General features: G+C 41.1%; 4 protein-coding genes, 1 long non-coding RNA gene and 1 pseudogene across 9 annotated transcripts in view; 4 read left to right on the top strand and 2 right to left on the bottom strand.

Moving 5' to 3' along the window:
* The first annotated feature begins 15808 nt into the window (after positions 1 to 15808).
* On the top strand, positions 15809 to 21882 carry LOC125888927 (uncharacterized; annotated as a pseudogene).
* Positions 21883 to 32365: 10483 nt separating this feature from the next.
* On the bottom strand, positions 32366 to 36127 carry LOC125888936 (uncharacterized). Its single transcript, XM_049576594.1, has 6 exons — positions 35776 to 36127; positions 35331 to 35602; positions 34921 to 35047; positions 33267 to 33472; positions 32955 to 33038; positions 32366 to 32827 (listed from the first exon to the last, which is right to left on the bottom strand). Exons 1-4 carry the CDS (start codon positions 36076 to 36078, stop codon positions 33278 to 33280), a joined length of 897 nt encoding a protein of 298 aa, XP_049432551.1. The 5' UTR covers positions 36079 to 36127; the 3' UTR covers positions 32366 to 32827; positions 32955 to 33038; positions 33267 to 33277.
* Positions 36128 to 36518: 391 nt separating this feature from the next.
* On the bottom strand, positions 36519 to 37624 carry LOC125888942 (uncharacterized). Its single transcript, XR_007449378.1, has 4 exons — positions 37360 to 37624; positions 37031 to 37261; positions 36857 to 36900; positions 36519 to 36657 (listed from the first exon to the last, which is right to left on the bottom strand). It is a non-coding gene; the product is annotated as an uncharacterized LOC125888942 (long non-coding RNA).
* A 12576-nt stretch (positions 37625 to 50200) lies between these two features.
* On the top strand, positions 50201 to 52481 carry LOC125889046 (fish-egg lectin-like). Its single transcript, XM_049576696.1, has 5 exons — positions 50201 to 50258; positions 51004 to 51240; positions 51514 to 51734; positions 51862 to 51989; positions 52337 to 52481. Exons 1-5 carry the CDS (start codon positions 50204 to 50206, stop codon positions 52479 to 52481), a joined length of 786 nt encoding a protein of 261 aa, XP_049432653.1. The 5' UTR covers positions 50201 to 50203.
* A 4218-nt stretch (positions 52482 to 56699) lies between these two features.
* On the top strand, positions 56700 to 104649 carry ccdc9 (coiled-coil domain containing 9). Of its 4 annotated transcripts, none has more exons than XM_049576576.1 (16): positions 56700 to 56804; positions 58750 to 58802; positions 59084 to 59188; positions 59659 to 59808; positions 68443 to 68796; positions 70001 to 70084; positions 71404 to 71568; positions 71689 to 71870; positions 75567 to 75628; positions 78741 to 78785; positions 86021 to 86141; positions 87999 to 88110; positions 90017 to 90530; positions 90762 to 90923; positions 91738 to 91908; positions 99082 to 104649. In XM_049576576.1, the coding sequence occupies exons 2-16, from the start codon at positions 58800 to 58802 to the stop codon at positions 99084 to 99086; spliced, it is 2235 nt and encodes a 744-aa protein (XP_049432533.1). In that variant the 5' UTR covers positions 56700 to 56804; positions 58750 to 58799; the 3' UTR covers positions 99087 to 104649. The 4 variants fall into 4 exon arrangements, with proteins under 4 accessions (XP_049432533.1, XP_049432532.1, XP_049432531.1 ...); XM_049576575.1 differs by having other exon boundaries at positions 90738 to 90923; positions 91741 to 91908; XM_049576574.1 differs by having other exon boundaries at positions 90738 to 90923.
* Positions 104650 to 129793: 25144 nt separating this feature from the next.
* pak4 (p21 protein (Cdc42/Rac)-activated kinase 4) overlaps positions 129794 to 137265 on the top strand; it is a 51736-nt gene continuing 44264 nt past the window's right edge. The window contains exon 1 of one of the 2 annotated variants that reach the window (XM_049576578.1): positions 129794 to 129943. The gene's annotated coding sequence lies outside the window, so the exon portion shown is untranslated. The remainder of the gene's footprint in view (positions 129944 to 137265) is intronic. The other variant, XM_049576581.1, reaches the window with a different exon arrangement.

The following is a 137265-nucleotide window of genomic DNA, read 5'->3' as shown; positions in this document are numbered from 1 at the left end:
GATGTCAGCTACCGGAGCTCTATTTCACCACATCTACAGCACATAAAACAATATAGGCCTACAGCGCCCCATGATGTCTTGGCGCCGTAATTGCAGCCAAAGGCCTGTCATTCACGGGAGATTATCGTCGTTCTTTTGGAAAACATGTCCTTATTTTGGACAAGTTACTTGTCTCGCTAACGTAAATACTACTCATTACATTGAAAAATACATAATTTGTGATAAAATAGTGGTTGTTAATGTTTTGTTAGAGACCCCTACAGATGTATGGTTTTACAGCTTTCATGGGAGCTAATGCCCTCTTTATGGGAGCTCAGCTCCCACTGGCTCCCACATAGTTCGAACCCTGGTTTGAGGGAACTGTAACGTGAGATAACTGCATACTAGTGGATGCAACTGTCACTAATGCTAGCGTAGTTCCTCCGGGATTTAAGCTGTTACTACTGTAATTTTGACAATCTAACCTGTGACACACATTAGCTAAGCTTGTAAGGACTGTAACTGTTGGCAGCTGTTGTTGATTTTGTTTAAATATGTTGAATTATAATTTTATGGGTTATTGTTTGTCGGACGATTGAGCTAAGCTAACTAACGCTAACGTCAGCTGTCACTTGTTGCCACGCAGCACTGATATTACGAAGGCAGTAAGATGGATCGGTCATAAAACTTGCCTTGGGTGTTAACAGTGTTCGTAAAACTACCAGACCGATAAAATATAAAACATTTTGGCTAACTAACAGGCTAGTTTATCAAGCTAGTGCTTAGCTCTAACACTAACGTTACACTATTTATTTCATGCTCTGCTGCTCATATCATGTTCATGTAACGTGGAACTCATAGACATTTACACAACTTGTTTTCCTGGCTCAGCACGAGCAGACGTTTTTAAAAGAAAAACCTTATGACTGACTGACTGACTGACTCAGCTTGACTAACTGTCGTTAGTGTTTGGGGCAGTAACGTTAACCCCATCAGTTTACAAATTGACAGACCTATCTGTCTGCTGTCAGATACGAGTACTTCCACGTAACTTTTATGATCAGTGTCTCGTTTGAATCGTCCAGCTAAGAAAATCGTGTTTGTTGGATAGCTTGCCTTGCTGCTAAATAGGTTTAAGATAGCTAATGTTAAATTCCCATTAATGTTAGCTTGCAAGTTAGCAAATCAACTCACCACCGTTTGCGGTTATGTCCATCTAATATAGTTGTCTCAAACAGTCTCCAAAGTGAAGAGCAGAATTTTCACCGTTAAGAAAAGGAAAACAGTCTCTTGCAGCGGTCTCCCAGTTCGTGACGTAACGTTACAGCACCAAAATCATTGACGTTAACATTATCTCTCCCAAGTCAACGTCAAGCTAGCTAGTTTCAGGGGAATTTCCACTGTACTGGCATCTGGCAAATTACGTTAGCTAACGCTAACTTTGGTTAACTTTAAACATCCCCGTAATGTTCACTGCGTTTCTCGATTCTCCCAAACCACACATACCGTTATTATGTAAATGACCTTATGTGCATAATCTAGTCCTTCCTTTCAACAATTAACGTTATTAGCTAGCTAGCTTGGTGGTTGGGTGAGCTAACGTTAATGCACTAATGTTACTAAAACGTTTTGACAAGTTAACTTTACTGATCTTCAACCTCGACCGAAGTTAATGTTACTGTTTTTATTTTCTGATCCTAAGATTGTTAATGTACCTTAGACATTAACTTGCTGTTATCACAACTTATTAAATTCATATTAACTTACCGCAAATCGTGTCCACCACAAATTCTTTGTCCGTGTTTCCAAATCTCTCTTGATGGGACAATGGATGAGCGGGAAAATGAATGAACCAGCAGTTGGGTCAAAATAACCCAACCAGCTGTTCAACATAAGCAACCCAACAGTGTGTTTACAGTACAACCCAACAGTGTGTTCATAGTACCAAAACAACCCAGAATTATGACCCAGCCTAATCAACCCAGAAATGTGTTTACAGCAACAACCCAGCACTTTTTTGAGTGCAGAGTCAGTATATTAGAAGTCCATTAGGCACAGTAGGTGTCGACTTTTTTCACTAACATGGCATGTCCTTTTGATAACGATCCCGTGGATGAAGAAGCAGCATTACTGCGCATAGAATTAAATATTCGTCGGGAGATGGTTATCAGACCACGCATAGATGTTTTAGCATTTCCAGACAATTATATTTTTGAGCGGTACCGTTTCACGTCACAGTCCATCATCTACACACACAACCTAATCCATCCTTACATTTGCAACATTACCAATCGTAGTCATGCTCTCACATCCCAGCAGATATTGTGTGTTGCGCTGTGTTTCTTTGCAAATGGAAGTTTTTTGTACAATGTCGGAGATGCTGAGCACTTGAGTAAGGCAACTGTATGCAGGGCGGTCAGAAAAGTGTGCTCGTTTTACGGGCATCTGTCTTCTTTCTGTTGGCTGAGTAGAAGTCTGTGTTAGTTTAAATAGGCTTAATTATTTAACAGAACATGATATAGATGAGAAGACATTTGTGTGTGAAAACAGCATTATGTTGGGGATAAAACAACTGCACAGTCAAACAGCCACTTAATATTTACTTTACAATGTAAAACATGATCAAAATGAGGTACCCCCATGAGATTATGCACATTATTATTATGACATTTCATCCTAAACTGCTGCAAGTGCGCTTCTCCCCCGCGGGATTGCAGCTAAATGAAATAAATTAATAGGCTACCATTCAAGACCCGAGCAGCAATGTTCTCCCACGCTGTCTCCCTCTCTTTTGCAGCTGCAGCGGTGTTGCACTTCTTTTTGAAAACGTGTTCAAACTCGCCGTATGAGCGCATTAAGATTTCTAATTCTAGTGGGGTGAAAAACGCAGCCCTCCTCTTCCCCGTTGCCATGGTGACTCGTCGAATCGGGGCTCCATTGATGCTGGCTTTTTATACTTGTGGTGCACGCGCTTAACTCCAAGTGAAACTACTCCGAGTTGATTAAACTGATTCAAATCAGCTGTTCTGGAACCGGAAACTCAGAGTTTCCTATCTCAGAGTAGATCAACTCAGAGTTCAGTATTAGACTCAGAGTTTGTTAAACCTGCTTTGTGAAACGGACCCAAGATGAGGTTTTGTGTTTTTCACCTCACTGCCGCCATATACAGTAACCACAGTACTGCTTTACTGAGTCAACTAAATTTGTTCTTTTGTGCATTTCTTAAAGGGAGTTTTTCGGAGGTCAACAACTGTGTTCCGCTGATTTGGCCTGAATTTTGTTCTTCCTTTTGTTTTATGGAAAAGGTTAAAAAAAATAAAACATAGTTCTCTACCGTTCACCAGTTGTTTCTCGTGTCTGGTCATTTCTTCAATTCTTACTCTTAGGTTTCTTCATCTTAGACCCCGATGTGAGTCCCAACAAGACTGGACCACTGGATGCCCCCATTCAAACAGTATCTGGGTGTACCATAATGGCATGTAGCCACAAATTCAGACGATTATTCTATTTTTTCATATTTCACAAAATTTTATCATGGTTTGGTTGTGACTTCTTAAGTGTGCAGGCTAGACAAGGTCATAGACTGTAAACCAGTTAAGTCTGAGAGCTAACTGTGGCTCCCATTTGAGTGAGTTTTAATGTATTTGGTCAGCTCTTGGTTGATATGTAGCATTATGACTGCTGTGGATCATATGTGAGAAACAAGCATGTTAATAATGGATTCATTTTTTTGTTCAGTGGCCCACATTTGGTTGAGTGCTGGTTTATTTGGTCTGTTTTTGGCAGACATCTGGCATTGAGATGGCTTGGTTGTGGCCCACTTTTGGCAAACGGGAACGGACCACACAAGTGCCATCATTCCATGCGGTATGTGGGCCGGATGAACATGTTGGGTGTGGGCCAGATATGGCCCAAAAGAGTTTTGACCAGTGGCCCACATTCGGTTGAGTGCTGGTTTATTTGGTCTGTTTTTGGCTGACATCTGGCATTGAGATGGCTTGGTTGTGGCCCACTTTTGGCAAACGGGAGCGGACCACCCAGGTGCCATCATTCCATGCGGTATGTGGGCCGGATGAACATGTCGGGTGTGGGCCAGATATGGGCCAAAAGAATTTTGCTATCTGAGGTGGGCAGACCGGTGGACCCGCTGCCCTGAATTAGCCTATTTTTCCTCAGTCATATCTTTCACATTTCTGTATACACGAAAACAGTGTCCTTGATAACTCAATATGATAGATTATTGTTAAAGGCCATAAGATTAAATAAATGTATTTTGCCAGCTTTTGATAACGTAGGGCTTTAAGAGCATTGTACTGTGGATGGATGTGGTGTCTTCGACTACTGTTTTGTATTGTCATCTGTGGGCTTCATTCCATTTCAAATTGCTGCCGGTCTGATGCAACCCGAATCCGACACCACTATCTCTGTTAAGAAAAGGTTGTGTGTGTGTGTGTGCATGTGTGTGCCAACATTTTATTCTGTGGAATGGGTCGTTTTAGTTTAAAAGGTGGGAAAACAGTTTGCTGTTGACTGTTAGATGCATACGTGATACAAAAAAATCTCCTGTCAGAAGCCTGCAGTAATCATTCATTCATACTAAGGGGAGGGACAGGCCGCCTGTGTGTGTGTGTGTGTGTGTGTGTGTGTATGTATGTATGTATCTATATCATAATATATTGAAAATTCATATCATAATCTCTGTCTCACAGGCCCACTGAATACTTGGCAGGCATGAGTTCTGACCTTTTACTACAAACTCTTTAATTTCTAATGCCATATAGGCCTATTCGTTGAGAAACATTTTCATTTCACCATTTTAAATTTCAGATTCACACGTCACTTGACCTATGGCTAAGTCCCGCCCTCAAACGTGATGAGCCAATCACAGTGCGTATAGCCATTCCCATACACTCAGACATTCTCTGCCTGGACGTTCATTGAAATGCATTACAGAAAGTCAGTTTTGTTTGGTTTTATGAGCTTTTTCGGAGATTTGAAGTTTAAAAATGGTCAAACGGTGTGCATGGGGTACATGCAACTCCGACACAAGGTATCCTGAGAGGCTGGGCGACGAGGTGTATTTTTTTACACTTTAAACCACATCTCAACCGAGAAAAGTGTCTCCTCTGGATAAAGTTGTGCGTTAGACCACAACATCAACTCAACGTGAATAAGATTAACAAGGATGTCTACATCTGTTCTAAGGTAAGTCAACATTGTGTTTGAGCCAACATATTGTCACTTTGCTGGAAAGAAATATAAAGTTATCTTTAACATCTCTAGCTAACGTTAGCTAAAGTTAGCCTAACGTTAGCTGCTAGCTGCGTTGTTCATCATGTCACCTTGTTTACTGGGAGTTCATTAGCCTATTTTGTTCTAGTTTTGTACTTTGGTGATCGTGCATCATTGTTAGCTATTGTCCATAGGACTCTAGTTAAGCTAACATTAACTTCTGGAGCTTAGCTTCATTAATTTATCTGTAATAATCGCAGAGATAACAAAGGTTGGCAAACGTTATGCTGAATGATTCAGTGTAAATACTGTAGCACCAAACTAACGGAGAGACACTCTTGGTAAAGATGGTAAAAAGGCCGTTTTCCTTTTCTCATATTCTGAGCCAAAACCTTAACTTCAGTGGCACTTTAACTTGTTGTCTTTGATGGTGACGGCAACGAGATGCGGTTCACAAGCGTACACTGGGACCTGTAAATTTTGGCTTGTAATTTAAGCTTTTCATCGACCTTCTCGACAATAAAATGATGACTATATCCCTCCAATGCGTAGTTTAGGCCCTTTTGGTTACTTCTCAATTACATCTGATCATTATGTCTCCAAAAATCATAAATTGCCTCCTGCGAAATGCCGTGTACTGTGACACCTGCCATAGCACCTGGTCACTGAATCTTGATAGTTTGTCTGAGTGAGTGGAAGAGGGTGTGGCTTAGCCATAGGTCAATTGGGAATTTGTTTTTCACCAGATGACCCCTGAGGGGCTCTATATAACCAAATCCTACCTGTGGAAAGTAACGGATATCAATGTCAACTGTCCTATCATGCAACACAACAAGTTTGGCTGACCGGCGGACAGTGCGTACACATCACCAAAACTTCACAGGCAGGTTTCCAGAATGTCAGGCATATTAACAATGCAATAAATACCCCAAAAAACACTATTCAATGCAACTATCTGCAATCAACACATAAATGTATCTCTATATCAACTGTCCCGTCACATCTGATGTCAGATCAAAGGGGATTGACACCGTTTGGCGCGTTTGGCACGTGTAATGGAAACCCAACCTGATTTGATTAACACAGCTGCAAACTAATGAGTTCACATCCCTCTCAGCCAACCACACACAGCCACAGCATCAGATGGAGTACATCCATTCACACATTTATGGTGTAAATTTACTCAATCACATTAAATATAGGCTACAACAAATCACCCAAAACAAATTATTTCAACGTTTAATTTATTTTATATATTGATCCCCCCTATCTTTATGTGCACAATTATTGGGCAACTATTAGTATGCATAATTATTATGCAACTAAATGAAAAATGAAAATTTTCCCAATTCACTTGTTGATTTTCATCTGTTAAAGGTAGGATCTGGAGGATTTTCAAGCAAAACAAAATATAGACAAATACAAATGAAATCCTGCTTAATCATCACCTATGGGCTTCTACCAAAGTCCTGCACTGAGTCGGGTACCCGCAAAAACAGCTGATATGCGGGTGGTTTTTAAAAAAACATTTTTTCCCGGGTTCGGATCTGGGTGGAAAAAATAATATGCGGGTTGGATCGCGGGTTTTAGATAAACACATCAGTCATTAGTTCGGTAAACTACAGATAACTATCTTGGTCATTATTTACTCTCTGAAGATCGTCTCCGCTATTTCGCGACGGTCATTGGTTCAGCTGTTTACACGCGTTTCACCATCTACTAACACAATTTGTGATTGGACGACAGAATCAACATGGCTGCCACCGTCTAACAAGCGCCACTTCCAAAACAGTAAATAATTATTTAGGTATTTGAGAAATAAGTGGATAAAACTATCACTTTATAATGTTTTTGAAGTGTTTCCCTGATGGATTACTTCTCTCCTCGATGGATTCTAAAAACACGTGACGGCTCGTAACTGTTGAATGTCGCTCTGGACAGAAAGTAAGTCTATTATTACACATGTAAAGTTCCTTTACATTGATTAAAAGTTTAAAAGCATTAAACGTAACAAACAAGTTCTTTTACACTCGTATGGGAGAAGAACACAGAGGGTTGATGATGGAGCTGAAGTCAGGTTTTTATTGTGAGAGCTGCTTCATTCAGGTCGTTGTTTACTTACTGGCACCTTAACTGTGGCGATATGCTGTTCAATATTCAGCCAATATGACCCAACATGATAACTTTAAATCCGGGTAACGGGTCGGGCTGCGAGTCATGTTTCAACGGGTCGGACCAGGTTGCGGTACTAATTGGCCTGATGCGCGGGTTTGTGGTTCGGGTGCGGGTTTGTACGTCGCCGGGTCGGGTCGGGGCGGATCTTGAAAACTTGACCCGTGCAGGACTCTGGCTTCTACTCGTGTGGTGGTGACTCTGTTTGCAGACTCCTGCCCTTTAAGTGTATTTTGATGTTTTTGTGAGCTCGGACTGCTTCTGGGCAGAGATTTCCCCAGCCAATGAGAGAGCACAGGTGCCGTGCCCGAGCGTGTCCGAGTGTGCACCAGCGCGAGCCTTGCCTGAACCTCTTCTGTGAAGCTTTCTTCCGTACGTCCGGGCTCTGTACACCCGGGAGAGTTGAGCCTGATAGGAGGGGCCGAATTTGAATGTGTGTTTACAAACAGCAACTGGAAAATCCTCCTGAACCTACCTTTAAAGAATAACATACAAACAAGTCAAAATTTACAAAAAAACATTTCTGACCTTTTAAAAAAAACACATCCGTGACCAATATAGCCGCACTTCTTTTCATAAGCCTTCCATTCATGGAGTCTGTCGGTTTCTTGATCTGTTGATGATCAACTTTTTGTGCAGCAGCACCACAGCCTCCCAGACACTGTTCAGAGAGATGGACTGTTTTCCTTCACTGTAAATCTCCCGTTTAAGAAGGGCCCAAAGTTCTCGATTAGTGTTGTGTCATTCGCGAACGAATCATTCAAAAGAACAAATCTGTTGAGTGAACGTACTGAACTGAATCACTTGTGGAACTGATTCATTCATTTCTCACTTCAGTTGAGCTCAGCAGCAAGCGTGAAGGCTGGGAGTGGATCTGCCGATTCGGTCCGTGCGAACCATGAATCACTTGTGAGTCGCGAGGCAGCCAGGGTGCAGGGAGGGACTGCCTACTGTGTGATGAATTACTCGGTGGATGAATCACTCGGTGAATGAATCACTCATTAAACAACGTAACCACGATCCCTGAGTGATTCAAATCATTTCTTCTCAGCGATACACTTTTATAGGGACCGTTTCCCCCAAGCTAACAGCGAATGTAGCCAGGAGTCAAGCCACATGAACACAATCACACACCTCCCCATTGTTTTAACAGACTTAGTTTCCAGATAAACAAACTTAAAACGTTAGGCTGGCCAGTAAAGAGACTCACCAGTGCAGCAGCTCAGCCGTGTATCAGTTCAGGGAGTCGGACTACGCAGTACACAGTCAGGGCTCCTCCTGCCAAGCACTGAACGATTCGGTGAACAAATCTTTTGAATGAAGCTTTTCAGTGAACTGATTCTAGTGATTCAGTAACATCTAAAGAACTGCTTTGCCCGTCACTATTCTCAATAGGGTTTAGGTCAGGTGAGGAAGGAGCCATGTCATTATTCTTTCATCATTAAGGCCTTTACTGGCTAGTCACGCAGTGAGTACTTCAGTGCATGTTATGGAGCATGATCCTGCATAAAAATCATGGTCTTCTTGAAAGACGCAGACTTTTTCTTGTAAGACTGCTTGAAGAAAGAGTCTTCTAAAAGAAAGAAGATGCTGAAGCTTAAGTCAGGTGGTATAAATAAAATGGAGATTGTGTTCTCACATTGGATGAGATGGCCATCAGCGCAGGCCTGGAGCTGCACATGGGAACATGGAGACTGTTTGGCAATGTAACACTGCCTGGTCACACAGGGCAGGCAACTCATGCCTGCGTGTTTATACTTGCTGGAATAACAACACGCTGGAAGCAAACTGTTGCTTACCACTACAGCAGTAATTCTACTGACAGCTCAGTTTACCAGCCCATCATCATTGCCATAGTAGAGGCTTAAGCGTCTGTAGGGCTTCATGTAACAAACATCGCCTCTGACATGGGGAGTCCCAATAGAGCAATGTGGAAGTCATTTAGGGTGACCTGTGATAAGCCATGGATACCCCATCCTGTTGAGCAACACAAGCGGCTCTATTTCATGGCTGATGTTCCACATCTTGTGAAGAACTTGAAGAGTGCCTTGTCCGTGGTCACACCATCACCATTCCACAAGACGTGGTGGACTAAGAGCAGCTGGCGTCCAGTGTGGTGTCTGTTGATCCCTTAAAGGATCTTGTTTCCTACCAGGAGAGCACGGCACTTAAGCTGGCACCAAATCTGTCCCGAGGCATCCTGGAGCCCAACCATTTTGAAAAAATGCAGGTTAGTTCTGCCATGCATGTCTTCAGCAAGGCAACGAGTGCTGCCCTGAGGTACCTGGTGGAGGAGGAGCAACAACCACAATCCTACCTTGTGACATCATGGTTTTTGGAGAAGGTGGACCACTGGTTTGACCTCATGTCATCTCAGAATGTGGTAACTGCCCTCAGCCATTTCAAAATGGAGGAGTACGAGAAGGCCATCCACTTCCTCCAGGATAGCATCCACCTTTTTCGGGGCCTGAAGATTGGTCACCAGGGCAGCTGGAAACCAGTCCAGACAGGACTAGTGATGGCCACAACAGCGATCCTGGAGGTCCAGCAAGACCTGTTAAGCCAAGGGCACAAATTTGTTCTCAAAAGCCGGTTCACTCACGACTGCCTGGAGAACACCTTCTCTTGCATACGTCAGAGGAACCCCGTCCCAACACCAGCAGAGTTCCACTACGCACTGCAAACTGTCACTGTGGGACAGTTCCTCTCAACAGTGCATACTGGCAGTTACCTGGATGATGGATCTGACCATTTGGCGGACTTCCTGGACATGAAGAGCAGCAGCTGCAGTCCTCCTGCTGTTCTGCAAGTGGAGCAGCTGGAGGACCCAACATCACCACCTGACTTCACCAAAACAGAGTCCTGTGTCCTATACCTCCTGGCAGGATACATTGTGAAGAGGGTCATCAGCTGTTCACTTTGTGAGAAATGCCAGTGTGCACTAATAGAAAATGAAAATGAAAATGCAAATGAGAGAGATGTTCCGCTCAGATTAAAGGGGGGCACTATACTGGCCATCTGATGAGGTTTTCACTCTCATTCAGAGTGTGGAGCAGCTGTTCCGTGTGAGGACGGGTGATTCCCTCATGGAGTCCACCAATGCAGTGGCAATGCTGGAACAAGAGACCATGAAACTTGACAGCAACCTTCCCTCATGCCATGAGTGGAAAAAAAAAATTCTCACCAGATACATCCGGCTGAGGTTGAGGATTGCATCAAAGTGCATCTGGGCTGTGAAGAAGGAAAACAAAGTGAAAGGGTACTTTGGCAGCAAGAGTCATAGTAAAAGGGCAAAAAAGAGACAACATACCTCTGCACCAAAGGTCACAACATCTAGGCCACTGCCAAACACCTTACTCGTTGCCATGGATGTACTTGGTCTTTCCACCCCTTGTCCACCACCAGCAGCCTCCAGTGGTCCCTTATTCCAGCAGCTGCAGCCAGCTGCCAGCAGCAGCCACAGCCACCAGCCACCACCAGCAGCGTCTGCCAGCAGCAACCGCAGCCACCAGCCACCACCAGCGGCATCCGCCACCATCAAGAGCCACCATCAGCTGCTCGTGGCAGCCAACACCACCAGCCAATGCCAGCAGCAGCAGCAGGAGGTGGTGCACCAGGTGTTCAGCCAAATTCTGCCCAAAACATTATTTATGTAAGTTGTGTTAGAGGAGCAGGAAAATAAATTATTTTTCTATTTGCAGGTCAAGGATGAGGGGAGCAGGATTTATCCTCGTCTACCCAAGGAGTATCTGCAAGGAACAACGGGTTGAAACTGTCTCGTTTAAATAATCTGTTGATTTTCATTAACTTGCACTGTCTGTTCAAATAAATTAAATTAAATTGAATTGAATTGAATTGAATTGACTAGAAACCTTGGGCCGGAGAACCTCGGACCTGTGAGACAGACACACACATTCAAATACGCCCACTGTACTCTGATAAAAGAAAAGCAAGACAAGTAGATGATGACATATGCTTTCGAATCAAAAAGTGACTCAACAAAGGGTGGTCACTTTGTTCCCATCCCTGGAGCTGGAAAAGGCATAGCTTTAGGAACAGCAAACCCTGCAAGAAGAAAACATGATACACATACACAACTAAGAAAAGGAACAGCCACAAAATAATTTGTTGCTCATGTAATTTCTAGCTACCTCACTTGTGGGGTCTTTTGACAGCAGAAACTTCACAGGGCTCTTTCAGGATCACCTAAACGACACAATTTAAAATAATTAAACTCAAAGTTCCATATAAACATGTAATATTTTTAAATCAGAGGTAAACAGTATCATTAATTCAGTGGTAACAGGTGTTGTGATATACTCGTAGTGTTTAAACCACTGTGCAATGTTTTGGTCTTGTACGATTAAGTTTATGAATGAAACATTCAAAGACAAGCTGAAACAGCATTTTTAAGCTGTCTAGCCTCTATAGTGTGACTGTGACATCTCCAAGTTAAACATAACATATGCCTTAAATGCTGACAGAAGTAGTAGTAGTAGTGAAGTAGTAGTCCTATTTTAGTCTGTCATCACACGGCATACATATAAACAGGAATTAAATTATAAGATAACAACACTCTTACGTAAACATAAAAAGAATATACATTAGGTATTTGATAAAGGCTCAGGCAGAAGTATGTGCGCCTGTCCTACATTATCTTCTTATGGAACAGTTGAGAAACCTAATAAAAGCTAACACATCCTATTAACGTTACCCTTAGCTAACACCGTCAGGTTCAGATGATAAAATCTAAATAAAACCCGTTACTAATCATCCCAACTATACGTGATTTGTCTGTGATTCATTAATCAAACAGGAACACTTAGGTGCTAAACCTCCACAGCTGGCGACGTCGAGCTAACGAACTAGCAGGCAATGGCTGAAAATCGATCATCATTCCTGACTCAAAAAAACATAATTACATTGTGAACATACAAAAAAATCAATCGATATCTACATAATAAAGGACCTCCAATATAATAAACACACGTAATGACTTAAAATTGGTCCATATTTCATCACCTTACCTCAGGAGTTTCTCGCCATGCGGCCATTGAAATAAACGGGGTGGAATGTTTGGAACTATAGAGGGCTCCATAACACTTCTCCAGGCTAAAGGCACGGACAGAGGCTGAGGAAAAGTTTTCTGCCCCATGTAGTCAGCATTTTGAACAACAATAAATGAGTCATTCACTGTACCTTGAACTCTCAACATAAGACAATCACGCTGCAGGTCCGTGAACTGTTTAACATCATCCATTCACTTTCCACTAACGCTATGTTATGTGTTATATGTATGTGTATACACTGTATTTATAATGACATGGTAACGACTGAAACTTGGAGGTCCGAGACTTCCAGCGAGGGGAGAGGTAGAAACAAACAGCCAATGTGTGTCTGTGTGTGTTATGTTCAGATGTTGTCATGTAAATAACAGAGCTCAAGCAATAAACAGGACAGACAATAGGATTTTATTTATTTTTACACTACATTTTCACTGAAAGCTGACCGAATCTGACCCAAGCCCGAATACAATTTATAGCTACATTTTTGACCAAACCCGGGCTCAGATCGCCACACTCTAGTGTGTGTATGTGTCCCCTATTGGGGCCTATCTGAATTTCTGTCTTTAAGAGATGTTATTTTGTAATATAACTGAATTTTCTATCCATACATATAAATTTTAAATATATTAAAATGATAAGGCATCTTTGAGTAAACTGCGAGTATCATTTAAGTAGGCTATGTCATGGCCGGCCGAGTGTCGTCTTTTTTGGAAATCAAAATATGGTCACCCTAGCAACAATGTACATGCAACCACAAATATTTATTTTATACAGATGATGTTGGAGCCCTAGTATTCACACAATTTCAAAGCATATCAAACAGAATTGTATGTAAATTCACATTAAAGCAAAAAGTCACATGAACCACGGGTGAGCATTGTCATAATATCAAATTCGTCATTCCAATGCGGAGGGAGTGGTCTTCACAGTCATTATCATCATAATCATGTTATTATTATTGTTATTATTATTGTTAATGAGGTGAAATTATAAAAGAGGAATATATTTGCCATTTTAATAACGTAAGGGGAACAGTTGATCCTCTATTAACTATAATCTAACTACCTCATTACATCAAAATGACAGTTATATCACACACAGTTCAATGTTTTTAGAGAACCAACAATCATACTAATGCACCATAATAAATTCAGTCAAATGACAATAAAAATAGCGATAAAATAAAGTTTTCTAAACTAGAAAACAACATTAACCAATGCCCATTGCATGACGTTGTTGAACCAGGGAATTCGTTTGTCCACCATGACAAAGGATCCTAACTGACTTTACATTGGCATTGTTTCCGTGGTACCTGTTGGGAATAGAATGATTTTATGTGTTTTACTATCAGTTGTGTTTCACTATATAAGTTTTAGATGTGTGAACAATGAGAATACTGAGATGATTTCAGCTGATCTGAATGTGTTTGCTTTGCAGAAGTGGAGAAGTACAGGAGAGGAAGAGACATGAAGTCTGAGGAGCACATACCGCAATGCTTAGATAATTAGTTTCATATATGGTAAAAAGAATAGAAAGTGATGTACACATAGTAAGGTACAGCACGTGTAGGGAGTTGTGTTGTTCTCTTGTCTTTCAAAACAGGAACCACGCCCCTACCGCCAGCGGGAAGGAGTCAGATTAACACGAGGCAGGGGCATGGTGTGGTGAAGGAGGAAGTGGAACTGCCAATGAGAAGAGGACAACGCCTTGCGTGCACAATGACACTCTGTTACGCTCAAATATACTGGGTCAGGGAAAGGACAGGAGGTCAGACTTCGTGAACTGACATACCTTTGTTGTTCGTCAGGGACGTGAAGTTGAGACCCAGAGCTCTGTAATTTTATTCCTTTACGGCTTAATAAACTACATTAACTGAGACCGAACATCTTCTCCTATTGCTTCATTAAAGAACACGCAGGACTGAGCTCACACATAGCACATTAGAGAGTAGGATGAGCCCCAAGTCCATCAATTTGGTGACCCCGACGTGATTGAAGCCGGAGGATTGACGGGATAAAAGACATTCAACAGCGGAGGACAGCAGTATCGTGACAACACTTGCCGTGGCCTATAAAGAAGGTAAGTAGACGCCTGTTTTATCGAAGTTCTGCAATTGGAAACACTAAAACTTGTGTTGTCATTGTACTAAAGTCTCCTAGTCTAAAATGTAAAGGAATAAAATTAAAACAAAACAAAAGTGAAATGCCCCGGGACAGGGTGAAAGGCCCTGGAGCAAATCATAAATTTGACTCCTAAATACGAAACATAGTCAACACCTCGACAGGACAGGGTGAAAGGCCCTGGAGCAAATCATAAATTTGACTCCTAAATATGAAACATAGTCGGGTGTAAGGCCCTGGAGCAAATCATAAATTTGACTCCTAAATATGAAACATAGTCGGGTGAAAAGCCCTGAGATTAGGTTTTCCATCTAATCTCTAAAAAAGAAAAAGACGAGTGTCCTGAGGTGGATAAGCTCGGGGGGGAACCCATAAGGTTGCCCCTTGGACAGCTGAGAATATAGTCTGAAGACACGGGTTGTCTGAGGTTGAAAGACCTTTGTGTAGATTGTTACAACACAAAAAAGAGGTTACAGAGTTCTGCGGGCAGGGGAGCATTTCTGTAAACAGACCATGGGTCACAAATTAGCATTAGGGGACTGGAGGGCGCTATTGGGACAACAGCTCTCCAGCTGGGATTTAACTGCTCTTGAGACGTTGGCAAAAACAGTTAATTTAGCGGATAAAGAGCCATTCGCCCACCATGCCACTGCTATCGGTCAGGCCATGCGACAACAGTTTCCCATTCCGTCTGGCGCCATGCACACGCTCACTTTTCACATCAAACCTGACGAAAACGTCGCAACATTCCTTAGCAGATGTAAGAACACATGGGTAGATGTGGCTGGAGTACACTCAGGGTCTTGTGACCTACAAACCACCCTGTTCAGAAAGGCTGTGTTAGAGGGACTGCCCACGAAGGTAAAAGAATCATTAGACAACAATCCTAACCTTCCTGGCTGTTCCACTGAACAGTGGGAGAAACACCTCACACACCACATGAAAAAACACAGAGCTAAGCAGGCGGAAGAGAAGGAAAACACAGACTCAGCACAGGTTCAGCTGCTCAAACTTCAATTGGAGGATGCACGTCGTAAAACGAACGATGTGAAAAAAGACAAAAAATCAAACAATCAAATGATTCAGCAGCCTCAGCCATCACCCACAGTTACCCCAGATCTTTTTCCAACCCCTGAGGGAGTAGACCATCTCCCTCCCCATTGGAGCGGCTCCCGAGGTGGTACAGGAAGATTCAGAGGCAGGGGGGGAAATCGTGGCGGCCCAAGAGGGGGTCAGGGTAATGGGGGGTGCTTCCTTTGTGGAGACCTATCGCATTGGCGGGAACGCTGTCCACACCAGACCTATTCATGTAACGCTGACCCCGAGTGATTGGAGGACAGGATGCACCGGATGCAAGGCGGGCAGCTCAGACCTCCCAGGGGTGGCGGAAATAGACCCCCTCAGAGGCGGATATCAGGGACCGCACAGGGGAGGTTATCAAGATTATGTGCATCAAGCACCCAATGCCACTGTCGCTCCGCAGGGTCAATATCCTCTGATGACCTGGGAAGATTCCCAAGGATATTGACGGGGCCCAAGAACCCCTACGCGGGAGGGGCTGGCAGACCCCTACCTGCGACTGAAAGTACTGAATCAAGAACTGCCTTTCATGTTGGACACGGGGGCACGGTATTCCACATTAAACCTCCCTGTATCTGCTATTCACATGTCATCATCAGCGGTTGAATTAACTGGGTTCTCGTGTCAATCAGAAAATCTGCCGCTCACAAAACCACTCCCCACTTTATTATGATAGAAAAGGGGATGAGATGTATCAGCAGGCATTTTATAACGAAATTGAAGGTCACAGGTGGGATATACAGTCGTCCTGTATACTGGTGGGTAATGAGGGAGTGGCTGCAGCTGTTGACCTCGCTTCAGAACAGCAACAGTGGTATGAGGGGGAGGAAGAAGCCTCCCCTCACATATCTCTGGCAATCCATGCAAAACATCAGGCCAAAGACTTGGGTCCTATGTGTAAGAGGTTAATGTAACTCACTGATTGGATCCGCACCCAAATTCCTTAGGTGGATTTCTCACCCTCTGAGAAAGCATATCGCATCAGGCAGGGAGCTACAGACAAGGCGATCCTGGAACACCGACAGATAGAGAGGTTTCATGTTAGGGAAAAGACTGACCATCCAGACGCAGAACACATGTTACACACACTTCCTGACTCTCTCTGGTCTTCTGGACCCACCGATGTGGGCTACTGTGCACAGGTCACCCCCATTACATTTGAGTTAAATGATTGGACACCAATTTGGCAGAATCAGTATCGCCACAAGCCAGCAGCTGAGGCTGGTATTGCAGATACTATAGAGGGTCTGTTACAGGCTGGAGTGTTGGAGGCCTCAAACTCCAGCTGGAACACACCCATTCTTCCTGTAGAGAAACAGAATACAGGCAAATATTGCATGGTGCATGATCTCAGACGCATTAACGCAGTAATCTCCACGCCCACAGTACCAGTGCCAAACCCATACACCGCCATGTCTAGCCTGTCGCCAGAACATAAGTGGTTTTCCTGTATAGACCTTGCGAACGCCTTTTTCTGCCTACCTCTCGCGCCGCCCCTTCGCAACATTTTCTCATTCACTCATCGTGGTAGACAGCTATGTTACACCCGCCTCCCACAGGGTCTCATCCTGTCACCTGGTCTTTTCAATCAGGTTCTCAAACAGCAGCTGGCCGAATTGTCACTACCAGAAGGGGTTGTGGTAATCCAGTACGTTGATGATATCATCCACCCGATCCCTCCACCTGCCTAGAGGCCACACGCTCTGTCTTACTACGCCTACACCACACAGGGTTCAAAGTCTCTAAAACCAAGCTACAATGCTGTAGGCAGCAGGTCTCGTTCCTGGGTCGCATAGTGTCGACTAAGGGCACGGTTGTGTCCCCGTCACACAGGGAATCGATTCTGCATCACCCAAAACCACACACCGTGAAAGACATGTTGTCATTTTTGGGCCTCACAGGGTACAGCAAGCCCATCCTTTGCGTGCCATGGTTAATGCACAGGGCATGCGCAATCTTACTGCTCCCCTGGTATGGACCACTGATGCTGAAACCTCATTTAACTCCCTCAAACAGGCACTCTCTACTGCCACTGATCTAGCCATCCCCGACTACAACCTACCGTTTTTTCTTGACGTTTCTGAAAAGACACACACCACCTCTGGTGTGCTTTTTCAGAAAAAAGGGGGAGGCAGACAGGCGCTGATGTATGTAAGCATATTCTTAAATCCAACCGAGGATAGACACCCACTGTGCACACGACATGCAGCAGGAGTGGCAAAAATTTTGCAGAAAATAGAACACATAGTGATGGGACACGCACTGACGGTACTAACAACGCACAGCATAGTGGCATATGTAAACTCAGCGGCATTTACTATGACATCACTCAGACAGACGAGACTGGAAAAGATCTTAAATGCACCACACATAACATTCACACATGAAGGTGTAAACATGGCAGATAACATGGGAGAGGGCAAGCCACACAGGTGTGAGGAAAAGGTGCAGAAAGACACCAGGGTGAGAGAAGATTTGCAGGCGAAGCCCCTGACTAACGCAGAGGAAACACTGTTCACAGACGGATGCTGTTTCAGGCATCCAACTGAGGGACTGAAAGCAGCATATGCAGTGGTGAGACAGACAGAAACAGGGTTTGAAGAAGTCCTCACGGAAAGGGTGACAGGGAAAGAGTCCTCGCAGTTGGCTGAGCTCCAGGCAATGATTGCAGCTCTAGAATGGTCAGAAGGGAAGAGAGTGAACATCTACGCAGACTCTGCATATGTTGTAGGAGCAATCCATGTGGAAATGACACAGTGGATCAGATCTGTTTTTTTAACAGCAGCAAAAACCCCCATTAAACACAAAAAAGATATGAAGAGGCTACAGGAGGCTCTGATGAAGCCAGCACAGGTAGCAGTCATTAAGTGTAAGGGCCATGATAAAGCAGGGACAGCTATCGCTAGGGGAAATGAGGCTGCAGACATGGCAGCCAAGAGAAAGGCAGGATATAGTCCACAGTATATCATGCTACAAACAGAGAAAACAGTACATGACCTCCTGCCACCTTGTGATGTAAATATGTTAATAGCAGAGCAGCAGAAAGCTTCTCCACAGGAGCTTACAGTCTGGAAAGAGAGAGGAGCAGTGAGAACAGAGGGTATGTGGAGGTCTCCGGACGGAAGACCAGTGCTACCCCCAGGGCTGATGAGATCAGTCCTCCAGGAGGCTCACGGGGTGACTCATTGTGGAAAGGTGCAGATGGTGCAAGGTCTCACTCATTGGTGGCACCCTTTTCTGCCAGCCATGATTGAGAATCACATCAGAGAATGTAAAATATGTACAGAATATAATGTCAGACCCACAGTGAAACCACACCAAGGGAAATTTCCTCTCCCTAAACTCCCGGGTCAAGAGGTCATTATTGACTACACAGATATGATAGAAAGAGTGGGAGGGCACAGGTATCTTCTGGTGGCGGTGGATGCATACACCGGCTGGCCAGAAGCCATACCTGCCAAATCAGAGGATGCAAAAACAGTAATCAAATTTCTGATAAATCAATATATCCCCAGGCATGGGTTCCCCAAACGAATCAGATCTGACAACGGAACTCACTTTAAAAACAAAGACCTACAGCAGGTAGAGAAGGCATTGGGGCTAAAACACACATTTGGCACAGTCTATCATCCTCAGTCACAGGGCAAGGTGGAAAGGATGAACCAGTCTATTAAGGGAAAAATAGGCAAAATCTGTGCTCAATCTAAAATGAGCTGGGTAGATGCTCTACCCCTAGCTCTAATGTCAATCAGGAGCTCAGTGAATTCATTGACAGGGTTCACGCCATATGAACTAAAAACAGGACACCAGCTCCCGGGACCGGGAGCTGGGATCCAAACTACAGAAGAAATAGAAAGCCCTATGCAATACAAACCATATTATGACCAACTAACAGCATTGGTGTCAGCTTTCTCCAAACAGGTGACCACAGCTCGGGAGGGAGCAGAAGGGAAAGACCCCCCAACATCAGAGTGGGTCCTGCTCAAGGTGATCAAACGAAAGTGGTCAGAGCCAAAGTGGACTGGTCCCTACAAAGTCGTGGAACGGCTGTCCCACGCCGTCAAACTACAGGGAAAAGGTGACACACGGTATCACTGGAGTCAGTGTGCAGTGGCAGAGACACCTGCCCGAACACTGGAGGACATAAGAGACACTAAAGATTAAAAGAAAAAAAACAAACACACAGCTTATTCACACAGACATTTATTCATTTAGCTTAGCATAAGTGCGGAAGAGATATCCTGTGATCAATGTGAAGATTTGAAGCTCCTTTGAAGCAACACTTTGCCCAGAGTACGTTTGAGTAATATAAAGCCAGGATACAAGAAAGACTCGCTTGCACAACATTTACACTCCATATTTACTCTTATATTTTACACGTTTATATTTACCTTTTTGCAATACAAAATAAAAAAATGAAATTGTTATTAGAATTATTAGGATTAGAACCACGCCACCATAAGTGGTGTGTGTTGGGAGTTGTTGTGTTAACCTGTGTTATTGTTTTAACTCTGTTATATTTTGAGTCTTCCCCCAGAGACAAAGCCACAAAGCAACCACGAAACCGAACCAAAAGAAGCGCGGGAACAGGCAGACCTTCCGACAGCTGCATAGATAAGTATGGTGGCATCACATTGAACTATACGAGGGGAACAGCCATGGGATTTAAATTTGACCTGTGTTCTGTGATAAACTGTGGAGATAAAACCCTCTGTTTATCCCTGCCATCTATCTGGACTGGCATGCGCGCACTGGTCCAACTGGCAGTGCCTCTGGTCCTCCCAGGCCAGTTCTAGCAAAAAGAAAAGAGACACGTTTGACATTGGCTCTGACTCCACCACGTATATAGACGCCATAGGCGTTCCACGCGGGGTCCCAGATCAGTACAAATTGGCTGACCAAGTGGCCGCTGGTTTTGAAAACATACCCATATTAGCTGCACTGTTTCCCATCACCCCTAACAAAAATGTGGACAGAATTAATTATGTGCATTACAATGTTCTTAGACTGGCCAACAGCACTGGGGATGCAGTTGGAGGACTCTCTGAACAACTGGCAGCCACCTCCCTGATGACAGTACAGAACCGAATTGCGTTAGACATGCTTTTGGCGGAGAAAGGGGGTGTCTGCTCTATGTTCCAGGGCCTCTGCTGCACCTTCATCCCAAACAAGACAGCTCCAGACGGGTCAGTAACTAAGGCGCTAGAAGGGCTGCGCACGCTCTCTGAGGAAATGCATGAACACTCAGGCATTGATAAACCCCTGGGTGGTATCTTCGAGAAGTGGTTCGGTCTCTCTGTGAAAGGATCATAGTGTCAGCAGTGGAGAAAACATCTACAACCCCCACCGTATCAGATGACTCAAATGGAGATGGACACCCTATTGGGGGGAACCGCCGACAGATTCAGATTCAGATTCAGAAGAAGACAAAGTATGAGTGGTCTCATGTGTATGAGACCAAAAGGGGGAGTTATAACTTTTAGTTTCAAAAGAAACAAAAAGTGCAGTAATCACAAGACCTAAAAAGGGGGACCTGGATACATTGGGACTTAAAAAAAAAAAGTGGCCTCAGTCCTATAAGGCCAAAAGGGGGACTGTTGGGAATAGAATGATTTTATGTGTTTTACTATCAGTTGTGTTTCACTATATAAGTTTTAGATATGTGAACAATGAGAATACTGAGATGATTTCAGCTGATCTGAATGTGTTTGCTTTGCAGAAGCGAAGAAGTACAGGAGAGGAAGAGACATGAAGTCTGAGGAGCACATACCGCAATGCTTAGATAATTAGTTTCATATATGGTAAAAAGAATAGAAAGTGATGTACAGATAGTAAGGTACAGCACGTGTAGGGAGTTGTGTTGTTCTCTTGTCTTTCAAAACAGGAACCACGCCCCCACCGCCAGCGGGAAGGAGTCAGATTAACACGAGGCAGGGGCGTGGTGTGGTGAAGGAGGAAGTGGAACTGCCAATGAGAAGAGGACAACGCCTTGCGTGCACAATGACACTCTGTTACGCTCAAATATACTGGGTCAGGGAAAGGACAGGAGGTCAGACTTCGTGAACTGACACACCTCTGTTGTTCGTCAGGGACGTGAAGTTGAGACCCAGAGCTCTGTAATTTTATTCCTTTACTGCTTAATAAACTACATTAACTGAGACCGAATATCTTCTCCTATTGCTTCATTAAAGAACACGCAGGACTGAGCTCACACATAGCACATTAGAGAGTAGGATGAGACTCTTAGTCCAACAATATCCTGGAGATAGGGCTGATGATGAACAAGGATCAACGAACCGCAATGATGAAGGGCCTGCCCTATGACCTGTAATGGCTCACACACACTTACGCAGCAGCGCACACACGTGCATCAACTGCACATCCCTAAAGTCACCACTTGGAGCTCAAACTGAACCGGAGATGGAGGGCTCAATGGAGGAGCTTCTTCAAAAGCTAAAGGAGGCTGGATTAAACTTGACAGATGAACAGGCACAGAGATTCAGAGGTAACTTAATTTTAAATTGAACAAAAAGTTGAAGATATAGAGCTTTATATATTCTGTGCAGCCCCGTTGTCGAAACTGAATAAACCGAGTGACTAAATTGTTAGCTAGCATCAATGTCATCTAGAAAATGACATTAGCTCGGTAAAGTCGGACATTCAACTTCAGTCTAAAAAATAGCAGGTTAACGTCACCAAATATATGTTTTTTAACACTTGTGCCTTGTAACGTTATGTTTTATCGACCGGTTTTGTGTTGCTGGGTGGAGGTGATTTTGTTAATGCTAACTATTAGGTAGCTAACGTTAGTTAAAATTTGCTGCTCATTGCGCAGGAAGTTAACATAGATGTGGTGACTAAAGTGTCCCCTGACAGTCCACATTTGTACCTCTTTGTAAGTAAATTAAGTAAGTAAATTTTATTTCTATAGCACTTTTCACAGATAAAATCACAAAGTGCTTTACAGCAAGAATAAAAAGCAATAAAATACAGAGACAACACAGAAAACACACAATGGCACAGAAAACAAATAAAGTCACAGAGGCCCAAAAACATCAACTTAAGTAAAAAACCTGTCTAAAAAGATAAGTTTTTAGTTCTCTCTTAAAACCTTCAGTGGACTCTATGCTACGCAGAGTCAGAGGTAGTGCATTCCAAAGGCGTGGAGCACGGGACTGGAAAGAACAATCTCCTCGTCTTTTGAAACAGGTGCAGGGGACCATCAGGAGTTTCTGATCAGATGACCTTAGTGAACGTAAGGGAGAATAGGGTCTCAGTAACTCAGTGATGTACGAGGGGGCTTGATCATGGAGGGCTCTAAAAATAAGTACCAAGATCTTAAAATGAATCCTAAAATTGACTGGTAGCCAATGTAGGGAATATAGAATCGGGGTGATGTGATCCCTTTTCTTAGACCCAGTTAAAAGCCTTGCTGCTGCAATTTGCACAGTCTGAAGGCGATTTAAAACACATAAAAAGTGCATTACAATAATCAATGCGAGATGAAACAAAGGCATGAATAATCATCTCCATTTCAGTTCTTGAAATCATGGACCTCAGTTTTGCGTCTTGCCGTACCTGCCGGAGAGGGACGCTGTTTTGTGGGGGGCAGACCACCGTAGAGTCGGTAGGGAGGACTGGCCGTGCAGCGACTCTTGCACATATAAATTTGTACTTTTTTCCGACTCATGCAAGTTGCCAAAGACACTACATACTACCACATTACTGTTGTTTGTTCTTATAACGTTGCTGCATGGGTTGAAGTGTGGGACTTTTGTCTTTTTATGTTAAAAGCTGAGCATTATCCAGTGAAGGATCTGTTTTGTAGTCAGACTCTGATTGATGACTCAGGAAGCAGGCATAGAAATGTTGTTGATCACATATTCATTAGAAAATTGACCTGAAGTCATTTTCTCCTCTTTTAGGTAGACTGAGATGCATTTCTCATTGATTGTTTGGCATCATTACAGTTATTCATTTCATATTATGTAGGCTACACCCAGGTAAAAATGTAAAAATAAATAGGATTATCGGATATTATTGGCTCACTTTTAGATTTTACTCTTTGTAACTGTGTGTAGGGTTTGTAGTAACTTGCAGTTTTTATAATAAAGTGTCTTCTAAAGAAAAAAGTATTTTGTGTGTGAGGAAGATAGGATTAATTATGATGTTATATTGTCACACATGCAAGATGTAGCTGAACGCTGTTCAAGTTATTTGTTGGACATCCACAAGGAATGATGCATTGTCTAAAAATGACTTTAAAGACCTATTTCATTATCTCTTACAGAGGTTGACTTTCGTGTGGCGCTAATCTTGCTGCCCCTCATCTTTAAAGAGAAAGTGGACCACTTCATTACAATAGGACAGATATGGATTTAGTTCTTATATCCAACTGAAAAAAACAGTTCATGGACAATCCTTGTTTGTATCTCATTGAAAAGTGTTCAGTCCCCTTCAGTTTTTCTCATTTTGCATCAATGTGAAAAAACTGAAGGTGTCTGAACACTTTATTAATGCACTGTATAGCACTTAAAAAAAACAGATTGCACTTTCATGTTTTTGATAAAATATGGGTAAAGTTTGGAGCCTTAATATTGAAGCTACATCTGTTTTATTTATTTCAGGGTATCCACGGATCCTTGAAAAGTCTTAAAAAGTCTTAAATTCATGTATCTAAAATTAAGGCCTAAAAATGTCTTAAATTCATTAGAAATGTCTTAAATTGGTCTTAAATTCATTATTCAAAGGTCTTGAAATTGTTGCGGCAGGAATATTTAATCTGACTTTCTTTTCCTTTTCTTGCGGCACTTTTCTGTGAGTGTCCATGCGCCGTCCAATAACAGCGCACGCTGGCGGTAGCACATACACAATGAATGGGTTCGTCGGTGGAGGTCTGCACTTTGCACGCTCTGTGTGAAAAGGGCTTAACGGCATGCGTTGGCCACCTGGCACTCAATATGCTGCTGTAGTGGTTTGTTTTCCAGACATATGAGTATCTTTGAGCAGTGAAAGTTATTATTTATGTCTTTTTACTTTTTACTCAGCAGTGATTTGTTTTCCACAGAGCTCTACGTGCGAGCATTTTATTTGCATTTGCGACTAAAAATAGTTTTGTGCCAGCAAAATAAAACATTCAGCACGCTGTGCGAGTCCAGATTTCAACCAGCAGCAGAAACGAAAGGCGAATCCTGTTGGTTGTGGGTTGAACGGGGGTCACAGACAGGAATACGGTGGTCAAATAGCCTATGGCGGCTCCGCGGCGCAAAATAACGGCTTACCGGCGACAGAGAAGTCCGACTCCAGGTCCAGTAGCCTAATTTCCTCTTTCGTTGGCATCATGACTGCCCAGTAGTACCTGGACAGCCGGTCCAGGTACTACTGGGCAGTCATGACGCCTGTGGCGGCACACAGGTATGTGGCGTGTCAAAGGAAAAACGAGCCGTTCACATTTCTCTCTGTGGCAGGTAACGGTCCACAAACCTCACTGCACTTCAGGGACTGTTCTTTACTTGTGAAGGGACTGTTCTTTACTTGTCAGGGGAGGAGGGTGGCTGTTTGATTTTTATTTTATTTTTTTATTTCAATCCCCCCATGTTAATCACTTATTGATGCTGTTTTTGAAGTATGAATAAGTCAATAAGTAATTTATTCCATTGAAATATCAGTGATGTATTATAGAAAAGTGATTTATCTTTTTATAAATGACAAAAGGCACATCTGCCTCATTTTTGCTGTGGTATTGTGATACTACTCAGAACCGTGATACTTTCACTGGTATCGTACCGTGGGTCCCAATTTTGGTACCGTGACAACACTGTCACAACCATTCCATTCGGAGTTGCGCAGTGAAGTGGCTCTGGTGCCGCTTAAAAAAGTGTTCCCCCACTTTTGGGAATGGGGGAACACTGCTCTCTCAGAGGCCAAAAGTGTTCCCCTACTTCTAATTTTACAAATTAAGCACTGGTTTACATTTATAGTTTTTTCAGTCTTAAATTCCATTCAAGGTGGCATTAAAACGGTCTTAAAAAGTCTTAAATTTAACTTACTGAAACCTGCAGATACCCTGTATTTGCTTCACCATTGTTTTTAGATTTTTTTTGCAGTCAGTCCCTATCCAACTGTACAGCTGGTAGACAGTGACTGGAAGATGGCCTTATAATAATTTAACACATTATTTCTGAGTGTGGAGTGCTTTAAACTGCAACAAAAGCAGGATGTGGAAAAACCTAGCACAGTAGTATCCAGTATATTGCGATGTCTCCTTTTGTCCCAACTTCATGTTCTTCAAGACCTACAAAAGAATAAAAGCTGTTTGCTGTATTTGGGTGCCCATGGCAGTGTAGTTGCCGAACCTCACCCATCCAGCCCATCAACACTCTGCTATGTGCTTTGTATTCCATGTCAGTCTCCAACCAAATCTCTGGTTCATGTGGCTGAAATGCTAACGTGTGATCAAACCACTGCAACAATCCTGCACTGGTTGACTTGCTGGCGTAGAGACTACTACAAGCTGTTTCAGAAACACTTCAAGCCCCAAAAAGTTGAAACCCATTTCAGTTGGGCCATGATCCATGCAGTAGTTCAGGCATTCAGCATCATCAGTGTTCAGGAATACCTAAAGCTTTGCTTTCGGGTATGCATAGAGCAGCAGTCAGTGCAGCTGACAGTAATACACCTCTGTGCTGCTCACATGCTGAAGCTGATAAGCATGAAGTTGTCCAAGGTGCAATGCAAAAAGGACACCAAACAGTTTTTAATGTACTGTTTTGTGCTCCTTCAAAATGCAACAGCATTTGGTCAGATCTTGTCAATAGCAAATTGTATGGTGTATGTCTTATACGAAGAGATCTGAGGCACTCAGGAGGCTGATGCCAACGTGTTTCAGCCAAAAACGCCTTTGTCAGGGCAAAATGTTTGTCAGTCAGCTCAGTTCATTGTTAAATAGGTAATCAGAGTCAGCTGCTCAATGTAAGCTGACTCTGATTACCGATTTAACATTGAAGTGAGCCTCAGATTCCTTCATATAAGTTCTACTTGGATCCCTAAACTGAAGAGCACCAGAGGGACACCCTTTTCTACACCCAAATAGCACTCCATGCATTTTGTTTTTTGACTGTATGGTGTATGTTTTTCATCAAGGACTGACACTAAGGGGTGTAATCCTCACCATTGTAAGTCACTTGTTGACCTCATTCCGCATATGCAGGTACTGTTCCTCTTTGGACAGGTGTTATGTTGACAAGTCTTGGCAAAACCCAGGACAGTAACAGGATTGTTGAGAACTGGTTCCACATGACCAAAAAATTCATCTTAACATCCAAATTACATAGAAGAGCAGGAGATTTTCTGCGGCTAACCCATGAGTTTGTTGTTGGCAGACTAAAGGGAATGGCATTCATGACAAAACAGGTGCTTCCAATGAAAACAAACTCTAACAAACAGCAACCTCAGGACCCAGAGACACTTACCCTGTCACAAGAGGAGACTTGGAGGAAGCAAAAGAGAAAGAGAAAGTCAAAGTATTTCAGCTCCCCTCCTTCAGCCAAAAAGGTCCAAGTACATCTGACAGAAAAAGGATTAGTTGGCGAACCCAAAGGATACTGTCCACATTGGGGAGGAAAGGGAACCATAGGCCAGCAATAGTGTCCATGACAAACACTTGTACAGTTGATAACCTCTTGTACACACTGCATCTGGCAATAAAGAGGAGACCGGGCATCGAGAGTGACCTAAAAACAAGTGCAAATCTTGACCCATGGATTGATACCTTGCTTCAAGTGCATGAACTGTTTGAAAAGACGGACTGGTCACAGAGGAAATTATTGTGGCTGAACACCATAGGAAGGTTCAAAGGACACTCATGAAATACATCTGGGACTGAGGAAGACATGGTTGCTTGTAGACTGGAATTCTCTCTGTTGATATCTTGTAAGTATTTCCCTTTTTTGTAAAAAGAAAATGATTGCATGTATTTATTAAAACAAATGAATGTACTTGTAATCAATAGTGTCATTTATTCTACAGATAATAAAATGTCTTGTTATAACAAAACGATCATAGAGATTGGTCATATTTAAATTCATTTACACGTCATTTTAAATTATGTTTAATTTTATTTCAAGGTGTGAAGATTTTGGTAATTTAAAGACTGATAATGACAAGTGGGCCAATGAGTTGCTTACAGTGGTTCCTTGCAAAAGGTAAGTGTAAAGTATGCATACATGTCTGATAATTCAATCTAGAATGTAACAGCCAAACAGTTCCACAGATCTACATTGTTAATGAATCATCAAGGTTTGAAGACCATATCCTTCGCTGACCTTGATGAATCACTGTGATATGTGACCAGGTCTGGACTATTGTAACATTAATTAAAAGTTATCACATCATTTTAAACATTCTGCAAGTTGTGTGAAGCCTTTACACAGCCTTTCCTGTACTGAGTCTGTTCTGCTACGGGAACCTTGGCATTAAGTCTAAAAAGTGACTTTAGAAAATTGTGGACATGAGTAGCAAGATTTTGGGGGTACAGCAGACCATACATCTCTATTTTAAACTCTGGTCTAGGGAGGAGTTAACAAGCCCCTACCTGGCAGAGTCTTTCAGTTCTTACTGTGATCACAGGGTCTTTTTATGGATGGTTTTTAACTCTTTTAATAAGCATGTGGTGTGTTTTAGCTCTTTTTATTTTGTACATCTATTGTATTGTTATTTATTGTCCTGCTGTTGACATTAGGCAGTGTCTTCCAGTGTAGCTGTCCACTGTATCACTGTACTCCGATATCTATTGTTATCTATTGTTATTTTTGTTATGTTGTGTCTGTATCTGTTATGCTGCAAAACAAATTGCCCCTTGGGGACATAAATAAAGTTGAGTTGAGTTGAGTACTGGGACTGCTTAAAATGTGAAAGACATAACACAATAAGTCTTCCATAAGACTGTGGTGACAATGTTATGAGAAAGTTGGTTCATTTGAGTCCTATTTTCTTATATAATCTCACCTGAAATATAATTTCAACTCATCTTTTGCTTTAGGACAACGCAGCAGAAACTGTTGAAGCCAGGCGCAAAAGCTCGTGAAGTTCATTATGGACCACAATGGTGTTGATGAAACACTGAGGGTAAGCCTCTCTTTCTGTTAATGTCATGAACCTGAACTCCTTTGACATCACATTACTTTTCCATTTGCTATAGAACACTATTTAACACTATTTACGAAAACGTTGTAGCTAAAGACAAATGACCAAATTGAGGAGCATACACTTGATCCATTGATCATGTATCACAATGTAATGAAACGCAATATATGAAAGGGTATTCACAAAAACACAAATTAAACAATTAATAATTTTTTTTTGCTGAATCTATTGCCAGTTAATATACAGAAACTAGGTCTTTATGTGCTCCTCTTTTAGAGACATTGTCTCTGATAAGCTGTTCAGGAATGGAGCACACTTTCTGTGACTTGACGGTAAGTAAAAATTATGCTTTTGATAGTTGCAGACTTTCAACGTCTCAGCACATTTCTCACATGAAAAGCAATGTCCAATTTTATAATCCCATAATTTGTTATACAGGTGTTGCTACTTGGAGCAAGTTCTCCAGCATGTACAAGCAGGAGTTCTACATCATGTACTCTACAAACTGCGCTCAGTGCAACTGCACATTCAAAAGCTGTATGCCAGGTATTCACACTATGCTTTTAACAGAATTCACTTGTTGCTAAGTAAAATGACTTTGTGTCTGCAACAAAAAAAAAAGTCTTAACACCATGCACATGAATATGCTTTTGTTTTGTTGTTGCTATATTCACAGGTTATGTTGGATGTGGGAGGTTGGGAGAGCGCCAGGGGATTTATTCTGAGGATCCCCACCCTGGATTTTGCAGCCAGTTCTGCCAGCTGCAATCTGGATTCATTGATTAAACTAATAAAAAAGCTGCACTCTTTCAAAGACTCGTTTTATTTATATATCTCATATATATATATACTGTATGTATTATATATTCCTTTCATACATCACAGGGAAATCATTACGACAAGTGCTTATCAATAGGCTAACCAAGCCAATGAAAAAAGCTAGCTGTAGGCTAATTTAGGCAGTAAAGTTTACTTACCTGTTGAGAAGAAAGCAGGCAGATTCAGCGTCCCTTTTAAAACCTTTCTGCTTCAGTAGCTCTTTCCACCTGGGAAAGGCTACCCTGATGTTTACCCTCACTTTTTGAATTCGCAAGTCACGTTGCCTTTTTTATTCCCTTTTGTGCTTTCTTGGCGATGAGGATTCCATCTCCCGTGATGCTGCATATGCATGACCTTGCATCATGCTGAAAGAGTGGAACTTTGTTATGCTGCAGCAGCAAAGGCTTTCAAATTTGCCGGGGTATTAGCATAGCGCCTCTTCCTCCTCTTCCTCGGCTTCTCAGTCACGCAATGCTGGCCTGGCTCTCAACGAAAACACTGAAGGCGGGGCTGTATGTCCCTTTGCTGGCGGATGTATTCTCAAGATGGCGGAACGTTATGGAACTCCCCAGACGACTTAACCGCACAATGTACAAACAAATCCAAAATTCTCCTTCTATGAGAATAAGTCAGATTATTGGTGGAGGTAACAGTACACCAATGATGACATATTTATGAAAGCAGACATCGATTTTTGTGCATGAATTACAATTGTTTACCATTTCCATATTACACCGTAGTTTGTTAACCTTTTCTACAAAGTAGTTGTTATAATAATTTGCCATGTCCAGCGGTTTGGTTATAAACACTCCATCAGTTTCAATGAAGGATGGATGCATCTTAGAATGTCTACCCATTATATTCAGCACATTCCACAACCTTTTACTATTAAACTGAACTCCCCTTATTATTTGTTGATAGTACTCTCTCTTCTTCTCTCTGTTCAGTTTAGTTACTTGATTTCATAGTGTGCAATATACTTTTCTTTCGCTCCCTGAGCCCAAAGTCATATAAACCTTTTTGGCTTGGTCTCTTTGTTTTATTAAAGCAACACTTACCTTTCTGGAAATTTTACATTTTTCTTTGTTTAGGTTAAAATGCTATATAAGCTGATGGCACACTAAAATGTAAGTGAATTCCACCAGAGATGAAAACTCATAATTATACCATTCTCATATGGTTCTAAGAAAACTCCGACCAATCACTGCATTTGGACCGAATGCAATGATTGGTCGGTTTTTTCTCCTGTCCTGTGTCTTCCCCATGTGGAGGTCTCCAACTGACGTAACCGCTCGCGTAACCACCCCTCACCCTCCACCTCTGAGTCTGAGACAACAAACAGGTTAGTAACAGGGGTACTTGTGGATATAAACTAGTAACATGGACCCTTGTGGATATAAACTAGCGACAGGGACCCTTGTGGATATAAACTAGTAACAGGGACCCTTGTGGATATAAACTTTTTTCCATAACAAAAGCAAATAAATGCGGACCACCGCTTCCACCTCCAGCCACTCCAACAGGGAAATCAGTTGGCAGAAGAAAGAAACGATGCAACAAGTAAATTCATCAGTGCAATACAGTCGTGAGTTTCTAACAGACATTAGAAACTGCTGCAGAGATCTAACGCTACAACCAAGAGAGCTTAAGATGTGTAGCAAGCTTGGCCTGCTACGTCGAGCTAGCCCTGAGATGACCGTGGTTTCGCCTGGAGCTGTCCCGACAGGGAGACGCCGGCAGCGCTGTGACAGGAGGTGGGAGCAGGGGAAGCGCGGAGGGGTTAGCTAGGCTATGAGCTAACCCCATCATACCAGCTGTTCCCAGTGTCCTTCTGGTGAATATTCGCTCACTGGACACGAAAATGGATTACATCCGACTATGGAGATCCACTCACCAAGGAGTGAGGGGCTGCTGCGTCCTTGTGTTCACTGAGACATGGATAAATGGTAACATATCAGACTCCGGTGTTGAGCTAACGGGGCTAACACTACACAGAGCACACAGGACGGCAGCATCATCTGGTAAGCTCCGTGGTGTATACACAAACAATTCATGGTGTTGTGATGTGAAGAGGATATCCCAGTTCTGCTCTCAGGATGTGGAGTTTTTGACTGTGAAATGTCGACCCTTTTCATCTTACTATTGCACTATATTAGACTATTATTACAATTACACAGAGGGAACTAGGTATGGAAAGCAGCAAGAAATGTAATGACTATTGTACACTGCAGTGGAGTAACACTGACAACAACCTCTAAGAATTAGGTTCCAAGTTTTCCCAACCAGCAAATAGGCTTAGAACAGCAGCACAATTAACAGAACAGTCAACACAAAGTTCATTAAGGCTCCCTGAGGTGACGAGAGATGTGTTGGTCCTAACTTGCATCCTGCCTGCTTAACAGAAACTATTTAATGAAACTATTATGTCCAAATTATTACCAAAATAAAGGCCTGATAATTTTTAATAGGCTACCACAGATGAATGAAGCCGCAGTCAGCCAATTGTAGAAAAGACACCACAGTATGATTCAAATATGACAGATTTTATTTATTGAGAACCTAACATTGCATAAGTGCTGATCTGGAGAAAAAGAATAAACGGACGGATAACAGCGTTGCATTCCTCTGGCAAGCACACTTAACACTTAACATTAACATTAACACACTTAACATTAATAGTTTATTTCTTGCTGTGTTGGCCACCTAGAGACACACCAGCAGAGACACACTGGGCAAGGGAGTGTGGTGCCGGTCTTCTTGGCAGTGCACCACTCCCCTCTTTAACCTTCCCATAATTGTGTTCCCTCCGGGCTCTTTTTGGAGGTTGACCAGTGATGAGCGCCCATCTGCCCCCCAGCGGAGTCTTACGGCGAGCAACAGCTGTAGGCTGCATGCTTATTTGTGTGCTCATTTGCAGACCCTGCCTTGGCTGCATTTTGATGTTAAGCGCAGCAGCACTCCTCATCTTCCCAAATGTAGACAGTGCTGAGATCAGGCCGCTGTCAGTATGAATTTTCTCGTAGGATGACACAAGGGATTCTATTGGGGCTTGCAAGGTCTCATCCTTTTCAAGCTTGTCCATGAGGCCATCAAACATGGATCTGAGACGACCTTTGAGATACTCAGCTACCAACTCACTTTGAGATGACGCTTCTTCAGCTCCAGAGCCGTCTTGTGGTGTTGGGGGAGTGGTTGTTCCAGCTTGTTCTTGGGTGCCTATTTCGCAGAAACACATGTTAATTTTAGATCCTGGCATGTGATTGGCAAAGGACAAAGACAGAAAATACCAAAAGATATGGCCCACTGTTTAGTTCAATTAGTTGGCCTGCTGAAAAGTACTCACTTGCAATGAGTGGAACTGTTGGGCAGTCTTTCTCCCTCTCAAACTTCAAGCCCATAAACCAGCTCTCTGCTACATCAAGCTTTCCTTTTTGGACAGACAAGATAGATACAAAGAGCCATGATTATACACAGTATCATATATCAAGTGCACTGGTGTGGTGTTTTACATGCACAGTCACACACAGGAGAAGTCAGGATTTGAACTGCCGACCCTTCAGGTACTGAACAACCTACCAACTGAGCTACAGTTGCCCCTCTACAAGCAAGCAGCAACAAACAAGCTAATGACCTTTCAGAACAAGCAAGCTAATACCTGTGGCCATCTCATAGAAGGACTTCTTTGAAGGATGTCACTGGAAGGTGGTGGCCTCCCTGCAGCTTGAAGGCCTGCATTACAGAGTGTTGGTGTTTGCAGAGCGCCCCATTGCTGCCAGCTGAGCAGGTGCACATGCCCATGGAGATGTTCACCAGATAAACGCCTCCTTGTTCACTGGGAACAGTGTAGTTCAATTCATCTTCCTAAAATATGAAAAAAGACATAGATGTTGAAAATAATATTAGAAAAAGGCATTTTTGTAAATCACAAAATGAGTCGTTTACACGGCTCTCTGAAATACTCAATTCTAATTGGAGAACCAGATCTACTACACCCCTTAGTCATTGTAAATCCAGCCTAACTCACAGTTTCCCGTGGCTTATTGCTTACCTATACTGTACCATGGATTACAGCATGTGTTAGGCTATACGATATTAACGAAAGCTAGAAACAATGGAGGGTATTGAGACACTGAAATAGGATCCCTTCATTGCGTTACAAAACCCCTCACTAATGCTTCTGGGGCCGGTTGCACCAACTGGTCTTTACTACGCCTGGTCGTAACTCCTAAGATGGTCTTTGTTAAGACCAGTCTTAAGGAGTGGACTTACGCCGGTTGCACCAACAGGGCTTACGCCTGGTCTTAGCTACGCTGGTTTTAGCTGTGCGCGTCCATGTGAATGCCCCCGGAATGCCCCTCGCGGCCTGCCTAGAGGATCGTGGTGATGTTAAATGATGCGCCGCTGAATCACCCTGTGTGCTTGACAGATGACAATTGACAGTTGACAGCCCCTCTCATCTGTGTTGACAGTTTATTTACAGTTTAAGATTTGAATAAAACATGAAGGATCAACAAAAAACTTTACAGACACTGAAATTAGAAAATTAATCAAGCTGTACAGCAAGCACAGAGACGTATCACAAATAAGAACAAACAGTCGGTATGGGCAGAGATAATGGGGCACATCAATACGTGTTCAGACTCTGGCTGCCTTCATACAGAGGCTGACATGAGGAAGAAGTGGAAAGATCTTCTCAGCAAGGCAAAAAAATACATCTCCTCCAAAAAAAATCATCCAACTAGCGGGGGTCCTCCCCGAAAACCTCAATTTACAGTGACATCATTGTTGATGTATTTGGGGAGGATTCCCCTGCCTGGTGGGGAGGCTGGTGGTAGTGCTGCGTTGCAGCCCAACACAAACTGTAAATCCGGTGACAGCTCTCTCAATAAGTTCAAACAGATCTCTCCTACTGAATTGAAACCTCTCAATCAGCTCCTCGTCATTATATAGGCTATGTCATATTGCTTCTGTCCCTAATTACTCTCTCCCATCTAAAACCAGCTCGTATACAGACGATGGATGAGACATGCCATAATCAAGTTGCGCTCTCTGCGCTCTAGAGTGCATGATAATGACCTTACGCCTGCTCTTGACTAGGCATAAGATTTACGCACGGTCTTAGTAAGAAGAAGGCTTAAGCCCTGTTGGTGCAACCGGCTTAACTATTAGGTTGGACTTAGAACGCCAAGTTACGACCAACTTAGCTTAAGACCAGGCTTAAGACCAGTTGGTGCAACCGGCCCCTGGGTTCCAAACTCACTGGTAGTTGCAAAAAGAACACACACCTTGACTATTCTGTCAGGACTCACACTGTTGAACTTGAACTCCCGCTTCACAGTCCTCCCGTTTGCTACATCGAGGAGTCGCCTGATGTAGTAGGCCTCCAGTCTGGTGCAAATGAAGTTGACCAGTTGGGTGACATTGTAAGCCTCCAACCTGTAGGGAAGGCAATAGAGAACAGACTTGCACTTGACTTGACTTGCACCTCTCAATAGAAGAAAATCTGAATCATGAAAAATGAAAAGATAAGACGCATTGTTATAATAAACAGTATAATAATTGCAAGTAATGGTGTGTGTGTGTGTGTGTGTGTGAGAGAGAGAGAGAAAGAGACAGAGAGAGAGAGAGAGTGGTGTATGTGTGAGACAGTGTGTGTGTGTGTGTTGCTTTGGTATCACCTTCAATAAAGTTTTAAAGTTTTATACATTTTTATCCCTACCTGTGGAGGATGCTGTCTTTCAAGACCCTCATGGCACTTTGAGCAAAATTATTTGTGTTGTTGCCCCACGTTGGAAGGCCCATGCGTAGACAGATAGCCCAGTCCCTGCGTTGGGCAAACACTGCCGTCAAATGGTCCTGGTACCATTGGTGCTTCAGCACCGCTGGGTCCTGGAGAGCCTGGTGGTAGGAGGCCTCCAGCTCCTCTGGTGACATGGCATACACCATTTTTTTGAAGATATCCTGCAGCCACTGACGGTCCCCCTTCGGCACCTGTGATGAAAATATTAGATCAAGTGTCTTCATACATACTAGTAAGACAGTTTATTTAACATCTTCAAGCAAAGAGATTTGCTGAGAGAACAGTTGGGGATTTTAAACCAATGTTAGAATTTAAACTGACTTAATATATTTAGAATAAAACAATATGAATTTCTCTGACAAACCCCATGGTGACTGTCCCAGAGCCATCTCCACATGGCCTGGAGCACGTGCAAGACACAGAGGAGGGGAGTGGTCGGCGGAAACACATTCTGCAGTGCCTGTCGCAGGGCTTTCCAGTCATCGGTCATGACAACTTTTGGCCCTAGCTCTCCTCTTCCATAAAAAGCGTCCCCTGGTAGTATAGACTGCAGCAACTTGAGTCCCGCTGCAATGGTGTTTTGGGACTCGGATGTTGTGACTCTGACTCCCAGTGGCAACCCACCTGCAGCCGAATGGGTTAGCAGGAGGAATATTCTGCTATTCATACGGTCACAGTTTCCTGACAGAAATGAACAAATATTATTTAGCCATACAAGTTTTTAAAGTCAAATTGGTGTTTTTAAAAAAGAAGAGATTGTGGAGAATAAAGAAAAAATAAAACAAAAATCTTCAATCCCACAAGGTGTTAGGGTCCTCTGAAAATGAGATCCAAAATGATTTTTCAGACTTGTGAGGTCTGCTGTCAAGAGCCTATGATGGGTACATGGAATATGTATATACCTATTTAACTAGTAACACAATAGAGAGGTTATCACAACATGAAACAGACAAAAACATACAGGTGTCAAAACATAACCCTGCTGGCAGTGTTGCCTGCAGGGCAGTGGTAACAAATCTGATGAATCGATAAGAGCATTTCTTCACTGTGTCTCTCCAGTCTGTGGATCCTCTTCATGACTGGAGTGCACAAAGCGATGACTGTTTGCTCGTCAGTGGTGGACTCCAACCGCGCACATGTTTCACACTGTTCCTTGTTGTAAACCTCCAGACGTTCCTGGAGGTTTTCAAGCATGGCATCCCCTGATGCAGCTCCATATTCCCTCTTGAAAATGGAGTAGTATAATCTGTAAAGGCAATAAATAACAAACATTTTTAGTGGGGACATAGTATAGCAAAGCCTTATCTAACAGCTGTCAATGTGTTATGATTTTAGCTGCACAAAATTGCTAGTATTTTTTCATCGAGACGACTACATTTCCTACCACTGCGTACCACTGCTATTCACTAGATCATTGTTTTTGAATAAGCAAATATGAAACTGACCGGTAGCAGAATTGGACGTCTGGACAAATGGACCTGCAATGAATCTGCAGAGGCATACACATATGAATCACTAACAGGTAAAGGTAGCACGCACATCCCAAAAAACTGCTGGGTTCACCAAAAAGTAAGTATGACCAAAAGGTAAGTATGAAATAAAAGATAAAGTCCGCACACCAGAAGCAATACACATATGAATCACCCTGCTCCTCCTGGAGGTCATATTTCAGGGTGTTTAGGGCTGAGGAGGGTGAGTGCCCACTCTGAAAAAGTTTCTCCAGCTTCTCCACGGTCTCTCTGGCCACATCCCGCTGCTGTAAGGCCTCAGAACAGCCAAAGTGGTGGTTGTGGTGATGTTTGATGGTCACATGCAACAATAACCCCTCCTGAATATGAATATCACTAGATCTATAAAATATGGAAAGGAAACATGAGCATGTAACCTGGATTAAACAGTATGCAATGTTAATCTCTAAATTATTGTTCTGTTACGTGTAATAGCCAACCTGGACTTCCTGTTCTGACTATGTCTGTGGTTTTTCAACACAAGGTAGAGCCCAGCAGGACAGTGTGTGTTTCTTTTAGTGTCACCTGTCTGCCTTGTATTGTGTTGGCATCTTATGTCAACCTTTGAACATAGAAATGCTTCATTAAAGCTCTGACTATTTAAACAATTACAAAAACAAGAAACATGAATATTGTAAATCTTAATCGATAGCTGTTGTGCCGAACTGTATGCTCAGTAATAGGATAAGTTTTGTCCACTCTTAAGGTCACTCTTGATGACCGTTGGAAGTCCTCCAACCATGTCTCTGCCTCCTCTCTGGTGGCAAGTTGAAGCTTTAAAGAGGCTGTGAAACCCCTCTCCAGTGGTGTGTATGTGCAAATGAAATGGCAGTGCCCCTCAGGCAGAAGTTGCTGTTTAAATAAATGAAATATAATGTTAGTAAATCAACCATATTATTTCAAAAGGCAAACTTACAATACTTACAACTCTTTATTTGCATTGTAGTAGAAAAAAGTACAGGTCACTGATAATTTGTAGAGATTAGAACCTATCAACACAACGAACAACACACCCTTACTGAAAGCCTAACCATAACCAGTCAATACCTGTCGATACCTGTGCCAAAACCATTTATTACTGGAGCTGCACTCCCTGTCCGTTGACTTATACCTAATCCTAACCTCAAGATGATCCAGTATGATGCTCTTCAAGTTCTCCTTTGCACAAATATGACACCAGCGACACTTAACTTTCATGGCTGCACAAACACACACACACACACACACACACACACACACACACACAATAATTACTAGTAATGTTTAACATACAGTTAATGTTGATGCACTAATATTGTTTATTACTTACCTTGAAATGACTGCTATGCTGACTTGCAAGCTTCGGGGTTTCAGAAAGAGATTGTTTCTATAGAAGAAGATGGGATGAATCAGCACATTAGCATGACACAGTGGCCCTTAACCACCACATTTCTGTGTGGCTATATAACTTATTGTAGCTAACACCACCCACCATGCGGTACCTTCCCCTACCATCCTACGAAAAAAAATATCGCCTGCTGGATGGGCCTGGCTGGGCCTGGCTGGGCCAGAGAGCCTAGCTGCTGCTGGATCCAAGGATCTGATCAAAATCTCTCTTTGTGAGCTACATCCACGGCTCTTAACTCCATAAAAGACTCATATAACTTTGTTCAACATGTATAAAGTGAGTATTAATTTAAAATATTTCCAGAATAAAATTTTTAGAGGACTTGTTGCCTTCACTCACACACCAGAGAGCTGCTGCTGCTGTTACTATGTACTGGGACAGTATACAGTTAATTACTTATTAATTAATTTAACTCATAAAGCACTTTGAATTGCCTTGGATTTTAAATATGCTAGGGTCATGGTATTCCAGGCTCACTCAAAGGGGCTAGGAACTTACACCAAAGACAAACATTTTCCTCTCCTTCTTATTTTGTGTTTTACTCTAGCTTTGTGATTAAGGAGTTGGGACTTGCAGTTGGGTGCAGTTTCCCACAAGAAGGCATCAAAAAAGTGGAAAAATCTCAAGAGGAAGTATAAGGTGGATCATATAGTCTCTGGTTAAAATGTAGTGTTTTTCCTGCTGAGAGATAACATATTGTACTCTGATTATCCACAGGAACTAAAAAAGCTTCCAACAGGGTCAGGAACTGATCAGGGAGAGGACACCCCAAGCACTTGGTCCTATTATATGTGCATGCATGAGGAACTAGGGTCAAGGCCTTCGATTTCCCCCCCTAGTTCTTTTGGCCTATTGCCTGCCAGACCCCACCATTCTCCCTCCCACCCCTGCAGAGTGCCCATCAGTCAGACCTAGCCCCTCACCTGACTCTCCCAGGTCAGTGGGTCGCTGAGGTTGTGTCTTTGTCCTTATAGCTTCTCTTGCATGTACAGACACATGTAAAACTCCCTGCCATGATAAATGCAGACTTGATCCCACATCCCACGATGGATCATTGCAGATCTGGAATCAAGTCTGCTGCTCTTGCATGTACAGGCACATGTAAAACTCCCTGCCATGATAGACGCGGACTTGATCCTACATCCCATGATGGATCACTGCAGATCTGGAATTGCAAGTGAGGTCAATATAAATGGCATTTATGTCAATACAGAAATTCTATCCTTAGCCTGCATATAAAAACATAAGATAGCCTATTATGCAGAACATTTGAGATGTCCCACCAAGGATGAGAAGCATGAGAAGCATGAGTAAGAGTGACTCTGTTAGAGTGTGTGTATGTGTGTGTCTATGTGCATGCATGCGTGCATGCGTGTCTGTGTGTATGGTAGGTAGGCCTAATTATGTGTAAACTTCCTCATAGATAACAAGGTTGTTTTTGATAGGCAAACTGGAATGAGCAATAATTTTACAATTCTAGTCATCCATGGCCAGGACATGCGTCACACCAAACATCCCCAATTTTTCGTTCTGGTCCATATGGCCCATGTACTCCCCTTGTGGCCAGGTACCCTGTCATGAATTTATGGCTGTACGACGGGCCTATCTGATAAGAAAATATTCCATTCATTACTCTGGACCTACATGATAGACAGACAGATATAACATGTATAAGGTTAAAAAGGAATAGCCTACCTCATGTATTGAGGCCATTATAGCTCTCTCCAACTCTGAATCGGAAACTAATCCTTTGCGTCTTAGGTTCTGTCTGACACAAAATCTTCGGACACTCATTTCTGAGCATCTCTGAACTCCAGTTTGCTTCAGTGTGGTGGAAATTGCCGCGTGTATCTTGCCTGCTTTAACCCTATGGGCCCGAGCGACGCACAGTGCATCCAAATTAACACCTGTTCTTCTCTATGGATTTTCTACGCAACCGTGCATCATAGCGAGAGACCACGCATATCACGTGAAACAGCGGGACCACAGCTTTCCGACAAGACTTGTCGGTAGTCCGGTGTTTTCACAGCAAAAAAAAAAAAAGATAAAGTTACACTAAAATTATGTATAACAAAGCTTTCATACAGCTTTGCACACACATTACTCTTGGATGGATTACTCGCGAATGCAGGGTCGCACAGAAATGCCATGCATATGACATGAAAGCGCAGGACCAGAGCTTTCCAGTGACACCACACACATCATTGTGCTGTCATCCCATCATGCTATAAATACACATCAATTGTCTACAAAATAAAAACCTGACGAATTTCTTTTCAATCCATTATACAGATCTTGTTATCAGTCACTTCATATAGTGAGGAATATCGTATCTTACCACGTCTTAGGCTTGCGTGCGCCTGTCTATCCACCTTTGTAGTCCGGCTTTCAAGATGCAAAGATCTCCATATTGTCCCGTTGACACTCCATCAAACTATGTATGACAAGACCAGCGCACTTCACCTAGGCGCACCCAGACAACTGTTGGGATTCACAGGACCACAGATGTTTTGTCATTTGGTAAAATCTACACTGGACATTTAAAGGCTTTTTCCTCTGCATGCTCTTTGTCTTCAAACAAAGAGAGCTATGTGACACCCATCGCCACAGGAGATCTCAACTCACACCTCAGTGAGACACAAGTCTCACAACTTGATTGGACAGGACTTTTACAGTGACATGTGACTCTGATGTCACAGGCATCTGTACAAGTTCTGTTCCCGCCAAGCCTTCTCTCTTGCTCTGGAGCTACAACAGCTCACCTCTTGCTCTACAGCTGCGTAGCAGCCCACATCTCTTTCCGGCTGGGCCTGGAACAGCAGAGGCCCAGACCCTTGCTCCATAGCCCAAACCACTAAAGGCAGGGCAATTGATCATAGACTCTCTTGCAAACACAAGGTTTGCAACTAGCGTTCCAGCAACGAAGAGAACCAAGTGAGTTAACACCCAGCGTCTAACTCTGCTAAACCCTGAGCGACCAGCTTCCTCAGAGTTTCACCTTTGGAACAAAGGACACAACAAAGACTGCAGCTGAAACCACAGTTCTTCTCAGCCTTCTTCTGCCAGCTAACAAAGCAGTACACCACCAAGTGACTCTTTTTCCCATCCATTCAAGGATCGGCATAGCTTATCACAGCTTTACAGGCTAAGCAAGACTGTTCAACTTGTTGTATGTGATTTGATGCTGTTTACTGAGTTATTGTTGTGATAGTTTGCCGTTAGGTCATTGATTAGTTGGCTTCGCCAAAGCTAAGTGTTTAGTTTGCTCATACTGTTCACAAACAGATTCTTGCATGCAACTAAACAATCTCTGCATTAATCCAGACCGTTTGCAACACACATCACATTGAAATAGACTCATTAACAAACAGGCTTTCAACAGAGCTACACCCAAACAGGTATCTCAAAGTTCCCGCTTCTTTTCCTTTGTCTTTGTCCTGACCACACGGTCAGACAAACACCTCCCCCGACCTGAAGCCAGCCTTGATTCGGCCATTTTGGTAGTTCTCTGTTGTCAGCCATTTTGTTTTGTAGGCCAAACGGCTCCTTGATCACCACACCTGCCTTTGTTTTTTTCTTTTCTCTCTCGCACACACACACACACACACACACACACACACGCACATATACACACCAAGCTTGTATATAGTTAGTTAGAATTTGTGTGTTTTGGTTTGCTTTGCTAGTTTGTGAATAAATATAATTCTTTGGAATCATACCTGCTGTCTGTTTAATGTTGCACAAGAGTGAATGAATAGTCAACCTTTGCTGCGTCAAGAACTCCGAAATCCTTCAGGCATTACTGTTAATTTTGGTTGTCATCATTAATTTAATTATTAATCAAAACTCCAAATTAATAGTTTAGCGTATTTTATGAGACTTATATCTTTAAAGGGAAATTTAGTTTTTTTTTTCAACCCGTCTCCTATCGTCCTAAATTTGTTTCAAGTGACTAGTGACATAGAAATAATAGTTAGCATGTTAGCTGTTAGCCTAGATACAGCCGGGGCGCATAGTAGCGTCAGACCTGTTAAAACATAAGTGAACGGGCATACCTTCAAGTGCACAGTTAGTCCACTAAACAAGCTTTTTTTCCCCACAAAGACTGCCTCATATCGTTAAGATAAATGTCAGAGAACATATAGAAAATAACATGTAAACGTATTGTCTTACCTTACCGGTGTGCTGCCATGTTTGTTCACATTAGTTCTGCTTTCCAAAGCGTGGCTGAAATATATCTCGCCAGCTCTAGATAAAGCCCAGCTGGATACTACTCCAGGTGGAGGTGTCTCGTCCTCGGTCATATCCAGACCTTGAAAATAAGGCTGCAACCGGCCCCATTCCTTGCAACAGAGGCATTCCTCTTCTGTGGGCACTGGGGCACAGCATCCACAGGTACACCACCAATCTCCAGAGCTACGCAGCCTTGCAGAAGCCATTCGTCCTCTGTCGTCCTCTACCTATTGCGCCTCTCTCTCTCTCCTCCGCCGTTCTTCAATTTCACGAAGCTCTTCGTCAGTGTATTCTGGCTCAAATAAATAAGGGCGGCGATCAAACTCTGCAAAATCAAATTCCTCCTCCACAAAGTCGAAGTCTGGCAAAAAGTCAGCCATTATTCTATAAATCTTTCATAAAATAAATGAATGAACTTTTCAGGCTACTGTCCGGTTCTGCCTTCCAGCTGTTGCTGCTTGTTCAGGCACGCTATGAGATCGCTGCTTGTTCTCGCGATATTTTGGCCACGCTTTGGAAAGCAGAGCTAGATGGTAAACAAATATGGCAGCACACCGGTAAGGTAAGACAACACGTTTACATGTCGTTTTCTATATGTTCTCTGACATTTATCCTAACGATATGAGGCGGTCTTTGTGGAGAAAAAGCTTGTTTAGTGGACTATCTTTGCACTTGAAGTATGCCCATTCACTTACATTTTAACAGGTCTGACGCTACTGTGTGCCCCGGCTGTATCTAGGCTAACGGCTAACATGCTAACTATTATTTCTATGTCACTAGTCACTTGAAACAAATTTAGGACGATAGGAGATGGGTTGAAATAAACCAAAATTTCCCTTTAACTGGCTATCATTTTTCCCTTTACGGGAATGGTGCCCCACGAGGTGATTTAATGTTAATTAAGTCACATTATTTAACATAATTATTAATTATTATTAATAATTATTAATTATTTCCGATAGCCAATTAAATCCCAACAATAATGAAAAAAATACTGGCAATCATGTCCGCCTGGCACAAACCACATGTTTTGGACCACTGTGAACTGACAGAATGTCCCACCATCATGGTTCTTATATTACCAGATTCCAGAGAGTCTCCCCTCTTCATATATGGCAGAATATGTCTACTTCCAACTTGCTATGGTGAGACACATTTCAAAATGTAAGAATTTAGTAACACGGATTTGTTTTTTTCATTGATATAAAAATTAATATAAAATACAGGCACTTAGAAGGACATGTAATGATGCCAAATCTGGATAGCCCAGATTGTCCTGAAAAAAAAAAACAAAAAACCAAGATATAGCATGTGTATGTAGCCTTTATAATGACTGAGATATGAGCTTAAAAGTAAAGGCAGTAAAAATACCCCAGAAAAGGCCTAGGGCCCATATTAAACAACTCCTTGATAAAGTTCGCCTGGGACTCCACGGCAGTCATAATAATAATAAACGACTACTATCTACTATCAGTATCAGACAGTAAATTAAGTATGTGCTAGGCTGAATAAGCCCTGCGATAGTCTGGCAACCTGTCCAGGGTGTACCCCACCTCTCGCCCAGTGCCAGCTGGGATAGGCTCCAGCCCCCCCACGACCCTCAAGAGGATAAGCGGTTAGAAAATGGATGGATGGATGGATGGATGGATGGATGGATAGGCTGAATAACTTCCGGGGCACAGAAATGAGAGAGATTAAATATTAAAATTTTAAAAAAAGGGATCGAGACCATTTTTTAAATGTTCTATTTTTGACCTGCTCACTAAATGAAATATTTGACAAAGAAGTCGAAATCTGTATTTTGTTGGACATTGAAAAACAAATAATGAAATAACAATTTTTTTCCATTTTATTGTCTTTTTTTCAGTCTTAAATGGAATTGAAATTGAAATGAATGAATGGTACACGGACCTACATGGATTACTTCCCACACACAAGACCCTGCTCTCACTGTAAGGTTGCTTTAATTTTGAAACAGGACAAGGAAAGGTTGAGTTAAAAATACACATTTACATATTTTTATGTCTGTGACACTTCAAGACATTGAAATTGTAGTGAAATGTCACGTAACTTAGCATGGGTGCCAACAAAAAATATTACAGGTTCCTCAACACTCACGCCCTGCTCATGCAGGAAGTGTGTCCCTGGTGTAATTAGGTAGCCTGTTGTTTGAAATATATTTACTTGTTAACTGCAACTAATTAGTGTTTTTTATCTTTCCGTTCAAAGAACAAAAGAAGGTCAGAATTTTTTAATTATAGTTTTGCTTAGAAAAATTGCTTGCCAAACCCCTGAAACCATGACTCAGGTTTCTTGTTTTAGGTCAAGTGCTTTAATTGGTTGTTCTTTCATTCATTCAGAATTATCCTGAACCAGAAAACAATACCAAGCCACGATAAACACATGCTCTGTGTCTTTTGTATGGAAAAACACCCACACCCAATATAAACAAAGCATTGCTTTTACCAGAGAAGGTGTCATCACAGGTGAATATCCTGCAGCCAAATTGTTTTTTGGTCATCAGGGTTTTTCATGTTTGACAACTGCATGAAATGAAGAGAAAGGGCAACTTTTTAAAAAGGGTGCCAAGAGAGCCATTTAAATCTTTTATTGGTGATTTCTAAAACATTGAAGAAGACAGATCCCTATAGTGTCATTAAATTCATCTGAAAATGTTAGCAGGTTAATGTCCTTCTTCTCTCTTTGTCTTTTATTAGACGGTTTCTGAGACACACAATTAACCACTAACATGAAGAAGGCAAGGCAGCTCTAACGAAAGTGGATATGATGAACATGGAACTGCCACACCAACGCTGGTGCATCTTAAAATGAACAAAATACCATAGGTGTCGTAGTTAAGGGCTGAAGCCATCTTAAGTTTTGTCCTGCACTATTATCTTTTTTGCCAAATATAAAATTTGTTATTGTTCAGCATAGTTCATTTGACTGGCTGACAGAAGGACAGAGATTGTGGTGATTGGTATCTTAATGGTCAAACGGGGTTGACAAGAACAGTTGAGAGGCAGTGAGTAAAGTTTTCAGTTACAAAATACTGAAACTGCTCACATGCTTGATGTTGGGAATGTTTTATTTACCTCCACTCATCAATTTTTATCCAAGGAGGCATTGGCAGAAGCCTTTTTTATTTTATTTTATTTTATTATTTTTTTGATTCTAAAGAAAAATATATGAATACATGAAAAATAAAAAAAAGTTGACACCACCTCCAAAGTTGTTTGTTACTACAGAAATGGAAAAAAGGCATCATTATCAAAAAAAAAAAACAAAAAACCACAGCTGCAGATTTGTGTTATATTTATCTGAAGCTAATGTTTTGTGAAGGAATAGATTTGCCTGGATCTTGGAAAATACATTTATTCAATTTCTTGCTGAGAGTTAGATGTAAAGATCAATACTACTCTCAGGCGTGCGTGGTAAATGCTGTAGCGTGTTGGAGCTAGTTGGTAGTTAGTGTAGCTTCATCCAAACCCTGGAAACAGGGGAAACCACTTGTCTGGCTCTGTTCAAAGGTAACAAAATCAAACTGTAAACACCTCTAAATTCACATTTTGTTTAAGTCTTTGCTGGTTGTCTTGCAACCTCATGAGAAAAAGGAAGTCAGCACTCCAGGCCAAGAAATAAGGTGCATTTGGGAAATACTTGGAGTGCCAGAGTGCACTCTTGAACAGATTGGACCATTTGTAAATTTGAAGCAGCACAGTGCTCAGAGTGAATGTGTGATTGTCTTAAACATTTGTTAATCCATGTAGAAATAGAATGCTCCATTTGTTTGTTTAACAGCACTCTCAGTTTAGTGTGGAGCATCAGATTGGATTTACGAACGCACCCATAGTCTGTTACAACCCAACATTTTTTTTACAGTTTAGTTTTTGTACAGATTGAACAAACCAGATATTTGTTTACCTTTGGACAGAGCCTAAACTAAACTAAGCTAAGCTAACTACTAACTTATTTTTAAGTATTTTGAATTTTATTATCTATATCTGTTTGAGGCCCAAGTAGGTGAAATTAAGAAATTAAGCAAAGATTAAAGTTTTAAAAAGTGAATACAAATTTATGTGGCAGAACTTAAAAAAAAAACAAAAAAACGTTCCTCTGTCATAAATCATCTAGCAAACCCCCATATTTTTTCTCCTGACCCATTGTGCAGATATTAATCTAATCCAGGACTGAGCTAGCATATTCATCCAAATTCACATCTTTGCTGAGGATGTGAATTTGAATGAATATGATAGCTCTGTCCTGGATTAGATACATTTCTGCACAGAAAATGTCACAACACAAAGACAATAAAAGTGTGTCCTAACCAGAAACCATAGTTCAATGCTAATGTGAGAGCACTACTGCGGGAGAGGGATGCAGCCTTAAGGTCAGGGGATAAGCAGGCCTACACTGGAGCAAAGGAGAATCTCTGCAGAGGCATCAGGGATGCAAAGCGTGAATACAAACAGCGCATTGAAGAACACTTCAAGTCCAACAACTCCCACAGCATGTGGAATGGCATCAGGGCACTGACGGATTACAAAACCACCAATCTGCTGCCTGATGATGACACCACGCTGCCCAATGCCCTTAACCGGTTCTTTGCCCGCTTCGACACCCAGAGGGAGGAGGTGGCTCCAATCCTCTCCCCAGATGAGGACGAGCCAGCGCTGGTCCTCGAGCAACAGCAAGTGAGGACCATCCTGAGGGGAGTCAATGTGAACAAGGCAGCTGACCCAGATGGAGTGCCCGGGCAGGTTCTGAAGGTATGTGCTGATCAGCTTAGTGTTGGAGTGTTAACCAACATATTCAACCTATCACTTCAACAAGCTGCCGTCCCAACATGCCTAAAAAACCTCAACGATTGTCCCAGTGCCCAAAAAATCTGCTGTGAAGCGCGAGAACGACTACCGTCCTATAGCACTAACACCAATTGTCATGAAGTGTTTTGAGAGGCTGGCTTTCATACATATAAAGTCTGTTATTCCACCTGACCTGGACAAGCACCAGTTTGCATACCGGACTAACCGCTCCACAGAGGACGCTATTGCAACAGCCCTCCACCTTGCCCAAACACACATGGAGATCCCAAACACCTATGTGAGGATGTTATTTGTTGACTTTAGTTCTGCATTTAATACAGCCATCCCTCACAAGCTGGTTTCCAAACTGTACACCCTGGGTCTCAATTCCTCACTGGATTTCCTCAAGGACTGACCATAGCAAGTCAGGGTGGTCAAGAACATCTCCACCACCCTCATTCTCAGAACCAGTACTCCTCAGGGCTGCATGCTTAGTCCAGTGCTCTTCACACTGTTTACACATGACTGCACTCCCATCTTCTCCTCAAATGCCATCATTAAGGCCCTGTTTAGACGACAACGGTTTTTCTAAAAACTATACGACGACGTTATTGAAATGATCCCCGCTCACACGGAGCCGCAAAATCTACTGGAAACGCTGTAGTATGCATGCCAGGCCAATGGGTGGCAGTGTAAATTTGCAAAGCAACACTACAGCATGATGCCATGCGCCTGCGCTGAAGCGCCTTCCCCTACAACGAGGTGATTACAAGAGAAGCATTGATAAATTCAACAGGGTGAGCAGCACAAACAGAGCTTGGCATTGTTGTTGTGATGGTCGACTTTCTCGCGCATGCCTAGTGACTGGAACTGTAATGCGCATGTGCGAAAAGTCTCCGTTTTCAGAGGAACTGCATATTGCAAGTTTACATGACAACGGAGACGCTGCCGTTTCCAAAAAATTGCACTCTGGAACCCGTTTTCAAAACGTTGCGTTTTCAGGCACCCAAAATGCCACTGTTGTGTAAACGATCAGCCAAAACGCAACTAAATTAACTGAAAACGAACTGAAAAGGGTAAACGCAAGTTTATCGTTTTCAGTTGAAATCACCGACGACACAACGGTAGTGGGCTTGATTTCTAAGGAGGATGAGACAGCGTACAGGTTTGAGGTGGATCATCTCACTCAGTGGTGTGAAGAAAACGACCTGGTCCTCAACACCTCTAAAACCAAAGAGATGATCAAAGATTTCTGGAGCAGCAAGGCCAGACCGCACAACCCCCTCCACATACATGGCGAGACAGTGGAGGAGGGGGAAAACCTGAAGCTCCTGGGAGTCACACTGTCAAACCAGCTGACATGGACCAATAACACCTCACAGCTGGTCAAAAAAGCTCAACAGAGACTGTTTTTCCTGAGGAAACTGAAGCGGCCCAAATTACCTCCAAAACTACTTCTCAACCTTTACAGATGCACCATCGAGTCCATCCTGACCAACAGCGCCACAGTGTGGTACACCAGCTGCACAGCCACAGAACATCACAGCCTTCATCATATAGTGAAGGCGGCTCGGCGCATTATCAGGTTGGAGCCCCCTGGCCTGGACATTATCGATACCAACAAACTCAAAAAAAAAAAGCCCACAGTATCCTCAAGGACATCACACACCCTGGCCACTCCATGTTTGAACTCTTACATCTGGCAGAAGGTTTAGGGCAATTAAATCCAAAACAGACTCAGAAACAGCTTTTACCCCAGAGCTGTGGCATCAATTGCCCCACCCCCACCATAACAGACGGTGTTATATATATGCACTACCACTGTTGCTTTTATTCTTTTTTTAATTTCTTTATAGTTCATTCTCTTACTCATTATTTATTACATATTGCACTTTAATTTGGTACTTACTGCACTGACACTAATACTGCTGCTCTTAACTTCCTAGGGATGTCTTGTATTGTTTTTAATGTGTGCCTTTTCTTAAATGTTTTTATTTATTTATATAGAGAGAAGCTGTTTTGCTGTTTTGTATAATGACAATAAAGTTTCATTCATTGGAGGGTACTGTACCCCTACATTGGCAACCAACCACTATGCTGTGTAACCACATACATGAAGTAGTCAGAAATAACTCCTACATAGCAAGCTACAAGTGTAAATAGGCAGCAAATATTAACAGTCAAAGGGACCATTTTGTTGCAGAAGCTTTGGATACAATAAGTACATTTTGTTTATTTACTTTGTAGGATTTGGAATGCAGGACCTTTACTTGTAATGGAGTATTTTTCTACTGTAGTATTGCGACTTTTACTCTAGTAAAGGGTGATAGTGATTCTTCCAATAATGTCAGTTGAATACATTTACAAAAATAACATACACCTGCTTGATATTAGATTAGTTGGATTATTAGTTGTGATATAATGTAACATTTCACTGATTCCCTGGACATGGGTTGACAGTCTGACTTCCTGACAAGATTTGCAATGGCTTCACAAGTTAATGTTGTAACCAGCACAAAAGACAAATGCATCCTCCCATCTCATTTGTACTCTGCATGTCTGCGGTCAACACCTCTATTTTTTTTTCTGCTCAGCATGACCTGAAAGAAAGCTGTCATACCGGGTGCATATTTGAAACGTAGGTAACAGTAAATACATTTAATTAAAAAATTGCCACCTAGCTTCCCTGAACAGCCTGCACAACCAGCTCTGGCTGTAATTAAGTACATTGGTCAGACCCATGGATCTAGAGTATAAAAGCCAGACAGACCAGATGGGATGCAGGTCAGCAGCACCCCACAGATACAGACGTACATCCAGAAGTGCACTGCTGACTACAAACTCCCAAACAGAGACAACATGAAAGCTATTGCAGCCATCTTGTTGGTGCTGTGTCACCTAACTGTCAGTCATGGTAAGTCACTGTCTTATTACATTTTTATTACAAAATAATTGTTTTTGTTGATCAGACTTTTTTCTTTTAATGAATATGTATTTCTTCCTCACATTAACAGGGAATGGTTCAATAAGAGGGCCACCAGCAAATCTGCTCTATGTGCAACGTAAGAGGGCCATCCACTGGCTGTTTACGATAAGTGTCTTAAAGAACTGCTGAACTAACACAAAACACTACACAATGAATAAAATTCAAAACACAAAATGGGTTATATATAATATAGAGTCGGGCACAAAGGTAAGCTAACGTTGTGTGTTTCATTTTGTCAGATATGGGTAGATTAATTGCACACAATTAGTGTGCTCAAACGTTTGTACATTGGACATCGGCCTATAAAGTTTTTTTTTTTTTTTAATTTTCTGAAAGGTGTAGGCGCTAAGGCCAAACACCAGATTGGCACCTTCACAAACCGAAATGAGTGGCAAGCTGTCAAGGTCTGAACACTATTTTATATGTCTTAATTTGTAAGGATGACTATCATTAACCAGCTTCAGTATGTGGCCTTTCCCCTCTGTCAGTAGTGTCTCTTTATGTGGACATACATACTTTATACATTTTTGATGATAAAAGATTGACAGGTGACAAATAACCGGTGACAGACAATGGCAGCTAATGTAGCTATGTACACTATTCTCCAAAGATGGTTGTGCTGCCCCAGAATGCTCCACGATTCCGATTCCCACTAATGATTTTGTCTTCACAGGCTGGAACTGCGATGAGGGTCCGCGGCTGTATAATGCTCGACAGATTGATGCTGGACAGGGGAAAGTGGTTGCAACAGACAGGAACAATTATCCATATTTCCTGATTGGATCATCTTGGCAGCGACTGAGCTCAATCAGATTCAGACATCTCTCAGTGGGACCTGCAGGACTTTGGGGATGTACCACATCAAATATCGTCTACAAATACGTTGCGGGCAACTTTGTACAATCCCGTGGTAACTATCATTATTATTTCTTCCACATGAATAAATACAGTCCATATCGGTTTGCCTAGTGAGCATTAGGCTACTCCTTTGTTAAGTTTACAGTTTAATATCATAGCGCTGATACAGTACAGTGCTCCTACTACATAGAAAGATCCCCACGTGACAGACTTATTTTGTTTGCAACACACATTTTCCACCTCTACAGGGCACACAGTGTATAAAAAGGCTAAACGGCAGCAAGTGTTTGCTGACTAAATGACCTGTACCTCTCTGTGTCTTCAGGTACACCTATGAAGCAGGTGGATGCTGGAGGTGATGATCAACTTGTGGGAGTTACTACCTCCAACCAAGCCTACTGTCTGAGATGTAGCTCAGCTTTGACCTACCGTGGAGTGGGCTCCCTGGGGTGGAGCTATCTGTCAAGAAGGCTGAAGTACTACACCTGCAGCCCAAAGAACGGATGCTGGGGAGTGGACACAAGTAACCGCGTCTACTTCACACGGGTTGGTCACTGAAGCACTTCTGACCTCTCATGTCTTTAACTCTTGGTGGTGTTAGTGTTACTATTAGGTCACATAAAGCACACTCGCTCACTGATCATGACGACTCAATGTATTCCTCTGACGACAGACACTAAACTCAGTAAACTGTGGCGCCTCCGGCTGGACACAAGTGGCAGGGCAACACATGAGCATGGTTGAAGTGGGGACTGACGGAAGGGTCTTTGGATTGACCCTAGGCGGCGATGTCTACCAAAGGTAAGCCAGTGCTTAATTAGTCTGGTAATAACATTTATGAGGAGGATTTTTTTATAGACACAACAGGGTTACAACCTGAAGCATCCACAACATTTTAGTATGTATATTACATACAGTAAGAGCAGTACTCCTAATGAAAATATAGTAATCATTGTTATGTCAGTTATACTTTAATACTCCAAACATTTAAGTGGGCATGATGCTGAAATTACAGTAGTGTAACTGCTTTTTAGGTGAGTTTGAAAATTTGATCTTCACTTATTGCATCTCCCTCAATCAGTGTAATTCTTAAAATGCCAAGAGAATTAAGATGATGGTTTTGCAGATTTCTGCTCCTCTCTCAACAGAGCTGGCATCTACACTGGTCGCCCATATCCTGGCACATCTTGGGTCCGTGTCCCAATGTGCATGAGAATTCGCCACCTGAGCTACGACCTGAACAATCTCTGGGTTGTTAGCAACTCTGGTTTGGTCCTGAAGTGCACAGGCTAATGCTACCTGTGTGGCAGATACTCAGTGCAACCCATCTCTGTTCATCATGGAAGATTTGATTTTTTTTCCCGGGGCAGGAATCTCTAAGTGGTGTTTCAGCTGTCATCCCTATGAAGCTCTTTCTTCTGATTATTCAGTATACAGTACGCAATAAAGAAATCAGTAGCATTACTTATTTTGGCAACAGTGAAAATTAAGACTATGAAAATGATTAATTCTTAGATGCAATGTGGTCTTAAATGATTCAGTGTCAGTGTATAAAACAAATTAATCAGACCCTATAAATTGTGTTTTTGAATAAACCTCTTTAGATACTGAACATATAATTTGAAAAAAACATTTTATTTAACCTATTGAACTGTGAAATATAAACATTAAATGAGAGTAGCAAATGAGCAGAGTAAGAGTAGCCTAATGCAGTAACAATATACCTTGAGGCCAAATAATATTTTTTAAAATCTCAGGCATGTTTAACCTCCACCTGTCATACTTTCTACTATATTAATAAATGATCACTGAAGCAATTTCATCTGCCTTGTGTCATACTGCATACAAAATGTTCATGCTTTTGTGAATTTGTGGTAAAAAAAAAAAAAAAAGTATAAAAAAAAAAAGTAAATTAGAATATATTTTGTATGGCCCCATTCGTGACAATAGCATCTCCTTTCGCTTTCCTACCCATACGTCTCTGATTACTGTAAACAAACAAACAAAAAAAAATGGTAATGGCAGTTATTCATTAAAGGCATAATTTGGTCGCTACTTTGTGTCAGTTTACTTACAAATTTCTGGATCGTTTGATGGTCCTTGGGCCTTGCAGCTCATCGTTGGCCTTTAGGTGGAGGTTGAAGGTGTGATGGCTGTGGTGGATGTGTGTGTGTGCTGTGTATGTGTTTGTTGTGGACCAGCCAGAAAAGGATCAACACGTTTTTAAGTTTGGCAGGGATCTTCTCTTCTGGCTGGATATAATGTGTCAAATGATCTACATTAACTTAAATGTTTTGTTTCCCCTTCTCTGAAACCAGGTCTGCATTCTTGTCCTCAAGTTTGATTATTCTAAATGGCCCCACCAAGTAGGCTTCCAACTTGACCCCTTTTCTCAGTTTCTGTTGTAATTTTTTTTTTTTCCCCAGGACAAGATCCCCCACTGTAAAGTTGTCCTGGCGTCTTTCCCCCATCCTCTTGCAGACCTTTTCCTGTCTTTTTTTGATATTGGTCTTGATCTCTTTGTATACACTTTACTGATCCCTCAGTCCCTTGCAGATCTCCTCTCTTGTCAAAAGGTTGTGGACTTTGTCCTCTGTCACCTGCCAGAAATCACAGTTAAAATTTAGAGGACACAGATGATCCAAATTCAAACTCTTAAAGGATAGGAACAAGAGACAGTCTTACTTCCTACTACTTTGGGACCTCTGAGGGATACCTCGTCTCCCTTCCAAACATCATATAATAAGGACTGTGTTTTGTAGTCAGATGCTTTTTTGTCCACCGACCAGACATGGTGGATAGCAGATAATAGTCTGATTGTCTGAGGTGCTCAGCCAACAGTTTGTTCAGGGACCTCAAAATGCAGAATCTGTTCAGATTGGAACAGAAAATGAGCTTGTTATGCTAAAAAGCTCAAAATATACCTGTTTTGTGCCATGCAGTTTTTCAACAAGGCCATTGGTCTGTGGATGATAGGGGGAGCACAGGCTTCTCTTGATGCCCGACCTTTAACACATACAGTTGCTGACCTTAAAAATGATCATTTGAACAAACATGATTTGTAAAAGAAATCAAAGATAAAATTGCTCACCTCGTCTGCTGTTTTGCTCTTTAGTGGATAATCCCCTGCCCATTTGGTGAAATAATCAACCATGACACATATGTACTGGTTGCCACCATCTGTTACATTGAGTTTACCCAACAAGTCCATCCCAACTAGCTCAAGAGGCTCTGTTGCCTGGGGAAAAACCAGTCATGAGCATTACAGTAGCCTGTGACAGAGCCTAATGTTGGCTCTCTTGGCCTGGCACTAGGGACTCTGAGCAATCTAAAGAGATGAACATCTTGAAATGAATATGTTTGTTCAGATAACTATTTTAATATACACCGACATCAATATCAAATGATCTCTTTTACGAGCAAGGCCTGGTCAAAATGGCAGTACAAAACATAAGACACACATAAAGAAGAAAGCACAGACATAACAAAAAGAGAGAAAGGCCCAGAGTCCTAAGGAGGGGGTATGCCCTACAAATACAGTCCGGTGGGGGAAGGGGGAGGAGAGGGCTGGATGGGGGCAGAGAAGGTGGTAACAGGGGATCCTGAGGAGGAAAAGTTCATGTTAAACAAAACAGCCCCCCCAGCAGGACAATGCACCATGCCACACCACTAAAACTGCTCAGGAATGGCCCAAGGAATGTGACAAGGAGCTTAAGGCATTGACCTGGCCTCCAAATTCCCCAGTTCCCCACATGACTGAGCATCTGTGGGACGTGCCAATACCCCAGACTACTGCCTATCCAAAGTGGGGCCTCTATGGATTGGACATAGCTCTGACATATCAAGGTATGGGCATGGGAAGTCTGGGCATGCCCTGTGGTGTCTGGCACCAGGCTCAAGTTCCTCGGGCCACTCCTGAGCAGTTTTTGCGGTGTGGCATGGTGCATTGTCCCGCCTGGGGGGGCTACTGCCATTGGATAATGACGTTGCCATGAGGAGGTTTGTTTGGTCCACAGCGGTGTTTAGGTGGGTGGTGCGTGTCAAGTGGAATCCACATGAATGCTAGGACCCCAAGTTTCCCAGCAGAACATTGCATTGTAACAAGATGATCAGTGTTATTTACTTGTCAGTAGTTTTAACATTTTGGCTGATCGGTGTATTACATATTGAAAAGTAATGGTAGGCCTTTGCACATACAGTGTCACAGCTCTGGCTGTGAACATAGTATTTTCCCCTTTTCCTAGTGTTTCCCTGCTCCCCCTCCCCTTTCTGCCTCTGTGTGTATGTGTGTCTTTTCTCTGGAGGGCATGGCTACTGCAATCAAGCACCTGGCTGAACTTCACACCTGCAACTCATCTCCTCCTCATCAGCCTCAGTGCAAGAACCCAAGCTTCACCTCCACTCTTCGCCAGATTATTGTCTACTCCAATAGTAGTTATTGTCTCTAAACTATTACTAGTTATGATATTTTCTTAAGTGCTGCCACTTAGACTTTTCTAACATGATTCTTTCCTGTGTCCAGATTTCTCCGGTGTCTGCTCCTCATGTCAGCATACTCCAACAACCAGTTTAGAGAGCAGTATGGAAGAAGAACCACTTTGTCTGCTCAGTCTGCCTGCCCCCCAGCCCAGCACCAAGCCCTACTGATAAACTCAATGAACTCTTATTCTGCCTTGAGTCTCCTTTTCGGTTCCACATGTTACTACAAACCTTAACCTTCACGATTTTTAAGAAATACACACATAAATACACATGACACTCCCGTGCTCTACTTTCAGACCTGAATGTGTATTCCACCTCAACATTATGAAAATACCAACTGACCCACTTGTGAATGTCGTCCTCCTTGCCAGGCCAATAGCAGTGGTTGATGATTGCACTGTGGGTTTTCTCCACACCACAGTGTCCACCTAAATGACTACAGTGAAACTCCTCAGCTTCTTCAGCAGTAGAGACAACATTGGCAAGGTGCTTGGTTCATAAGACATGCATCCTTACCCTTTACCCTAAAGGTGTCAGCTCTCCTCTTAATGACATATTTGTCTCTGCTGGTTGACCATTCTGAATAGCGGCAATTCCAGTGTGTTTAACAATGCTGGATGCATTTTTGGACCACCCTATGCATCTCCAACTGTCTCACTAACTCCTCCCTACTCCTTCCTACACTTTACTACTCCCACCTGCTCCTACTTAGCCCGTCCTACCTTACTCTGACCTGCTCCTGTCTCCTTCTTCCTGACCGTATGTCCATGGGTTATTAGGTTAAATTTATCCGCTGGCGTCCTCTCGTGGACAATGTAAGAGCTACATTTGTTGCAAAGCCTTACTTAATATAAATTAGTGTCGATTATCTACGCCGTTATTTACAAGATAATTTTTTAAAAGGCCATTAAATAAATCCTCGCTTTATTATTAAATTGGTAGCAGGTCGAAGTTTATGTAGTAACAGTTACTGTCACTTTAAAACCACCGAGACGGGGGTCCTTATTTGGCAGGAAGTTAGCCAGCAGCATACAGGAAGCCGAATAACGAGGACACAGTGAGGCGCAGGAATTGGCAAAGAGCAACGAGTCCTAACATTGCTCTTTACAACCGCCACAACTCCCTCTGATACAGGTAATACAAACGAAGTGCAACTTAAACGCATCTAAATGTTTATTTTTGCTGTTTTGTTGCGTGTCGGTGGTGTCGACGGTGTGTGTTTCCATTGTGGGGGCTCGGCTCTTTGTATCGGAACGACATGGCTCAATGTGCTTACATTACTTCCCAGCAGAGTAAAATAATTAGATGGATATAACTGTTTATAAGAGTAAAGTAAAGGTTTAATGTTCTGGGCAGTCTGTGTGCTGTGTGTCATGGTTGCTTGTTGTGCCTCAGGTAATTTATATTCCGTCCGCAGCACTAATACGCTTACAGAAGCTTTGGTAACGCATGAAGGATTTATTCATTTGGGTTCTTATGTTACACACACACACACACACACATACACACATACACACATACACCTGTCTGTAACCTCACCTGTGGTTATCTGAACTCTTAACTTGATTTGAATGTATTTGCCCTGTAGGGACAATGCAATTTAACAGTTAAAATACAGAGCATGAAACTGAAACTGCTGCACAGAGAGGTCACAGCTAACCTATTGATCTTCCTATTGATCAGTCCACATGACATGGGTTAGAGGGGTTACTCAGTGGACCCTTCAGACAGGAGCCAAGTGGGAGTGAAAACTAATGACTGATTAAATTACTGGTAAGTCTTGTTAGCATTTTGTTCAGGCAGCTGTGGAATATAGAGGGACATCAGTTTTCTCATGATTATTAAATTACCTACAAACATCTGGTATTTTTTCTGGCTAGAATCATGAATCAAAATTTATGATCAGCTCCAGACATGTTTTGAGACGTATTAAACACTGTGCTTGGAGTTTTGACTTATTTATTGCCGTGTAAAAAAAAAGAGAGAAGCAGTTGTTTGCTATAAAAATCCTCCATCTCAGGCTCCCCTTTTCAATGCTCATATACATATAAAACAGACATACAAGTAAAAAGTGAGAATCTAAGATACAAAATATCAGAATCAGAAATATATAATCAAAATAGTCCATGAATTAAATATCCGTCAGTGATGCATGATATTGTTTTTCAGTCGATACTGATAATAATGACCTGCTTCTCATTATTGACAGATAATCCATCAGCAATAAAACCAGACAACAATACATCGATCTGAATCGGTATATCAGTTCAGTGATTAACTATCATTGATGTAAAGTGAAAACCTTGATACGTATCGTCAAGATACTCCCCTTTTTTAATTCCCACGCTATGTCTGTGTTACCATTTCCCTCTAAGCAGACCTCCTTTCTAAAGCCTCAAGCAGCCTAGCACCAGGCAGATAATGGCAAGCAGACAAGAAAAATACTATGAGAATATTCACTGATCGATCTATAGATCACAGGCCCCTCGAAATCGTATCGTGGTAACTTTGTTATATGTGCAAATATTGTATTGTCATAGGTGTGATATCATATCATGACGATAGATGGATGATGGATGTTTTTCCACAGGAAAAAAAAAAAACATTATCTCATCATTAAATCTACTTGTTGTCTCTTAATGAAAAATTCAGAATCTTTCAAAATGCAAAACACAGTAAACATTGTTCAGTTCAAAATTTGAGCACCAACACAAGATGAAAAGTGTACTCTCTGTGTATATGAACTTAAAGCTTCAAGTGTCCACATCACACATTTTAGTTGAATATTGAACCATGATTGGCTTTTAAGCTAGTTATAATGTCACTAAGTTACACGCCTGAAACTCAGATTTAAGGTGAGCTCAGAGAAACCTTCCCCCTTCAGCAGATGAAAGTGAAAACAGCTTCCTAGTGTTAAACTCTGCACAGTGAAGTTCAAAATATCCAAGTGAAGGTACAATAATACATACATAATACATTTTTGTGTGGAGGGAAGACTGATTTTGTATAAAGCAGCTAACAGACTTATCCTTGACTGGTTGTCACTGCATCTTCTCACACGTCATCTTCCTCACCACAGGAGGATCAAGCAGTCAGCTACCTGTGCATGAAGACCAGTCAGAGGCAGCTATGGTGAGTAAGAGAGTAAAACAAAAGACTGAAGACAATATTGTAAACTCAGGTGAAGTTGGGCTTCATACTGTCAGGAAGATAAGTTAAAACTCAGTGATGTTTTTAAAGTGTTTATTAATTAACAATATAGACAAATGATGCTTGTTTTCATCTCAAACAAAAGCAGTGTTTCTGCAGACTTTTGACCATCTGTAGTGTATTTAGTCCAGTGGCAAGTTTGTGTCATTTAGCACAGACTGGCCTCCTCCTCATCATTTCAATACTCTGCCTCTCTGTGCCAGTCTTCAGCGGTGGATCTCAAGACCAAGGAGGAGAAGGATGCAGAGCTGGACAGACGAATTGAAGCTCTGAGGAAGAAAAACGAAGCTCTGGTCAAGAGGTACCAGGTACGCAGTACTTTTACACACAAACACACACAAAATGTAACCTGTAAAATACAGACTGTTTAAAACTTGACAACACAAGCATTTGAAATGGGTCCAAGGTTATTTCCTGCAAGAATGTTTGTTAATGCGGTCACCAAGGAAACATAGTAATTATAACAATAGTTTCCTTGGTAGCTCACAGGAAGTAAACATGGGACAGAGCTGTTGCCTTTGTAACAGAATATCAATAAAATGATCTGTAATCTCACAGCCCCCATGTGAATCAAACTGCAACTCGGGAGTGACAAAACCAGTTAAACCTAGAAACTAAAAATGTTTTTTTTTTTTTTTTTAGGATGGAATATTTATTTAGTTTTCTGTGGTTTGAACACACAACATATTCAAAACCCTGCTTAGAAGAAGTCAGGAGTTAAGATTTGGGCTCACAACTGTAGTTTTATCTCACTCATTCTGTCACCTGATGTTAACAGGAAATAGAGGAAGACAAGAAGAAGGCAGAGCAGGAGGGCATCGCCGTGACAACGCCTCGGAAACCCCGCCCACATGAGCCGGAGACGGACAGGAGGAAGACAGAGAAAGAAAACTTCACCGTCACAGTCGATGTTTCTAAGCCGACGGGGGTAAGACATTATTTGAAACTTTTCTCCAGGAGCTGTATGTGGCATTCAAAGCACTGATATAATGGCCACCTCGGTGTTGGGAAGTGTGTACAGACTATCCTGCCCTGGATTCTGATGCTCTGAATGTTGCATACAGCTCCTTTGAATCATGCCACTTTTTCAGGGGGACGATTTATCCTAATTAGAGGAACATTATTTTTCATTCATTCATTATTTTTCATTCATTCATCTTCTAACCGCTTCATCCTCTTGAGGGTCGCGGGGGGGCTGGAGCCTATCCCAGCTGACATCGGGCGAGAGGCAGGGTACACCCTGGACAGGTCGCCAGACTATCGCAGGGCTGACACATAGAGACAAACAACCATTCACACTCACATTCACACCTACGGACAATTTAGAGTTACCAATTAACCTAGTCCCCAGTCTGCATGTCTTTGGACTGTGGGAGGAAGCCGGAGTGCCCGGAGAGAACCCATGCTGACACGGGGAGAACATGCAAACTCCGCACAGAAGGGCTCCCACACCCGGGATCGAACCGGCAACCCTCTTGCTGTAAGGCGACAGTGCTAACCACCACACCACCGTGCCGCCATGAATTTTTATTTTTTTTTAAGATAATTTTTTTGGGCTTATTACCTTTTATTGTAGAGCAGCTGGAGAGTGACAGAAGGGAGGAGAGAGAGGTTGGAAAAGAACCTGCAAAGGACTCAGCCTACATGGGGCGAACATTCTACTCACTGAGCTAGAGGCTGACTCTGATAGTGGATTTTTAATGGATGATTCAATAACAGTAGTTTACATGAAGAGTGCCTTTCTAGTGCTGTGTGTCTAGTGTCTGACCCCTCAATGCGCTTTTTACACAATGTACATCACATTTATACACTTATACACATTAACTCAATGGTGGCGGAGGCTACCATACAAGATGCCACCTGCTACTCTGTTTTTTAACACACTCACACACCCATCGGGCGCAATTTGGCATTCAGTATCTTGCTCAGGGATACTTCGACATGCAGACTGGAGGAGCCAGGGATTGAAACACTGATATTCCGATTAGTGGACAACCAGCTCTACCTTTGAGCCACAGCAGTGAACAGGAAGAACTGACCAGGGATTAATCAGTTAACCTCTAGGGAGCCGTGTCCATCAAAGTGCTTTTTTTCCTCACTGAAAACATCAGGCTATCCTCATAAACCACCCAGGAGGGAGAGTTTGAGGGCACTTTGGAGGCGCAGCGTTTTCTCAGCTGAGACACTTTGGTTGCATCTGGTTGGTATGATATGGAATATCTGCAGAAGTAGACATGTCGGCATGAGGTAGAGCTCTGGATGATAGGACAGACCCGCTGATCTTTTTAGGTTCATACAAGGAAACATATATTGATTTATATCAGTATATTAACATACTTCTCTTCCATCGTTGTTGTTGTTCTTCAGCACTTGTACATGCAAGATGTGACGGTTGGTGGTGGTATTTGTCCCTCCTCCACTGTGACTGAATGGCTGAATAAAAAGTGACAGTGGGGAGCGCTGTGTTTGACCTTGAAATTGAATGTTTTTGACACACACACAAAAAAAAAAAACACTAGACGGGCAGTGCTCAGGGTATAACAGACGTTCAGCACCTTGTTGAGTCGCAGATGTTTGTAGCGCAGCCTAAATACGCAACACTTCATTGCAAAACATTCAAAGATATGCAAGTCTCAGGAAATTTTTTTTTTTGCTAGATGCAGCCCGTAATTCCAGTCACACAGACACACATTCATCCATTAACACCATAAAACAACTCTGTGAATATCAGTTCTAAGATTGCTGTGACACATCTTTCCATCATTGGTGTTGTTTTGTTGTTGTAAAAATAACCTCTTCATCTGGTTTATGATGATCCTGCAGACAGAAGACGCAGCTGATAAACTCTGACAGGTTCTCATTACTGTGTTTATCAGTTTACCATCCACATGCCTGCCAGTCTACCCATCATGCCCTGCATCAGTCCTCTACCCACGTGTAGACTGGCAGTTGCATTTGGGATACATACTGTATATTTTCAGTAATACACATGAAAACCTACAAGGAATATCATTTTATAAAAAATGAGTTCAAGAAGCACTTAAAATATTACATACAAAAATTCGCAGTCATTCTCCAGCTGCAAGCACATTAATGGTAAAGAGGTAGGGTCTTTAATTACAAGTATGGATGCATAATAATATCGGCACATTATCAATATCGGCTTTAAAATGAACTATCAAAATTGGCCAACATGCTTTTTCTTAGTTGGTACAATGAATGAATATTACACACACTGAAAAGCCCTCTATTTCATGTTTCCATCTGCTGGTGGGCCATCGTGATAAGACCATGCACGCATAATATGATGTTAATTCCACCACAGAAGAGACTTGATGATCACTAAAATTAGGCGGGGGGAAGGAAAAGTGGATATATTGATAACGGTATATCGCCTGAATAAGTTAGATATTGGCAAAAAATCCAATATTGTGCATCTCTAATTAAAAGCCGCAGAGGTGAAGCGAGATGTTGCAGCCCAAAAATTGAAGTCCACAGAAAAAGAAGCGCTGCATCTACAGATTAATGCCATACATAATATGTTATGATCCACTAAAGTTAGACATGTTACTAGATGAATAAATTCCCATTTTTGTCATTTTTGCTGCCATTTTAACTGTGAGGAAGCTGAGAGGGACTTGTCCAACCATGTCTGCGACACGTTTGTTCCCTGGTCCCTGCACCTCTTCATACCACACTGAGAGCATTTCAGGAGCGGAGTGTTTTACCTGCCTGATTGTGTAGACTTACAAATTTTGTTGATTTGGTCATTTTCCTTGATATCTCAACTTCCAACATGGCTAAATAAGTAAGAAGCGGGGTTTCTTTTTTTGTCTATTTTAATTGTTATTTCCTGTTTTGCAGTCTACAGACAAAGTTAGTACTGTTGAAGTCAGTTATGAACAACATGGATTAAAGATATGTTGCAGACTTTCACTTATTTAAACATTCATTCTCTTAATTATATTGTATCTGTATTTCATCTACAGTGTTAGGAAAACTGCTCTGTGCAATGTGTTGCAGCTTCGGCATAAATAGACGAGGCGTGTATTTCTGGGACGCTTCTGAAACATGCTGTGCCGCATCTGCTGAAATAATAAGGATTGTCTATGGTTGCCATGGTCAGCTCAGGCGGTCACTTACTCACCTGATCTGCACTCTACTCAGTGCCTGTAGATATTCTCATTTATCCAGGTCATATTTATCTCAAGGTAATTGATTTGAATGCAGCTGGACTTAGTTTTGTCTTAGAAGGCGTTTCACCTCTTATCCAAGAGGCTTCATCAGTTCATGCTTGTCTGACTAGGCTGGAACTAGTCTGACAAACTGGTGTGGAAGCACCCAGGTATTTAACCTCTGAGGAGGTCTTCACAAGGCCAGTGATGTCACTGGTTCATTAGTGCTCCAATGGTGTGTCGACAGCGGTCGTTGAAACTCCTGCTGCAACGGTTGTCATTGGAGTTGTTAGAATCATATGGGGCCATTTGTGAATGACCATTGTTTTCAGAGGTTAAGTTGTTAAACCTCCTGCAGCATTATAGGTGGGGGATAGGTGGTGTCACAGACCTCCTCCTCTGTTGAGAGATGGTTTTTCCAATTTCACATAGATGGTTTCTTTTACACCTCTTTCAAACCATCTGTCTTCCCTGTCCAAATTGTGCACATTGCTGTCTTCAAAGGAGTGTACTTTCTCCTTGAGGTGTAAATAGACAGCTGAGTCTTGCCCTGACGACAACATGCGTTTGTTTAGTGGTGGTTTTATTTCACCAATGTACAAGTCTGGACATTCCTCACTGCATTGGACAGCGTACACCAGGTTGCTCTTCTGGGTGTGTGGTGTACGGTCTTTTGGGTGTACCAGTCTTTGTCTGAGTGTGTTACTGGGTTTGAAATACACCGGGATGCAGTGTTTGTTGAAGATCCTCCTGAGTTTTTCAGATACCCCAGACACATAGGGGATGACAATGTTATTGCGTTTGTTCTTTTCTTCATCACCCACCTTGTTCTTTCTGGAACGGGCTGCTGTTTTCACAAAGGTCCAACTGGGATAACCACAAATTTTTAGAGCCTCCCTCAGATGTTCATGCTCTTTCCCTTGGGCCTGAGCACTGGTAGGTATGTTATCGGCTCTGTGTTGTAGGGTCCTGATAACACCTAGTTCCAGTGGGTGGTGAGAATCGAACAGTGCACTTTTTTAGTTAAGTTTAATAGTTCTGAATGTTGACTGAATGAACCATGTATAGATAAAATAAACAGATAGGAATGTCTGTTCTTGTTAAATCTCGTGATTTTAACATCACATCACATTGAGGCAAAAATCTTGTAAATTCAGTTTTGCCTTAAAGCAGTCCTACTGAATAATTTCCCAAATTGCTCACGTGAAACGTGACACAGACTGAAATTATAAAAGTTCACGTGAAAGTTTATGAGATGACTGTTTTCATTAGTTTAGTGTGTGCTCCTGTGTTGGTTAGCCATCCATGTAGCTCTGCTTATCCTTGATTTGATTTGAAAACATTTCTGGCAGCTGTTTTTAAAAACAGAGCTGAGATGATTGTACCAACCTGTTACAGCAACATAATGTTGTAACAACAGATCCTGGTGCAGAGTAGTCAACATATTTAAGTGCACAAACATCCTGAAGAGCTCTGTAATCAGTTTATCCAACTCATAATGCTCAGTATGCATTTCAGTGTAGTTCTGTTTTCATGTACAGTGTGGTAATGCATTAGTGTACCAGCAGTACTGTTGGAACATATACAGGTCATGTTGTGAACTACATTCTTTTCAGTTTTTCCTAGAAGTCTCATTTTAAAGGGTGAAAAAAAGGAAAACAGCTGGAGTGCATTGATGTTGGTTTCACAGAAATCTCCCTTGCACCGTCTGAGAAATTATATCCAGAAAAAAAACAGGTCAGCAACAGTATGCATGCAGATCATGCATCTGAAAAATTAAATGATAAATAATAACAGAATACGATGCTTGTAGTTGCATGTTTTGAACATGAATTTGTATAGACATTCACATTAAAAGCACTGTCCTTAAAGGAATACTTTGCTGATTTTCAACCAGCTTTGTATCACAACAGTGTGGGCGGTATGTGTAAATGAACTATGGTAAACATCCCTCCATCTTACCAGCGCCCAGATCTCCCTGATCATCTCTCAGCTCAAAATTTTCGCTGGCTGTCGCTCAAACTACAGATTGCATTTTTGTATGCTCCCCAGCGTAGACACAAAGACTATGGAAGCTGATCGAGAGAGAGAAACCCGCCCCTGTCTCTCATAAACGCAGACTGAACTCTGATCAAACAGTAAAACTAAGCAGTGCTGATCAAATATAAACCAAGATTCTGTTACTGCGTTTCCTTTTTCTCACCTGAAATGTTTTCAGAAACATATTTTAGTGCCCTGTATGTCTGTAACTTGAGATCGCTTATTACCAGCCGGTTGCCATATTGTCTCCTGTTGTATGCCTGTTGGCATGTTTGCATTATGTCACCCACCAGCAGGGGAATTCATTGGTCCGGTGCAGCGCAGTGCATTCTGGTAGTGTAGGAATTCTGCTTCTTGAGCAAAAGCAAATGCCAAAGCCCTTTTCCTGTGTTTTCTCTAGTCATGTACAGCAGCACTAATACTAAAAGTATTTAGTATTTAGCCTTGGCTTAAAGCACGTACCCTTTTACATGAATTGTTTTATACTGCTCTCTTTAGAATTATACATTTAAATAAATGAAACAAGCAAACAAAATATATGTCTATTCTATATATCCCAAAGTCCCAAACAAATATTCATATACACACACTGGCTTTAGTAACTCCATTTTATATTTCTTAATCATCTTACATTTGTTTATGTATTTATTTTTTAATCTGTCAAGTGTTTCACACTGTTTCAATTCAAAACCATTCCACAAATTAACTTCTTTAAGTGTTACACAAGTTCCTTTTAGTTCATGCTGACTCTCTTTAATTTTGAACAACTTCTGGATACAGTCTGGAAGCATCTTAGTTTTTACTTTATACATTATTTGTGTAGTTTTTAATTCTTAAAGCTCTCTTCTGTAACATTACAATGGGATTTGTGATTTGTCCATCCTCCTACTGCACAGACAGCCCAATTTTATTATAGGACCTTCTTTTCCAACAGTGAAATGTTTCTTTTACAAATAACTACACTATTTTGGCCACTTGGAGGCAGCAGAAACAACATTTACATATAATCACCTTTTGTTGAACTTGTTATCAAACAGTTGCTTATTCACACATCCAGCCAAGTCAGAGCAACATGATCAATCATTAGTAATCATGTTTGTGTCCAGCTGATGAATGTAAGTCCAATACTCCCTCTCGTTTTGCTATGTTTCTTGTCTTCAGCAACTCTTGGGAAAAATATCCTTCAAATGTCTCTTTAGCTGCTAAATGCTCCACTACGCTCACCAGCTAGTCTCCACCTGTGTCTGTCTGCTGTCTGATGCTGAGCAGGTAGTGTGCAGTGGGTTTTAGAGCTTTATCTCTGTAAACAGCTGCCTGCTGCAACCGAAAACAGCGTAATGAGAGCGGTGACAATGAAACAAAACAGTAAAGTTGTTGGCCGGACAGCTTAACAGTGAACTGAACATACAGAGCTCTGTAAAGCCGAGAGGAGCTGCAAATTCAGCTGATACTTCTCTGTGTGTCTGTTGGACAGCTGAAGTTTTTGATCATCTGGTCCAAGTGGGTTGGTGGTATAACAGTGCCATCAGCGCCTACTGAGGTCCAGATTGCTTCAGAAATGACCACTGATGACTACAGACCCCTAGTGTTCAACCTGCAACAGTTACAAGACAAAAACAGGTCTGAAGGGCAGCAGGGTGGCATTTGCTCCACATGTGTACCGGTCTGAATGATATTTAATCCAGCTCAGCAGGTCATATTTGGTTCATTAGTCTGTTCAAGCTTCTCTACAGCTTGACAACAGACTCCTGATCCCTGAACTTTAAGAGTTCTTTGAAATGATGATGAACAATTGCTGCCTCTCCCTGTCTCACTCTGATTTCTTCATGTTGTAGATTTGCATAATCCATAGCCCTGATTCGTCTTTTGTCCTTTTTATATGGCACCAATCCCTCAGATTGAGGAGACTGAGTCTGTTTAACTGCGAAGTACAGGGATAAATCAAGGAGGGGATATCCTTTTTTTTTTTTTTTTTTTTTTTAACCCCATTAGCCAATTGGCTGCTAGAATTTACGACCTCAGGCATTTACCACTTTATTACCAGCCAAATATAATTTCTAGAACAGGATATGATAGTCGTGTTCAAATGATTTGCATTTGTTTACAGTCTGTTTGATACATGTGACCCAAGATGAGTTTTAATGCAGAGCAGTGAACAGTACTGTTACAACATCCTAAATGTGAAATTGCTCTGTGGTTTATTATTAGTGCGAGAGAGTTGAAATCATTATTTCTTTATTTTCTACAAGAAAATCATGCATGTTTTTCTAATTGTTCTAATTGTTGATTTTAATTTTAATTTTCATATCAGTCCTTATTAGAGCTCTGATTGGCCCAAAAAATCAGGCCCAACTCTACATAAACCTGCACAGTTTCTGTACAAGCCCAATACAAACCCAACCCACAGCAGCGTTTTGGGCCTGAGCCAGATTAAAAACCCAAATTAGTACTGTAAATTATATATTATTTACAGTATATGTGTATTATATTTTTTTATATTTCTTTTTCAAATATTAAAATATTTATTACAAGGTAACGGCTGACATGTTTCCTCGTATCAAGTCTCCTCCTGTTCCTTCTGTTTTTTCAGTAGTCTGTTGTCTCGTTTAGGACAGGTTAGGCAGCCCGCTCTGCCTAACCTGTCCTAAACGAGACAACAGACTACTGATGTCTCGTTTAGGACAGGTTAGGCAGAGCGGGCTGCGCCCCTCGATGCATCTAGTGTGCTTGGTGGTCCATGGTGATGCAGCGCACAGATGATGATCACTGCTTTTTCCCTGCATGCTACGCACATCTCTCCCACTGCTGGGAAGGCAAAAGCAAACACAGTCAAGCAAGTCACCTTGCAGTCCGTCTCTCTCTTTCTCACGTTTTCCGTCCCTCTATAGTATGTGTGCTATCTCTCAACCCAGTTCTCCAATGTATTGCTCTGTTGTTCCATCACTTTTGCCTCTCTCAGTCTCAGTCCACCTCTCTTTCTCTCTCTTTGCCTCTTGTTTCAATCCATTACATTTCTTGTCATTTATACACAAAAACCAGCATTTTTTTTTTCAAGGAAAAAACAGTAAATTGGCGAGAATATGATTTGTTTCAAGCCCTGAGGAAAAATGAGAAACAACATTCCGCCCTGGTCTTATCCTGTTAGGTCGGGTTGGACCCAAACGTGCTTAATCAGACCTCTAATCCATATCATCTTGTTCACCATGTGAAGCTTTTTTCTATGGCTCCTGAAGCCCCTGCTTGTCTTGTTGAGACCATCTGCTCGACATGCTGAATGAAATTATTTAAATGTGGCACTCAACTAAACTTACTGTCCATACTGTATTATATGTGTGTGTTTCCTGCAGGACAAGAGAGTGGTGAACGACTGGAAACCCGGGACGCCTCGTGGCCGGAAGACATCTGAGGAGAGCGACGGCCACCGAGGAGGGCCGAACGACAGCCACAGCCCTCCCAGGAGGACGGGGTCGGGACGAATGGGTCGGGGAGGTCAGAGAGGTGGAGGCCGCCAGGAGAGGAGAGAATGGGAACCTAGGACACCCAGAGATGGAGAACATGGGGAGTCAGGAGGACCAGGGCGCAGAGGAGGAAGGAGAGGAAGGGGAAGAGGAGGAGGAGGAGGAGGAGGAGGAGGTGGAGGAGATGGAGGAGATGGAGGGACACCGGTTGGAACACCAGGTGGCATGGACAGGAAATCCAAAGTGAGTGCTGATGAACTATGATACTTAGCTACACATTGTCTGATACACCTGTTTTGTTTTGATTTTCAACACACATTACGTTACATGCACAAAATAATCCAGTTTTTGCCCATATTCTGAAAAAGACAGTATTCCTTCTGAGCTGTTTACTAATAAAAATTAATATTCCTCTAATATTGTATTGTATTGTATTGTAAATGGAAGGCTAGAGCCGTGTTTTGCACCATTTCATCAGAATAGCATTTTTTTCAAAGTTCTCTTAGCAGTGGCAGACTTGTTGGACCGTGCATACACATCCACCCTCTTTCCTTTCTTCAACCACCTTGAAAAGGTTGGTGTTGTGATATTTGCGCACATCCAAAAACCTGATATCCAAGTCTTTAATAGCTTTAATAGCATTTAAAAGTAGGTGTGTTTCTCCTTCAGACCAGAAATGTGGGATTTTCTTTTGGGCATGTATCTATAGCCTTGCAGACTGTTGGTGAGTTGGTTTGTGTATAACGTCTCCATGACAACAGAAAGAGCCAACCAAACCAACAGGCAAGAGGCAGTTTGTCGCAAATTGCGATTGAAATCTCAGTTCAGATGCGTTTTCTGAAAGGGCTGTATACATGTCCAAATAATGCAATTAAAACCCAGTTGATAACAGCTTATCTTACTTGTCTTAATTGGAAAATGCTACATTTGAAATATGGTTTAATAGAAAAAATCCAAACAATATGTTGTTTACCTGACCCGTAATAAATTTAGAATATTGTCATATTCAGAATAATAGGGGAATTTTAGTGTGCATGTAAACATACCCAATGAAATCGTGTTTAATCTGAGAGAGAGTGGTGGATTATGACTAAAGCTTCAGACCAACATTTTCTTTTGCCCACTCATTTTAATGGAGCCAGTCCAGCAGTGTAGCGGGGGTGTTGACACAGAGGCCCGGGCAAAAGCAAAAAGCAGGGTTGTCCTGTCCCAACTTTTACCACAAAGCAAGGCAGTGTCATCTAGTGTACATGTGTGGTGGATTACTTTGTAATCTGAAATTTGCATTTCTGGTAATTGACACGATGAAAGATAGAAAACTTGCCGCCGTGAACTTCCCTGACTTATTAACATCGTTGCTGTCTTCATTCTGAATGCCAACATTAATGTCCTGTATTTGTGATCTATCACTAATGATGCATCCTTTGGTTGTTGTTTTATTGGACAGGAATGGGAAGAGAAGAGACGACAGAACATTGAGAAAATGAATGAAGAGATGGAGAGAATAGCGGAGTATGAAAGAGGACAGCGGGTATGAGAGTCACTGTTTTTAAAAATCATTTTAGGGATGCACAATATATATTGGGCTGATTTATTATCAGACAGTAATGGGAAATTATTTTTATTAGTCATCATTCTGATAATAAAGCTATAGCTGATAAATGGAGCTGACAATACAGAGCCAAATTGCTTTCATTAACTTTACTACTGCAAGAAGAGCAAGCGCAGCATGCCGAACAGGGCGCCAAACATGTTGTTGCCAGTGTGGACATTTTCCACAGTTTTAGAGAACATCCAACATTGAGCTGTTAAACAGTCTCAACAAACCAGCTCGACTCTGTCGTTAAACCCGTTAATAGCTGCTAGGTAACGTTAGCAGTGTGATGCTAACAGTTAGTCCTGTCACAGTGTGTGTGTGAAGGTGGACTGCAGGGTGCGCTACTGTCTCATTATAAACAGAGAGGGAGAGAAAGTGAATCAAGGAGGGGCTGAGTGAATCAACGCGCTGCGTGCAGCTCTACATTAAAAATCAGAATTTACCCATTTCAAATTGTAAATAAAAAGAAGTGGAAAATGAAAATTTGCCAGGTCAGTGTTGATATGGTGGCAGGCCTTCATAATAGATCAATGTGTGGGAAAGGTAGGGCATTTACTTTTGCAGTGAGGGATGAACTTACTTCATTACTTGTTAACAATATATTGACAAGTCTGGGTGGATGGATTATGTCAGAGCATTTCATGTGAAATCTTAGACAAAACACTCATAAAGCATGGTTGTGAAGTTTTTTTGTACTTGACTAAAAAGATAAAGAGTCAGAACAGTTTTATTGTGTTTTTGTTGTGTGAACAATAGTGATGTCAGTTAGATTTGTTTAGGTCAGAGCTTAAATCATTTAGCTTTGCTCACTACATCTTCGCCTTTCTTACCCTCAGGTGTGCATAAGCTGCAGGTTATGAACTTCTTTTTAAATACAAAAGGTATCAGCCATAAGAAGTAGGTAATTATCGGTTATTGTATCGGCTGAAAAAAATTCATATTGTGCATCCCTATTTTATTTTATTTTATTTTTTTCCAAAAATTTAGCTCATCAGTTAATTCATTAATCATTTAATCTTGAATTTTCATTTGTTGTGTTTTGTTTTAATGTCCTCAGACCTTCTACAATGTCTGTTTTTTTTTTTGTTTTTTTTTTTTTTAAAGACTAAAAGTAAAAATTTTTAGTATTTTTGGGGCAAACTAACTAGACTTCACTTTTTATAAGATATTCATCTAGCATGCTGTGGTGTCAGTGAACATGGAGTGAACTTGTCAATGTGACAGAGCTGTACATTTATAATTCCTTTCCTTAGCCGGATGGAGACAAGCCAATCCGTAACTTCCTGGATGATCCAAGACGTTCAGGCCCAGCACCAGACACGGACCGCAAGGAGGGGAGCAGGAGACATGTACGAAACTGGGGAGGGCTGGACTTTGACAACGTAAAGACAGGAGCTGAACTGGAGAAAGAGTGGACTGTAAGTAACATTGTTCCTTAAAAATATCATACGAGAGCTTTTAATAGCCAAACCACTCTTGTACTCCCTGCTGTAGCAATATTAATGTCACTCCTTTTGTGACCCCTCATGTCTCTGTAGAGCCGGAGGCCAGGTCCGAAAGGCTCTGTGGACATGACCATGTCCATGACAGGCCGGGAGAGAGCAGAATACCTGCGCTGGAAGAAGGAGCGTGAGCAGATTGATGAGGAGAGACTGGCACGCCATCGAAACGCCACAGGCCAGTGGAGACGAGAGTGGGACGCACAGAAGACAGACAACATGTAAGGAACAAAGCATTGAACCATAATTTGAATAGATTTTTTTTTTGATAGTGTGTGAGGAAGAGCACCTAAAGCATTTTCTTTGTTCTTCATACCATTAAATGTCCATGTTTGTGTCTAGGTGCTAGATTTCTTTGAACTTCAGCTGCAGATAACAATTAGTTTTTATCACTGATAACCCTGCCAGGCATTTTCTTGATTAACTAATTCATTGTTTTGTCTATAGAATATCAGAAAATAGTGAAAGGAACCTGTAACAATTTCCCAGAACCCAGGATGATATATTGAAAATTAATCCACAGTATTCAGTTTACAATCAGACATGACAAAGACAAACAGCAAATCATCACGTTTGTAAAATGACTAAAACCATTATCAAAACAGATGATGATTAATCTTCTATTATATCAATTAATAGACTCACTGTAGCTGCTCTACTTGGATCATACAAATTAAGGATTATGCAAAATCGTGCATCTCAAAGGGACTATCAAGACGACTAAATCACAAAATCAAGATGCTCAAATCAAAGTCACAAATTAACTTCTTCAAATGTCCTCTCTAATTATGTTTTGTGAAAAATGTCCTCTCCACCAGAGAACATCCCAGCCATATGTGACAGTTTTATTCCAGCACACACACTGAGGATCAGTTATTAGCACTACACAGGATCTGCTGGCACAATGGGTTAACTTTTTAAATGTGTTTGGTGTCTACAAGCCAATAGCTGGCTTCAGTGTACAGAGTAAGTGGGTCAGTTTTTGACTTTAATTGAATACGACTGTAGTTTGACACTGTGCTCAAATATAAATCTGTGGTACTTGTACTTTACTTTAGTATTTAGTCTCATACCACTTTATCCTTCAACTCTGTTACAATTCAGAGAGATGAGAGTCTCTTGCATTTCGTAGTCATCTATTGTGCATGGTGTTTCAACGCGGGTAGAGCCCAGCCCGTGCTCGGAGGAGACAGACGGCAGTGCAGAACCAACAACAGCCAGACTCACAATGCCACCGCAGGTGCAACAAAAGCCTCGCAAGGAAAAAAAACCAATAGAGTAATTTATGTATGTAATCAGCACATAAGATGTACAGACAACAAATATATACATACAATGGTGGAAAAAAGTTTTCGGACACCCTTAAAATTTTACACAATCTCAAATATTATCATGAAATATTTGTGGAAAAATCTTTTTTGTGTTTCAAAAGGTGTGGCTGCATTAGACAGATACAAACAAATACAAATTATATTTTTTTGTTTATTGTTTACAAGAAAAACTAACAAAACTAAATTCTTGACAGTTTCAATATGTCAGTTCTCAACATTGTCGGTATCAAAGTCAACAAATAACAGAGAATGTGTTCAAAACTGAACAAAAAATAAATAAACCATCACATCATCAAATTAATATTTAGTCGTCCTGCCATTGGCACGTAGTAGAGCTCTAATCCTGGCTGGCATGTTCCCCACGAGCCTTTCACACTGTTGAGGGGTAATCTTGTCCCATTCTTCTTGAATTACTGCTTTTAATTCTTCTAAATTCTTTGGTTTATGCTTTGAAACAGACCTTTTGATAATCCACCACAGATTTTCAATGGGGCTCATGTCCGGGGATTGAGCTGGCCACTCTAAGACCTGGATACTGTGCTCCTGCAGCCAAGTTCTACTGGCCTTGGATGTGTGGCAAGGGGCATTATCTTGTTGAAACATCCAGTTTTTACCTCGACGGAACAGTGCACGCGCAGAAGGGAGCACGTGGGTTTCGAGAATGGTACAATACTTGGTAGAGTTCAATGTGCCATCACAGACAGTGAGATGACCAACACCAGCAGCACTCATGCATCCCCAAACCATGATACTGCCTCCACCATGCTTGACAGTAGGTACTGTACATGCTGGAGATAATGCTTCGCCTGGCCTTCTGCGTACCCTCACATTAGTAGGAGGAAGATAAAGCTGGAAACTGGACTCATCTGACCACAAAATCTTCTTCCAATTCCTGGCTGTCCAGTTCTTGTGTGCCTGGGGCCAACGACGCCGGGCTAACCTCTGTCTCTCATTGATCAGGGGCTTCTTGATAGCCTTGTAGGACCTTAAGCCATGATCTAAAAGTCGGCCACGTACAGTGCGGGTGGAACACTGGACACCAGTTTGGTTTGACCACTGCTGCTGAAGCTCCTGTGATGTCATTCAGCGGTTTTGCCTGCACATGCGGATCAGGATGCGGCCATTTCTTGCTGAAGAAACCCTTGGACGCCCAGATCTTGGTTTGTCTTCCAAGCTGTTGGTTCGTCTGTATTTCTGCAGAGTGTATCCAACTGCTGAAGGACTGCATCGGCACTTCCTGGCTATCTGGCGGCAGCTGTACCCTTCCTGGCTGAGAATCTTTATCTTCAGGCGTGTTTCCTGCGTTAGGTTCCTTGTTTTAGCCATTTTTGTGTCTGAAGAACTTTCAAATGTGCTGGCTTTATGTAGACACGAAGCTTGGCAACAAAAATTGTGTCTTTCAGTAAAAAGAACGACCTTCATCACTGGTACCAAAATGACCCAATACTCAAAATTTCTTATGTATTTTTATGGAACCAATCAATTTTAAGTTTTTAACGGCTTTTTTAGGATTTATTTAGTATTTTGGCTGTGACTGTACTAAAAGAAATTGCACTTGAAGACCTAAGAGTGATTCTTAATGCAATATTTCACAAATGCATGGGGTGTCCGAAAACTTTTTTCCACCACTGTATATACATGCGACAGAATATAGTTACATTCAGGTAACTCAAGCAAAGGCTGCACTGAAGCAACAAACCCTGGAGAACAGTCTCATAAAGGGACAGAGATGTCCAAAAAGATATAGAGACAATGTAATATTTTATACTTGGATATTTTGTAAAAGAAAATAAGTGAGTAACATTTAGGAACAGCTTAGATACAGGGATTTTTTTCTCAGTGCATTGCTTAATTGTCAAGTATAGGCTGTACATTGGATTGATTTTAGTAACTTTAAAGTACTTGAAGTGTACACTGCAGCTGTATTATCTTGAAGAATAGAAGTATTGGATCAGGACTCTGTATCTGCAGATACTTAATATTAAATTACTCAAATCAGAATTGGGGACAAAAGACTTTGAGGACATCCTTAGTTTGGACTGTAGGTTGGACAAAACAAACACTGTGAGGGTGTCACTTTGAGCTCTGGGTCATTGTTACAGCATTTCTCACTATTTTTACAAACCAAACAATCAATCTTTAATGGAGACAACAATCAGCAGATTAATCCATAATGAAAATAATCATTAGTTAATGGTTCAGAATGAGCGCCACCTCAGCCAGCTACAACAGTTAAATCCTGCTTTTACATCAGAATCATCTAATAAGATCATATATAATATAGAATAGCCACAGGGGACATTTTTTACTGCCAATACTTCAATTATATATTCATGAGTATACTTACATACTTCTACTTACATAATATTGTCAATGCAGGACTCTTACCTGTAGTGGAGTATACAGTGTGGTATTAGTACTTTTACTTCAGTAAAGGATCTAAATACGTCTTCCACCACTGAACAGAGGACAGGTGAGGATGATAGGAAATGTTTTTTGTCATCTTTATTCCTTCTGACAGGCGTGATGAGAAGGACACACTGATATTTGATGTGCGTGTGTCTAACCCTGCGGCTTTTTTCACAGGTTCAAGGAGGACCCATATGTAGCCTCAGAGGGCATTGCACCCGAGCATGGCAGCAGGAAAGGCAAGTAGAGAGACACACACACACACACACACACACACACACACACACACACACACACACACACACACACACCCCACTAGTTTGCTGTTACTGTGGTTACACAACAGCTGGCAGGACTGTGACACCACCTCCGTCCCGTGTCTCTGTTCATCCTACATGATGTCACTCCAACATGTCGTCACAAAGACACACATCGTAAACACACATCACAAGACACAACACCATCTTCCTCCTGCAGCTAATTAAGGCTGTAAATAACAGTTGATTAAGCTGGTTATGTAAGTGCTTGCCGTATTTCCCTGGAGTCCAAATCAACCTTTTGAGCTGCAGTCATGCTGATGTGAGAGGGACCTTCAGAAGGACCCAAGACTTCTTTTATTGGTCCCAACTGAGTCTTTTTCAGTGAAGTCAAGGTAAACAAGTAGATAAACAGCCCCAACCACTATAAACCAGCCAAACAGAGAAAGGATTTATATGTAGACTGATGCACATGATGAACAAACAAAACTTCATAAGTGCAAGTTGTGAGGTTAAATGAAATACCAGTGCTTGAGGACCCGCTTGTGGGTTCCTAAACAGCAACAGAGTGAGAGTTCTGCATGAGACGAGGGCGGTCACCTTACAGTGTCAGCAGGGGAGCTTTATTATGGCTTAATTTTGCTCATGCATGTTTTAATTTCAGTCAGTCATCCGGATGATAAAATAATCCACTGTGGGACTGTGGTAATCCCAGGACAGGGAAACAAAACAAGTCAAACTCTGTTTGAATGGCTTTGCATCTTTAATGCTGCTCTTCCTTTCTACTGTCTGCTTGGTGCTCATAATGCAAATCTAAGGAGCACAACTGGTTGTTCTAATGAAACAAGCAGTCAATCTGGACTAGTTATCAAAAAAATTAAAGAATATTAAAAAAAAAATGTGTTTAAAGTGAGTTCCACCTTTTGGAAGTTTTGCTATAGACGCTAGAGGAAAAAAAAAAAAAAGACAATAATTTTTTTTTTTTTTTTTTTTTTTTGCCTTTGCGCCGGCAATAGCCATGGCTGGAGGCATTATGTTTTCAGGTTGTCTGTCCATATGTCCATCCAATTCTCGTGAACGTGATATATTCTGAATGCCTTGAGAGAATTTCCTTAAATTTGGCACAAACGTTGAATTGGACTCAAGGATGAACAGATTTGCTTTTAGTGGTTAGGTCACAGTGACCTTGCATCTATCACATTTTTGTGGAGGCGATATCTCAAGGACAGAATTTCTTCAAATTTCCACTTTAAGTCAGGGTGAACTGCAAACATAATTCCTGCAAAAACACTTTTCTGGCCATCATTCAGTGTCATATCTCAGGAACAGAAGGAGACATTTGGTCAGATACTAAAATGGTGACACTAATCTTGAAACTGTGCTGATTATATAGATCTTCTATGCTGCTGGGGGAAGATGTGTGTGAAGCATCTGTGTTTTCACAGACATGGATGTAAACTATAACTGCAACTTGACAGGTTCGTGAAGGCATACAACCGCAAGACGGTAGTTCTAGTTTAAAATCATATTTCCACGGCTGCACAATCATAAAATAATTAGATCACAATAGGGATGCACCGAAATGAAAATTTGTGGCTGAAGCAGAATATTATTAAACGCTTGGCCGAATACCGAGTACCGAATATCATTGCTTAGTTTTTCATTAGTTTTTGCAGATGAACCCCCTCCAGATTAGTGTTGTCACGATACCAAAATTGGGACCCACTGTGTGATACCAATGAAAATACCATGGTTCTGAGTAGTATCACGATACCACAGCGAAATTGAGGCAGCTGTGCCTTTTGTCATTTATAAAAAGATAAATCACTTTTCTATAATACATCAATGATATTTCAATGGAATAAATTACTTATTGACTTATTCATACTTCAAAAACAGCATCAATGAGTGATTAACATAGGGGGCATCAAAATAAAATAAATAAATGAAATAAGAATCAACCAGCCACCCTCCTCCCCTGACAAGTCCCTTCATAAGTAAAGAAGAATCCCTAAAGTGCGGTGAGGTTTGTGGGCCGTTACTGACACAAAGACAGAAATGTGAACGGCTTGTTTCTCCTCTGACACGTCACATACCTGTGTTAGGCTGGCTCGGATGTTAAGGTACTTCTGGGCAGTCATGACACCAAGAAGAGGATATTATTGGAGTCGACTTCTCCGTCGCCCAGTAAACCGATGGCCGCCGTATTTGACAGGAATACATTAACGTTACTGTCTGTGTCTGTGACCCCCGTTCAACCCACAACCGATGGGATTCACCTTTCGTTTCTGCTGCTGGTTGAAATCTGTAGGCTGCTCGCACAGCGTGCTGAATGATTTAAGCCTATTTTGCTCGCTCAAAACTATTTTTAGTCGCAAATGCGAGTGCCGTGACGGACGGATCGCCACACTGTCGATTTTATTCCGCCCGTCACGGCACGCCGTTTGATTGCGTTATCAAAACACGCCGCTATTATTCGGCCTTGCTTTTAACTTATTCCACTGAATACCGAATGTGTGGGTTTTTTTGCAATATTCGGCTGAATATATTCGGTTACCGAATATTCGGTGCATCCCTAGATCACAATTGTGACCACTGATCAGGTGCAGAAATAACATTTTGTGTTTATAGTGACATTTATATAAAGATACAGCCCTATGTATTGAACAATACTATGAACCAAGCATCTAAAGTAAGTCTTATTCAAACTGCAGTTTTAGAAAAGTGCAGCATGTCAGTGAAGAATGTTTCTTGTCAATTTAAATTTTTCAAATTCAGAAATACAATCCAATAACTAAAATAAATTAATTATGAGCATGAAAAATATCAAGATTATATCATCAGGATGTTATAAAGTAAAAGCTGTCATGTGGACTTTTTCAAAGGTAGTGTGATTGAACTTCTTTGCAGCCTTTGCCCTGCGATTCATCTCACACCTCAGTGTCACTCGTGTTAATCTCACCAGTGATAATATGTTTAGGCTTAGTGGCAAAATAATGATGTTTTCATGGTTATTGTATATTTGATTTATGTTGTGCACAAGGTGTGTGCGTGTGGGTGGACGTACTGTAATGTGTTTGTGTCCTCTCTGCAGCCCGGGGGCGTAACTCTCGTGCAGAGCCTCAGGGCAGGGCCTCAGGTTAGATCACAGCATGGGACTGAGATTGCATTTTGTGTGTGTGTGTGTGTGTGTGTGTGTGTGTGTGTGTGTGTTATTGTGTTATTGTGTTCTATTTGTGTGTCTGTCTGAAGCACAGCAACTGTGCCCGACCCCAAACACACCCCAGATCTCACCCCTGATTCACAAACCTTGCACTGTAGTTAGGGCTGAGTGATATGGCTAAGAATGTTATCACAATGAAAATGCTCATATCAGTCCATATTGATAACTATCAGGATGTCAATAATTATTTCCTGATTTTTGCTCCTGGATTAAATGTTGAAGAAATCATACAGTGAATTTAAACTATTACTTATTGTCAGAACATGACATTTGCCAAACAGCTGAACATTTTTCAAGTCTGAGTTGGATTTAAAACAACTATAATAGGGATATCCTGATTCGATCTCAAAGATCGGGACTAGGGGAGGGGTTGGCTGTATTGAATCATGTAGAGGATCCCATCCTTTGTTTAACGTCAGCAGCTGTCACACAGCTGTTTTTACTCACAGAGCTTTCATGCAGACTGACTCTCTGCTCTCCTTTTCTCCTCCACTCAGCTTAGCTCTTGTGTGTAAGAGCAGGGGCTGAGCCCCGCCCGCGGTGAAACACCACTCGCCATAAGCGACAGAGAAAATTCAGTATGAGAATTTGTTTTTGACCAAAATTGTGAGCACTCATTTTATTTCAGCTCAGTGAGAAAATCTTTTAAGTCTATATCCGAAGGCACTGCAGGTGCAACAAAAGCCCCATGAGCAAAAGGGCATAAGAGTTTTATGTTAATGTAGCCTAATCTGCACGAGAGACGTACAGAAGATGAGAATAAACACTGAATGGCCAAAAAGAAGAAAGACCTATTTGGACCTATTACATATTTTGTAAAAAAAAAAAATAAAAAAAAAAAAAAAAAAATTAAAACGGGACACTTGGATGCAGGGATTTTTTTCTTAATGCATTACAGAACCTTTCGATTGTCAAGCATATACATGAGATTGATTCTGTAATGTGCAGCTGTATTACCTAAGAAAATAGAAGTATTGGATCGGGACTCGGCACCAGCGCATACTCAAAATTAAGTGACTAAGAACGTGACCATGACATCCCTAAATTATAATGTCAGTTAAAATTAGATAGAGAAATGTTAATTCTGGTCAGGAGCATGTCAAACCCCTTTCTACATATAGTTTAAAACATTTTGTGGGTGTAAATAAAATGAACAGACACGATAAAAATCTCTATTGTGGTCAGTTTCACACCCACTGTATGTAATTTCTGCTGTTTCTCAATCAAAACAGTAACAAAAGATGGATTTGTTGATGTTGTGAAGTAGAAAAAAGAAAAGAAGCCAGCACTCACTTCTTTTTTCTGCTGCTTTTGTCCGTGCACCTGTTGAGTGGATTTATTTTTGAGAGTGCTTGCTTCTTTCCTATGTGATGTTGTGAAGTAACCTGAGGTCATTTATTGCCAATGAAAATCTATCTGACGTTACAGACCATTACCGACCACTTAATGTATTGACGTTTCGTCACATTATGTCATTTCATTGATTAATATAGCATAAATGAAATAGCTGCAAGTCAGTACCATTAACTTGCTGACCTACCATTAGCATTATCTGTCGACTACACAGCTAACGTTACTATAGCTAACATTATGTGGTGAATTCAGTCGTGGGGTAGCCCAGCGCTGTGTGAACAAAAACAGTCATACTAAAAATAACTTTATGAGCATTTTGAACATTGTTCTAACATTATAACATTGCAGTGCACATTAGCTTGGAGGCTGGTCTTGTCGTCTTCTACTACTACTACTACTACTACTACTACTGCTTAATGGCAGGTGGCAACTGGCATTTAGGGTGCATTAGAGACCCCCTCTACGGGCTTATTGGTGGTTTAATTATATTGAAGATGTATAGATTCATCAAACGTTTATAGTACCTCTATCAAGGAAAATTACATTGAGATAATTATCATTATTGTTTCATTGCCCAGTCTTTTAGTCATCATTTTCATTAATTTAGTTCACTGTTATTGATATTCTTTAATTGTAATCTGTACTTTTCTTACACCACGCATAAAACTTAAAACCTAAATTGTTGTCTTAAAGACGTTTGTTACTAATTTTATTTTTTAACCGAAACAGTTTTAATGTGCTGTATAAGTACATTAGTAAACATTAGTAAATAATTGAACACTGTACATGATTTTAATATATGGTAATTCCTGATTTAATTTTTTTCTTCCAATTTGTTTTTTCTTACAAACTAAATCTTGAATGTAGCCTTTTGAAACTTGCATGTTTTCCTGGATTTAGGCCTTGCCCTGCACATTAACCTACACAGGCTTTATATAAGTTTTAGCCATTTGTATCACTAAAGCCAGTTGGTGAGTACTCCAGCTGTACAGACTGTGAGAGTGGAGGTTTGACCTCATACACAGTCCAGTCCGTCTCAGGGTTATGCTTTGGAATTACAGAGCATCTTGACTTGCTAATCTTTCCCTGAGGCTGACAACACTTAAACATCCTGAGGTTGGCGTGTGAGCAGTCAGAAGCTTTCAAACTGTGTTTGTAAATAGTTTTTAGGCCTTATCCACATGCAAACAGTTTCAACTCACTTGAACTGAGATTTTTGAAAAGGTGGGTTTCTGCGTATCCATGTGGACATACTCATTTATTCTTTGTTATGAGCACGTACCTAAAGGTTTAGGCACTCTGAACAGAAAAAGGCCATGAAGTTGCACTTTAACACACTGCAAAGACTATAGCCAATGGCCAACTAGCATGTATGTTCTGCGCCTGCATGAGAAGAAATAACTCCACACCAGCAGGAGACAGTAGTCTGTATTCATCATTCAAAAAGGGAAACAAGATGACCTCAGGACAGATTTAAGACAAGTTACCCAGTTAACAAATTATAAACACACAGAGGGAGATGTTGCACTTTCTATTCAAAAGCAATTCTTTGAAAGCTTTTCGTTAAATTACAAATAAAAATGTTTGCGCACAGTACATATGAAAATGTATGTGTACACCTGAAACAATTAGTCGACTGACCCAAAATTAACTGGCAATTATTCTGATAATCATTGAAGTCATTTTTCAAATAACCACAAACTGTTTCTTCTTTAGAGCTTAATGGCTAAAAATGACCTAGCATTACAAGTTTGTTTAGAGCTCACTCTTTCTTGACTTTAGCTGTGTTTGTTTTCCTCTCTTGTGCTTCTCTTCTTGTGCACTAAGCCAAACTGCCAATCAGAGTGATTTCAATCACTGATGGGCTTTGACGCCAATTCAGCATGCTGAATCTACACGGACCGACTAGAGCCAACAGAACCATCAGCCTACTGCCAGCTTGTTGTGTCAGGGCCCTGAGACAACAACAACAGTAGTGTGCTACAAGCAAGTAGCAACTCCACCTCATTGCAAGAGGCCAGAAAGGTTTTGAAAGTCCAGTGTGTGGAATTTAGTGGCATCTATCACTGAAGTTGCGGAACTGAAACTTCTTTAGTGAAGCTTGTAGGAGAACTACGGTGGCCAACGCAAATGGCCCCGTCTAGAGCCAGTGTTTGGTTTGTCTGTTCTGGGCTACTGTAGAAACATAACGGACTCTGTGGACGAGTAGATATAAACCGCTCATTATAAGGTAACAAAAAGACGATTCTTATCTTCAGGTGATTATACGCTAAAAAAAAAACTTATTATATTATATTCCATTTCTACCAATATATCTCCCTAAATCCTACAGCCTGTACCTTTACATAGATAAAGGTTTATAAATAGGTGTCAACTAACTATAAATATAAAATTAATGAATAATGACTTTGGGTTTTAAGCAATGACTGTATAATAGGATGGACAACATGTCTCCACTCCCTCCCACTGTACAATAACGAAGCCAAAATATCCCAGATACAGCTGATGCCATCTTGTGTTGGAGACGTCATTTGGAGCCAGAGTCTGCACAGTGGCAATATCTGCCGGTATTGAGTTCCTGCCCATATACCCCTCCAACCAATCGTGAGCAGCGCCACTGATTGAAAGCACACACAGAACTGTCAGTCACGACATCAACCCCTCTTTATGTACCATCAAATAACCAACTAATAACAAACTTGGCATAAAAACAAACACATGAACACATCAGTGTGAAAAGAACTGCCTACAATGACGAAAAAATTAGGAAAATTTGACATGCTCTTCGATCTTTTAGTTTGGCTTATGTTCTGTCCGCTAACGTGGAGGGTACAGGGTTTATGAGCTATACTGCAGCCAACAACCAGGGGGCGATAGAGATGTTTCGCTTGACTTTTGGGGAGCTGTTATTTCATCCATCTTTATTGTACAGCCAACGGTTTTAAGTGACTACCAACAAAGGAACATAAAATCACTACACATGCTCAAAATGTTCTTTTCTGGTATTTTAGGTATCGTTGATGTAGACTTTATCGCCACCTGCTGGCCTGGCATGTTCATTTGAGCACTTGTTTTTGCATTCCGGTATGGACACAGATATTTTGTAAAATGTAGATGGAGGGGTGGGAACCATGGTTTTAAAAATATCTGTTATACGTGCAGATAAGGCGTCAAAGTCAATCATCAGTCAGATCTTCCAGGGTGTTTTGTTCTGTGAGAAGGTTCAAACAAAAGCTGAGAATTATTTCTAACAGCTGTTCAGTCCTGGTTTCCTTCATTTTCTTTGTGTCTGACTGGAGAGTATGTTACAGACTATGACATACACCTGCCCCACATTAAAGCCTGCAGTCGCTTTAGTTGTATATATCAGTGTGTGTTTCTTCACCATTTCTAATTTCTGGAATGACTTGGGTGTCCTCTTCACAGCCCCAAGCTGCTCTATTCAATCTCTTCATCTTCATCCTCTCAGTTTTTTGTATTTTCTCCTCACTGATCTCTTCATTTCTTTTGTACTTGTATCTTCCTCTTCTTGCCCTTTTTTTTATCTCATCCTCTCGTCCTCTCTCTCCCTTCAAGCTCTTATCCTCCCCCTCCCTCTCTGCATCTCCTCTCTGACCTTCTCTCTCCTTACTTCCTCCATCCTCTGCTCCTCCTCCTTCCCTCCCCTCCTCCTCACAGCTTTCCTTAGCTGTGACCATTCTCATTCTTTCACACCTTTATCGTTTACCTTCTCTCTCTCCTCCTACTGACAGGCTTTTCTTCCCCTCTTTTGGACCTTTCTGTTTCCCTCATCCCTTCATCAGCTGTTCATCTGTTCTGCTTCTCACCTCTTTTTATTTACTTCACCTGGCTGTCTCAGTCATTTCCGTTCTCTGTCACATCTCTCCCATACTAGCATCTTTCTCATTTCATCCTCTTATTTTCCTCCATGATCAAATCACTAGAGAGATGGGGTGATCTGCCCAAGTTGAATCACACTGATTGCGCCTGAAATAAAAATTACCCGAATTATTTTAACAAGGTTTGTTACAGTACACCACGTATACAATATACAACCCGTTATTGTGTTATTCACCGCCTTTTTAATTGAAAAAATAATCTCTCTGTCTACATGTTTTTAGTATCAGATTTTTGTTGTCAGTTCTTTTGTCATTCCTGATCATTATGTTTATATAAAAACAAAATGATTCACTATGTCTGATAAGGCAGCAGGGCAGTGTAGACTACCTAAAGGTACAGTGTGTAGGATTTAGGGGGATATATTGCCAGATATGGAATATAATATAATATAATAAGTATGTTTTCTTTAGTGTATGATCACCACAGAAAACACTGTTTCAGACCAAGTGTACTCCACATGGATCCAGTACTTCCTGATGGAGCCGCCCCCCCCTTAGCAGGACAGTGCACTATGTTACACAGCATAAGCTGCTCAGGAGTAGCTCTAGAAATGTTACAAAGAGCTGAAGGCATCGACCTGGCCTTCTGATTGAGCACCTGTTGGATGTGCTGGTAGCCTAGAAGTACCCCAGATTCACAACAGGGCCTGCTTGGATCACACTTGGCTCTAACTTGTCAAGACATGGACACAGGACCTCTGGGGGGTGTCCTGTGGTGTCTGGCACCGAAGCATTGGCAGCGGATCCTTCACAGATACTCAACCACATTGTTATCTGGGGTATTTGGAGGCAAGGGCGATCAGTGCTGTTCACTTCACCAGCCAGCGGTTTTAATGTTGGCTGATTGGAGATATGTTGTATTCTTGACTCTCCATGTTGAAATTACAACCTCTCATATGCTGCCCTTCACTTGAACGCAGCATGTTTGTGCTCTGTTTCAACATTTTTATGACTGTGATGTTTGTCCTAAAAGGAACTTTGAAAGATGTATTTCCTCTGTGTCATACACAGCTTAACGGAAAACTGTCTGCAGCTCTCTTTATTCCTCTTTTAAATCAGTCAGATCTCCTCTCCTTCCCTCCCACTCAGAGCCGTCCGTCACCCACTAGCTAGCAAACAAACAGCCGCTTGACCTCCTTCCCGAGTTCAGATGGACTCTGCATCAGTTTGACACTGCAGGACAGCTGCTGTCATACAAGTGTTGACTCTGATGTTATATAAGACATCAACTCTCAGACTGCAGCAGCAGAAACAGGAGAAACATACTGTTTTTGTTTATACTAAATCCTCATTTAAATCTCTTGAATACTGTGACTTACCATTGACCAGTTTATATTTATGACACTAACAGTTACCTGTTGACATTTCTGACATTGTGTACATTTGGGTTTTGCACCTTTTTTATTCATGATCTTTTTCATTAATATTTTTTTTCTACTTTGTACTGGAACTGCTTCAAAACAATTTCCCTCCGAATGAATACATTTTTATCTAATTCTATCTTCAGTACAGTTATTATAGGACACCACTCTAGATGTAGAAAATGGTTATAACATAAATATAGTGCACAATTGTAATTTTATTTTTGTATCTAAATTGGATCTTAAATTTAGTTTTATATTAATGCAATGATATTGTATATTTACCTGAGGTAAAGTCAACCCTGTGGATACACTTTTTGCCCCGTTTGGATCATGACTTGTTGTTCCTACCTTTAAAAAAACAGCCTATACGTTGCTGTACGTACTTGTTGTAAAGTATTTCACCTCAAATCCAACAACACATGTTTGCCATCTCTTATCTCATCTCTCAGTCCCTCTCCTCTCTGATTCACCCTAACTTTTTAGATCAAGTTAACAAAACAACTGGATTTACACTAACTTCCTGTTTGTCCTCTAGATGACAGTAAGCGGCCTCCTAAAGCTCCGACATTTGGTGACTTCCTGTCCCAGGGCAGGACCCCGGGACAACGAGGGGACCGAGGTAGAGGGAAGGGCCGAGGACAGAAACAGAGCTACAGGTAAATCTGTCAGGTTATCCAAAGATTGTCAGTTTATGCTCAGACAAGTCTTTTGTAGAACTAACAAGGTTGTTTTTCTCTATCACTGTTAACATATTATTATTTTCAAGTTGAATGTATTGATGACAGTTTCCATTTGTTGGCCTTTCACTGTGTATCTCACTTTAGTGGAATGTAGCTAACTACATTTACTCAAGTACTCTACTTAAGTACAGGTAGAGAAAGGCGGAAAAGGTCCCAGGAGGTAGAGCGGGTCGTTCACTAATTGTGGTTCGATCCCTGACTCCTCGTATCCTTGAGCAAGATGCTGAACCCCAAATTGCTCCTGATGGCGGTTCCATCAGTGTTTGAGTGTTAAAAACTAAGCAGCAGGTGGCACCTTGTATGGTAGCCTGGGCCACAAGTTTATGAATGTGTGTGTGTGAATGGGTGAATGTGACTCGTTTGTGCATGCTTTGAGCAGTCGGATGACTAGTAAGGTGCTATATAAGTGCAGGTCCATTTACACTTTCCCATCTTGAGCATGTTCATTGTTGTGCTACTTTCTACTTGTACTCCCCTCCATCTTATTGTACTTTTTACACCACTACATTTATCTGACAGTTTTACTTAGGTTGTAAATTCAGTTTATTAATACAGTACTTTTTTTGTTATGTTTTATCTGCGCCAATTTTTTTTACTTCAACATTTGGTGTGTATTTCGATGTATATCAGGACTTCTCATAATTACAACAGCTTTCAGTGCTGTTTGTGAATATAAGTTAAACTAAATGTCACCGTGTAAGTTACTAAAAAATAAATCCCGATTTTTTTTCTTCATGAAAATACTTACAAAAAGTAAAATAGCAATACAATTCCATGTAAAGAGGTGTGTCCTGTGTAGTGATACATTTTGGTCCTACATTTTCCATAAAGATATTAATGTAAATAGATGAAGCACTGAAATACCATACAAAGAGATGTGTCCTTTTGTTCCACTGTAGTGATATATTTTGATATTAAATTGAATGTCTGTCAAATATCCAACTTAAAACTAACCTCGCTGCGGTCCAGCGGCTGCACCTGGCTCTATCTCAGGGGTTACACGGTGCTGCTTTTGCGCTGTGCTGCTCTGTCTCATCCATCCATACGCTGTCAGTATCCTCCTTTCCTGCTGCAAAGTCACCCATTATAAATATGTACTTTACTGTGTGAAAAAATGGACATGCAGCGTGCAAAGACTGGCGTGAAAGCGAGTGTTACAGTCAATGCATGAGTTGGCAGCTGTCCCAAGTTGTGTGCACCGGTGCATGCAGTGCTGAGAAACACGTGCACGACTCAGATTTTACATGCACTACCATCCATACATGTGTATGTGGTATTCTGACCCTTGATTATGATGTATCATTATAAAACTACCCAGAGGTATATAAAGTTTTTAAAATGAGCTTTTTACTTGTAACAGAGTATTTTTACACTGTGGTATTACTACTTTAACTTGGGTAAAAGATGTGAATACTTCTTCCACCACTGGAGTATGGCACCATACATCAGGCAACACTGAGTATTGGCCAACAAACCAGTTCTGTGTAGTGTTTTCAGCCACTGAGGCACTGAAAAATTTGGATGTTTCCCATACTGGGTGATGGTTCTAAATGTTTTTTCTAACATTGCAGCTGAATGTTGTTGTTGTTGTTGTTGTTGTTGTTGTTGTTGTTGTTGATGTAGGAACATTTTCTTCTATGATTTGTAATATTTTGTTAACTTTGTAAAATGCCATATAGTATAAATATGTTTTGTTTTGTTTTTTTGGTAAGTGTTTTTTTGTGAGTGAGTTTGGTATTTGCTACTTCTGACATATCTTTGTGCCTTTTACAGCATGCATGACAACCGCTGGGAAGGAGAGAAAGAAGAGGAGGACAAGACAAAGAGAGAGGAGAAGACTAAAAAGAAGGAGGAAGAAGTAAAACCCAAACCTCCCACAGTTAAGGTAAAGGTGTTTCATCTGGAATAATAACTAAAGCTGAAGTAGGGAACTAAACTAGACCTTTTTGATACACATTTCCTTCAGATGAGAGGGAAATCCTAAAGAAGTGGAACTCTCACCCAACATTGTGATCATCTCGAGCACATAGACTACATGTACACACATGTACTTGGTCAAAGAAACAGAGCAGTCAACCAACATATCATGCCTAATGACAGATGATAGATGCAAGGTCTTGTATGTAACTGACAAACTGACTGTGATTGACTGCCATCATAGTATAGAAGACTGAAAAATAGTTTCAGTCATATTTAGAGTAATGCTACTATCTGCAGTGTTCTTTTGGACCATTGGCTCCATGATACTAATTAACTTACTGTTTGCAAATTATAGTATTAGCTGATGTTACGAGCAACTGTGTGAAACTGCTTAGTCACAGCTAGCTGGCTAAAATTAGGTTAGGTTACAGTTAGTTTGTTGGCTGCTACTGCATCATTCTTGGCTAGTACAAAGTGCATTGTGCCATTACATCATTGATTGTTGGCTAAATTAACACCAATTGCCATAATACATAAATTAATATCGTGTATCACATTAGCTGGGGAAATAATTTGGCAAGTGATCCAACTGACACATCCACTCAAGTAGTATTCTGCGAGTGATAAAGTTAGTGAACAAGCAAGCTAAGGTAGCCAGCTAACTATCACTAAGCTGAGTTGCACTGATCTGGTGTTGGTTGCTTCATAACTTTATCTGTTAAGTAAGTTGCAAACAGCAAACTAGCCAATTTACAGCCAGATCAGCCCTGGAGTCAAGATGAAATAAATAACTTTTACTGCAGACAGCACCTCAGTGTTGCTGTTGTAGCAACTCGAATTCAGCCAGCATAAACCCCAGCCCCTGGGTTCACAGCGGGCTGGTGGCCAGCAGCAGCAACAGAAGTCTGCCAACCTAGTGGTTGTAAGGGCAGGGCGTTAAGTGAAGGTCTCTGCTGAGCCTTCACTGCAAAATGTATATAATGGAAACACAGCATGTGTGGATACGACTCCAATTCTTAGCTAACATTAGCCACTGTTGCACACTGGTAGCAATGTAGCAAGCTGAAGGGATGCAAGACATTCAGGGACTGTGCTGCCACGTCTTTTCCTGTGAAACTAGCTAGCACTAGCTCCAAAAGTTGCTAGAAGTTGCCAGATGATGTCATATGCTCATTTGCATATTTGTGACGTAATAGCTCATTCAGTTGGGATAACAGGAGCAACTTAGTTGAATTGGATCCAACAGAAAAACCCTTACCAAAACATATGAATGCAATGGGAGCTTTCTCGCATTTCCAATCCAGAGAGCGAGAGCCTCAGTTTAACTATAGAAACTCACTTCAACTGAACTCTCACAGTGCAGTGAGCGGCGTCTCCTCTCCTCCTGCCTGTCCCACACCTACTGACTGCCTGTGCAGTGCTGCTGCATGTGTGGGAGTGAATTACAATGTAATCTATTTGAATATAGTTCTTGCTTTTTCCCTGATGATCTGAACAAGTCGCTAAATTTGTCGCTAGTTGCTTTTTAGAAATACAGTCATCAAGAAGGTCTTTTGATTTTCTGGGGAAAAAAATTGGGCCCGAGTTCTTTACATAGACGTCAGCCCACATGCTGCTAGAGCCAACCGAGAAAGGCAGGAAAGGTCTCAGTTTTTAACTTACATTGCAACCTGTTCACCCATTGGCAATAAAAAAACAACTAATATAATATTTACACGGTCTGTTGTGACTAGGCAACCGTTTGGAAACAGGCTCAGCTTGTCAGCAGCTCATTTCACTGCCCTGAAGTGGCCAGACAACTCTGCTGTTGCAGGTTGCAGATTGCAGACTCTTTCCACTTACTTTGATTCCCTCTTTCCATCTTTACTCAGGTGGAGGCGAAGAATGCAGATGATGAAGATGATGACGAAGAATGGGAGGATGCCAGTGACGGAGAAGATGTTGAAGGCAGCGACTCAGAAAAGGACTCAAGGGGCGATGAGAAGAAAGACACTGGGAAAGAGAAACCAGCCAAGAGCAAAGGCAGCTCTCCTACATCTCCCACGCCTCGTTCACGACCGGTGTCAGCAGGAAGCCCTAGAGAGCAGCGGACTCCCAGACCGAGGGTCCACATTCCGCCGCCAGCAGCAGTTCAGGACCCATCGGAGGGAGGCAAGCCCCTCAGCCCCTTCTCCCCGCTGGAAAGCCACCAGCCTGTATCAGACTGGGGGGAGGAGATGGAGCTACAGTCACCCCGGAGCAGCATGGGAGGTGAGAGCCCACTGAAACCTCCCAGTGTGGAGGCCAGCCCGCCCCAGAAGAAGGAGAAGGAGCTGGAGGAGGAGACGAAGAGTCAAGCTGCCAGCTCAAATGAACCTGCTGAGCCACAGAAAGAGGAGGACACAGGTAGGTTAACCCTAACGTAGTGATCTTTCTTTGTTCTCTCCTCAGCTTTTCTTTTGTCTTATCTTGAAGCTTCTCTACTTTCTCTTTTACCTTCCTTTTACTCTTTCCATTCCTGCCACCTTATCCCCTCCCTTCTACTTTCTTCATCCTTTTCTCCCCCAATCTTCACCTCACCCCCCTCCCACCATCACTGTCTTTCATGCTCAGCCATACACGTTTCCACTTCTTCAGAAAACACTGAAGCCCAGCAGACTGTGATAGTATCAGAACCAGAGTCCGTCCCAGCAGACTTCTCCACTGCACCGCCATCTGACCCTGCCCCACTTGAGAGTTCTGAGGTCAGTGAGGTTGCCATGACGATCGACCAGGATACACCTGCTGCTCCATCACAAGGTAACAAAAACCTAAAAAGAAAACAAACAAAAAAAAACTAAATTCATGAATTGCAAAGGTTCATGGTGTATGATATAGGGGCATATATTGGCAGAAATGGAATATAATTTAACAATTATGTTTGTTTTAGTGTTATTTTAGAATGAGCCATTTATATCTACTTATGGAACAAGAACAGACAAACCAAACACTGACTCTAGATATGCGTTTTTGCATCAGCCACCTTCGTTAGCAGCCCCTTTGTTATGAAGCCGAACAGCTTTGGAAAAACACTGAGTTTTAATGTAAAACTGCTTAACTTGTTGTTTTTTTTTGTTTTTTTTTTACCAGTTTAAACACCTGTTCTGTTTGCTTTTGAGAGGAAGAGACCTCTGTCGATAATTCAGGTCCTGGTAAAAACCTCCAGAACATCTGGATCTTAATTTATCAGAGAAAAAAGTTGAGCACAGATAAGCAGGTAATGGGCTAGCAGCCCGTCTGATATAAACAGTGTCAGAGAAACACTAATTTGTTTCATGAAACTGTTTTATTTAGTTCTTTTACCAGTTTATATCGCCTTGTTATGGACCTCTGCAGATAATTCAGGTCTTGGTAAAAACCTCCTGAACAATGAACAAAGGAATACTAACTGAAAGTTCATACATGGCACACGGGGGAAGTTTCAGGTGGTTACAATCTGCAGTCCTCACCACTCGATGACACTAAATCATACACATTGCTCCTTTCAGTGTTCTTAAATGGTAAAAAGGCAGATTGAAGAGATAATTTGTGTAGATCAGACCATGTAATGTCGACAGTTTTTTCTTTCTGACAGCAGACAAACTGGACACTGCTCCCTCTTCAGCCATCCCAGAGGCCAACCAGAGCTCCTCTGAATCAGCTGGAGAGGAAGATGACGACACAGTACCCACTGAGGCCGACGCGGCTCCAACAGCAGAGACAGAGGAGCCCTTAGAGCAAACATCTTCTGATCAGGTGTCTTCAGGTACGGTCCATTTCAGTGACTGTAGCATACTGTAAGAAACCCCCTGCTGCACACTGCTCAACGTGTGCTCATGCTTCACTTTAACTTTTTATTTTTGTGAATGTGTTTGATATCTTGTTTCCCTGGTTGTGGATCTCACTCAGCCTTGCCTTTTTTTCCTTCCATGTTGAAAAAATAATGGTGGGAGCTGTTCGGTGGCATGAAGAATCATCATATATATGTTAATATACTAACACACCGCGTTTAGCCTGTTTTTTGGACCTGACTGTCTTCCTGCCCCTCCTGTGATGGACTGAAAGTACTAACTCCACCTTTGTTGTATTCACTCCCTGTGTGGTGTAAACTGCCCCACCCCCCCTCCTTGTGTTCTCATCTTCCACGTGATGTAAAACCTTTTGTTTCCATCCTGTTGTGGCTGTGATGAAAATGCTTACATCGCTGCATGGCGTGCTGCCTGCTTGACCAAATCTTGGTGTAACACCTCTCATTCTCGCTCCTTCAGTTTTCTTGGTGCTAATGCAAGTTTTTAATCAAATGAGAAATTTGTTACTGTTGAGGAGGAGTGATAAAAGAGGGATCAAAGTGAAATGTGGCCTTGTTTGCTGTATATTCATGGTGTTTTGGGAACCAGATGTCTCCAGCTGAACTGCCCCATCAAATAATCCAAATAATAATATTAATATATTATCAGTCAGAGCTAATGACTGTATATAAAGATGGACAATGCGTGGTACAAAAATGAAGCCAAAATATCCTGGATACAACCACTGCTATCTTGTGCTGGTGACATTATTTGCAGCCAGTCTGTGCAGTGACACGATATCAGGTTCTCCGCCCATGCACCCATTCAACCAGTCGTGAGCAGCACCATTGATCCAAAGCACAACAATTGGCACACACAGCTATCAATCATGATATCAGACCCCCTTTATTTAGCATCACATAACTGATTAAAACCAACCTTATCAGCAAAATGAGCACTTGAACAAATATCAGCGTGATAAGGGTTACCTAAAATGACAGAAGCTATCTTTGGGAAAAATGTATTTGACCCATGTCCCATCTGCTAGGGGGCAGGGTTTATGACCTGTACTGCAGCCAGCCACCAGTGGGCTATCGAGATAGTTTAGCTTCACTTTTGGGGAACTGACATATGGTCCATCTTTATTATACAGCCAATGGTCAGAGCCACTTTGCTTTAAAAGTTTCACACTCATAAATGAAATGTATGTGACTGTATCCAGGTCCTGAGCAGCAGTCTCAAGAGATGAACCTGTTATGTTAGGTCTCAAAGAGTTAGCTGCTAATGTGTCAGCTGGCAAGAGTTACTGCTGAATGTCCCGAGCAAATCTGGACTTAAGATGGTGCACAGATTGAGAGGGTGATGCCTCAGCCAACACAGATGACAACATGTATCTAAGCGGAGCCAAATTAGAGCTCTATTCACAAGTCAGGGCCTGTATTTATTTATTTTTTTATCAAACATCTGAGAGCAGGAAATCAGTTTAAAGAGGGATGCATTTTTAGTCTTTCTATAGGAATTGGAGTAAAAAACTTTCTATCTGTGTAATTGAGACATTGCCACTGTGAGGTTGGCAAGTTAAATTACCTGCTGTTTTATTTTATATAACTGCATTGATTTCTAAGAGAAGTATTTCACTGTTGGAAAGATGGTCTGTTTATAAAACATGGCTGTCTATGCAGTAGACAGATGCAAAAACTTTTGAAATGGATGCAACATAACCAGGAAAAACAGAGGTAAAAGGGCTGTACCAGCAGTGTTCAAAGGGGCTGGCAGTTTCTTAGAAATCGTGTCAGCTAAAAACAACAAGCCTTACAGTCTGTTGCAGGACACATGTTTGCCTTCGTCGTGGCTCTAAAACTGACAGCCATTGAAAAGTTTGGTCTCATTTTGAACCTGAGTATCTGCACATTAGTTTCAGATCAGGTATGCTGTGATCCACTAAAGTTAGGCATGTAATGAGATGGGAGGAAGCCGGTTTTGTTCTGTCTGCCGCACGGCATCATAGCACGGTGGGAGCACTTCAGAAGCGCAGCGGTTTGCCGACCCAATTTTGTTGACTTGGTTATCCTTGAAGTTTGTGCTTCCACCATAAGTAAATAAGAGTTCTATAGTTAAATTGTTGAGGGTTTTTTTTTTTTGGTCAGTCTTAATTGTGTTCATTGTTTTTATTTCCTACTGTGTTGTGCTGTAGCCTACAGACAAAGTTGATAACATTAAAAGTACAGTTATGAATGACAAGGTTCAAAGATATCTGGCTGTGTTTTACTTATTTAAAACACATTTATCTTAATAATTACATCTTACATTCTGAAACATGCTGCGGAGAATTGTCTAGAGTGGCCGTGTTCAGTCTGAGCGCCTGCTTGGCCGCCAGGCGTAGATCTGCACTCTAATGACTTTTCTAGTTGCTGTTGAGGTCGATGAAGTAGATTAAGCACCTCATCATACCATGATTCATCAGTGTTTATCATTTTCAGCCACCAATGGGAATAAGAAGCACTCAGCCTGGTTAGAGTCATCTTTATTTGATCTATTTCTGCTTTTAAAAGTGAGCTGAGTGAGTAAACCACAGTCTAGAGAAGGAAGTCAAGTCATTAGACGCTCTCCGTACAACCACTTAGCTAGTGGTTGTGGTGTTATCACTTTGGCTAATGGCTTAGTTTTCGAAAAATAAATCAGTGTTCGATCAACTTGTTCCAACTGGAAGCTTGAATTTGTGTGAAACCCATTCCAACCTGTTTAGACTGACATAGTAAAAAAACTCAGATATTAAAGGAAGAATTGAAAAACCACAAAACGACCAAAGGACTCTTTTCCTACACTTTTTAAAATTGCTCCCAGTAATCCTTAAAACAGGGAATTAAATCAAGGTTCAGGAGGAGTGTTTTAGATGTTGACAAGCCAGCCCCTGATCAGTGAGGGAGTGACCACTCCCTTATGATTCCAGTTGTAATAAGGTCATAAGGACACTTGAAGAGTTTAAACAACCACAAAGGGAAGAAGTCCAGAAACACCAGTCGTACTCAAAGCAGAACAGAAGGTTGGTTTTTGGTCAGTTAGATGTGTCTGGGCCTTTTGTAGCAGTCCTTGTCGCAAGACTCTGTCAGCAGCCTTTACCTCTATAGCTTGTGTCTATTTGAGTATTTATGTTGACATTTGTCAACCTGTTGTTTACTTAGACTCTCTGATGAAGACTTTCTGAAGCTGAATACTTATGTAATTCTTAATTTCAGATGTTCAGCAGAATATGAAAATGTCAGATAAAAAATTGTGAGGAGAGATTTCTGTTGTCGTCTTTGTTCTTGGGTGTAAAAGCCACTCTGATTGCATTTACACTTCTTCTGATGACTCATGTGTGATAAACAGCAGAAGTCAGATGAGCTCATGTGGGCATTGTGTGTGTGTGTGTGTGTGTGTGTGTGTGTGTGTGTGTGTGTGTGTGTGTGTGTGTGTGTGTGTGTGTGTGTGTGTGTGTTGTTGTAATTGTGTGACAGTGTTATTGTGTGTATGTGTTGGTGTCAGGGTGGAGATCAGGAAACCAGGGAAATTAGAGGCACAATTAAGTTTTTAAAAGGCTTTTGAGAGGAAATGAGCTGCAGCCTGTTGGACAGATGATTGGGCAGACAGAACGGAGACTGTTTGAAGTCTGATTGAATTAAATCCTGTGATGTTGGTGAGGCTCCACAGTGCAGTATCTGATACTCAAGCACCAGCAAACACAAAAGAAAATAAAATTAAAACTGTTGCGGTTAGTTTGCAGTATACACGTCCAGGGAACGAAAAGACGATGAGAAAAAATAAGCACATTGGGAGTTGAAATAAAAAAAATCATCCTTTACTAAGTAGAATTTTCTGTATTCAGTTAGCTTTTTAAGGCCACAACAAATTAGTAGATTCATTGTCGACCTAGTTTATTTTGGGAAATACACTCACGAGAGTTAAATGAGAAGACTGATATCACTCTTGTGGCTGTACGGTAAATATGAAGCTACAGCTAGCAGCAGGCTAACTTCGCTTAGCACACAGACTGGAAACTGGGAAACAACTAACCTGGCTCTGAAGCTCACTGATTAAAGAATAAATAAAATGATATCTATTTGTTTTATCTTTTTAAAAACGGAGGTGTCGAAATGACAAATTACGAGCCCTTTTTACACAGAGATGGTCCTAAAGAGCTCCTATGAAGTCCCCTCTTTAAACCACCTTTGCATATTTACACAGAACCAAACAGTGTTGGCATCGTGTTGCTCCAGTGTGTGATTTCAGACAGCATGCAAGCATCGCAGAAGTAAAAGAGGCATGATGTGCATAATGGTTAACACAACAGTGTCGGCCTTCAGTGTGACGTATAACATACATGTCAGCAGCCTTTTATAAAGATTAACAATGGCATAACATGACAATAACAATCATTTACTGTCTGTGTTATATGATGGCTGAGCTTGTCCTCTGCTCGGAAGGTAAGGAGCTCCTGGACCTTATTGTTTTCACGATTTTCAGACATTTTCGACCGCTGTTCTTTTTTGAGTTAGCTGCTAACTGCTTTTAGGTGGGTTGCACATAGGTGTCAACGCAGGCAAGACAGCTCTGTTTTCCCATTCCACGACTGTTCCTTTTAAAAGAATGGCAAGGCAGAATAACACCATGACATTTTCACTTTGAGTCTACAGTTTTGTGGGGATTTGTGCTGTATTCTTTCTTGGTCCAGACCCGTGGCATTATAAAGTTACTGGTCGTAATCAAGAAATAGTCTGGGACATAATACTCTGAGAAACGGCAGGTTTTTTTCTGTTTTTACTGGGATTGTAGCAATAAATGGAATGATGACGAAAAAATGTCTCGATACTGTTGTGGGACTGTTGATGATACCTGCAAATATATTACCTATTATTTCACTAGTGTAGATACGTTCTACTATATCTCGAAAATTGGCAGGCCTCAACAACATTAACGCTTGCCTGCTGGGCAAGCTGTTTCCAGTCCTCATGCTAAGCTAAGTTAGCCAGCTTCTGGCTGTAGCTTCATGTTTAGCATACAGACCTGAGAGTGGTATTGATCTTTTCACTGGTTCATTTTCTCAAATGTCAAACATTTCCTTTGTGTCAAGAAACAATGAAAAATGTCCTTCACAAATTCACAGAGCCCAAAGATTTCAGGATTTGTGGTGACGTTAAACTGAGAAAAGCGGCAAAACCTCACATTTTAGAAACCAGAGAAAACCATTTATTTTACATTTTTTTGCTTGATGTATAATTTAAACAGTTTATCTCCTGTAAGAGTTGCTGTCAGTGAATGTTAGGAGGACATTTTATGACTTCCTCGGACATTGACAGTAGAGAGAAGATAGGGAGAAGGAGAAAGAGATGGGAAACGGCAAATGTCTCCTGAGGATGTTGTAATAATTAATGAACACTTTTGATTTGATGGTTTGTATGGTAAGTATGCTCAACTGTTAAAGCTACGATATTTGCATATCGTTGTGATTTCAAAATAACTGAAGGAAGCACACACAGATGAACTATATTCTTGAATCCTTTTCATATTGTGTAGCCTGTGTGAATGCTGTATTATTGAGAGCGGCTTTGTGGGGGCACTTGTTGCTGGGCTCCTATCAGTCTCTTTCTTTCTATGAGCCATGCAGTGTTCAGATTAGGCTTGTGCCAGTTTGAAATTTTTCCAACCGGTTTGATTTATTTATATATATAATAAATATATATATATATATATATATATATATATATATTTATATACATATATATATATATATATATATATGTAACCAAACCGATATATCGAATTATATACCTAATTTTACCACTAGGGGTCGCATTTGAGCTATTTTTCCCAATAAAAGCCCATTATAGGTGTAATGCGCTTCCAATCCACTAGGTGGCGATAATGCTGTATTAACCGCCAATACACACAAGGTTACACAAGAAGAAGAGATCGCAGAAGGACACCAAGGAACCTTCCTCCCACTCCCTCTCTCAGTGAAGACACAGCGGTTGAGAGGGCCGAGCGAGAGGACGTTCCTGTAGTAGTTCCAGCCCCCCAAATAGTACCAGGAACGTCTTCAGTGGAAGCAGGTTACTAGGGCAACACACTGACTGCTGACTCCCTCGCACTTTTCCTCGCCCCAGTGAAATTTGATCTCTCGCAGCAGCAGCAGAGCGGAGCTGCGGAGTCCCTCTGCAGCCTCTGAGACAAACTAAATAAAACACTTGTAGGCTCCTCCACTTCATTTATAAACAAACATAAACCTTATTAAGTTGTCATAATGCATGTTACAATTCAAGATAAGTTGAATATAGTCCCTTGACACGACGCTGATGTGAAAAGCTTTGTTTTTTTGTTTGTTTTTTTCCCCTCCCCCAGTGTATCCAGTTGACGTGAATTAAACCCGGTGGACCTCTTAAACCGGACCGAACCAGTTAAACCGGAAATCGGCACAAGCCTAGTTCAGATTCTGTAAAGTGATTGTGCTCCAAGTGCTGAAGCACATTGGTGGTGTTACCTTTGGGCACTGAAACGTTTTTTCCGCAGTGTTTACATTTGATTTTTTCCTGTTGGGTGTCATCTTCTCGAAAGCCAAAATGTGTCCAAAAGACTGACACAATAATTCTCTTTGGTACAAACTGCTCAAGTTGCTCAGTTGGCTCGGTTTTTGAGTTCCATTTTCCATGTTGCTTCAAGGTCGCGGACTGGGGGGCGGCGTCACGTGACCACATAGACCGTTGTATGTTTTTAAGGGGACAGTACATGAACACACGCAGTGGGAAAGTATTTACAAAAAAGTAAAATTACCAACATGGACATTTCAGTTTTGATTAATCTTTGCATAAATGCCCAGCCCTAGTTGTAATCATAGTCCTTTTTTTATGTTTTAACTTCCACCTTAGAAAGCAGCTTGTTCTTCAACTTACACTTAAGTCTTCTCACTGTTACTGTATATTTGAAGTGTCAACTGGCTGAATGAGCAGAGTCACGTTAATAATGCTGCTACAGTCACAGTAAAGGACTATCCCCCGGAGCTGCTCGCTCTGAACATGTTCACACTTTATGGTTACTGTGATTTGCTTTGGCTAAAAGCATTAAGCACAATAACACACACACGCACCACCACTTCATCTCTGTGTTTGTGTCAACAGGCTGAAGCTGCTGGGAACAAACACACACTTCTGAGGAGGATGGACAGATGAGATGGACAAAGAGCATCACACTACTCATCCCTGGAGTAACCGCCACACATTGAAATAGAAAAAAGAAGAAACCATCATGAGAAGGAGGAGGGACTGTGCATCTCCGCCATGAACCGGCCTCTCTCTTGCTGTTTGTTTTAAATCGGTGGGTCTGACCACCTCTGGGCCACCGCCATGTTTGTCTCACTCTGTTAAGTATGAAGAGTCAAATCCCCGTCACTCACTGGTTTTCAAAATGTTATGCTGTCTTGAAGTTTTCTGCGCTGGAAAAAAAATGAACTGAGCGTGAGCTGACTTTGTACAAAAGTCCACATGTAGAGATTTTATCGCAGAAGATCATTATAACAAAAATCCCTTTTACACCCAGAACTTCAGTAACGAGCAAAGTTTTTGCTCTTTTAGATTTTTGAGTTTATGAATTGAGCCCGTCGAGCCCTGAATGAGCTGACCCATCAGTGAGCTATAAGAGGTGTTTTAGGTGATAACAATAACTTAGTTTACAGCACTGACTGTTGTGGGCTGATCCAGTTTATTTTATTTTTTTGCCTGTTGATAGCACCCCTGAGCAGAGCAGAGCCGGGCCAGTCCACAGTGAATAAGGCTGTGCAACGCCAAGCCCTAACTGATCTGATATCAGTTTATAAAAAGCTCTCAGATGACCAGTTTGGAGGTTCACATCTTTTTTAAACATGCGGCATGGCTGTCTCAGGATCAGAACAGATGTGAATCATCATGTGTTGGTTTCATCTGGAAAATAATCACTGCATCAATGATCACATTAGTTCAACCTCTCAACAATGCCAGCTTGTTGGCTAGTGCATGTGGTGACCTTCTGTCTTGTAAACACACAAATATGGACTAAATGAACACAGTGTACGGACAGAAGGCTCCACTGTCTCTTTATCTAACGTTGAGCATAAATGAGCCGTCACAACAGCAGTCACTTCTGGGTGGACAAAAGGCAATTAATTTGAATTGTACAGACATGAAATCAGCAAACTTGTTTTTTAAAGTTATATAGTTAAAACATGGTGGTCCAACTTATCTGACATTTATATACTGAGTTGTTGCTTTGCTGCTGTCTCCTAGAAACCAAATCTGCCATTACCGAACAGCAGACATGCCCGAAGCTGCCACACTTTGTATGTTTTTGGATCACGTCACGATGACAGGACTATCACAAGTCATGTACCAAGTAGGAATTATGTAGGCAGAACCAATGTGTTTTCATGAACAGACAGTAAACAAGCAAACCAATGAAGAAAGGAGCGTACAGTTGATATATTATGTATGATATAAATGACACACACACACACACACACACACACACACACACGTATACACAGCAGACAGAGACAGAGCTTTACATGTGATTTCAAAAGAGCAGATGAGCAGAATCGCTCACTGACCAGCGCAGAGAAATGTGCTTATGAACAGTTGACATAACAGGATGCCTCTGCGTCCAGTGTGAACATGGCATAAAAGTCTGAGCATTTCAGTCTTATCTTAGTGAAGAAAACCATTCTAAACATCTTATTGATTAATGCATTTACCTATCAATTTGTGTAACCAACCGCTCAACCAACACACTATTTGCAGACCAGTCTCATATTTCATCTCCTCTGACTTACATTTTAGTCTGTTTTTAATCAACAGCGTTGCACACTGATGTCATCACAGTTAGTGCTGAATGACGTTAGAGCTGTCTCATCTTAGCTGCGGAAGAAAGTATCAATAATTGACATATTTAGTCATAGTTTTCATTACCGAAATTAACACTGTCCTCAACACCTGTGAACAGACTTTAATAAAGCTCCAGTGTGTAGGATTTAGGGGGAAGTATGTCTTCAGTGTATGGTTACCTGAAAGTAACAATCACTGTTTTTGTTACCTTAGAATGAGCCGTTTATATTTACATAAGGGAGCAGGTCCTTGTCTGTGGAGATAGCCATGTTGCACCGCCATGTTTCTACAGTAGCCCAGAATGAACTAACCGAACACCAGGCCATTTCACACAGATTGTGCTATAGAGCTGCTACGAAGTCCCTTCTTTATGTGACATTTGTATTTTTGCACAGAACGGTGACATCATGCCGCTCTAGTGTGTGATTGTAGACAGCAAGCCAGCATCACGGAAGCAAAAGTGGCACGAGGTGTGACTTGTAACACAACAACGTTGGCCTCTAGTGTGACTTTATAAACAATAACAATGGCATTACATGCCAATAACAATCATTTACTGTCCCTGTTATCTGGCAGATGACCTCGTCCTCTGCTCAGGGGTAAGGAGCTCCCAGAATTCATTATTTTCCCAATTTTCAGACATTTTCGGTCATTGCTTTTTTTTTTTTTTTTTTTTAGTACGCTGTTAACTCCTATCAGCTACTTCTTAAATCTCCCACAGTGGGTCGCATGCATAACATGACGTCCAAACATCACACCTGTCCTGCCCGTGATCCCATCCTGCTGCCTGTTGTGTTTAAACAGACATTTTTTCGGCATTGTTACCACCTCTGTGTCCCATTCCGCAATCATACCTTTTACACAGGAGTATGTGGAATAACTCTGTGAAGTACCCACTTTACAGAGGCAGTGTAAAAGGGGCTGCTGGCCCTAGAAAGGATCATGGGTGTTAGAAGCCCATCTGTGAGGAGCAGCGTCATAATTTGTCAGTTTGTTTTAGAGAGGAAGAGACCTCTGTGATAATTCGTCTCCCAGTAAAAACCTCCTGAACAATCAACACATAAGAAATTCTAATAAGGAGAAGTTTCAGCTGGTTGCAATCTGCAGTCCTCACTGCTAGATTCCACTTAATCCCCCTAAATCTTACACATTGAGCCTTAAATTAATATAAAGTAGCCAGTTTTTGCCTGTTGGCTGATTAGCTAGCTTACAAGCTCCAGTGTTAGAGACTCAAACAAGACTGTTAGTGTGAGCTGCATTTGGAAACAAAGCTACATGTTCAGACTTCATGTTAACCTCCACCCTCTAAACACTCACACTGTGAACTCTATCACTTTTATGCAAACATTGTCTGCACAGTCTTTTCCAGAGTTGCTCTCTTTGTTTTATTGCAACTTTAAAGCTTCTGCTGTGAGTGATTGTGGTGTCCAATTTATGCCTGTTCACCATCTCCATAATATCCATTAGTGTTCATCATGTAGAGATGGGTCTCCACCCCCCAGCCTGCTCTGCTCTTGGGTTTTATTTTGTGGTTTTTAATGACTTAGCTGGTATATGTACAGTACTTTTTTTTTTTTTTTTTCATCAGACCCAATGACTACACACCGAAGATCTCTCAGAATAAGAACCTTCAGCCCAACGTGTTTACATGAGCTTCACTGCATGTAGATGATGATGTATTAAGTGTGATTTATTATATGCTTTTCATCAGAGCCGGCTGTGCAGGCCTGCTGTTATGCAGTTATCAGACATTCAGTTCTTTGGCTGATGCTCTCCCCAGATAAACTTCTAGGATCAGGTGCGTTGCTTGAGGGCACTTTGAAAGAAAACACCATGTGACCTCCTCCTCCTCTAAAATCTATCAAAATACCAATGATGTACTCAGAGGCGGCGGTCCGTTTGCTGTTTTTAATTATGTCATTCTGTGTCACAATCAGACAACATTTGATATTTCCACTGATGCAGACTTTGCTGTCATTTTGTGAATCATCAGTTGGACAGAGAAATCTGTTCATATCCGTCTGGTAAGAGTTCCCCCCTCTCTCCTTAGAGGACACACTGCCTCTTTAATTGTTTTTAAAAATCCAATATGGCTTCATGGTTTAAAAAAAACAACCTGTGTTATTGGCTTTACATTAAATATATATTTTTAAACAGCCATGAATCTTATTTGGAAATACAGACTTGTGTTGAATTACAGCGCAGTAATGTGAATGACTTCTTGAGTAAAGACCAGTTAACTCTGGAAATGAAAGTCTTCACTCATACCTCAGCAGATCAAGGGCTTTTAGTTTGCTTTGTTTTGTGCTTTGTTTTCTGCAAAGTCTTTAAATCATGCCTGTGGTCGCCTGTGGCGTTTGAAGACACTGGGATAAATGGGTTGCTTTAATCTTTTTGTGTTCTGTATCAGAGGAATAAAAATGATGCATTTGGATTGAAAGGAACTGCAATATGTACAGTTTTTAAATGGAAATGAACATTCCACAGTTGGGTGTTTGTGCAACATGTAGCCTGTGAGCGATGAAAACGTTTTGTTTTTATTTGTTGTTGTTTGTGTTTTTTGATTGCGTGTAGATGTTTGTTTTTCTGAGCTTCGATGACTGATTGTAACTAAGGCAGGAGATGCTTCAATGTATATCCATTTCTACAATGTCTTCCTGTCTGATACATGAATTCGCTCTGAGAACTAACAAGGTTTGGTCTTTTTCAACACGTTCTCATCCCAACTCATCAAATACTGCCGCCCTGTCAGTGGACCTCAACATCTGAATATGGCGTGCTAGGTACCCTACTGCGTTTGTTTTGAATGTTCATAGAGGGCGTCTCAATTGACGTTTGTTACATGCATCGTCTTTTTTTAAAATAAACTTCAGTTTTCATGGGAAGTGTAGAGCTCGTCACAGGCATATAGTCTTCATCAGAAAAAACTTACAGTGAAATGTTTGTGCTGAAGAGTTTAATGGCTAAAGAAAAATAATCTCACATTATGTAACAAGTTATTTTTGGTCTCACTCCCTCCGGACTTTAATTCTTTGTTTATTTTCCTCACTTCTCGTGCACTGAGCTGAACTGCCAAACAGTGCAATTTTATTCACCGTCGGGGTCCGCCATCTCAGACGTCGATTCGACATGCTGAATCAGCAAAAAAAAAAAAAAAAAGCGATGAAAAGATGACTGACGGCTTGGTATGTCAAAGCCTTTATGTTTAAGCAACCAAAACACTTGGTTAGTTTAGAAAAAAAACACGTCAAGGTTTGGCCTAAAATAAGTGGGTGTCTTACTAACGTGATGGCACCCGATGTGACATATATCACCCATGTAGTGTGCTACACACATTATCACACTACCTTGTCATCAAAATAACTCCGCTGACTTCTGGTTTCACACAGGAAACAAACAGCGGACTCCTGGATGAAAGTCCTTTGTTTGTTTGACCCACCTCTCCTCCCAGCTACCTCATATGGGCTTTCTCTTTGTTCATATTGCGGTACTAACCGGCAGCATCAGAAATAGCTGCCCCGGTATCATACCGCTGCAAAAGGTGCCTATGTGTGTCGATATCTGACGCAGAGATCACTGACAAAATGCCGATATTTGACAAGTTGGGAGAGAACAGGCTGTGTTTTTGGAGTGGAAGTGTGCAGCTGTTTTCATTAAGATTATCAGGACTAGCATGAATCCAAAATTGTAGCTTTATAATGTTGTCAAAGCCATCAATGAAATACGTGTTCCCCATCAGCTCACAGGGAAAAACAGCCCTGATGTTTGTAAAGCACACTGTTGCTTTATCAGTTTTTTGTTTCTCTCATTTAGCCAATAAATGTTTTTCTCTGACATCTGGAGTCAGGTCTGATTCTTCTGTGGGTGTGAGAGCAGTGGTGGACTCAGGCCGTCAGAGGAGCAGCGCTGATAAATAGAGCCAGGCACCAGGTGCATGCAGCGGGGCACCAGCACGTAGAAAGTTTGCTAGCACGAAGGCCACTGCATCATGCTTCACCACTGGAAGGGCACTTACACTGCATTTTTTAACATAGGGCACCAGCATGTGAGACATAAAAGTAATATTCAGTGTCACGTTGAAGGCGTTCATTTAAGCGATAGCGTACAGCCATGTTGGATTAAAAAAATGCCCGATGCAGATGATTGCATCCACTGAAATATGTGTGCTGATGACCTCCCTGCTCCTCTATGCTTCCACCACAGAGATAAATTCACGTCCCATTCACCAGGCAGCGTGGCAGTATAAAACCATTCTGCCTCGTGCACATATTGAATACCCAGAGTGCTTTGTTGTTGTGTTCGAATCCTGTCTGTTGCATGATTTTGACCTTGCAGGCTGCTGCAGGACAGGAAGAAGAATGGCCCCATCGCTCTTCTTTCCATCCCCTGTTAACAGCACCCAATGCACAGCCTACATTTTATGGCTGCAGCCGGTGACTCATCTGTGTAGGGAAAGCTTTTTTTTTTTTAGTGGTTTCAGTGTCTCTTTATGAGCTCTCGTGACCCACTGCTGTGCAGATTTTGCAGGCTGGAGGAGAAAATCAGAGACGTTGATAATTTGTGGATGAAGACTGCATCTCTCCCATCTTCTGCTGCGGGACGTTTCTCTCAAACTATGACCCAATCGTTGGGTGTTGCGTACTTTCAGCCCCTCCTCGTCCGAAGCTGCGTCAAGTGAGAGACAAACAGGCGGAGCGGTGCCGGTAACGCGGCGAAATTACCTTCAAAATAAGAGTGGTCCCTCCATTTTTAATCACAAAATAAAGGTCCCTTCACTTTACTTGCATCCAGAGGTGGAAGAAGCTCTCAGATCCTGTACTTGAGCAAAAGCAACAATACTACAGTGTAAAAGTAAGTGTTTTCTTCTCTCTCAAGTAAATGCACAAGAGAATTAGCATCAAAATAAAGACCCATAATTACAGTCTATTACATTATCGATGCATCGATATGTTCATCACTCATTTTAAATGCAATATGAGAATTCTCCCTGGGGATCAATAAAGTTTTATCTTAATCTATAATATCACTAATAAGAATGTAACCAAAGCTATTGACTGAACGTAGTGGAGTAAGAAGTACAATATTTGCTTCTGAGATATAATGTAGTAGAGGTATAAAGTAGCGGTAATGTGGAATACTCAAGTAGTGTAAGTAATTAAATTTTGTATTAAAGTACAGATCATTAAATGTCATCAGTAGTGCCCTTTTCATGTCTGTTGACAGATTTGTTTACTCCCCAGGTTTAGTAGCTCATCTCAATTTTCAAAAAATTCGACACATTGCAAAAACCTGTTCCTCTCAAACTTGTAGGCTACTGTCTGTCAGATTAGCATACTGGATATTATCACTGTAAGTCAATCGAGCTTCAATTGAGTCATTAATTCACTCATTAATCCTGAGAAACAAACCTGGCCATTTAAATGTTTACATGTTTACCTCTGTTTTGGTTTTGATGTAGCATTATTTTGCACATTGTGCCCAGTTCTCACATTGGTCATATTTTGCTCTCATAAAGCAAATAATAATCCTGTAGTCTACTGGGTTTAGGCATAACTGAATTATTTCAAATCGGTTTAAGATTCCAGTATTGGGTTACAGGCAGGTGATAACTAAATATGACCACTAGGGTGAAGTCAGGTAATTTGGGATATCAGGTAATCATGGTGCCATTAAAACATGACTTATGCTGTTGTGTGCCACCCAGTAATATTACAAACCTCTATAGTGATTTACAGCTGGTAGCAGTTAGCTCCACGAAGAATAAAAGTCCACAAATGAGTTAATGATTTAATAACCTAATAACTGAACTGATAAATGGATTTAACCATTTTTAAAAAATCAAACATACATGACTGTCCCATGTTACTTGAACATATTATCTGAGGGGCAGCATGGTGGTGCACTGGTTAGCGCTGTCACCTCATAGTAAGAAGTTTCCAGGTACAAACCCACCAGCCATCTGTGGCCCTTCTGAGTGGGTTTTGCATGTTCTCCCTGTGTCAGCATTCTTCTGGGTACTCCATCTTCCTCCCACAGTCCAAAGACTCTAAAATTGTCCATTAATGTGAATCTGTCTCTACGTGTCAGCCCTGTGAAAGTCTGGCGACTTGTCCAGGATGTACCCCGCCTCTAGCCCAGTGTCTGCTGGGACAGGCTCCAGTCCCCTGCGACCCTTAACAGGATAAGCGGATACGGATAATGAATGAATAAATGTCATCAGAGTGGGGTAGGGGTTCTTGATGTGTTTGAACCTCCCGAGTTTCTAAAGTATTTTACTTAGCAACATATTTTCTTAGTAGAAATTTAGCAGAGATACATAACAAGTTCCATAAGTAACACTTCAGGTAGTCCTCAGTGTTTTAGGTGGTTCTTGTGGTAATCTACCAAAAAGTATACCCTACTATTAAAATATCAATTATCATTTTACATAAAAAATTGATTTCTTTCTTTTGATTTCTTTTTTTTTTTTTTTTATCTTTTTTACTTTTTTTATCAATAGTTAGGTCTCTGTCTTTGAGCAGCTGCAGCACCTGAACACCCCTCTCTACTTTATGGTCGTTACTGTTTTGTGATTTTGCGGTCACATCTTGTCTTATTTTGAAAAGTCCTACCGGAAACAGCCTCTTTGAACATGGTGAGCTTGACAGCGGTCCCATCCAGCTGATGCCAGAGACAGCCTCCTTGAGTTCAGTTTGCCCGGTGCGCACTGAGGACTCAGAGGGGTCAGAGAGCCTCATCGTCCTGCGGACACGGCACTGGAGGAGGCTGCGGGACCCGAGCAGCTGCCCTGCGGTTTACAGCACGTCCTAAACCCGGATCGGAGGAGAGGAGAGCCGTGGAGGGGAGAGGGGGGCATCTGGCTCTGCTGTCCGGACTCAAATGAACACACAACACTCCGCAGAGGAGAAATCGTCGGATAAGGTTTTAGCGGTAATACCAAGATGAGAGCGGCCGGCAGGCAAGTCACCGTGACCGCGGAGAAGCTGAACGGGGACATGAAGCGGAGGCCGAGCTATCCCGGCGAGCTGCGGGCCAAACACGCCAACATGTCAACTAAGATTTGGGTGAAAGTAGCGATGGCGATCGCCTATTTCCTCTGCGTGTCCGTGGCTGCGTTCATCCTGGTGATTTATTATGTGTTTTTCTGGACACCGGACACGCAGAACAGCACCAACGGCACCGAGGCACCGAACCGCACCGACTGCTTGTCAGGATGACTATACTGCACGCACGCACGCACGCACACATCTACACACATTACGTAGGTGACTGCACACACCTGACATGCGGCTGCAGCGGGGACGGATGGGAGCGCACAGAGAGACATGACTGCATCCAGAGTTTGGGATGCTGACTGAGGACCTGAGGGAGGACAGAGGGGGCACGGGCTGCCGGGATGCATCAGTGTTCCGCATGCAGGATGCAGGTGGGGAGGGGGTGCTTGTTGTTTTTCTTGCCAGCTTTACCCAAACACCCAGTCCTGAGGGGGTTTATATGTTTTAGCATGTTCTTGTCACCAGACCTGGAGGACATGTTTGCTTCCCCAGCCAGTAAGAGTCTTAAAACCTCCATAAAGGGTTTTTCTGTTCTTGATTCACTGTTGGGATGTTTCACTGTGTGAGGGATGAAATGGTGGTTCTTCTGAAAGTCATACATACATCCTGTAACTCATGGGCGGATTATGAGACAGTAGGCCCCTGGGCACAGAAATGTAAAAGGCCCCCCAGACTGAAAGAGATTCTTTAAATGCTTCTGTTGGTTCAAAAACTGCAGCTGAACTTTAGTATTTAGTTCATGCTGGAGATGAAGAGACGCTGTCTGACTCCTGACCTCTGCACAGATATTACACTGAACACCACAGCATGCCGTGCACAATGCTGCAGGAAACTGTCATAGAAAGCTTTAGATGCAGGGGCCACTTTCATAAAGCGGAGCTGCTCTCCTGTCAAACTGATTTACATGACTAATGTTGCTGTATGGGGATGAAGATTTCAAGCCAGCAGAGCTGCAACATGAATTGATTAGCCAATCGTCAAACCTTTAAACATTGTATTTGACTCTAAATCTTGTGATTTTGGACTGTTGGTTGGATAAAACAAGTCATTTTTAAGATGTAACCTTGGCTCTGGGAACTAATAAATAATAATTGATGATTATTATAATAATTAGATGCAGCCCTAAGCCTCAGTATGGAGTGCAGCTGTAATATGAAGCTAAAACAAAATCTAAATACAAAAACAAATATATTTATTTTTAATTCTGCACATTCTTCATCTTTGTCAAACCCTGATGCCTACATTACCCACAATGCAACTTGACCGCTGACAGTTCAGCAAGGGATTTGGATGTGTTATACTAGTATAGTGGCTAATGTGGCCTGCAGCAGAGATGAGGAGCGGGCTACAGAGGTCTCATTTCTCTCTAACTACACATACAGATTTTTTCTTTCAAACCTCTAGTCTTCAGCTCCAACCATCACTGACTTGAGTAACATCACTTGGGGCAATTTTGTGCAGCTAACCTCTGGAGACACAAGAGTTTATACAACTTTTTTACATATGCAGCTGTACTCCCCAACACCTGTAAACACACCTTGATGTGTAAAATCATTGGAGTTCTCCTTTAATATTAATTTATTTCAAACATACCCCTTTTCCACCAACATGGAACTGGTTCTGCTCCAGTTCCTGACACCTAATATTGAACCGTTTGGAGCAGTGCAACAAAAATGAATTGGTGTGGAACCCGAAAAGTTGGTTTCCGGCTGAAACCAAAAAATAGCAAGTTTTCCGTGATCTGCAGTGCAAACTGTGAGTACATCTGTGGGCGTGTCATATTCTACAGGATGGAAAGAGAGTATGAAGAAGGCAACAATGGAGAAGTAAAGTGAGAAATCAGCAGAGAAAAGAACAGGCAGTGGTCTCATTATTAGTTGGTTCGTTCTTGTTTTAGGATAAAAGCAAATATCTGGAATAACAGAACAAAATTTCACAGATACCAATGCGATCCCCATCCTGCTACTGCTGTTTCCTTCTGTTGTGCATTGTGCAATGACCTCTGTCAATGACGCATCATTGATTACAATTGTTCTAATGGAAACTGGTGGAAGCACTGGGCGACCTCTAGCTCACCTGGTAGAGTGTGCGCCCTATGTGGACTGACTCCTTTGCAGCAGCCCAGGTTTAACTCAACCTGCGGCCCCTCCCTCCCACCCTCCCTGTGCATCCTCGGCTGCACCATCATTAAAAGGCAAAGTTGCCCACAAATAAAAATCTTAAACTGGTGGAAACACTGGTTTTCTAGATAGCACAAAGGTTCCAAGAATCCTGAACAGAACTAGTTCAAGAACCAGAGCTGATTTTGTGGAAAAGGGGTAACAGAGACTCTGGACCTGTGCCCAGTGGGCCCGCTCAGTAATCCATCCATGCTTTAACTCTTGCACTTTACAGTGATTTCAAAATATAATTTCTGCCTCCTTAAGAAACCCAGTCGATGTCTGCTAGATCCCCCACAAGAACCCCTTAATACACTTAAGACCTCCCCCCAAGAGCCCCTCATTCCCCCCTGAAAATCTTGAATTCCCTGAGTAACACCCCCCTCAAAAACTATTCCACCCTCTCAAGCACTTAAGAGAACCCTTAAGAACACCCTTATGAAGGTCTATAGCCATTGCAACTCCTCAAGAACTCTTGAACTCCTAGATAAATCATGCAACCCCGCTGAAGAACCCCTTATCACCCCAAAGATCCTACTGCACCCCCTTAAAAATCCCCTGAACATCTCACTTCAAGAACCACTGAGACCCCCCAAGGACGTCCCCCATGAGATCCACCGCTCTGCACTAATGGAGACTTGTTTTTTAAAGATATGCCTATAGAAGAATGATTGACTCTTCTCTCTTTTTTCTTTGTTTCCACAGCAGGATGCTGTTTTTATTCAGGTATCTAGAGGAACTTAAAGCGATACTGTACTGTAGCAGAAGTAGCCTAAATTGTGATCTCTGGTAGCTCGTAGCTGTATGAAATGCAAGGCGATCACTCAGTATACTCTCAGTAGTTGCAGCAATTTAACCTTTTTAGAGCAACTTTTGTCTTGCAGCGCCTCACAGAATGAGCATAAATATTCAATGCAACGTCACGTTTGTACCTCTTCTTGATGACACGGTTTGTTCACCTCACTTCTTGTTCATAATTTAGGCTACAGTCCCTTAATCTACTAGACTGTTTTATTTACGATGTAGCCTTGAGAATTTATTGTTATGATATGATAAACTATGCATTTATTCCAGCGTGGGTGTGTCGTCATTCTGACTGCCGTTGAGGTGGTGTGTCATTCTGCACTGAAATAACAGACGGACATTTCATTAAAGGGCCAAGCTGATGTCAGCTTTAGTTATTTTGCGGATTACAGTTTTTCATAGCCTTCTCTGTCCAGTGAAAACCATGTACCTCCAAAGCTTGCCAAGTGTTGACTTTATAGAGATACGTGGCTCTCAGAGGACAGCCAGGCTATAAACACATAATGATTTTATAGAATATGATGCTTTGCTGTAGATTAAACTATCCAACAATATATAAGAGTTAAAATGAGCACAACCATAAACATCTACAGCAGTGAAATAAACATACACATGAATGCAGCAGTAATATTAATTCACAAATGTCAGATAGAATAGGAAAACACTGACAGGGAACATTTAAATGCACAATGAGTACTTTTACTTCTTATATACATTTTGCTGATAATATTTACTCACTTTAAGGTTTTGAATGCAGGCTTTTCCTTGTAGTGGAGTATTTTCAGTACTTCAGTTGTATTAGTACATTTACTTGAGTAAAGGATATAAATACTTCCTCCACCACTGCCTCTGTGACCTTTTCTGACAGCCACTAATTGTTTCTGTTTTGCCTGGTTTCCACCAAGTAGTCTGGTTCAGTTCAGTTCAGTTTGGTACACATTAGGTCTTTCCATTGTGAAAAGTTGTGAATTGTACCAATAGAACTGTCCCCATTTGTGTCACCTCTCTGTCGGGGTTCCTAACACACTGATGCGGTACTTAAAGGCTGAGTTAACCCTTCAGTCAATTGGTGAATAGAAAAGTGACAGTTCTCTATTTAAGGGTGAGTTGTGGCTGGTTTTGAAGCTTATGTGACCCCTGTTCATACTGTGGCAACATTTTTTTTATACTTTAGTAAACTATAACTATAACGTGAAAAGATGTTTTGTGCCTTTTCATCTTTACTAGTTTACAGTTAGCCCCTTTAGACTGAGGAAAATATATTTTAATTCACTATGCCGACTGCTGGCAGCCACCAACACTTTAAAGAGGAACATTTTCATGCATGTTACTCAATGCATGAGTTGACGACACGAATTGAACACACCTTAAATGTCAATATGACAACTTTGCCCATTCCATTTGTTTTCATCGTCTCTCTTGAATGACATATGCTGTAGTAATGATTGGCTCCTCAAGCATTTAAAAACTAAATTTGAATTTCAACCAGTTTATGTGAACTGCGAATAATCTGTTTCTTCTCTTGGAGAAAACAAATGTGTTGGAACATTGTTCTGGTGCGCTCTGGCAGCACTACACCACTGCCCTTGCTCAACAAGGATTCAATGCACAAACCCACTATTTTTAAGTATACCATCAAGAGAGATTCTCACTCCAGCATGTTCTTTTTTGTTCTGAAATGTCTGTGTGCAAACCCATTCTGTGGATGATAAACGAGCTGCAGACATTCCTCTATATCACTGGCGAAGAGGAAATACAGCAAGAGCTGGACAGAGCATTGAGTACAAGCAACAACAAACTCATCCACGTTTAAGAGTACTGTCTGTGGTGGAAACATGTACGTAAGGGTTACGTATGGTTCTAAAGGTACTATACCAAGAGTTTTTGGTGGAAATGGGGCTTTAAATTTGCTAAATGACACCAGGAAATAATAACACCGCTGCTTGGCCTTTTCCTCAACCCTCCAAATTACCTTACCTTCCTCATGTTTGTTGAATTATTATGGAAACCTGAGGAGTGTTTGTGAAGACTTCTTCACAGTATAGTAACAAGGAGAAGGAAGTCACATATCCTTTTTAATATGCAGTGATTTTTACCGTTTAGATTCTGACTGTCTGCAGCTAATCTGGCAAACTACTGGACCAATCAGCCTTATATTTTTTGTGTAGGTTGATGTCTGTGTGCTCAAGGACCTCTTGTTGTTGTAGTGATTCACAATTGTTAAAAAAAAAAGTTTTATTTACTGTTTTGTATCGTCACCAACTGCTGACACCTCACTCCTCTTAACCGGCCGGTAAAGGGGTTTTCCAGACATCGTCTGAACTGAACTAACAGTGGACTGAAATAACAACTCTTACCCTTTGTTGCAGGACAGATTTTGGCTTTGGTTGAGGCTCAAAAACTGACATCTATAGAAAAAATTCCATCAGCAGATTAATCCCATATGTTAGGATCCACTAAAGTCAGGCACATTATGAGATGAATTCATTCCGTTTTTCTTATCTTGCCACCATACCACCCTTTTGCCTGCCAGATTTTGTAGACTCGCAGATTTGGTTGATTTGGTCATTTTTCCTTGATAATTATGCTTCTACCATAAGTAAGTCAGCAGACTACATACTTAAATGTTAAATTTCTTTTTCTGTCTGTTTTATTGTGTTCATTGTTGTTATTTATGTTATTGTTGTGCTGTAGCCAACAAACAATGTTAATACTGTTAAAAGTCCAGCTATGAACGACATGGATCAAAAATTTTTTGCTGTGTTTTAGTTATTAAAAATACATTCATCCTCATAATTATATTGTATCTATATTTCACATACAGTGCCTGATAGCAGGAAAACTCAATCTGCTCTGTGCAACGCACCAAGGCTCCTTCAAAAATAGACGAGGCGTGTATTTTTTATCAGTTTCTGCTATGCTTTCGGGACGCCTTTGCTGAAATGGCGAGAATTGTCTCAAGTGGCCATGATCAGCTGCTTGGCCGCGTGGCGGAGGTCTGAACTCTACTGAGTGCAGTTTTCTAGTTGATTCTGTTTCCAGTCTCATATTAACTTTCACCATCCAGCATCTCAAACTCTTTGTGTCGTTGTGCCAGATGATCACCTCTCCCTCCAAACACATGCTTATGTCTCATTAGGACTGATCAATATTTAAGTATTATCTATTGATGATGCTGTTGTTTAGAAAAATGATTTTTTTTTAATTACTTTTGTTATATAATGTTTTTTTTTAGCCCTGGTGGTTTATAAAGGACATTTGTATGAGCAGGAGTAATGGTAATACCATGAATCTTTTTCAATGATCATTTTTTCACCTGAAGACAGAAACTCTTTTAATCTGCATCTGGATCAATAGAGTGCCCCATGAATGAATCCTGAACCCACAAATGAGTTAGCATTTCTGCTCTCCTGGTTCCCTTGTCTCCAAGTCTATATGGGTTTTTGGTCAGATGTCTGAAATAAGGTCTGTGGTTAACACAAGCTAAAGAAACTTAAAGGTTTTGTTCTACAACATGAAATACTCCAGTAAATACCCCACTCATGAACTCAAAGCTTTTATATGCCTACAGAACATCATCGCCCTCCAAACTGCTTTGTGATCTTGTTCAAGTGGCGATGTTTGGTCATGCCTCTGTAGTGTAATTTGTTTATAACCTAAAGTTAGCTTTTTACTTGTGGCGATTGCATTTAGGCTTCAATAATCATAAAAGTGGTGTTCATTTGTGAAGATTATCTTGCTGAACAAAATCTGTAAGTATCACAACTGTTTGTTTGCCGCACAGCTTATCTTCAGCAATAATCCAAAATCCAGTGGAAAAACCTGGCAGGCTTTTTGATGAGGAAACCAGTGCGGTGCTTACGTTTCCATCGGCCTAAAGAAAAGTGTCATCCCTGCGGCACTCTACAGCAGCAGCACTGAGTTTGACACTACCTGCAGCCTGGTCTCATGTTTCAGTAATTGTTGTTGGATGGGAAGCTGGTGAGGGATCGTGTCCATGTTGTCACCTCAGGGATGATTCAGAATTTTGTGATGATGTTCATCTTCTGTTAACAAACAAACAAACTTAAGAAAAAACAACACATCCCTGTTGGACATAGAAACATTTTATAACGTCCCACAAAGAAATCATTGAATAGAATTTTTGAATACTTTATATTACAATGTTGTTTAAGGTATCCTTGATTGTAAAGGCACAGGCACACCGAACTGTCATCAAAGAACCAGTGGTGGTTGGGTCTCCTCATGTCACCTTGTACACATCGCAACGACTACAGCCAAAGGCCAACTGTTATGTACATTCCTGTTAAATCTGTATTTGTCATTCAAAAAGGGAAATCAAAAGACAGACAGGACGGCTTAAAGAACCAGTTAGCACATTCACAACACAACCTCATGTTGAAAGAACACAAACAAAGAGGAAATAAAGAACTCAGTGGCAAAAAAAAATAATCTTGGGGCACCCAGTAGCTCACGTAGTACCCCACGTGCAAAGACCTTGTCCTTGCTGCAGCAGCCACGGGTTCCATTCCAGCCCATGGCCCGTTCCTGCATGCTGTTCCCCTCCCTCTCCCCCTCTCACCCTGCCAATAAAAAAAAGCAGAAATCAGTCAAGTAGGACTTCTCGTCTTGTCTGAGTACACATGCAGAAGAGAAAATGAAATTTCTGACCAAGTACACCTGACTCCACCTCGATAGGTGGTGCTGTGTCCTTTTTAATATAGTGTGTATTGAACTAGTTCCGGTTCTTGTTCAGAAACATTTTTAAATAAATCTGCGTTTCGCGTCTTCCGACCATCCATAAACCTCAAAATGTTTAGCTCCTTTAGCTGTCAGAGCATGAATGTAGCTTCCTCGTCCGTCCAGAAGTGTGTCTTCTGCTTCTCAGTCACCATGGTGTTTCTTTGTGTGTTTATCCGGGAGTTACTGCACTGCTGCTACGTCATCTCCTTCTTCTTCAGGGTGAAAACCCGTGAAAGAAAAAGTGGTGCATGCGCAGAACGCCGAGTCCGACTCCAGTCAGACTAAGTGGATACATGCAGCAACAGTTTGATTTTCAATCGAATTATCTAGGTGTGTTAGTTGAGTTACGGATAGTCCAATTTCAGTCAGACTAAGCTGTTTACATGCGTTTAAAAGTCTGACTAAGCTCTCAAGCAGCATGTAAACATACTGACTGTATCATGACTTTAGCTGTTTGTCTTCTCATGTGCTGAGCTGAACTGCCAGTCAGAGTGATTTCACATGCTAACAGGCTCCAACATTGATTCAACATGCTGAAGGGCTGATTGACTGGCTGATGGATTTAACAGTTTCATTGGATTTGCCAACATTAAGGTGTGATTACTCCTCTGGTTTTGCAGGAATGATCCAAATATAAATAAAAGGGAACGCAGTGGTGGAAGATGCACTCAAATCTTTTATTGAAGTAAAAGTACTAATATTACAATTTAAAAAATATTCTGTAAAAGGCCTGCATTAAAAATCGTATTCAAGTAAAAGCAGATAATCATGCAGAATGGCCCATTTCAGAATAATATGTATGACATTATTGGATTATAATTATTGATACATTAATGTGTTTATCACTTTGATGTTGCAGCTGGTAAAGTTGGAGCTCATTTGTATTATTTTATATAGTGCTGGGTATCTTAACCTATAATAATATATTATAATTTGTGAATTGATTTATATTTTTATTGCTAATCTGAATCTGCAAAGTTACTAAAGCTGTAAAAATAAATGCAAGTAAAAAGTACCATGTTTCTTACAAATCAAATTTATAGAGCAAATTAAAGAAAATGTAAGGCACTGACCAATTTAAGATAAATGATTAAAACAAAAATCTGTAATAGCAACAGACAAAGTTGAAACCATTTGATAGTTATTAATTCTTAAAGGGACTTAGAGGCCCACACACACACTGCCCCATCAGAGAGAGTTTACTCGATGTATTATTTGTAATAGCACAGCACAAACAGTCACTGTGCCTCCTTCAATCAATAATTAAATCACCAGCTGAAGTTGTCAGCAGTCGTTCTTCCTCCTGAAGACGAGTCTTGTATGACTCAGCAGCGCTGGCCGTCCCGTCCGGCCTGCAGCAACAAACACTCTGCTGCAGCATGAACCTTGTTCACACCTCTCCATCAGTCACAGGATTCACTGTTTCTTCCTGTTCTCTTCGTCTCTCTGTCTGTCACTCTAAAATGAGCCATATGGGACGAATGGGAGAAGTTTTTCAATGAAACCTTGAACCTTAAATAAAAAAAAAAATCCAGCAGTGGAAAGCAACTTAGCGCATTTGCACCTAGCACATGACACCTCCTCTCCCACCACCACTCTCTTATGCTCTCCACATACACTCCACTTCATCATACCCATCAAAGCTCTAGTCAGTCCCTCTTGGATTTCACAATGTTAAGATCTCAATAGTTAATGCAAATTCAGCCGGTCCCCAAGAATTCTGTGTCATCTTATAATTTTGTCCAATCAACACAACTGTACTGCAAATTTGACTATTTAAAAGACGCAAAATTTCCTTTCATTGTAGAGCTGCATTATGCACCTCACTGTTCAACATAAGAAGTACAACTGCAAAATTGGAGAGAGAGTTGTCCCCTTTAAGACTATGAGATAGTAACAGTGCTGAAACAACGTCTGTGTAAAAGGGGCAGCTGGCATCACCAGGAGATTTACAGAGTAGCTGTAGCAGTTAGCAGCTAACTCAAAGAAGAAGAATAGCGGCTGAAAATGTCTGAAAAGTGGGAAAACAATCATGTCCAGGAGCTCCTTACCCTCCGAACAGAGGAGGATCAGCCCCCATATAACAGGGACAGTAAATGATTGTTATTGGCAAGTTTTGCCATTGTTATTGTTTATAAAGTGCTGCCGATGCGTGTGATATGTGTCACATTAGAGGCTGATGCTCCTGTGTTATATGGCACACCCATCCTGCATCTTTTGCTGCCACAATGCCAAATGCTAAGGCAGCGTAAAAAGGGACTTTATAGTGCGATTTCTGCATTAAAAAAAGGGCATCCCAAATATTTTTGCAATTTTCATTTGCCCCTGCCATTTCATTGAAAAAAAACAACAACCTATACATCGAAACATGCATCACAATTTTTCAAGAAAGCTACCATGGCCACAACAATCTAAAATCAACCTGGGAAATCCTGGATGGACTGATATATGACTGGTATATTCTGACTGTGATGATCACTTACTGATAAAGATATTAAGGTGAACTTCATTGCCAGGACTAGCGGTGGTACACCAACTACAGCCCGACTGTTAGCATTAGATCTTTGCATCATTTCCCCTTTTATTTGATTCAAATAATAATAACAACAAATATGTTTTTCTTTGGTATCATTATGAATGATTAGATGAAACTACCCAGCAAAATATGAAGTAGTTAAAAATGACCACCTTTACTAGCTGCAACATTAAAGTGATGACCATATTAATATATTTATGATTATTATCCAACAATATGTAAAACATTATGTTGAATAGAGCTTTTCTGCTTTATGTATATTTTGATGGAAATACTTTTGTACTTTAACTTGCAACAGAGTGTTTTTACACTGTAGTTTTGCCACTTAGACTCAACTGAAAGATCTGAGTACTTCTTCCACCACTGCATCAGGTCTCTCTCCATCACATCCCTTTACCCTCAGGTCATGTGTTTATCAAACCTCAGAGTAAAATCAATGCATTTCCATCCTTCAGTTATGGTTTCCTCTCACTGAGAACATTAAAGTCTTTCTCTCTAACTCACTTTTTATTTTTTATTTTATTTTATTTTTTTTACCATTTTCAAAAGATAATTCATAAATGACACATTTGTGATACACCAGCAGTGGACTGACTCTGTTGCAAACTGCCCTTTTGCATCAAATGTCATGAAGCTGATCTCCTGCTCTGCAGTTTCACACTGTAGAGAAGGATAAGTGATTCTCATTCAGCAGAGATGCATGATGAACTCATCAGAGGACATTAGCGGGTGTAAAGTGGCTGAATCAACACAAAGCTGATCTCCATTCAGGCCTCCCAACTGCAGCGTGACAGGAATATGTCTCAGGTGCATAGCAGGTTTCTGTCTGACAAAAGAGCTGCAGCTCAGCATTGGAAGAAGACTTCAGATCCTTTACTTCAGTAAAAGTACAAATACAAGCCTTAAAGTACTCGCACTACAAGTAAAAGTCCTGCATTCAAAACCTTACCTGAGTAAAACAATGTATCAGCAAAATCTACTCAAAGCATCAGCCATAAAAGTTTTCATAGTGCAGGAAAATGTTCTGTCAGTGTTTTACTATCATATATTGTAAACACATTTCATCAGCCAAAGGAGAGAATGAGAAACATTTTATCAGCAGTAAATTAGATGCTGCAGCAAGTTGAGGATGAGGAAAATTGAAAAATTGAAAAATTAATTAACTAAAATGCAAAAAGTTTTATGATTTGTTTTGCGGATTTTAGTGTAGTGGGTCTGAGCACACAACATCTGTGAATACAGTTGCTGTGGGAAAACCCCAGTTTATATTTCCTCCTAATATTATGTTATGAAGTTTGTGTTTGAATTCTGCCCGGCCCCTAACCACTGTGCTCACAGATACTGTAATACCACTTTTATTTTGTTAACATCCCCAAAAATATTGTGCAAATGACAATAATAAATGTCTATGGTTTTACATTTCATGTTGTAAAGCCTGATATTTATGAAGTGTGATGAAACAGGCCAGGCTGTACTTTACAGTGAATTTTCACCCTGTTCTCCACCACCTCCGTCCGATACACTTGACCCCCTGTTCAAGTAATTAGCCGGCCAGTGGTCACTGGTAGAATTGATGATGAAGCTCTGCTCCGTACGATCCAATCAGGACTTTCATTACTTCAGAGGAGGATGGAAATCAGTGAGGCTGCTCCACAAACTGCTGAGCTGTGGAGTCATTTTGGAGCGAGTTTCCTGTTTGAGCAGTTTTGTCCAAAGGGTTTCTCATTTTAAACACAGTTTAAAAGTTTGCAGATCCTCTACTTATGTAAAAGTACTCATACCGCATCATTTACTTCTTTATATTTTAAAAATTAACTTGTAAAGTGACTAAAGCTGTCAGACAAATGTAGAGAAGTAAAAAGTACAATATCTACCTCTGAGATGTAGTGGAGTAGAAGTTTGAAAAAGCATTAAATAGAAATTGTCAAGTTAAATACAAGTACCTTCAATTTGGACTCAAAGGGATAGTTCAGTTTTTTGAAGTGAGCTTATATGAGGTTCTTATTCGTAGACAGTATATTACAGACAATCGATGCCACACTCCCAGTTTGGAGAAGCAGACTGGAGTCCAACATGGAAGCTAAATAATGTACTACTGTGGAGGGGTCAGCAACAAAATGTGTTTTAGCCACCTAAAAAAAAAAAAACAAAAAAAAAAAACTCCCACCCGAAAACATCAGTATCAGTTTAAGTGTATGCTATATTTAAAATATCTTCACTGCTGTACCTTGCTGTCAGACAGTGATTTCCAGCAGGAAAATGAAGCTGTTATATAGCTCTTTAAAGCCAGACTCCATAGAGAAATATAGAGAAATACAGTAATTTAACATATGCTGCTGGGATACCACTGCCGCAGTCAGGTTTTTTTTTTTTGTCGTTGTTGTTTTGTTTTGTTTCGTTTTTTTATGTGATATTGTCTGACTTGGGCATTTAATGAAGCTCAGCGTAAGTGCAATGAGGAAGACTTTCTTTATGCTACATCCATTCACAAATCTCTCTCTGTCCCGCTCCCAACAAGCCACCAATAGCCAATTAATCTTTGCCACAGTCTCCTTCAGCCCTTCATGTTGCTGCTGCCAAACCTTAAATCTGTTCTCCTCTCTGCTCCTGTCAGCTGTCATTTTAGGCAGAGTCACCTGCAACCTTGTTCACCTCCAGTCACCTTATCCAGAGCACAGGACTAGCTCATCAAAAGCCCACTCCTCTTCACATCCAGATCCTCAGCTCCCTCTTAATCTCATCTCATCACCACCACCAGTGTCTAGACTCCATAAAAGGAGTTCCCTAATCTACAACATCTTTACCACCCCACTGGAATAGATGACATCACGATGGGATCTAATCACCAAAGCCTTTCCACATTTCTCATACATACTATGTGCATATGTAAATAAATATACTTTTCTCTCAGAACAAGTCTCTCCTGGTTGAAAAAAAGGTTAGTTCAGATTCACCAAAGTCACACAATAACACAAACTAACTGATCCAAGTACACCAGCAGCTCCTGTGTTCAGTAAGCTAAAATTATTGTATTGGCTAATGGAGTCTGGCTTTGGCAAGAGCACAGATGGGGAACTGATGCTGTTAACTGCTTTATTGTCAGAATGGGTTGTCTGGTAAAAGGTAAAGCAGTGAAAATGCTTTCAATATAGCATACACTTAAAATGACATTGATTTTTTTAGGTGGCTTCAACTTTGTTACTGACCCCTCCACAGCAGTACATTGCTTAGCTTCCGTGTCAGACGCCAGCCTGCTTCTCCAAACTGGGGGTGTGTTGATCGACATCTACTGTATGTAATACACTGACTATGGATGAGAACTACATACAAACCAACTTCCAAAAACCTGAACTAACCCTTTAAGCAAAATACATGAGTAAACAACATTCCACCACAGAACCTAAGATATGTCACTGCCTTTACTTTTAGTTGTTCTCTAGTTTTTCTCCACATCTTCTACACAAAGCAAAAGAGGAGATGGAGATAGAGACATTCCCTTTTTATAATTTGTTTGTTTGTTTGTTAGGATTCCCAGTAGCTGTGCCAGCACAGCCAGTCTTCCTGGGGTGCCTGATATTTATAGATAATAGGTTTACAAAAATATGCTTTTAAAGAGGACTTTTGGAGGAGGAGAATACAGATAATTTAGCCAGCTTTTTCAGAGCTTACAACCTGCGATATTGTATGACTGCTTCACCTTTGACATTCAATATGACCTTTATTCAGTTCACATCCAAATAAATTCATATTTACAAGAACAGCTTCGTGTTCAACCACACAAAACAACTTTTTACAGTAAGAGGGAAAAAACAAAAAACAAATGTGAACACAGCACAAACACATGATATTAAAGGACAAACATGCGTCACGGTGTAAAAGGGTATATTTAAATGTATACAGGAAACTACTGAATGCAGCAAAGCAAACATGCCAGGGAATGAAAGCTGGAAAAGAGCAAGCATGCTCAGCAAAACATCTCCCCAGATAAATAAAGAATGGAAATAAAACTTGGAGAATGAACACAGGGAATCAGCAGTTTCAGCACATTCAGAGTGTATTGATCTTCATTTGCAGGGTGACAAGAAAAAGTCGCTGATACCTGGGAATCACCAAATTTGCTTCCACTGCAGGATTAACTGAAATGAAGCCAGACACTTGTAAAGACACACACACACACACACACACACACACACACACACACACACACACACACACACATAAACACAGACGTTGTTTGAAATCATATAGTTGTTTTATTATATAAATGTCTCATCCATCCATTTTCATCTGCTTATCTGGGGCAGAGTCAGAGGTGCAGCAGGCTGAGAAAAGTACGCAATGCCCTCCATTTCCTTCTGGGGGAACCAGAGGTGTTCCCAGGCCAGATTAGATCTGCCCTGGGGCCTCCTACCAGTTGGACATGCCTGGAAATCCTCTAACTGGAGACGCCCAGGAGGCATCCTGATCAGATGCCCGAACCCCCTTAACTGGCCCGTTTCGACACAAAGGAGCAGCAGTTTTCCACTGTTTTCCAGCAGAGAACCATGGCCTCAGATTTGGAGGTGCTGACTCTCATCCCAACCGCTTCACACTTGGCTGCAAACTGCCCCAGTGTGTGCTAGAGGTCATGATAAAATGAAGCCAACAGAGCCACATCATCTGCAAAGAGCAGAGATACAAATCTGTGCTCCCCAAACTGGACTCCTTCCTGCCCTTGGCTGCGCCTTGACATCGTTCCCATGAATTTCTCAAACAGAATCAGTGACTAGAAACAACCCTGGCAGAGGCCAACACCCACTGAAAATCTGTTTGACTTTGTGCAAAGTATGCAGACACAGCTCTCACTTTGGTCATACAGGGACCGGATGGCTTGTAGTAACAACCCTGGTATCCCATATTCCCTCAGTACACCCCACAGGACTCCCCATGTGACACAGTTGTAGGCCCTCTTCAAGTTCACAAAACAATGTAGACTGCATGGGAAAACTCCCACAACCCCTCCAGCAGTCCTGCAAGGGTGAAGAGCTGGTTCACTGTTTCACAGCCAGGACGGGTGAGGCTTCCTCTGAGTCCTCAGACTTTGCCTCCTCCACAAAGGATGTGTTGACTAGGTTCAGGAGTTCCTCAAAGTGCTCTTTCCACTGCTCAACAATATCCCCAGTCTGGGTCAGCAGTTCTCTCCTGCTGAATGTGCACCATTCTCAAATGTTTTACATCCATTTCAAGAAAAGCTCATTTTTATAACTTAATACCTTTAGAAACAGAGGGTGAACAAAATGATCTATATTAGTTTTAATAAACTCATTGTAGTATACTCAGTAGAATATAAGGAAATGTACATGTTATTTCAAAATAAAACTATGAATATAAGAAGGCCTTTTAAAGTTAGTATCAGTTGTTTGTGGGCAGGTTATTAGATTGTTTTAGGTAATGTTTTCTGAACGTATTCAGGTCAATAAAAAATACACGTGCTGTTAAGGAACTTGAACTAAATTAGGTTTTGTATCAGCGAAGAGAAAAACTTGTGATGAAATGGTTTTGATTTTTCAAAGCATAAAATCATAGGAGAGGAATAACTTATGGCACCTAAAACCCAAAATTATACTTAATATTTTTCACTTTTATAATCTGTCTTAAATAAACATTAAGTCCTCAATAGGCCCAGTTTTGAATGCATTTACCCCTAACATGGTTTTCAGACTCCACTTACACTTTAATTTTCTGGAGAAAATGTTTGTAAATTAAAACTACTCTGATCTGTTCTCTTCTTACTGATACTGAACCCTAATTTCAGATTAGGTCCCTCTGAAGAAAACCATGACCACATGTAGACTGTAGCCTTAAGACTATTTATTAACAATTTTATCCTTTTGTCATGGTGTATTGTCTGTATGTTTTTTATGATACCTGCCTTAGCACAATGGATGAAATTTAGCAACTGTGCTAACTCTGACATATTCATATTGATGCTTTTTGTTGATGTGTTGATTATTGTGCATTGTCCTAATCAAATAAATAAATAAAAAATAAAAAAGTTCAGAAAGTATGACCAAAAAATGTAAAGACATGCCAAACATCCAGAGACACACAATTGACACTAAGATTAAAGTTTTATTTTGAAATTACACCCAAAAACAACATTCATTCACACATTCACTCATTCAGTGGGCCAACTGATATTAGAGGACATTAAAGTGAACACTGAGCCCCTGCGTGTGTTTGTATCCCTATTAGGAAAACAGTGCGGCATTACAGTGCAGTGTGTGTGTTGGATCACTAGAGGTCAGTGTTACACAGGTTAAACTCTGCAGTGTGACAGACAGCAAAATGTTTTGTACAGTAATGTAATAAAGTACATTCACTCAAGTACTGCACTTAAGTACAATTTTGAGGTACTTGCACTTCATTTGAGTCTTTTCTTTTCATGCAACTTCATACTTCTACTCCGCTACATTTTGGAAGCCAATATTATACGTTTTATTTAATAACTTTAGCAACTTTATAGATTCAGATTATTAATACAAAATATAAAACAACTAATAACTTATAATGTATTACATAGGTTCAACATCCCCACAGTATATTAAGTTATTAAAATGAGCTCCACCTTTACCAGCTGCAACACTGATGTGATGAACACATTCCTGCATCAATCATTATAATTCAATAATACAATATAAATTATTCTGAAATTAAATATTCTGCATATTGAGTACTTTAACTTTTGGTACTTAAATAGAGTACCAGAGTAGCAGAGTATTTGTTAATATTATTACAACTTCTACTGACATAAAGGATCTGAGTGTTTCTTCCATCACTGGATGCTGTAAATATTGTAATTGTAATTCAGCAACAAAGCGAATTTTAGCCACCTTAAAAAAAAACGTCCCACCTAAAAAAATACAGTAGATGCCAGCTGGCACACCCCCAGTTTGGAGAACCAGGCTGGAGTCTGACACAGAGGCTAAGCAATGTACTGTTGTGGAGGGATCAGCAACAAAACATATTGAAGCCACCTAAAAAAATCAATGTCAGTTTAAGTGTACGCTATACTGAGAGTATTAACACAGATTTACCTTTCCACCAGACAGCCTGTTCCAACAGGGAGGCCATTAACAGTCTCAGTTCCCCATCAATGCTCGTATCAAGCCACCAGACTCCATTGAGAAAAACAGTAATTTTAGCTTGCTGAACACAGGAGCTCCGTCAGTTAGTTAGTTCATGTTATTGTGTGACTTTGGTGATTCCAAACTAACATTTTTAAATGCCAAAGTCACACAATAACTCAAACAAAACAGTTGATTGAGGCAGTGGTAGAGCAGCAGCTTCTGTGTTCAGCAATCTTAAATTACTGTTTTTCTCATTGGAGTGTGGCTTTGAAGAGAGCAATATGATGGCTCCATTGTCCTGTTGGAAATCACTGTCTGACAGCAAGGTAAAGCAATGAAAATACTCCTGTCAGACTCCAGCCTGCTTCTCTAAACTAGGGGCGTGTGGACTGACATCTACTGCATGTAATATGCAGTCTACGGAGAAGTACTCCAAACAACCCCACTTCAAAAAATCTGAACCATCTCTTTTATCTGCAAAGTAACTAGCTGTAAAATAAATGTAGTGCAGTAAAAAGTACATTTCCCTCTGAGATGTAGTGGAGAAGAGGTACAAAACACAAAGAACAAGTACCTTGAATTTGTACAGTACGGAACATTAGTCCAATTTGTGTAACAAAACAACACCAAAAGTAATTATTTTTGTGTGCTGACCTGTGTGACACTTCAATTTGATGATTCAGTGAACCAGGAAACAATCAATAAAATCACAGCTGTCCTGTTGACCTACAAAGGAAACAGGAGTAAGGGGTAGGAGAGTGTTGTTGGGCTGTTTTTACCTTCTAACATGATGTCTAACATGAGGCATTAGCGATAACAATACTCGCCTAAGATTTCTAGAATCTATTTCCCTTTAAGACAGTTTAATTTGTGCTTTCTACAGACTTTATACCCAACAAAACTGCCCTGAAACAATCACCCAATGTCCTTATTCCTCTCAGTCTGTGTCAGCAGCACCATCATCATCGTCTTCATCCTCAACCAGCAGCTCCTGCAGGTCAGAGTCTGATTCCTCCTCAAAGTGGAGTCTCAGTTCAGGAGCAGTGTGACGACGAAGAGCCCTGAACATGTTACAGGAGCCTGGTGCCTTATCTTCATCTCTGTTATTCTCAACCTCTCTGACTTTCTGACTTGTGTCAGAGGCAAGAAGTTCAACAGGGCTTAGTCTGGTCTCTGGGAAAGGTCTCCCAGCTTCTCTGTCCCAATGTGGCACCATAGCACGTTCTCCATCATCCAGGAAACATCTGTTCCTGAGCATCAAGGGGCTGCACATCAAGCAAGGTTGCAGAGACTGGCACATGTGCAGGTGGTCACTGGCCGCAAGGTGAGGGTGTCCTGATCTAGCCTGGAGCAGCAGATGTCTGAGAGTCAACCACCTCCAGAACCCACTGAAAGGTTTCTTGGTTGGCTCTTTGAAGGTGTATTTCCTCTTCAACCACAGAGAGTGCCACCTTCTCCAGACTGTTCTGACTCGGCAGCCGAGTGGAGAGTCAACGCTCTCTTTGGTTTCAAGTTTGTCTTCCTGGATGGTAAGCATGCTGTTGCAGCCCTCCTCCTCTTCCTCATCCTGGCAGAGCAGCAAAGTGTTTGGCATGACTTGTTTTGGATAAGGAGACAGCTGGAGGAGAGGTGGTATGATTCCTCCAGCTCTCCTTACGCCCACTTTGCCACTCTCCCTCTCCCCAGCCAGCTTTTCCTTCAGTTTGAGGAGTGTTAGGGTTGCAGATCACATGCTCGGCCCAAAGCAAGTTACACACTTTCTCACACAGGAAGCAGCCCGAGTGACCTGATTTAGTGAGAGACAGACCCTGAGCCGTTCCTCTCTCATTTCCCAGCTCCAGCTCTCGTGGCTCTATCTCTGTGTGATTGTTGACTGTGAAGTCACTGCTCCTCCTCATCCTCACTGGGCAGCCACATCTGCTCCTCCCACCTCCTATCTGCTCGTTCTCAGCTCCTGCAGGAGGACTGCCCCACAGCGCTGTGTTGTCACCAAGCCATGATGATCCGCATCTGCTACATGCATGAGGACAGTGTGTCTACCTCCTGAAATGTGCGCAAAGGGTGAATTAAGAGACATCAGGAGCATCTGTCTCTCTGCTTCTCTCTCCCAGTGAATCAATAACCAGTCCTGTCATTTCTTCAGCTGTGACAGTGCAGTTTATCACAGTTTGACTTGACTTGACTTTTCCTACCGTCACAGACTGGATTAACTCATGCACTTATGGAAAACTTTTCTGTGTCTCTCTCCTTCTTCCATCCTTCTGTCACCCGGTGCCCCGTCTTGTTTAGTGTCAGTAAGCTGGATGGCAACAGCTTGTGATTCTCTACCACTCTCTATTTTGATTTTGTGTTGTGCATAACAGAAATGCAGATGGCACACAGTAGTTTAAAATGTTTCAGTTTGCTTGCACTGCACTGCAGATTAGTCCTGTGAGTGTATGTGGGTGAGTTGCAGGGTCAATCAATAATGGGACCTAATAACAAATTGATTTGATGGAAAAGATCCCCAGGCGTACACCGACCTCTGATCCCCTTTAACCACCTTATTATCCTCCATACTGACTCAGAAAAATACTGAGCCATGTTGAGCCATGTTATGAGTTTGTATTTTTGTGTTGTACGTTTGTTGTGAGTTTGATGTTTTGAGTGCAGTGTAAATGGACTTTTTCATGACAGGATGCAATGTGAAATGGGAAGATTAAAAATGTGCTCTTACCTGGAAACACTTTTTGCTGCGTGTCTTGCACAGTTATTTTTGCCACAATCATTGTGACAAGATATAATATGGAGCTGTGCAACATGGGGAAGTGAACTTGGTTGCTGTGTTCAGTATTTGATAAATAAATCAATATTTTGAGAGTAAATAATCACAATAAACTGTAGTAAATATATAGAATTTGATCACATATTTGTGAAATAACTTTTTGTTTTTTTATACTATTATAAGATGTTCATTCTTCTTATTTTTGTAATAGCATTTTATAGGACTCTCTGTTTCATTAACAGACATTCATTAAGTTGTTGAGCTTGCTGCAGGCGGTATGTGATTGGCTGAAAGGTGAGAGGACAGTAGTGATGGAATGGACCTAAGTACATTTACTGTAGTATTATACTTCATTACATTTTCTCCTTACTTCTCCTTTACTTGAGTATTTCCATTTTATGCTACTTTAAACTTCTACTCCACTGTAATTTAGAGGCACCTTTTAACCTCACCGATCAGAGCCTTACATCTCATCTGCTCCTCTGCTCTAAAAACTTCAGATCTTTAGTATTTATGAGATCAATATTTCTCAAATTTGTGTTTTTATTCATGAGATACATTCAAGTGAAGGTACAATTCCCAAGCATTTCAAGACATACTTTAAAGCCAATACAAGGTTCAATCTTACCCAAATCATCAATCTCCAGATCTTCATCCGCCCAAATTTCTCACTTGAGCAGGTAAATTTTCGACTGCCTGATTATGGAATGGCTTTTCCCATCTGGCATAAAAGTTGTCCTCCATAATAAACTTATTAAAGATGCTTAAAAGAACATTTGACTGCTGTTTTGTAACTCACATGCACATACACACATTTTCATACAAATTACACACTAATTTTCTTTCAGCTTTCAATGTATATATGTATGTATGTATGTATATGATAATATGTATATATATAGTTTTCATATGAAAAATATGTGGAAAGCATGGCATGACGAGAAAGAGAACGGGAAAAAATTGGCCTTAGTTTAGAATATTTTATAGTTTAGAATATTTTATATTTTATATTTTATTTTTTATATTTGCTGTGCCTTTGCTTTCTACTTTCTGTTAGTCTTTTTTATTGCATGCTTTGCTTCTACACTACTCTAACTTTGTATTGCAACTGCTGCACTGAAAGTTCAAACATATTTATCTTATCTTGTCTTATATTATCTTATCTTATCTTGCATCCGACATTACTTGTGTAGGTAAGTTATGGAATCAGAACATACTTAAACACTAAAAAAGGGTGACAATGGCCCATTTTGCAATAATGTTTATTTTATCATTATTAGCGATGCATTCTCCATACTGCTGGTAAAGGTGAAGCTTATTTCAAATAGGCCTACTTTAGATATGTTTATGTTTTGTTATTGTTTTTCTTTTTGCACGATTTAAGGCACACAAAATGTAAAAAATGAATATAGAATAAATATAATAGTAACACTCAGTATATAGTGCAAGGAGAGGTAGAAAACTGAGGGGGCTTAATTTAAGCCTCCACCTAATAAAAGGTAAGATTTCACAATGTTATAGGAACACAAAAATGAAAGAAAGAAAATGATATGATTACATAAAGGAAATAGCAAACTACTAACATATATACAACAATGATAAAACAATAACTATATATATATATATATATATATATATATGTGTGTGTGTGTGTGTGTGTGTATATATATATATATATATATATGTGTGTGTGTGTGTGTGTGTGTGTGTGTGTGTGTGTGTGTGTGTGTGTAAGTAAATGTATCTCGACCCGTCACTGACTCGGTTGCCATGGTGCTTAGCTGCAGTTTCCCGGATGTAGTATTTTCTTCTGTTCAACATGGCGTCGGGAAAGTGAGACTTCGGCTAATGTTACACAGTTTGCCCAAAGTTAGCCCGCGTCTGCTCTACACAAACAGTGTAAAGTTTATATCCATACCGCGGTGGCAGCAGAAAAAAGTTTTCCTGTGAGTTTCGGGGTGAGTAAGCACATTTGTTTTTGATAGTTGTAGTTTGTTGTGCGCTAGCTTGTGGCGCGTCTCTGTTTAGTTGCTAACAGCGGCTAACATTAGCCGCTTTCAAGTCTGGGTTTGAGGAGACCCCAGTAACCTCCGGTATGGTCTGTGTGTGTGTGTGTGTGTGTGTGTGTATGTGTGTGTGTGTGTGTGTGTGTGTGTGTGTGTGTATGTGTGTGTGTAATGTTAATAGCACCTTGCTGTAAGGTGTAAGGCTGGAAGTTTTAACGCTATGGCCAAGGTACAAGGTGATGAGTCAGTTGTGAAAGTTGTGAAGCAATTAAAAACCGCAGCCTTGGGCACCTAACCAAGCTAATTTTACGTTAACACCGTGTTTCTTTGCTAAGACCCTCTAAGCTCGCTGGCAGGCTTACAGCAAATCCAGGAGAAAAGCTGGTTCTGGTAATTGTGGCTTTTCTTATCTGTCTGCCTTCTACCATGAAACAGTGCGGCCAACTTGTCTCGTTGCTTCACTTCTCTATTAATGCTAGCGGTGGGATGATTTACTCCACTAGCATTACATCTCAGAGGTTAATATAGTACCTTTCACTGCACTACATTTGTCTGACAGCTGTAGTTACTTTCTGAGATGACAGTTTTTCATTCCCTTCCTGTTCATGAAAAACACGTATCTCCATATTTATTGATGTTGCGTGTTTGTCATAAAATGAAGGATGAAATGTTCTTTTATGTGTTGCGAAAATTCTCTTATTCTTAATTTAAATAAACTCTTCAGAAACCCTCTTGGATCAGCTGGAAAATGCATCCTCACAAAGCTGAAACAGGGCTGTTTTTCTGACACCATGAAAACCTTTAGAGATGCGTGGTTCTAATAGGACAGTGATGCTACAGACATATGATGGTCTAATAGAATATGGTGCATTGCCGTAGCTTAAACTATCCAACAGTATATAAAGGAGTTAACATGAGCACAATCATAAGCATCTACAGCAGTATTATTAATCCAACAGTATCAGCCAGAATAGGAAAACACTGACAGGGAACATTTAACTGCACAATGAGTACTTTTACTTTTCATACTTGAAGTATATTTTGCTGATAATACCACATACTTTTACTAAAGTACTAAGTAAGGATCTGAGTACTTCTTCCACCGCTGACTGATAATATTACAGCACACATATATGGGTGCGTTTAACTGGTTCCTATTAGCCACGGCCCACGATTGTGTTAAACCTTTATTTTCACCTGTGAAGCAGGTGTGTATCTCAGTCCTGTCTGGCCAAGCTGAAGGAGGAAAGAGGATATTGTCTGTCTGGGATTATATTAAGTTACTTTCTCCCCTCCGGGAACTCACTTTATATTGCACCAGTCATTTATCCTTATCGTCTTGTCTTTAATATTGTTCCCTCCTCTTCCTTTTTCTCTCAGCTGTCAGGTATGTATGTGTTACGCCTGAGGCATTTGTATGTGTGTGTGTGAGTGTGTGTGTGAGTGAGTGAGTGAGTGAGTGAGTGAGTGAGTGGAAAAGAGATTTTGCGTGCAGTTAGTTAGTCAGCAAGGTTGTGTGATTAGTGCTGGGCACATTGCACATTCCTGGGATGCCAAAGCTGTATGGAAGGTTCCCTCTTCTCTCTCACATAACCCACACACTATACCCCAGCAGTGAGAACTTTTATCAAAGTCACCTCCCCATCTCTACATCATGCTCTGTGAGTTATTCAGCAAAGATGACTGTGTCAAGAAGGACTGGGTGTCAGGTTGAAAAATCACAGGGAACTAAGGGTCAGATAACAAAAGTTGCACTAGTAGATCAGCATGTTATTTGTATCAGAAGATTAGAGTATAGAGTATAATGGCACAGCCATCAAATTAGTAACTAAGGGAGAGATGAATCTTAAAGGGTGACAGTGGAGTGGATTTTCACATTTTCTGTCCTGTCCTACTCCCATGAAAAACTCCTGTCTCATACCAATCCCAGATGAATGACTCCTGTCCCATCCCATTTCCAGGTTTTCTTTATAAATAATAGAGCAAATGATGTTTATTCATATAAGAACTGCATATTTTATATAAAAACAAAGCAAGTTAATTAACTACACAGTATAGTGTAATGCTCAAAGAACTTCTAACATAACAGCTGAAACAGTTAGTGTGCATATTTGTTATATTTTCTATAGAATCTTTTTTATATTTTCATTGTAATTTTTCTATTCTATATTTATGTCCATTACTATTACAGTACTTTACCTATAACTTTATTTACTTAATATGTTAATTGTATGTTTATTGTATGCAAGAAACACCAAGGCAAAGTCTTTGAAAGTGAAAACCTACAGGTACATGTTAATAAACCTTATTTCTGATTCAAACTGCTACAACAATGTGACAAATTACTAGCACTTAGTCCATTAGCTTGATGCTCACACATATGTGATCATGATATTATCCTAACAAATGATTCATTTTACTTCGCATGCATGATTCCTGGAAAAATGTCAGCTTCTACTGGACCTCAGGCAACTATGCCACTATGGGATGGAAATCCTTAAAAAAAATATGAATCTCTAAATCTAGTATCAGACTAGTGAAATAAGTAGCATCTTGTTACTGTAAGATTATTGATGTTGTGAAAGCATTCAGATGTCTGTTTAAAACCAGTGAAAACACAGAATAAAATAGTTTCACTTTATAAATCAGTATTTGGCTCGTTGCAGATGGGCCGTTAGCCCAGCACCGGCTAATGCGTGGTCACCTTTTTTCTTTGATAACCTAAGATCCACATGTTCAGGAGGTGAAATCTGTGTTTTTCCAATGCTACTCATCGCAGAGGGGCTGCTAACTATGGTGGCTGTGGTGCCTATCTAGAGTTAGTGTGAGGTTTATGTGTTCGGAGTAGGGATGGGCATGAATTTTCGATTATCGATGATTAATTGTTAAGGATTTTGATCAATCGCAAATAATTTTGTTCGATAGTTGCAGTGTTTACCCTAATTACAATGCTACAGGCCCGGCGAGCTGCCGTGCCTACGAGAACCCCTGCCGGACCTATGCTAGGCAAAAAATCATAAACAGACGGAGGCTCTCATCGCTCTCCAAAGCCTCCGTGGCTTCCCTTGAGGCCTCTGAAAACACTACGCCATTGAAAGACGAACTGACGAACTGATGAACTGCGCATGTATACCATTCTTCCTCTTTGGCCTGGGGGGTTGAAGCTCAAAACTGGGGCAGCTGCGCTCTCTTGCAGCGACAGTCTGCACTAAACTTTTGTTTCTCTCTTTTGAAATACTCGCTCATCAATTAATCGATAATTGATCGTTATTTTTTTTGATGATCGAATAATGAATTTTGGTCGTTTGCCCATCCCTAGTTCGGAGCTACTGTAAAAACATGTCGGTGCAACATGGTCGACTTCGTAGATGAGGCCCTGCCCCACTGTACAAAAAACCCACTAACACCAGCAACATCTGGCTTTTATATGTAATGGGAAAGGTTACAATCGACAATCCCTCCTAGGTAGAATGACTGCAGTAGTCACAGGTATTTACCGCCTCAAGCTCCAGTCAGCAGTGATGGAAACAAAACAAAAAAACAGAAAGGCACACTCTTCTACTGCAGAGGTACTGGCAATGGGAAAGTAGTCTATCACCCATTTTTAGTGGTGTTTTTCCATATTTAAAAAAACCCCACATACACGTACTAATATTGGTGGAAAAACAGTATTAGAGACCTTTTCTCACACAGATATGTAGAAGGAAAGAGGAAGCCTTTAAAAATGCATTTGATCAGTTGCCATATAACACACTATTTCCCTGCAGGTTTTACATTTACTGTGTTTAGATTCAAGTTGCACATAGAAGTGAACAATAGCAACACCTGGAATCCACTCAGATTGATGGTGCCCAAGAAGCAGATTGTGGGGGTTTTGTTTTTGATAGCCAGCCCAGATTTGGAGGAGGGGTATTTATAGTGGATCACAGTAGGGTTGAGTCACGACAGCAGAGACTATTAAGAACATTTGAGGACTGTTGACAGACGTGTCCAGCAGGGGGCAGAGCTGATAGCAGGAGGTATGTTGTCATTTGTCGACCCAAGGGTCCCTCAGAGAGAGGGAGACAAACACAGCTGCTGTTTAGGCATCTTTCATGAACTTTTTGAAGCTCTTACATCGACAGTGAGTTGGCAGCTAGAGAAAGCTGTGAATGATCATACTGAAAGCAAGTGACATCGTCCTGCCCATTTGAGGTGCTGTGTGGCAATTTATTATCAAACATTAAATTGTTAGCCTCATCTTCTGTATTGCTATTGTTTTGCCCTATTCGTGTCCTTGCTGGCTGAGTGAATGCAGTAGTGGATGAGCAAGCATGAAAACATTAAAAGTCTCATCTTTCTCCTGGTATTGGGTTTCACAGAAAAAAAGAAGGCATTTGCTTGAAAAAGAAGGAGGGTGAGAGAAAAATGTAGTCTAGTTATGTGAGAGAAAGTGAAGAAAAAGCTGGACAGAGAGCAGTGGATACATTTTCTCTTCATGCAGGTAGAGCTGGGTGTTTGTGGAGAGTCCAGAGAAGGAGGGAGTTTGAAGAAGAGAGGCGAGGTGCAGAGCCAACACTGGGCCAGATTCAGTTAAAGGCTAACAGCCAAACAACCAGGTCTGCAGAGAAAACACAACAAAAAACACAGACTCCACCTTGTATCAGGGGAGAAAAATGTTTTTGTGCAAATGAACTTCCATTCTTTATTTCTCTCAGTTTTTCTGTGCATAGATTTTGGTTATTGTGTGGTTAATTCCTTGATTTCTATGTCTGCTTTATATTTCCTTGACAGGATAGTTTATCAGACCATATGTATTATAATATTTTTGTCTGCAGAATCAAAAGAAATCAATCAAAACAGCCCTAGTTGCTTGTTAACTTATTAAATGATCCATGACACTGAGGTATTTCAACCCCTTTAAAAGCATATTAAGTATCTGAAGACAGAGGATCAAATTAAACTGACTGGTAGTGGATAAAATAAGCCCTGGGAGGGTCATATCAGACCCAGCGTTATGATTCTCCCCTGTAACAAGGAGAAAGGGCCAGGCTTATTGCCTTAGAGGAAAAAAAATCCTCTCAGGAATGACTGCCGCAGCCAACATCAACACAGCCCTCTAGGTGCTCAGGAACAGAGGCAAGAACACCATATGAATAAAAGACATATTCAATATCACAACAGTGACAGGCCTATTTTTCAGACTTTGTTTCCTGGGTTTCAGGCCAGCGTTATGTACAGTGTGCAGAGAGATAAACACACATACTACACATTGGCCAAACAGAAAAAAGACCAAAGGTTTTTTCTGCATTTTTTGCTCAAACATTTAACTTAAAAAGATGTTCTTTCTGTCATTAGACTGTAATTCTGACCAAAATCTCACCAAATGATATTAATATTCAGCTTAATAAATGCACAAAGCTCCATAATAAACATATAGTCTCTTTTCTTCTCTCCTGTTTTTTTTTTCTTCATTTATTAGCATGTAAATACTTTGCTAGTCATCTTAGTTCATCAGGCTGTATTTGTAAAGTAGAGACTTAAGTGGTAGAGTTACTGTAAAGACTTTCCTTTATACAGCAACGTGCCAATGTTAAGCTTCCCGTATTTGTTTTAGAGCCTAGTTGAACGTGTTAAAATATGATCATTGCTTTAGAGCTAAAACAATTAATTTGATCAGCAGAAAATGAATAACTAACCCAATGGTAACTATTTCTTTTAATATTTATTTATTTATTTTATATTATTTATTAATATAATGTATGTGTATATGTTTATATGTAATTAATATATTTTTAAGCAAAAATGTGTAACATTCTCTGGTTCCAGCTTTTTAAGGATGATGATCTGCTTCAGTGCTCTTGTTTATATTACTGTAAAGTAACTGAATATTTTTATGTTATGGACTATTGGTCACACAAAACAAGCAGTATAAAGACGTCCATTTATGAAGTTGTGATGGCATCTGGCACTATTTTCTGACATTTTATAGACCAAACGATTAGCCTAACTAATAAATCAAGAGAATAATCATAAAATAATGAAAAATAATGAAAAAAATCATTACATCTCGATTTTAGGGTTTGCTGGTCCTAAACGAGCCTAAACCAGTTGGATTTAATGCAAACCAGCTGAACTGGTGTTTGCCATTGTGACTTGTTCTAGCATAATAAAGGTAGCCTACATCAGCAACCTGTGATGATGGCATCATGTTGCTAAATCTGACTTGTATTGCATTAGTAGTATTAAACCATATGACAATATGATTAACACCATATTATGTTTATAAACAAACTAAGGGAGATGCTAGTGTCTGACGGACTGTGCGCTGTCTACTGCCAAGCTGAGGCTGGGTGTCGACCGTCAACATAAAGGAGATCAAGAAGAAAAGGATAACAAGAGCGCTGCTCATGTCCCTCAAACCACTGGTGCTCATGGAAGGGTTAAAAATCCAGAAGGCATAAAAAATCAAAGTCCAGGCACTCAGGTCGGTTTGGAAAAATTAAAAAGCCTTTATTTAATGGGCAAGAGTCATTAAAAACACCAACGCGTGTCAGCTTGTGCCTTCCTCAGGGTGTATGAAGGAGTATGAATAATATGTATGAATAATAAAGGAGATAAAATTTAAGTAGAGGTGGGAGGAGGGTGCACGTTGTGTTTATTTACTAGAAAGTTCATGGGGTTTTTGGGGTGACGCGACCAGACATGGGAGAGTCAGTCTCCCACTAAAACTAAAGCTGCACCAGTATGGCAACATGTTGGATTTAAACCTGACAAAAGGTGTGCTAACTGGCCATGAGTGACCAAGTGCACTGTTTTGAGCTGAACTTTCATTGGACACCTGATTCTATTTATTCCTGTTCTTGCTTTGAGAGCACTGTGATGGATGAGAAATGGATGATCAGAAGTTCAAATAAGGAGTCCTCTTTACGAAGTCTCCTTATTTTGCTACAAATCAAAAACAAATAAGGTGTCAGCTGGCCAGAGGGAGATCACCAGGGAGCTGAAAATTTCTGGTAAATGGCCATTGCCAATAACAACCTACTTGCTGTTGGCTATATTGTATGTCGTTTGCAGTAAGCATCACAATGTAAAACGTGTTTTCTGTTTAATAGGTACAAACATAGGAAGATAGCAAGTGTGCTACTTACCCATTTTTAAGTGGTTACGTCTCCAGGCAGATCTTGAGCGCACAGCTGATGGGTACATGATTTGTTTACATGATGTAACAGAAGGGCATATTTAACGTATTCAGTGTGGACAGAGAGCTTTGATGTTATGCAATGCTATAGTCT

Source organism: Epinephelus fuscoguttatus, linkage group LG5 (genome assembly GCF_011397635.1).
Source record: "Epinephelus fuscoguttatus linkage group LG5, E.fuscoguttatus.final_Chr_v1".
Lineage (NCBI taxonomy): Eukaryota > Metazoa > Chordata > Actinopteri > Perciformes > Serranidae > Epinephelus > Epinephelus fuscoguttatus.
The sequence above is the reverse complement of the archived record's forward strand: the minus strand, read 5'-3'. Positions and strand labels throughout refer to the sequence as shown.

Bases quoted from the DNA above. Each gene is read 5' to 3' on its own strand.
- LOC125888936 (XM_049576594.1), bottom strand. From the start codon at position 36,078: ATGAATAGCAGAATATTCCTCCTGCTAACCCATTCGGCTGCAGGTGGG. The intron at 35,603-35,775 runs GTTTGTCAGAGA...TTTTCATCACAG, and splicing joins TCTGGGACAGTCACCATGGG to GTGCCGAAGGGGGACCGTCA. The intron at 35,048-35,330 runs GTAGGGATAAAA...CCTTCCCTACAG, and splicing joins AAAGACAGCATCCTCCACAG to GTTGGAGGCTTACAATGTCA.
- LOC125889046 (XM_049576696.1), top strand. From the start codon at position 50,204: ATGAAAGCTATTGCAGCCATCTTGTTGGTGCTGTGTCACCTAACTGTC. The intron at 51,735-51,861 runs GTTGGTCACTGA...CTCTGACGACAG, and splicing joins ACCGCGTCTACTTCACACGG to ACACTAAACTCAGTAAACTG. The intron at 51,990-52,336 runs GTAAGCCAGTGC...CTCTCTCAACAG, and splicing joins GGCGGCGATGTCTACCAAAG to AGCTGGCATCTACACTGGTC.
- ccdc9 (XM_049576574.1), top strand. The intron at 71,871-75,566 runs GTAAGGAACAAA...CTTTTTTCACAG, and splicing joins GCACAGAAGACAGACAACAT to GTTCAAGGAGGACCCATATG. The intron at 75,629-78,740 runs GCAAGTAGAGAG...TCCTCTCTGCAG, and splicing joins CGAGCATGGCAGCAGGAAAG to CCCGGGGGCGTAACTCTCGT.